The sequence below is a fragment of the Zeus faber genome, assembly GCF_960531495.2.
Source record: "Zeus faber genome assembly, chromosome: 1".
Lineage (NCBI taxonomy): Eukaryota > Metazoa > Chordata > Actinopteri > Zeiformes > Zeidae > Zeus > Zeus faber.
The window spans coordinates 10,061,433-10,183,932 of record NC_137193.1 but is presented as its reverse complement, the minus strand read 5'-3'; the positions used below and the strand labels follow the sequence as shown (position 1 = coordinate 10,183,932).

General features: G+C 45.5%; 2 protein-coding genes across 7 annotated transcripts in view; both read left to right on the top strand.

Moving 5' to 3' along the window:
- Positions 1-30,540, top strand: part of mcf2l2 (MCF.2 cell line derived transforming sequence-like 2) — a 102,503-nt gene extending 71,963 nt beyond the window's left edge. For 3 of the 6 annotated variants that reach the window (XM_080009325.1, XM_080009324.1, XM_080009323.1), the window contains exons 26-33: positions 6,105-6,159; positions 6,254-6,351; positions 17,630-17,701; positions 18,353-18,463; positions 18,960-19,069; positions 19,703-19,818; positions 26,012-26,085; positions 27,143-30,540. In XM_080009325.1, coding sequence (XP_079865451.1) covers positions 6,105-6,159; positions 6,254-6,351; positions 17,630-17,701; positions 18,353-18,463; positions 18,960-19,069; positions 19,703-19,818; positions 26,012-26,085; positions 27,143-27,234 — 728 coding nt within the window. In that variant the 3' untranslated portion in view covers positions 27,235-30,540. The remainder of the gene's footprint in view (positions 1-6,104; positions 6,160-6,253; positions 6,352-17,629; positions 17,702-18,352; positions 18,464-18,959; positions 19,070-19,702; positions 19,819-26,011; positions 26,086-27,142) is intronic. The other 3 variants (XM_080009328.1, XM_080009327.1, XM_080009326.1) reach the window with 2 other exon arrangements.
- An 11,646-nt stretch (positions 30,541-42,186) lies between these two features.
- ect2 (epithelial cell transforming 2) lies at positions 42,187-106,695 on the top strand. Its single transcript, XM_080012704.1, has 25 exons — positions 42,187-42,369; positions 43,366-43,524; positions 45,093-45,172; positions 47,207-47,299; positions 49,999-50,181; positions 53,952-54,041; positions 54,542-54,649; positions 56,332-56,405; positions 59,462-59,592; positions 60,703-60,818; positions 62,481-62,543; positions 62,969-63,194; positions 69,386-69,510; positions 75,330-75,449; positions 77,527-77,595; positions 79,570-79,680; positions 81,365-81,461; positions 82,032-82,113; positions 88,074-88,152; positions 88,789-88,908; positions 95,018-95,156; positions 95,352-95,506; positions 97,125-97,232; positions 97,704-97,838; positions 105,038-106,695. Exons 2-25 carry the CDS (start codon positions 43,392-43,394, stop codon positions 105,125-105,127), a joined length of 2,727 nt encoding a protein of 908 aa, XP_079868830.1. The 5' UTR covers positions 42,187-42,369; positions 43,366-43,391; the 3' UTR covers positions 105,128-106,695.
- Positions 106,696-122,500: the final 15,805 nt, after the last annotated feature.

The window sequence follows — 122,500 nt, the reverse complement described above, 5'->3', positions numbered from 1 at the left end:
AAGTGATGGTAAGAGTCAGAAGAGGGCGTCAGAATGATGAGTGGAAAGAGAGAAAGCGAGAAAGAGAGAGAGAGAGAGAGAGAGAGAGAGAGAGAGAGAGAGAAAGACTTTTGACTTTTGTTGTTCTTTACTGGAACATTTCTCTTAAAAATGTAGCAAAAAGTATAATAAAGAATGAAAAACTTCATAGTTCTTATCTCAATCCTCCCAATCGCTTGGTTCAGTCGAGCAGTTCAAGCAGTTCACAAACACGATCACGTTGAACAAACGACATGTGCCACGGTTTCAGCTAGATCACAGAATGGCCACCCAACTCCAAAATTTGGATCCATCCTCGCCAATAATGTGATTGTTGCCAGAGCGCCCATGGAGGATTCTCCACTCTAAGTCCCCAGTTATTTTTTTTTGTAGTGGAGGCTTGTGTAGCACTCTCCACCCAAAACCGGTCATACTCTGCCCCACTTCCTGCCGACGATGCTCCTCAGCACTCAGAAGGCCTCTTACGTGTTTGGTTTTTACTCCTGTCCTCTAAAAGTCCTTTACCTACAACGTTCTCAGGGCTCCCCGGGGAGCGCCGGGAGTCCGCAGCTTCCCACCTTCCTCAATCCAATCGTCTGTAATAAAAGAGACGGAAAAATGACGGTTCGGCTGGTTGAAAAAGACCACCACCTCTTTGGAGAGAGCACCCATGACCTCTCTTTAAACCTCTGCAAACTCCTCAGGGAAGCCATGCCCTACGTTGGGCCGACTCCTGGGTAGTCTTACGACAAGCAGCTCCGTCCTGCCGCAAGAGGCCAGGTTTTGCAATCCCGCTCCTCATCATCTGATTCCTTGCGGTTGCAGAGTGCAGGGATTGCAATGGAATAAGTGGGTTATAAAAAAATTGGCTCCTCCCATACCCATGGCCCTGGCTCCATGCCTCCTTCTCTTAGTGTGTTTAATAACCTCCATGCTTTAAACATGGAGGAATAAAAAGGTGAACCTTCCATAAGGTTCTGACCCTCTATCTCTGTCAGAAAGAGCTGATAGTCCAGTCCCAGCCCCCCTGCTCTTTTTAGTAGCGCTCTTGCTGAGTCTCTCCAGCAGGAATCTGATCTGCATCACAGTTTCTGAGCGGTCTGAAGTCTAAAAGCAGTTTTCCCGCTTTCAAGATCCATCAGCCCCTGTCCTCCTTCCTTCAAGGGCTGATATAGTACCGCTGCTTTTAGCCAGTGGTGACCAGACCCCCCAAAAAAAGACTCCACCGGCTTCTTCTGTAGAGTCTGCAGAAGCCCTCCAGGTGGGTTCAGAACAGTCAAAACGATGCCAGATTGTTGAAACTGCCAAATTGTTAATGATCTTTACCAACCTCTGCACGACAGTTTGGACATTAACCAGTTCCACTTAAAAATTTTGGATTCCAGTTTTTTTTTTGTTTTTTTTTTCTTACCTGTATTTTAACACAGTATTTGTGCCATTGCATCCAGGACAGAGTGAGTCTGTAAGAGGAGTTCAAGTTCTCCACCTGCAATGCAACTCTTTATTCATTCTTAAATCATCAAGGACTGCTGCAATAACTCTGTCCTGTGGACGCCCTGTGGAATGACAAGAGCACAGTTTTTGGTTATGGAGAGCCACCACCAACCCCCCTCTTTGGAGAACTATTCATCATGTTTGGGTCTATAAACAACTGATCACTGCTCCAAGAGGGGGAGAATCACCGTTCACGGTGAGACAAATAAACATAGAAACAAACAACATTTACACAAAAACATGAACATTGGATGAATGTATGAAGTGTATGGAAAAACTGTGAATAAGGTCACATGGCCTCTTCCTGTCATAATTATGGCAGCAAATGAGGGAGGAAAGGAGAGGAATGCAACCAGGAGGGTGCTGGGGTGCACTTGAAGCAGGTGTGGTGGTATGTGCGTGTGTGATGGGACCACCTGTGTGTGTTTGTGTGTGTGTGTGTGTGTGTGTGTGTGTGTGTGTGTGTGTGTGTGTGTGTGTGTGTGTGTGTGTGTGTGTGTGTGTGTGTGTAGCAGTGAAAGGGCCCCCCGAACTCTGCAGCCCTGTTGACACCCTACAGCTGCAGGAAAGCCCTGAGTACCCTGCCCTGTGGCCACAGAAGACCCCCGGTCCCCCAGAGAAGCCAGAGGGCCGTGGAGCAACCCCCACGCCTGGGCCCCGAGGAGCATGACCCAGTCCCAGGGAGCACAAGGAGATCCCGCACCCCAGGGGTGCACACATACAACCAGCCCCCGGGTGCAGGCACAAGACGCAGTTGCCGGCACAGAAGCCTGGCCGCAGGCGCAAGGCACGGACCGCAGGGCCGGGAGCCGGGCCCGCGGTCAGACCGACACCCCGCCCGCCGGGCGAGCCGGCAGGTCCTCCATGCCCACCCACGCCCTGCACTAGGGGGAGGCCTGCCTCACCGCAGCCGACCAGACGCCCCGCCCGGCGTGAGTAGCAAGTGCCCATACACGCAGCAGCGTGTGCCCAGGCCTACCCCCCCCCATGGGACGCAGATTGACAAACAAGCCCAGCCACCCCACCCACCGGGCGGGCGACCCCAGTGGCACGCCGACCCGCCGACCACGGGGCCGAGACCCGAACCAGCGACCCATAGCCCCAGAACCCACAACCACGCCTCGGAGACAGGCCAGCTCAACTCAGGTAAAGGAGCGGGCGCCACCACCCAGACCACCCAACTCCCCCGTGCGGCCCCAGGATCCCCCAAGAACACAGGCCCACGCACCATGGATGTCCCCAGAGCCGCCCAGGCGTCCACCCAGCTGTGGAGCCCCGGCAGACCAGGAGGACCCCCACATGCCCCAAAGCACAATGATGCTTCACTTTAGCCGAGGCAGCTCTTTCCTGTATATCGTTTTTTATCCCTGACCATTACCGACAGGTCATCTGTATATGCAGAACGTTTAACTGGGGTACCAAGTTCTAACCCTTCTGGACTTACTCCCTTCAGCGTATTCCGCAGCAGTACCAGAAGAGGCTCAATAGCCGGAGTATAGAGCTGTCCCAAAGAGAGCATCCTTGTCTGATGCCGCGGCCCATGCTTACTTGCCTACTCAGTCCCCCGCCCACCTTGACTAGACATGAGACTCCAGGGTAAAGCAACCTGATCCCAGCAATAAAATGTTCCCCACAGCCAAATGCAGGTCACATTTTAAAAAGGTACCTATGGTCCACTCTGTCAAAAGCTTTTTCCTGATCCAATGCAGTTATTCCAAAATTGACTTCAGCAAAACCAGAAAGATCCAAAGATCCATCATATCACGCAGCAGATGCAGGTTATCAAATATTGAGTGACCTGGTATACGATATGTTTGCTCCTTTTCAATGATTGACCCCAGACAGCTCTTAAGCCTGTTTACTCGGCTTTGAGAGAAAATCTTAAAGCACATAACAGGGCAACAGGTCTCCAGTTTTCAAGCAAGCTCAACTCACCCTTTTTTGGTAAAAGAGTTAGTACCGCACGCCGACGGCTGAGTGGCAGGTCTCCTGAATTTATGCATCCACATAAAAACTCGACCCAGTCTTTACCAATGGCTTCCCAAATTTTTTCCAAAAAGTCCACCGGCAGCCCATCCACCCCTGGAGCTTTTCTTGAAGAAATCTGAAAAAAACTGCTTTACCCGGTTCACTGAAGGTAACGGGGGAGTCCAAATCAGCCGTTTCCGCATGAGAGAGTTTTGGCAGATCCTTAAGCAAAGTGTCAGTACGTACGGAGTCACGCAAATCAGCAGAAAACAAATTCTCATTAAGATGTAGCCGCTTCCTCCCTCATCTCGTTCACCACAAACAGTGCATTTGTTTGATTTCACGCCGCTTTTTTTCTCCAGCTCAAAAAAAGAAAGAGCTTGGTGCATCCACCCTCCCTCAGCATAGAAAACCTGGACCTTACCAGTCCCCCCTTTTGCCCCCTGTCGGTGTGTTCCAAAATCTCTTTGGATCACAGAGATTCCAATCCCCTCCTCGTATCAAGATCGCATCTTGACCCAAGCTTCCCAAACAATGAAGCCCTTTCGTTTCCTGTCTTTGGTGCATGGATGTGAACAAAGACGTCCCTCACAACTAACAACACGCCTTCGCACCTTTCATTTTTTGACACAATATTTACATCCAACTCCGGTGAAAACAAAATGGCCACCCCTGCCCCCTATTCCCCGCATCACTCTGTGTTTCCTGTAAAAACAGAACACTTCTGTTTTTATGTATTGTGAATTCTCCGTGCACAGCTCTCTTCCCCCGCTCTCTGCCGCCATTAATATTAAGCGCGCCTATTCTTAAGATATTCATAAATAAATCCAAAAGGAGAGACAGCGATAGAACAGAACCCAGAAGCCAAAACAACAAAAACTTTTTTTTTCGTAAACACACCCATTAAGAATCATTAAGACTTTTGCGCACAACAGCGGCTCCATTTACTCAATCTATATTTACGTCGAGGTAAAAGCCCCGAGGGCTTTTGTGTCCCTGCTGCATTTCTTACCGATCCTTAAAATTTTTGAGAGAGAGAGAGAGAGAGAGAGAGAGAGAGAGAGAGAGAGAGAGAGAATCAGGTGTGTCAGAGGCGAGGTGGGAGGGATGGGAAGGAAGAAAAAATAGAATGAAGGTAAAAGGAGGGAAGATGAAAGGTGGATAAAATACGATGGATAGATAGATGGATGAATAGATAGATAAATACTGTATTCATCCCTGGAGGGAAATAACAGGCAGTCATTTACAGTATAATTCATATAAATTCATAATTAAGTAATAGAAATACAAAAAAATGAAATAATTCACAATTTATTTTTTTAATTTAGTAAAAAATAGAAAACATTAGAAATATAATTCTATATACACGATCAGCCACAACATTAAAACCACCACTAATAATCACTAATATTGCGTAGCTCCCCCTCGTGCCGCCAAAACAGCTGTGACCCGTGGGGGCATGGACTCCACAAGAGCTCTGAAGGTGTCCTGTGGTATCTGGCACCAGGACCTTAGCAGCAGATCCTTTAAGTCCTGGAGGTTGTGAGGTGGGGCCCCCATGGATCGAGCTTGTTGTTCCAGCACATCCCACAGATGCTCCATCGGATCGGACCCTAACCCCGCCCGTCCACATGATGTAGAAGAAAGCGTGATTCATCAGACCAGGCCACCTTCTTCCATTGCTCCGTGCTCCAGTTCTGGCGCTCACATGCCCATCCTGTACGAACACACCGCCGGGGCCAAAATACAACATTTCACCTCGTATCGAATTTGTATATGTTATAGACAATATATTAAAAAGTGTCCTTGTTAGATAGATACAAATTATTATTATTATAATTATTCTTAGATATATTAGTTCATTTTGGCACAGTCCTTGCTGCCTCACACCGAGAAGGTCCTGGGTTCGATTCCCGCCTGGGGCGCCGTTGGCACCGCGCTCAGACGGGTTATCTCGTGTTTCCAGGGGCCTTTCTGTGTGCAGTTTGCATGTTCTCCCCCTGCTCACGTCCTCCAATATGAAAAAGGACCCCAATAAAAAAAGAAACAAAAAAAACAAACATGCAGACCACCTTCCTGTCCCTGTCTCAGCCCCACTGCTCCTGGCTGCCCCCTGGAGGTGGGACAGCAGGGATGGGAATGGAGAGGCTCGAACTCCAGCCACCACTACCTGCGTGTGTGTGTGTGTGTGTGTGTGTGTGTGTAGTTGTCACCACTCCCTGCATGCATCTGTGTGTGTGTGTGTGTGTGTGTGTGTGTGTGTGTGTGTGTGTGTGTGTGTGTGTGTTGAGTGCAGTTGCACCTGTCAGACGAATAATAAACGATTATTTGTTCTCGAGAAGAGGTCTAGAGGTTCGGCTTGTAATGTACTGTCGCCTGGGCTGACGCGCTTTCCTTCCCTAAAAGAACTTGAATTTAAATTCCCGCGGGGAAGGCACTCAAGGCCCCCAAACGGCCCTTCAGTAGCTGACACGCTTCCGGCAAAAATGTTATCCAGTCCAGCACAGCGGGGCATCTCCGAGCCCAATCGACTTTAATCGCGAGTTTAAACCAAAAAGAATAACTATAACAACGTTTTCTTTTTTTTTTTTTTTCTCCGTTTGATGACTCCCCCGTGTCCGCAGAGGCGAGCCAGCTCCACCAGAAGATCTCTGACGGCGTCTACGGCGCCCCCATGAGGTGAGCAAGTGGACCGCGGCCGTTAAAAACCTTTGCTCCCCGGTTCCCATTGGATGACGCTGACCCCTACCCCCCCCTCTGTGCGAACCAATAGGAACATGCGTAAGATGGCGCTGCGGCAGTCGGATTCGTCCAGCCCCGAGACGGGGTTCAGGAGGAGCAACCCCAGCCCCAACATGAGGCAGAAGCGAGGTGGGCCGCCATTTTGCTTTAACAACCTCGTTTTGTGGCGAAACAGTGTTTGTTTGTTGTTTTGGGTGGTGTTTCATTGATTGGGAGAGTGGAGATCTCCCACACCGCTCAGTGCTGGTATCGACTGTACACACACGCACATGCACACATTCAGTATACATGCATACATACACACACACACACACACAGACACACACACATACAGTTATTCACATACCCACACACACGTACGCATGCACACACACACATACTTATATACACGCACACACACACACACATATACAGTACATAGCTACACAGACACACACATGTGCACAGACACACACATACACACATAAACATAAACATATACTGTGTATACACAGTATATATACACACACACATATACACGTATATGCACACAATCACACAGCCGACCAAAACTTTTAAAACCATGCACATACAGGGAAGCCAGAAGCACGTAAAGATAGTTTTAAGGTACAAACACACAGGTACACACACTCTCAGACACACACACACACACACACACACACACACGCCCGCTACGGCGGGGGGATAAGATAGGAGTTAGGATTTCACGCTCGTGAGAGCCCCCATGCTGCTTTTTTACCGCGAGAAGTAACGACACGATCCACAGTCTATCAGAGAGCGCCGCGTTGACCACGAGTCACATTGGGTGTGTGTCTGCGCGCGTGTGTGCGTTTGTGTGCGTGTGTGCGCGCACACGCGTGCGTGTGTGCACTGAAGCCGATGTTGAGCGAAAGAGACAGAAGCTGTGCACCCCTGCCACTCGATCGGCCTCTCCGGGGAGCGAGGCGTCCTCACCCCTCTTCACCTCCCTCCCTCCCTCCTTCGCTTCCGCCCTTCCTCTCTTCACCACGTTTCCCCCTCATCCCTCCCTCCCTTCCTCTACTCCTCACCCCCTCCCCCCAGCATATATTCCTTCTGCCCTCACTCATCCTCCTGCCCCTCACCCTCCTCCTGTTATTTAATTGCTTTTTTTTTCTTCATTCGTTCTGCTCCCTCGTTTTCGTTCTCGGAGGCACGGCTCCGGCAAATACCAACTCCAGATCCAGTAAAGAAAGAAAAAAATATATATGGGACACAGGACCTGACAGTTTTAAGGCCCTGCAGTCAAACCTGCACTCGGCTGATGCCACCGCTAACAGAACTCTACTGCTTCTCCTCGCGCTGACTTCTTTCCTTTGTCCATGTCGGATAAATTGAGATAATTCCTGCCAGCCGGTTGCTGTCTGTCACAGATAATGGCTGCCATCGTTGCTTTAAATCGCCGGTTGCTATGTTTACCGGCACGTCTCGGCTTCCCTTAATAAAACGCAGAAGTTGAAGAGTTTTCCGATCACCCTCGACTGCGCAGGTGGGGAAGTCTTGCAACTGCGTGAGCCGTTTAAAGATGCACACACACATACACACACTAATGCACACGTTGAGACGCACGCACGCACGCACATACGCACACACACACACACACACATACCATGAAAATGAATGGCCAAAATGTCCCCACTTCCAAATTGTCCTCACTCAAAAGGTTAGAAACTCACACACTGGTCCTCACAAGTATGGCAATACTAACACACACACACACACACACACACACACACACACACACACACACACACACACACACACACACACTCACACACAGACTATGAAAAAAGTGAGGACCGGCCAAAATGTCCACACTTCCAAAATGTCCTCACTCAAAAGGTTAAAAACTCACACTGCTCCTCACAAGTATAGGAATTCCAACACACACACACACACACACACACACACACACACACACACACACACACACACACACACACACACACACACACACACACACACACACACACACACACACAATAAGACATAGACACACGTACTGTACAGAAGCATGCGGACACACACTCCTCCGGGGCTGACCTATACTGTATGTTTCCTCACATAATGTCCAGCTCCATATGGACGGGTGCCTTGCATCCTTTTTCTTAGAGGAGCCAGAATAATTTGACAGTTCATCTTTTCTATTTAGGACGTCTCCCCCCAGAGAAGCCCCAGATAATCCTGTTGTTATTTCTCTGGATCCCTTACTAACTGATCTACGGAATGAGATTCCCTTTCCGTGACAACCATTACAGCGGGGATGGCGAACCGGGGCTTTCCCGTCCTCTCATCCACTCATACAGTGCAGTAAGATGCGATACAATAGGACGCAGTCCCCTTGAGAGGTTTGAATTATTTTTGAAACTTGAATCTTGAATCTTATATCCATTATCAGACGGCAGCTTTGATATTTTGTCACACTTATTTTTGACCGCCACCCCCACTCCCTCGTACTCATCCTCATTATAAAATAAAATATGTAAAATAAAAATTAAATAAATAAATAAATAAATAAAAATAATATGTATTATATTTTTTGTTTTATTTAAGTTTTAAGTTATTTACATTTTATTGATGAATAAATGTAAATCTTTACTACTAAGTGTGTTGGATGAAAATATTATTTTTTGAAAAAACAATATGTATTTTTTAATTTTAAAGTGTTGTCCTTTAAGGTGCGCTGTCGTGATTTGGCATCGGGGACAAAACCCAATTTCAGCAGATGCCATGATGAATTAATCCGTGATGCTCCAAAGAGAGAACCAAGCAAACAAACAAACAAACAAACACGTTAGACACGGATACGATGTAAAATGCCTCCCGATACGAGGTCCCAAACATTTGATTTGGAGACGTTGATGGGCTGTCATGGTGGTTGCGCTCACATTTATAAATACTCATCTTGGGGGGTTTTCGGGAGATTAAGCGTTTTAAAATAATATTTCAAGGGAGATTTTGGGGGGAAATGAGCTCTTTCTCTTTGCCATAAATCCACTTTCCGTGCAGCCCATGGACGTTGAGTTTTTGGGTCGTTTCAAGGGCAGAGGGCGAGCTTTGGCTTTGTACTCTCCGTACTCGTTCAGTATCACTATGATCCGAGCGGCTTCTTTTTGGGATTGTGAAGCCATGGGCAGATATTGTGATTCCACATCAATATCACGTCAAATTCCCTGTGATTGCTGCAAATCCCACCCCTCCGCCCCCCTCCCTCTCTCCCTCTCTTCCCATCCTCCCTCGCCCTTTCTTAGCGTCTCTCTCTGCCTCCGTCTTTGGTCTCCCACTCTCCCACCCTCTACCCCCTAACCCCGTCCCTCGCCTTGCTTCTCTGCCGCGCTTTCTCTCTCTCTCTCTCTCTCTCCCTCTCTCTCTCTCTCCATCACTCCTTCCATCCTTCACCCCGTTCCTTCTCAGCTCTGCATGTACCGTTCCTCGCCGGTTGTGTTTGATGTCGACGTGCCGTTCCCGTGATGTGCAGAGCTTTATTATTTTTTGAAATATTTTTCCGGCTGGTCTAATTTGGTTTCCGTGAATTGATGCCGGGTGCTATTTCTGGTGCGGCTTGATGCTGTGACGCCGCGGTACAATGACACGTGCACGCACGCACGCACGCACGCATGCATGCACGCACACACACACACACACACAGCAGCGGCAGAAACGTCTGTATCAGCCTTTGTCAGCTGCTTCTCACTGATCTCGTGAGGATACACAAACACAGATATACACACACACACACACACACACACACACACACACACACACACACACACACATTTCCTGGTATCACAGTACTTGTCAGCCGATCGGAGAGGTGTCATGGCGTCGGTTTGTGCCCGACCGCGCGGCCGCCTCGCACCGCCGACTTTTCGCGCTTGACAGTTTTGAGAACGCCGCGCAGTTGACATGTGTTTTTCACACAAAAAACAAACGGGGAAAAAACAAAACGACAAACGGCTTCAAACGGCCCCGCCGCGACAACAAACACGACGCCAAGACACTGTGTGTATATATATATACAGTATAACACCACCTCATCCCCTCTCTAACCCTCCATCTTGTTCTACCATGGATCGTCCTCGTCCGGATCCACGTCCCGGGTGCAAACGGCGAGAGTCACCCCTTGGAAGATGCTTGGAGAGGGCGGTGTGCCTCCGGCGTCTTCGGGTTCAGCCTTTCCCCCCCAAAAAAGGCGGTCCGCCGGGGGCCGGCTGGTTTTCCCACCGGATTCCGACGGGGCGAGGGAGGCTTTTACGTCGGGTCGTAAGGTCAGGCCAAAGTGCAAAATGCAGCAGTCGTGTCGGCATAGCGTACGATGAACGATCATTTGCTCACTAATGTAATGAGGACGGGTGAGAAACGACCATTGAACAGTGTGGGGGTCTCTGCCCACGGAGTCTTTCTGGCCGTGGTGCGCCAACATGGCGAGAGTTTTTTATTGCCAGCTTCACCACCAAGGTACGCTGACGGAATGGTGATTATGATAATAACGAGGTGGCTAACGATCATCTCGGGCGCGGGAGGAACGGCGTTCCGCTGCTGGGCGGCTGACGAGCCCGTGCGCCGATCCCCCTCTGCAAGGCAGGCAAAACACTGGGAAATCCGGGCCGACTGGAGGCAGCTTGGCGGCGGCCGCCCTGGGAAAGGCAAGCGCAGCCCCTTGTTCCGCCACAGACAGCGTCACTTTATCATGTCATAATGTGAAGGCAATGTTATTTTAGTTGTATCCGGTGTCTTTGGGGAGAAGCCGAGGTGGGGAGTACCGGCGATGGGATCGGGACGGGACGGGAATCGAAGACTTTACCGGAGCCCCGGAACCGGGAGGGGACGCGCGGGACAGGAAGGAATATTACCGGGACAGCTTTACTGCTGTGGGTGTAGATGACGAACTGGGTAAGTGGGGGAGCGGGCAGTTCTTCGTCCGTTTGTCTTCTTACTGCTTCTACCGTCTGCCGATCCGAGGGAGGGCAGCAGCTCTGTCTTCCTTCCTCCTTTCGCCCGCTCCATCCAACCTGCACCTCGCTACGGCTTCACTTTTGCTCCTGTATTAACCGCTATTCTTCCCTTTTGTACCCCACCTGTACCTCTGTCTCTCCCTCTCTCTCTCTCTCTCCCTCCATTGCCCCCGCCCCCCCTACCAGCTGATGCTTCAGCCGGCCAGTCAGGCCACACGGCTGCTAACGCTAGGAAACGCTTCACCTTGCAGGGCTTGTCCAATAGGAGGTCGCTCCCCGCAGGTAAAGCCACAGCGTCGCACCCAGGCGACCCCGTCCGTGTCCCGTCATCCTTGCCGCCGTCCTTCACCTTGAACTCCCCCGTTCATCTTCGTCATCCTTATCGTCACATTTGGTTTTTTTTCCGCCACCCTCACCGTACGTCTCCATGGGTAGGAGATGTCATCACGGTTGCGGCCTCACGGAATGTGACTATCGCCGTCTCCATTGTCGCCAGTGTCATCGTTATCTAAATGGTCTCCTCATCGACGTGTCACTTGTTTTTTTTCCAAAATTGCCATTGCCCCCGCCATTAGGAACGGCAGCCGCCCTCATCGTCATCCATATGTACTTCTTTCTCCTGCCTTGTCTCAGACATCCCTTGCTCGCCCTGTAGCGAGAGAGAGAGAGAGAGAGAGAGAGAGAAAAATTAATGGTTGTTGACTCCGTTGAATATGTCGTTTATTTATCTCTTCGACGTTTATTCCCAGAGAAGACTTGATTTTGTCCCCCGACGCAATATTCAACCAGCGCGAAAAATGCTCGTCGTGGGCAGGGGGGTCGGCTCGGAAGGTTCCGCTTTCACCGTGATCCAGGTAGAATTTAAGGAGAAAGAAAAATATTTGACTTGTTTTTATTTTCTCCGTCACAAATAATATATACCTTGCTAAATAGTCAAAACAAATATAAAACTATAAAAACTAAAAAATATTTGTAATATATCTAAAAAAGAGGGAGCCTCACAAGCCCCCACCAGACCATCTTAAAGAGAGAGAACGGTGAGTGGGTAGGAGAACCGAGAGAGAGAGAGTGGAAATGGAGAGACGGGGAAGGCATACGGGTTGATAGAGAGTGAGACAGAAAGAAGGAGAACGACGGAAAAGAGGGAAAGAAAGCAGCGGGGGGGGGGGGGGGGGGGCAGGAGGGGGCGGAGGGGGGCATGACAGCAGTGACACATCGGTCGAGGCTAAATTATCTGGGCCCGGTGCTGCACTTCAAATGTCAGCCTCTTTTATATTGAACCTTTCTTGACATTTGGAAAGCGGATTCAAATTCCCCCTCATTTCTTTTTTATATGTGTATTATAAAGGCGGCCGGTCGTTTGTTTGTTTGTTTGTATGTTTGTTTGTTTGTTTGAGGAGGGATCAGACCCCTCCATATCACGCGGCTTCCTGTCACTGAAGTTATCAACGGCGATTTCGCTCTTTTGGAACGGGGTGGCGAGCAACGCTATCTGAGGGTGTCATCGAGATCCATTATCTTCTCCTGTAAATAGTCTCCCGCTGACAACAACAGCATTTTCGTGAGAGTTACTTGATTTTGCAAATTTCGTATTTGTTCATTCATTTTGAAAAGGCGGAAATGCAAACGCTTTAACATGGAATTTGCAAATACGGCAAAATGAAGTCAAAACAACCCACAACCCACAACCCGAACTCCCTAAGTTAATGAAATGGCAGCTTTAAATTTGCCCTGGTCTAAACCATTTAATTAATCCGCAGGGCCGCCGCCAAACAGCCAACTGGCTTTAAAGTAGGCTTGGGCAGATTTACGATCAAATCGTCTACGGGTGATTGATTCTGTCTATTGGCAATGACTCCATGGATCGCGATCGACATCGATGGCGGACGGTTTGTTTCTTTTCTTTTATCCGTCAGGAAAAATCCGAGCATTGAAACGGTGTGAGTGCAGTTCACCGTGTTCTGAAACTGGAGAGGAGAGGGAGAGAGGGAGAGAGAGAGAGAGACCGAGAGGGGGAGAGAGAGAGAGAGAGAGAGAGAGGGCAGAGGTTCTCGCCCTCTCCGCTCAGAGCTGTACAGTAACCACCGGTGATCGGGTCTCACTCTCCCTCTACAGTCTCATACCGAAACTTTGAGGTGCAGGTGCTAAAAAAAGAAAGAGAAAAGGCTCATGGGCCCCCAGATCTGCCAAACAGAGCAGCACAGCGGAGCTGCTGCGCGCACATCGCAGGTGTGCCGAAGTGCGGGGTTCATGAGGAGTTCCTCATGAATACATAATGCCCAGACAACCCGCAACCTCGACGCCCATTAACGCCTAAAAAAAAAGCACCTTATAAGAAGGGCACCATGGGGTCCGTGGGGCAGGCGCTCAGGCACCCTCTTCCCCCCCTGCACGTACTTGCTGCTCAAGATGCAAACCTTGTGATTGTAATATAGAAATATATCATATAATCTCACAGAGAAAGATTTAGATTTGTTTTGTTTCCTTAGTTTCTTACTTATATGGAAAATGAAAAATGTGAACCTGACTCGGAGGTTTTTCGTTTTTTTTGTTTGTCCTCCACACAGCGGTGCATGCCGGCTCCCGTGCTAGTCTTTTTATTGTACATCTATTTATTTGTTTCCTGCATGTATGAAACACCATTTTTAAAAGACAACTGAGTCGAGGGACTGTCGCGCTGCGCACTGTTCCAAAAAAAAAACCCGTGCGCCCGTACTGTCGGGACGATGGGGACGCTTTCGGTTGCTTCGGGCCTTAATTTAGTAAAAGCACAATGTTTTTTGTGTAAATACTTTACCTGTAAATGGTAAATCCTGCACTTCTGGAACTGGGAGACCGCATTTGCAACATGGTCCCGAATAAATCTTGCACGATCGATTCCCAAGCCCACTTTAAAGTCGGTTATTCAAATGAATCATGTCATTAGGCTCAACGCACAACAACGTTCTACAAAGAAAGGCTGGAGTTAATTTTACTGTTGGCCAGTGTAGAAAATAAAAATTAAAGACCAAAGACAAAGATCCCAGTGCTTTCTCCTCTCCTCCAATCCCACTTGGTAGCGTCCAAACTGCAGCGACACCTGGCAGAGTACGCACGGGGGGGGGGGGGGTTCATGCGCACTTGTTCATTGCAGCGCTGTCTCGACCAGGAGGTTGACCCCAGAGGAAAACAAGGATTAGGAAACGAAACAAAGTGGATGACGTAACAAAGAAACAAGACGTTACGTTTTAATACTCCAAATAATACAAAAATCCGAAATAAAGAAAATGTATTTATCAACTGCCAGTAAGATCAGATAGATGAATTATGTCTTATCTTACGACCTGTAACTACATATATTTTTATGCTTCTTTTCTCATTCTCTCACTATCCATCACTTCTCCCTCGCTTTCTCAACCCTCTGCTCTTTCCCTCTACCTCTTCACCTCATCCTCATCCCTCATCCCTCATCCCTCCGCCTCGTCCCGTCCCCCGTTTAACTCTACTTCCACTCACTTTCTGCTAATGCCCTTCTCTTGTCCTCCTCCTCTCTCTTTCTCTCTCTCTCTTTCTCTCTCTTTCTCTTTCTCTCTCTCTCTCGCCCCGCCCTGACACCTCCCCCCCCGCTCCGCTCGCAGAGCCCGCTGCTAAGGAAACCGAAGCCCCTCGCCGCTTCTCACTCGCCTCCTCCCTCACTTCCTCCTCCTCCTCCTCTTTTGCCGCGCGGCGCACCAAAGGTACTTCTGCTCATTTTCCCACCCGGCCTCCCTTCAAATGTCTCCTTTCTCGTCCAGGGCCTCCAAACGTTTTGGCTGGCGACCCCTAAAAAAAAAAAAAAAAATGTGTCGCAACCTCGCGACCCCCGTCGTTCCGGCTCGCCGACGTTTCGACCTGACGACAGCTTAGTTGAGTACGCGTACAAACCTCCGGGTGGTTGGCACCCCAGAATTGACCAAGCGTTGGATTGTTCACCCGCTAATAGGCAGCGAGTCATTTCTACCTGAAGGTGAAACTCCCTCTGTAAATAAAAGCAAAAGCCAAACCTGTAGCCTGAGAGAAATGGAGCATATATTCATTGTCACTCCTAAATGTCAAAGATTGCCAAGACCCAAATGCGAAGTTATGAAATATAATGAGCTGGGTTCAGAACGTCGTGAGACAGGTTTGTTTTTAGATTGGAATTGGCATAAAAATGATTTGCCATTCGTGCTGCGTTTGTGCCCTAAAAATGATAACTTGTGGTGCTAAGGTTGTTGATATATTCAAAATGATATTTCATCAGCTGTTATGTAACTTTCCACCACATCATCGTCCATATCGCTCTAAAATAGTCTCGTTGTTTGTTTGTGCTACGTTTGTGCTGAGAGTGACCAAACGTCCCGGTTCGTGCGGGACGGCCGCGCATTCTGACCATTTGGAGCTTGTAAATTGAAATATATACATTTCTATCGTATTTACGTTCATGCCCATCCATGCTGCGCAGAGAGCCAGGCCAGCCGCAGGTTTTGCGACGGCAAAATGTCTCCTCTTCTCCTGCGCCGTCGGGGACAGGAGTGGGAAAGTGAGTTGCTACGGTTACAGGGACGCTCCGTTTGTGTTTGTGCCCTTCGAACCTTCGAGGTCCACAGATCCTGATCCTCCTTTCTCCAGAGAGAAATTCAAAGAGGGGAACAGCGCAAAAAAACCCATAAGATTAGTTAGCTTTATATCAAGTTATAGGAGACTTGGGAATCCACGTTTAACTAATGTGTATGGTTAGTTCGAGTTAGTACCAGAGCAACTAAAATTGTTTATTAAAATGTTAAGTTCATTGTGTCAATAAAAAAAACAGTAGCTGATAGAATATTAAAGTACAAATTATTTTTATTTTTGAAAAAAAATTTTTTTTGGTGCATGTTCGGAAAATCATCTGGGGACCCCCAGAACACATTTTGTGGGGGGGGTCTATCGGGACCCATATCGGGACGGGGACCCATGGTTTGACAAACCCTGTTCTAATCACTACTCAGGTTGAATAAAGAAATAATTCAGTGTTCCCGACCTTTTTTCTTCCACTGCACACTTTTGACAGCGTGAGAATCCCACGGCGCACTAGCAACCGTTCAACCACTGGGCGTCAGAAACACATATAACTGCGCTTATTCTTGTGGCTTACTCGTTGTGATGCAAGACTCGGGAGCGGCACATTCCTCGCGAACAAATCTCTTTTAATTCGAAATATGTCGCAGGACTAAACGACTGAATTTGGCATAATTCACATTGAACGTGACTGATTTCCTCTTTGCATTCCATCAAAATGACATTACTTTGACAGAATTAAACGACACCTGCGACGACGCCGTTCACACCTCGGCTCCGACCGAATCAAACGAACGCGTGAGACGGTCGGACGACTCCTTTTCACCGAGTGACTCATCGAGAACCGAATCTCCAAAAAGAGCCACTGTCAGAGTGAGGCTTGTTCCGCTGGAGCTGCTATTCTGCTGCGGAGCCGACGAACTGGTGCAGCCGCGCAATTTCGACCTTGCAACACAAGAGCTAATGTCCTTCTCGGAATCTGGAAAAATGTTAACGGCGCACCCGGAGCGAGCTCTGATGGAGTCACGGCGGTTGAGAAATGCCGGTGGAGTTAACTGACAAACAACAGAAGGGGTTTTGCGTATCAGGCGGATACAAATGATCGCTTTTGGGATTTCCTACCGCTGCTATCGACTCGTATGTTAACGCGGTTTAGACTCTGAAACCAAACACGAGGCCTCCTTTCACGGATTCTTACCCACAATGGCTCTGTTGTTAACTGGCGACAAAAAAAAGCCGATAATAATTGCGGCGAGGCCGGTCTCCGACAGACAGGGCCGTCCTCTCTCTCATTATGTCCCGGCCATCTATCGCTTTCTTGAAATTTATGAGATGCATGGAAAAGGCGCTTCAGCCGAGGGAAGGGGAAAAAAACAAACAAAAAAAAAATCCTTCATCATGAATAGACGTACCTGGTTTTTTTTTTTGTGTTTTTTCTTTAACTAAACACTCGCGGGGGGGAAAATAGGGATTTTGATAAGGTGACATTTTGGAATGTGGGGTGACATTCAAAAGCGACACAACGGCGAGTAAGTGTGATTTACAGCAGCGACGCAGATGAGAAGTTCATTTTAAGCGAACGAGTGAAGGGGTGGGTGAGATGGGTGGGGGCGGAATAGGTCGAAGGAGCGAAAAACAAAAAAAAGGCTGTGGGTTCGGTTGGTCTTGGATTTTTTTCCGACCACTATGTCGTCCACCTCAACTGAAGATCGTCACAAGTGTTGCTCTCGAGATAACTAACAATGGAGAATGAAACGTCCGTCTGGGATGTGGTTTCAAGGTCGTTGTTCGCTGTTTGTTCTTTTTAGGTGCTTTTTTTTTTTTTTTGATACGTACCCTAACTCTGGACTCCTTTTAACCCCCCTCCCCCCGTCCAGGTCCCCTTTCCTCCAGCATTAAGACTAAGCGGCACGAAATAAAGAGCGATCCGACCCCCTTTGGTTACGAAGGTACGACCGCATGCCCGGGGCCTGGTTGTTCCATAACACCATGCGTAGCCAAAACACAAACGATTCTGTTGATGTCGCCCGGTGCGGCGAGGCTGCACATTTGCCTGGTTTGTTGTGTGTTGTTCATTTATTTCCTGGCTTGAACTTTAGAGTGTGTTTATTGTGTTTGTTCTTCTGCTTGATTGCCTTTTTTTGGCCACTGTCTTTTTTTTCTCCCGCCGGCTCGTTCTGCAGCGATTCTTTCTTTGATTCGCTCGCTCTTTCTTTCTGTGATTAGTTCGGCCCAATTTTTCCTTCCATCCGTCGATTCCCCCCACCATGCGCGCCACTGGTTTCGTGTACGTTTCGTCGTCATGTTATTTGTCTCTGTGGTGTCGATGCATGTTTCTTCGTGAAAATCACTGCATGACCCCAAAATGGACGCACGTGAGATTATTCCCTTTTTTTTTTTAACAGGCTTGTTGATTAGGTGAATGCCTCGAGTCCTTATTTAATGTCGGGTTTTGTTTGTTTGCGCGCTTTGCACGGGTCGGCAGTGTAACGACCCTGGCACCGCATGGAGGGGGGTGTTGTGCTTTGTCGTGCTCGTCCTCTTCCCGACTTCATGGGACGCCAGGCGGGGGCTTGAAAGAGCTCTGGCTTCCCTCCCAGATACGTTGCGCGGTGTGTTCGGCGCATCCAAGAAGCGCCAGAGCGTCACCAGCTCCACCGCCACGGCCGCCAGCGTTGCCGCCACCGTGCCCAGGTCGACGTCCCAGCCAGGTAACTGCAGAGGCGCGGGGACGTCTGCTGCGTCTCTCGGTGTTGGTGGTGCGCTTTGATGTGCCCTGAGGAGGGAGAGGTTACATTTGTTTTTGTTTGGTTGAGAAAGGTGACTTTGTTTCGCTCCTTCGTTAGATGTTGGCATCGGGTTCACTCGGTTATTTGTTCTTTTTTTTTTGTCCACATTGTATCGTAAATCTTTGCGGTGCATTGCATGCTCAAAATGGAACTCCTACATCCATACAACACAACAACACAATATTTTTATTTGCACAACAAGCCCATTCATCTCTAAAAGTCGAAAGCAAAGGATGTTTCCCGTACATACTAGAAATGCGACTTGCTCTCCAGGCTTCTTTCATTGAACCGTAAAGATGTCGAAAGGCACGATGGCATTGGGCTGCGTCCGGGGTTTTTTTCGACGGCCATACCGCCACGATCTGTCTGCGATCCAACGGCTGACAGGTAAACCCGGTCCGCCGGTATGTCCCCGCAGGCTGGAACCAGAGGCGGCTGCCGTCCATGGACACCGAGGACTTTGAGACCATCCCCTCCAGCGCCGAGGAGCTGTCCAACTCCTCCGAAGAGGAAGGCAGCAACAAAAACGTACGTTTGCTCAGTTGTCGTTTTTTTTCACTTTCCAGATTTGTTCCCCGGCCTTTCATGAACCGCAAAGAATAGCGTCCCGAGCGTTTTTGTGCCTGAAACAATGGCTTTCAGTTGAGATGTGGTATGTTGGCGATTACTGTTCCTACTATCACTCTCACTTTCTACCCCGTTTAGAATTCTGCCTCCATCCTTTGGTTTTTCCTGTCCACCCCTGCTAAGCCCCCCCACCTGAAGGAGGAAGCCCCCCCCCAAACTTAATTATTTCCTTTCGCTGCGTGTCTCATTAGCGGCTCACGCTGACGACTTGACATTTAGGAAATGAATGGGCAAGGAAATGAGTGAGAGAGAGAGAGAGAGAGAAAGAGACAGATGAAGGAGAAGAGGGGAGAGTAGAGGAGAGGAGTAGAGGAAGAAAAAAAAAAGGATTATAGCACTGCAGGCAGTATTGGGGATGTCAGGGTCTCGGGCTCCATTATAATCCTTGTGATCTACAGTTGGGGGAGAGCCGGGGATTGTTTCACAGTCGAGAGGCGCTCAGCTTTTACCGACGGCGCACGCGCACCTGCACACAAACACGCACGCACACACACACACACATAGGCACTCACCAACGCCTCCTCTCTCCTGCAGGCGGACAGCGGGCGTTTCCGCGTGCAGCTGACCTACGAGTCCCGGGCGGCCAGGGACCTCTCCCTGGAGTCCGGCGACCTGGTGCAGTTCCTGGAAGAGGCGGAGAACGCCCACTGGTGAGTCCCTCCCCCTAATCAAACCCAGACCCCCACCCCATTGCCTTCTCCACCCACCCGCCCCCCTCCCCTCCCGGGCTCAGTCCCTGCTGAGAGCTCTGCGCTCCAGGTCGGGCCTCCCTTGAGTCCGACCAAGTCCAACAGGAATCTGGTCCGGCAGCAGAAGCAAACACACGGGCTTGTTTGAGGACATTCGTCACACAATGCAAATCACAAATAGCGCGGGCTCTTATATGGCGCTGCAACCATCAGCCGGAGTTTAAGACCTCCTTTTACTCGACTATTAATATATTTGGGGAATCGTTTCCACCTCTTCCCTTTTCAAGTGTCCCGGTGGAAATAGATATTTTCAGCGAAGCCCTCCAAGCAGAGGGCATCTAGCAGCTAAAGCACTATGCACCAGATTTTTTCACGAGTTGATCGTTGCTGCATCCGCAAGTGAGATACTTGAGGGTCACATGATGTGAAAACGAAGGCGCGCTCGGCAAAGAAACTTGAGGTGACTACCTCAAGATTGAAGTTTTAAGATTTTCTTGAAGTACATTTAAGTGATATTCCAACACGGAAAACAGACAAAACCATGCCCAGTGGCCTAGCTCCTACCAAAGTTCTGGGCCTCCCTCCGGTCAAGAATGTTTGTTGTGAGGTAGAGTGATACAGAGGTGCTGTGAATTGTGGGCATTTGGTTTTTTTTTTGAAGGGTAGACGTTGAATTCCTCCTGGAGCAGCTATAGTGGTCGGTGGTGACTTTGGGCCGAAGCTGTTCTCTTAATGCTGGATCAATTTAAAAGATTCTAATGCCATGCCGACAACTTGGGTTGACTTCCAATGATAGAAAAAGGTTTCGTTGAGAAAATACGGGAGTTTTCCACTCAAAATAATGCCATTGCACAATGAATATATATATATGAATATATCACAAATCAAGATCCCAATGAGATTGTTGCCACTGGATATAGCTGCTGCCTAAAATAACAAAACTTCTATTCTATATACCAGAATACTGTATGTATACTATATAGTGGAAAACTATTTTGAAACTTTAAAGCCTTTTAAAGCCCAAAATTTGTTTGGGATTAGCCAGGTCGGGGTCTGCTGCAGTTGCAGACCTCAATTCAGCTCTCCGATGTTTTTGTGACTTGACTTTGGTTTTGGCTCTGTTTGTTTTTTTTTTAATTCTAACCTGTACATTGGGCTCTCACTCACCAACGTGGATTTGTTTGAATTCAGCCCAAAGATGGCAGCGTCTGCTGGTCTACTAATTGGTTTTACTCATTACGCCATGCGTGGATGATGGTATTCATCTCGGCGCCAGCAGATGGATCATCAATCAAATTAAACCCCAAACAAGTGCTTCCCTTTGGAACGTTCTGGAGACGCCTTCTCAAACACGTGAAGGGAGAAAAAAAAAACTTGGAGCTTGATCATCCGCTTTGAATTGGGTGTTTAACGGCTTCTCACTCTTGGTCTAAACCTACTCACCTACTACACGACCTAGAGCGAGGCCACCCCCCCATCTCCTGACGAAATGAAAGCAGACTTCGATATTCCCGCATAGTTTGCTTGGAGGATAATGAAGTCGGGGCCGTCGGCGTCTAAGACGTGAGGTCACGAAAGGCAGAGTGAAGTGCACGTGGATTCTTCCCGTTCTCCCCGACATAACTCGCATGATACATCCACAAATTTAAAATTAGCCGCAGATTGTGGTCAAGCCAAACGATTTCTGAGGATTGATTTGCCACGGTGATGCGTTTTGTCAGTATGTCAGTATCTGATGGAAGGAAATGCCTGTTACTGCTGAGGCAGAGATTAAACAGGTGATTCATTAACACATAAACACATTTAATAACACACCGACACACACATAAAATGCCTGTGTGGGAGTGTGAAAGAGCTTCAATGTAATGCATGATGCAATCTCTTGCCAGTCTGACCTAGTGATGGATTTTTGGTGATTTGTTTCTGCTTCTAATGTGGTCTTCTCCGTTCTTCTTGCTCATTGGTATCTGGCTAAAGGGTTCAATTTTACAAGCGTTCGAGGGATCTTTTGGCCGAAGCTCGATATCTGGAAGCCTAATTTAGGAGTTCAAGCCCCAGACTTTCAAGAGATGTAGAAGTTTTATTGGACATTTGACTCTATATGCTGCTTACGTTGATATATGTCCATAGATTGCCACTCTCACCAGTAGCTTCTATGGTCCTTGTGAAGAATGAAAGATGTATTTTTCCTTCTATATGATATATAGTTTAAAACATCCAATTACACTATCAGAAAATGACCCCCTAGTGCAATTCAGGCTTACAATTAAGATTGTAACCAAGTAGGTTCTGCTGTAGTCTCAACAACAGACCTTGAGAAATAACCGCGTGATCGACAATGTCATATCTTAATTTGGGGAAAGCAGTGTGGAAGCGGAAGGAGAGCAGAAAATCAGAAAATCCAGCGACCGCTGGAGTGGCTTGTGTTCATTGACTCAGAACCTATGTGAACCCAAAAGCATGACACAAAAAACAATCAGGTAGGAAGTGAGAGTCGACAAGGTTTATTCCAAAAAACAGGCAGGGGTCAAAACCAGGAGATCCGTCAGAGAAGACAAACTTATCCGACAGGGAAACAGGCAGAGAATCAGGGTCCAGGGAAACAGGCAGAGAATCAGGGTGCAGGGAAACAGGAAGAGAATCAGGGTCCAGGGAAACGGGCAGAGAATCAGGGTCCAGGGAAACAGGCAGAGAATCAGGGTCCAGGGAAACAGGCAGAGGTTCGGACAGAATGCACAGGAAACAGGTATTAGTGTGGGGGAAGCTCAGCGTAATGCAAGAGACAATCTGGCAGGGAACAAAGGGAAGTGGACTGGTTTTTATACTGAGGGGCTAACAAAGAGACAGAGAGCTGCAGACGGGATAAACCAGGCGAAGGGAAGAGAGTGACAGCAAAGCAAGAGGGAAGTGGGAGGATCTGAAACAACATGGAGGTAAGTGACTTGGCATGAGGAGATGACTACATGACTATAAACCACGAAAACAAATATAAATACTGGGAGATCAGGGAGGATTCCCGACAACTTGTTAAAACGAGTGACACTTTGAAGCATTTACATCAGAACCTTTACTCAAATGTTCTGCAGAACCTATGCATCACTTTGAGAACATAGAAATGTGTCTTTCAGATCAGGCCGTTAATTTTACCTCTCATCATTCCGACACCTAGAAATACAGAATAAAAGAAGAAAAAAAAACATGAGGGTTGCCACTTTCGGTAAGTCCTTTTCCAGACAGCATTTTCCCTTTGAAACCTCAACCGAGCTCCTCCATTACAACAGGAGGAGAAACCATGTGAAGCGATGAGAACAACGTGTAGAGCACCTCCGAGGCCTTACCAAGAAGCATTATAAATCCAACGCTCATTCTTCTGAAAGCGAACATTTAGTGGTGTAGGGAATTTACTCTTCTTTGACGTCAGGATATTAGAAAAAATATATTTTCTCCCCTTCCTAAATCCATATCCGACACCAGCCAGGCCTCCCCGTTTTTAAGGGCCCATGTTAGTCAGTGAAACCCGGAGGTGGCATTACATCAAATAACTGCCGAAATCTCTCTCCCCGTCTCGTTCTTTCGCTTTAAAATGGAGGATTAAAGGCTCGGCCAACCTCGCCCGGAAACAATGCACAACCGAAACGAAAAACATCATCGGAATGATATACGGCCAGCTCATGACAGGCGTCTTGAAAGAAAAAAAAAAAAAAGAGCAATAAATCTTCCCATCTCCATCGCTGCTCGTTTCCCCTCCCTCCCTCCCTCTCCCCTTCCTTCCCGCCATCCTTTTTCCCCTCCGTCGTAAGAAGTCGCGGTTGTCTAACTAACAAGCCCATAGCTGGAATTTGTAGAGAGAGAGAGAGAGAGAGATAGAGAGAGAGAGGGAGGGAGGAGTGGCAGAGGCTGAAAATAAAGCGTTTGTTGGTGATTCATGTGAGATAAAAGCCTGGCACTTAAGAAAGCTGCTTTCTGAAGGCGCTCGTTTTTCATCAGCGTGAGCAAATTTCAGCTCCTTTAAAACAAAAAACAAACAAAAAAACAACCGACCTCGCGCCCGCACTCGCGCTCTCCTCTTCATTTTCTCTCTATTTCCCTCGCTCGCCCCCTTCACTTGAGACTCAATGAAGAATTCATAACTTTCTTTGCCCTTGACCTTTTTTTGGCCAGGTGACATTGTATTAGTACGTTGATGACATATAAGGGATGTTGTAGGGTGTGTGTGTGTGTGTGTGTGTGTGTGTGTGTGTGTGTGTGTGTGTCTAGTTCAATTCAGTTGGGGACACATTTTCCAACACAAGCGTTGATATGCTTGCTTGCACGCGTTGAGATTCACACACTGCCCCAGCTATCCAAATCTAGGAGGTGTTGGCTCCACAACACACACACACGCATACACACCTAACACACACACACACACGCACACACACACACACACACACACACACACACACACACACACACACACACACACACACACCCATCCAATATTCGCACCGATGCATGGACACAATCGCAAATCCACACCTACTGTTCCCCTGCTCTTTTCCAGCAAGCGCATGGTTGGCTTCGTATCTTTGCGCCAGGGCCCAGAAAATCTTAACACATCCAAACATATCTTGGCAGCAGGAGATGTCAGAACATGAATAGAATAAAGCCGCTGTTTGGCAAAACCCGCTGTACCCTGCAGCTTTTGGCAAGTTTTTTTTTCTTTCTCCCAAAAGTTTTTAGTCCGGTAGTAAGACAGCCCGTTTTTATAATTGGAGGTGAAGCGTGCAAATTAAATTGTAATATTTCATCATTCATCATTGATATCCATAATAAGTTTAACATACTCAAGAATTTTCAATGCACTTGATTTTAGATTAGTTCTGCAATAAATCGTGAACAACAATCAAAAGACTGAGTAGCGCACATTTAACGACTGAAATTTGTAGATCTTCGACCTCTTCTGCACGCATGCAGAACAACCGCTGTCTTTCAGAGGCACAAATCTTAAAGACGGAAAACAGACAAACTGGGTTTTGAGGTACTCCAGCACTCCCGAGAATGTATCTACCCGCGAGATTCTCGCCAGGGGGCAAAATATCTCACGATATTTTTTCACGCCACAACAAACTTGGAAACATACTGTGAACACTACTGTGGTTGTTTGTGCAGAGCCTCATGAGTCGATGAGTCGACACTCCACACCTGCCCACTTGCTGCTTTCTTTGGCTTCACCGTCACGCAGGTGCACAATCTCATTGGCTGTTGAAAATTGCCGTCTCGGAAAGACTGGCCCCGATAAAATCAAACACGTTTTATCGGATCGTGACCTGTCCGATTGGTATCGCAGAGAGACAGATTGGAGTCTTTCGCTCGCACACACATATCGATGACGGCTACGACTCTCCAGTGCCACCGCTCCCCCGACAACCCGACTCAGCCCAATCTCAAATCGTTGCTGAACCGGCCTTGAAAAAAGATTGCGCTCTGTAAAACATGTGACGCGCACGCGCGCCGTGAACGTGCGCAAGGACAATGACCATTACCTTGACTTTGAATTTTCGGCATTTACAACCAATTGTTCGTTCGCAGACAACTCTCCGAAACTGCTCCTCCGAATTCATGCGGCATCAAAAAAAAATCTGCCTCTCACTTCCGTCAGACTCAAGTGAGGAGTGTTTCCGTTCAGATTGACTTTGCTTCATAATGTCGGCTGATTTCCTTTTAAGGCCATTTAAGAGAGCAGAACAACTACATCTCTTGTGTCAGTACACTACTGTGATGTTTGGTTTGACAAAACTTCGAAGGGTGTCTGTCACTTAGCGACAGGTAGATAAATCCCAGAAACGCTCGTGGTGGCGGGGCGTGGGCCGTGAATCAAGGAGCCGCCGCCAAAGATATTAACCGAGTGTCATTTGCTGCCAGCACAGTGCCACAAATCACGTCTCATATCCTCACATCTCTTACTGAACAACAAAACGCGGCTTCAAACGATGCAACACTGCATTAGTGAAATCCATTTCGGGGAAGACGATAGGCCATGTGTCTTCGAAATGTGTCAGGGGAGTGTGTGCGTTAGTGTGTGTTAGTCCGTGTGTGTGTGTGTGTTTGTGTGTGCATCATGTCTCCAAAAAGGTTGAAGAGCCTGGACGGCGCTTGTGTTTTGACGTTCTAGGCTAGTCAAGAACCTACTAACAGAGGAGACGGGACTGGTCCCCTCCAACATTCTGCAGGCAGACTCCCAAGGAGGTCTCTCATTACGTAACTCCACTGGTACTCCCACCTAACCCCGCGAGCCGACCCGGTCACTCACCCGGTGACTGGGCCCCCCCGCCCTCTCACCCACCCACCCCCCCACCACTTCCTTGTTGGCTTCCTTACTCCCGCACTCACTGGCTCGCTCGCTCGCTCACTCACTCAATCTCCTCTCTCCATCTCCATTCCCAAACGCCCCCCGCCCGCCAACTCCTTGCCAGCAGTGGTTGGGCCGGGAGCTCGGCGAGAGAGATGGGATGGGGGGCGATGGGGTGCAGCAGGGCCTGCCGGGACCGTTTTTTTGGGCGCGTTTGACCGAAACTGGGATAGGAAAAGGGCTTATTGGGAACAGTTGCTGCATGATGTCAATTGAGTGCAATGTGCCAACCCGGCCGGCCCAGACGACCGCACCCCGCCCATCCCGACCCAAATCCTCTCACTGCCTGTGCATTTTGGACAGAAAACCCGCCTCTTGAAAAGTTTTTGAGTTCCAGGCCTTACTTGCTTATTTTTTTTTTCTCTCTCCCTCTCCCTCTCATGGAGCTCTGTTCCTCTCTTTGTGATGAGATTATGCCTTTCTTTCTTTCCTTCTTTCCCTCCCTCTCTTTCTCTAAAGTGCTTCCACAGTTTAAGGGGGGGGGGGGGGGCTAGAGTTCCATGCGCTGGCACTTGACTGTATTTCGGCTAACTGCACCGAATGAACCCCTCCATCCCTCTGCTGTTTTGACTGCCGTAATCTCCCGCCCTGCCTGTAACTCTTTACACACTCCACTGACTGATATTGATGTAGGTATTGAATGTCTGGCCATTACGTCCCCTTGTTTTACACTCCTATTACAGTTGCGTTCCTTGGTCTGTTATGTTTAATTGGCATTGCTGCGAGGCTGTGCACCCCCCCCCCCCCCCCCCCGAAGCACTGTGTGCATTGCCCAAAATGCATTGATGGCTTGTTTGCTTGGCACCCACATAATCTATACTACGTAAGAGCCTTTCTCTACTACTTCACATTTAGGTTTTGTGCTTGACCCTAGTGTGTCTTTTGTCTCTCCAGATATCTTCAGTGACCTGTGTATGGCGGCGCTGTCCGACTCGGACAACAACGACGCCGGCACGTGGGGCGACGTCTCTCAGGACAGCCGATAAACACGGCCGACCATTGTAAAAAGGACTTGAAGCCCCACTGTAGCTCAACGGGATTCCACGTTGGATGGCAAAAAAACAAACTTGGCATGCTGCTGTAGTTTTTCAACTGTAAGTCTCACTGCTGGATGTGAAATTGTATGTATTTGAAACATGGACTACATGGACTCATGCTGGACTACAAACAGGGCTGAACATTTGTGCTCCTCTCTCCAGTGCCACAATAGGGAAAGCCATATATGTTTCTAGGGCACAAACTGGGACTTCAAATGCCAGCTCTGATCTCCGGGAACCCTGAGCCGTGGTGTCAGATCAGGTTACATGCCTGACCAACACGGCTCTTAAAACTGCAAAGCCCCATAACTACAGGACTGAAAGACATACCAGTAACTACAGGAAAAACACAAGCAATGTTCCAGGTCCTTGGATTGGAATATGCCGTGGCTAGGCTTCCTTCTTCTTTGCTGCTAAGCTGTGCTGAAAAGGACATATCTCGACATTTTGTATTGTGCACGTTTTCTCTGCCTTTTTGCCGCCCTGCTTCAGCTGCTAAAGGTCTTTCAGGTCCATTCAAAGTCACATGAAAGTAGTTATGTGGTGACAGTCACATACTGTATAGAAACAAACCCATGACCTACTGTCCTACTGAACTTAATTCTACATGCCATACCATTTGACCATGTGCTTAGCTGATAGCCATTTGAACAGCTTGGAAATAGCCGGGAAACACTTATCACTTAAAGTTGAAGCTAAAGTAATACTTAAGATGGCGCTAACAGGTTAACATTGAATGATGGAGTCTGGTTTAAAGAAAAAGAGGATCTGAAAAGGGGCCGCTGAGGTCCTGGTCGTATCCATGAACACCAAGAATGAAGTGGATAGGAACAGCGCGTAAGCAATGTCCTCTGCGAGCGCGTCGTGTACGTTTGGCTGACGGCTCGGGCACTCAGGTTTCAGCTCTAGCGGTGTGAGATTTCATTCGTGTGAAGGGAAAAGCGGATAAACAACTCGCTCGCCAGCGCAATAACTCCGGAGGTTAGCAGGTTGACTGCCAATCAAAGACGCGTCTCACGGGTGTGAGACTTGCTCGCGCGACTTATGCTACTTATCCACAACTGCTGCTTACTCCCCTACAAATACAACTCTCATCTCGAGCGGGACACGGTTTACACACCATTTTTATTTTTTAACTTTGGTGGTGGGGGTGTGGGTGGCGGCAAAGAGGCAGCGGATGGCCGGCGAAACGAAGCATGAAGCTTTAATTCGAGTCAGTCATATTCTGACACTTCCCTGCGATTGGTATCTCTACTTGCCAGATTTTCCAAAGTAATTCCCGCGCTAGTAGGCTGCGTGCCAGTCATGGCCTGATGAAGAACTGAAGAGCTCTGAGACAGCGCGCCCCGTCTGCAACAAAAGCCGCGGTCCCACCCAAAGCACCCCTGAACTTTTAGTCCCGGGAAGTTAATTCAGGGAACTCAAAGGTTCCTTCAGCCCCTTGTTGTCTGCGTTTCCACCGCGGTCCTAAGACCCGTGAAGATTATGCAAATGAGCCTGCTGACATACAGGCTGTTCGCGTCATAGTTGCGCGCCCCGCCACAACAAACTGCGCCACTCCGGTCCAGTAGATGGCGGTAATGCAGAAGACTACACACCAACGAGAAGAATAACATGGATATGGAAAGAAAGACAGCTGTCGTGATGGTGGAATATCACTTTGATTGTCTTCCGTTGTCCATTATATTCTTCTGTCCTTACATTTACTGTCGAAAACATATTCACTCCTGCAAGTTTTTGCTATCAAGTTTGAAACAGATTGAAAAACATGAGTTCACACACGGGGAATTGAACCTGGTCTACTGTGTAGGAGGGCAAAATCCTACTCGCTACATTATACGCACCATACGTCGGTTAGTGTGTTCACACATGTATACAGTATATACTCGGTCGTTTTTTCATTTTCACTTTCTCAAACTGTACATACAGTCGGTTTGCGGTTGCAGATTTAAAAAAAAAAGGTGTCTGAAATAAAATGCTGCGAGTACTCGACCTATCATAAAACGCTCAGCGCTGCAAGTCCCACCCCCAAAGTTCCTGGACCTTTGGAAAGTACTACCCCTCCCGAGCAGAGACTTTTTGGTTCCTGGGACTTTTTACCCCCGGAACTCAATTGAGACCCTGGCCCCTGCGGTGGAAACGCTCCGGGTTCCTCCGAAGGTTCCTAGTTCCTTGAGTTGAGTTTTCCATCGTAACGTTAAGAACATTCTTCTCCTGGTACAGTACAGTATGTGTGTGTTCTGTGCCGTTTGTTAGATCTCTTCACTTCCTGTCGGGTCGACCAGCTTGATTGTATTCTCACCCTCAATCACCTTAAGGGCTCCGCGTTGCCCCCGAGTTCTGCGAGGAAGCCAGGCTTTGCCTTAAGCGGAAGAAAAAATCCTTTTTAACTCAACGCTCCCAAAGTGCTCTCTGGGTTTCGGGGGCTTGGGGATGGTGGAGGCGGTCGGTCAGTTCGATTTCTTCAATAAAGTATTCCTTTTGTAGCCAAAAAACGCCAGGCACCACTTTCAATACGTGCTTGCAGGTTACACTTTTTCTAAGATTCCTTCTCGACCCGACGTCGGATCTTTTAATACACAGACCCCAGCCACTTTGTATGTCAGGAAGGAGGAAACCGTCCGGTCAAGTGTAAATATGTAATCACTGTTTGTCGCATATTATGTAACTCTTTCTTTGTGTGCGACAATGATGTAAAGACGGATTCCCTTCTCGCGGTTTCTTACGCCGCGCCCCTACGGTCCTGGTCCAGGACTTTCTGATAAGCACAGCGGTCTCAAAAGACACCTCACCGGAATCAGAAATAACCAAACTGTATTCTATTTGTAAGAGTTCACCCCACGCTCGATTCTGACAATGATATGTGTATATTGATGGAAGAAAAAACAATGAAAGGTGTATGTTTCGATACCAATCAGGCATTCGAGTGTAAGATGCGACAGTTCAGAGTTGGGTGTCTTTAAACGTGAGGTGACAGTTCCGGCTGAACGTGTTGATTATAGCTGTTTACCACGCTATTGTCTGTATCAGAAGGTGGCAGCCTGCTAAACGGTCGTACGCGTGATTGGATCGAATCACGTGATCCGACTCCAGCCAATCGCCAAGAGTCGAACGTTGAACATTCTGTATATTTTGTGTATCCTTTCTGAAAAAAAGTCTTATTGTATGTTTGTAAAGTAAAAAAACTAAGTCTGTATACTGCATCCTGCTGCAATTTTGATCGTCTCATGAAGTATCAATTAAATTGTGTATAAAGAACAATCTATTGTAATGTGTACCCAGCTGTGGGCATTATTATTCTATTGCAGCCAATTCTGTTGTGTGTTTTGCATCGTTCTCAGATGATTCGATTTTGTACTTTAACTCCAAAGGTATTTTTAAGACACATGCTATTTTTAAGTAGAGAGATTTATTGATAGATAAATGATACAGTACTTAGTCACTTTATTCACATTGAAAAACATGGCAACATGCAATAAATCTCAGAATTAAGTACAACGTCTCATGACAATTGGACATGACAATAGACAATTGGACAATGAGCCAAAAATGAAGAAAATTGACAATAAACAATAACCCTAAAAGTGAATAAACAATAAACAAATGAAACTAACAATTAAACAAATCTAAACAACAAGAATAAACCAGAAAAATAAACGCTTAACAAAAAATGGCAATATACAATGAACCTACAATTTTGTTTTTTTTATTTTATTAACAAACAATATAATAAACATAAAAATTAAAAAACAATAAAAAATAAAGAGCTAAACAACATGTTGGCAATTTACTATAAAATAAATATCAAAATAAATACCTCTGTATTAACAGTTCACATTCTGACAGAAATGGCAAGTTTTACATATATACAGGTACTTCTCAGTTAACGACAGAGTTCCAGTCCTAGGACCAGGTCTTTAAGTGAATTGGTCGATAAGCGAGGACCCGTGTCATTTCATGGTGAGGGGGCGTGTATATAGTATATATAGTATGTATAGTGTTACTCCACGGTAAGGGGGCGTGTATATAGTATATATAGTATATATAGTGTATAGTTTTTTATAGTGTATATAGTGTATATAATATATATAGTATATATAGTGTATATAGTATGTATAGTGTATATAGTGTATATAGTGTACAGTATATAGTATATATTGTGTATAGGGTATATAGTCTATATAGTGTATATATAAAATCACTCAACTCACTCTACAGGGACTTTAAGAAGAGGGATGTCGAGCAGATATTCTGTCAATGTGTTCATACAGACGTGGCTAATGCTGCGATTGTCCCAATCGAGCCATTCTGAAAAGAGAATTCAGGTTTAAGGGCGACGGTGGTGCAGGAGGTAGAGCGGGTCATCCAGTAATCAGAGGGTCCCTGGTTCGCTTCCCTGTTCCTCCTGGCAGCACGTCGAAGTGTCCTTGAGCAAGACACTGAACCCTGAAGTGCTCTCGATGAGCTGGTATGCACCTTGCATGGCCGTCGACGTGCAAAGTGGTGAATGTGAGGCGTGTGTTGTAAAGCGCTTTGAGTGGTCGCAAGACTGGGAAAGCGTTGTATAAGATGCAGACCATTTAAAACATCTGTGTGGTTGGTATTCAAGTGGGCTTCACTGGAATGGAGAGCGGTGTTGGAGGTGCTTTTTAGTTTAATCACACCGTGCAGCGCCTTAGGTTGTGTTGACCCAGGCCATAAATGTACACAAGAAATGCTGCAAGAGATGATAAGGTGGAGAAATTCTAAATATTGCAGTTATGTGTCTCGGATGACACACACACACGCACATGCACACGCACGTGCACACGCACGCGCACACACAAATAACAAGATCTCTTATAACATTTCTCTGAGCCGGTGTAGGTTTGCTTCAACATCTTTTGACTACACACCCTTTTTTCCCTTTGTATCTTTACGATCTGAGTTGCATTGTCAAGGTTCTTATGTTTTATGCAAATCTATTACATTTTTCATCTTGACATATTATCATTCCCAAAATGTGTGTATGCGTGTGAGTACAGTATAAGCCCAGTTTGATGGCCACACTAAATTTGCCACATGTGGTAAGTACTGTTTAATCCCCAAATTTGGATTATTTATCTACTTTGGGCAGATATAGCGCATACAGTAATATTACAATGTTAAAAAATATATATTTATAAAAAATATATATTAATATTACTGTGGTGTGGGGGTGGTGTAGCAGCCACACCTGCCGTGGGTCTCACTGGGTCCAGGAGCAGGGGTGGCTCTGCACCTGTTGTTCATCAGAGCAATCGATGAGCAACAGGTTAAGATCACCCATCCCCACACACACAGGGAGAGCCTTTGTCAAGACGACTTTTCATCTGCATCCCATCTTGCCACTTGCTCCATCTTGCCACTCTCTTCAAGATTCAAGATGTTTATTTATTACGCTCTCTATTATCTGGTGTGTTTCTACCATCCTGGCCTCCGTGTCTGTGTCGGCAAGTAATCATTCTGGCTTGTGTCGATTTGAATTCCACATTTTTCACATTACTGCGAACGGTGCGTTCTGTAATATACTCAGCCTTGTGTGTGTGTGTGTGTGTGTGTGTGTGTGTGTGTGTGTGTGTGTGTGTGTGTGTGTGTGTGTGTGTGTGTGTGTGTGTGTGTGTGTGTGTGCGTGCGGTGAGTCAGTCAAATGGGAGCCGGGGTGAACGGCTAAAGGTCCATGTGGAGGGGACAGGGCTGAAAAGAGATAAGATACCGTCTCGACGAGGCTTTGTTCCGCAAGGTCTGTGGAGCCCCCACAGCCACTCCCCCGAGGGTGAAATAGATAAAGTGGGAGAGAAAGAGACAGACCAATATAGAAACAAAATACCCCAAATAAAACCAGCCAGAGAGTCTGTGTGTGTGTGCGTGTGTGTGTGTATACGTATGTGTGTGTGTGTGTGTGTGTGTGTGTGTGTGTGTGTGTGTGTGTGTGATTGAGCCTCTGTGTGAGTTAGCGAGGCAGAGGAGTAGGTTCACAGTCCCTGAATGCATACCAAAAGTATCCCAAAGAGTAAAAAAAAAAAAGTAGAGTAGACTAGACTGGATAGAAGGAAAAATACCAAAGAAAGAGAGAGTGAGTGAGGGATGGAAGTCAATCGGTCGTCACTCCGTCCTCTAGGCGTCAAGGTCACAACCCGGAAGGGTGTATGCGTGTCTTCCTTTGTTCGTTCCTTGTGTTTGCCTTCTTTTTTCCCTTTCTAATTTACTTGGAGGTGTGTGTGTGTGTATGTGCATGTTTGTGTGTGTGTGTGTGTGAGTGTGAGTGTGTGTGTGTGTGTGTGTGTGTGTGTGTGTGTTGGACTGATTTGCGATTAAATCGTCTATCGACGATCAACTCCGTCGCCGGCGATCGTCGATTTTTTTTCATCCGCTAGGAAAAATCAGAGCATTGAAACGCATGAAACGGTGTAAGAGCAGTTTACCGTGTTCTGAAACTGGAGCGGAGAGGGCGAGAGAGGGGGAGAGAGGTTGCTCAGAGCTGTTGAGCAACCACTGAAGATCGGATCTCAATTCCCGCTCTACAGTCCTGTGCGGAGGCTTTTGCGATGTGCAGGTGCTAAAAAAAGAAAAGAAAGAAAAGGCACATGGACCCCCAGCTCCGGTTCTAGGCACTCTGCCGCTCTCGGCCAAACGGAGCAGCACAACGGAGCACGGGTCACTGGGAGGAGACGCCCTGTTGGGGCGGTCGTGATTTGCACTCCGCTGTGCGTCCATCGCCGGTGCACCGAGGTGCCAGGTTCGTGAGGAATTCCTCATGAATATATCTTTCCCAGACAATCCGCTAACTGGAGACCTATTAATAAAAATAAATAAATACAAAATAAAAACAAGACTTGCTCGCTTGATAAGACACCCTTGGGTCCATGTGGCAGGTGCTAAAACATTATAATTCTCACTCACTCACTCACTCATCCCATGGCCTAGGGGGCCGTAGGGGTGTCATGTTGGGAACTTGGGCCGTCAGGGATCTCCAGCGCTCACGGTCTTCAGCCAGTCCATTCTTTGATGTTGTCTATCCAGGACTTTCTCTGCCTGCCTCTTCCTCGTTTCCCCTCTACCGTCCCCTGTAAGGTGGTCTTTGGCAGGGAGGTGTGTCTTGTGACATGGCCCAAACCAGGCCAGTTTGCGACGTTTCACTATTGAGAGTACAGGTTCTTGTTGTCCAGCATAGGTGGTAACTAACTGTCTGACGTAGAACATTATAATTATAATTTATTAAAAACGGGATGTTTTTGGTGCAAATACCTTACTTGTAGATAATAAATCCTGCACTGGATCAGTGTGGTTGTACGCCTGTTGCTCGTTGGAGTAATCAATGAGCAATAGGTAAAACCCCCATCACCACACACAGGAGAGGAGCCCTTGTCAAGACATTTGTACATCTGCTCCGGGCTTGTTCTAACTCGCCCTCTCTCTGAAATATAACTGGTGTGTTTCTACTCCATCGTCTTTGTCTCTGTGCCGGAGGGCCCCGAAAACGCCACTTGGGTGGCGTGTGGCAGGTGGAACTGCTACAAATTTCAACGAATCTCTTTTTACGACGCTGTTTATCTGACAGCCACTAGGGGGAGGATCCGAACATCGAATACGAAAATGGACGAGGTGTGATGTGGCTTTCGTACTTTTTTCCAAAATGCCCTGAGGAAGGAAATGTGTTCATCATGTGTTAAAAGTGTCAGTAGAGGAGTGGCATAATGGCTATTTCAATATGTAATGTGCTTATGTGTCTTTATTACACTTATATGATATTTATTATATATTAAAATAAATAAATAAATAAATAAATAAATAAATATATATATATATATATATATATATATATATATATATATATATATATATATATATATATATATATATATATATATATAAACACATTTTTTATTATTATTTTATTTTACTTTTTGGTGTATTTTATTGCATTATTATGGTTTTGCTATTATTAATTAATCGGGGATTAATAATGTGTTGTCTAATCAAACATTTTAATAATTTCATATGAAATAAGTTAGATTGAATATTAATCATAAAGTAAACAATTTTATATTAACACATGGTGCTTAAGGTAAGACAAGAGGAAAAAATAACTATGTCTTTCTCTGAGTCTCATTGAAGGTGAAATGTTCTTTCTATGACAAAATATTATACATTGTAAAAAATGATTGTGGTTTAATTTTACGAAATCCCGGTTTGTGCTGCATTCCATCGAAGATGAAACATCCAACCTCATGCATGGAAACTTGCAAATGAACGGCCATTTACGTTGTGATTCCATGTCTGAATTTCGGGAGAAGGTTGATCTGAGTTCAACTTTATGTACATTTGCTGTGATGCAGGGCAGCGATTAAGCATTTCAGCTGGTCCATCACGTCGAATAAACCTTGAACAAACCCTTGATTTTGGTTCCTACAAAACATACAACATACAACATTTTGTTCCCAAAATGGGGGAAAATCTTGTTTGTTGCAGGAGCCAGTTTCCTCGTACTTTATAAAGCAACGCTACCCTATTAATTTTTACATAATTAAAAAAATATGGAAGAAGATTTGGGAGGCAGTTGGGATCCCTAATGAGGGTTATTACATGATGCACTAAATCACAAACGTTAAAGTCTAAGTTCTATGTCAGGAGCCTCTGCCCCTTGGGGGCTACATTCCTAATGGTATACTTCCAACTGTATGCAGACTTCTGAACATTTGTTCATACGCTTGCTTCAGCCAATCAGGATGGAGCAGCATAGCCATAATTCCGTAAGTCCGCTACCCGTCTCCTTTTTCAATTCAGCAGCAAATGAATCAGATTGAAGAAAATTCTACACTCAGAAGAGCTTCTCAAGTATCAATTTTAATTTCACCTCCGTCGCGTCAAGCTCGGCGTCTTGAAGATGGCATTCATGGAGCCGAAAACGGCTCTTTTAAGAGCCCCCTGCCTCTCCGCTCGCTGGGATCTGGCAGCCGTGGGCCATCACCATGACAGGTGCTTTGTCTGTCTCAAAATGGAGCACACCCTCGCTGGAGTCACCTGGTCGCGAGACCTGCCTGGTATTATCTGCTGCTGAGCGGGCCCGTTTTTTTTATGGAGCCCGTTCAACTGGACTAGGCCGTCGCAGACGAGGGGGATGAAGACCCCCTAGTCGTCGACAATAAGGACATCTTCTCCAGGTCGTTTCCTCCGTCTGGATCCGGCGTCTTCCCCGTTCTGTCTTCCCCGTTAGGTGGCACGGTGGCGCAGTGCATTGTACTGCTGCCTCACAGCAAGAAGGTCCTGGGTTCGATTCCCACCTGGGGCGCTGTTGGCACTGTGCTCCGGCGGGTTATCTTCCAAATAGGAGCCTTTCTGTGTGGAGTTTGCATGTTCTCCCCGTGCTCACATGGGGTTTCCTCCACCTCACGTCAGTAAGGACCCCCACCAAAAACATGCACCCATCATTGTCTGACCAGCAATGGACATTTATCACCTGGTCCCCGGGCGCATCCACGTATGCTGCCCACTGCTCCTGGCTGTGCCCCCGGAGGAAGGACAACCCAGGATGGGTCAAAAGCAGAGAATCCATTTCACCGGCCACCATCAAAAAGCGTGTGTGTGTGCAAGCATGTGTTATAGTGTGGTGTGTTGCGTGATGAATAAAGACTGTTTCTTCTTCTCTCTCTGGGCAAATTTTCCCGGCCTCCTCACTTCTGTGGCGGGAGGCCAGACTTAGACTTTGGTATTTGTGTGTTTCCCCCTTGTGTGCACTGTGTTTTGTGTTGCAGCATTGTTGCTGAAATATATGTTGTTTGAGATATTGAATTGTGAGGGATATAGAATGACAACACGGATGAGAAAAGGACTGTTAAAAGTCACGGACAGAGATCGGAGGAAGTGTGCGGCTAGAGGGTTGGATCGTATTGAGAGAAGTTTCTGGAAGAGATTCCAAATGCATGCACTCTGCTGATGACATGTAAATGTTTGTGTGTGATACTTACCCTGCCCAGAATCCACAGCTTAGCTGCCACACAGCAAGATTATGGTTAAAACATTGAGTTCCACCCACTCTAAGCTACACACATTTAGCATCGACAGTAGCGCTAAATATTAACCGATACCCAACTTGACGCAATTGAACCTGACTGAACGAACCAACTGAACCAATTGAAACCAACAGAAACAGCTAATCCAACTGAACCAACTGAACCCAACTTAACCACCAGAACCATCTTGCCCGCTCACCGACATCTCTGCCAACCTGCGAAAAAACGACACCAACGCCATCAGCGCTGCATCCATTGAGGAAGCCAACGCCACCGTCAAAAGCTAACTCGCACCCAGTGATTACACCCAGCAGAAATCATGAGCCAGCAAAGCACATGGCACCCATCTAAACGATTCTACGGAGTCAGAGGCACCCTAGCATTTGTACTAGTCCCAACATTATAAGTAGTATTCCCGATACTGTGGCATCATGCTCAACCGATTGAAGATAATGGGGTCCTCAAACCTACAACCCACAACCAATCAAGTGCACATGGCCGAACCACCACCTGGGACTGCATTATACATGCCGGCACCCATGTCAAAAACCCCTCCTAATTTTGAAAATAACACAATCTGTATAAGCCCGCCAGGTCATTGGACAGCACCGCGCATTCACTTATCCAAATTGATCGTCCTAGGCCATGCCCATATTGGAGGGTGCCAATTCCATTCCCAAGGTTCTGCTACAGCAGACCAGGTAGGTCCCCGTTCTATTCTGGCTGTGCAGAGGCTTTAAGCTGCACACTAGCTTGCCCGCCAATTGGTCAGACCTATGTGCCCGCGTAGCGGTGGCACAGAAAATGCCCATTATCACTTCAGCTGACCTCAAACTGCCTACTAGTGCAAAAAGTACTTATCAAGCTGCAACCACAGCCAGTATCCCAGTCCCCACTGGACCATTCAGACACCTCCGAATTTACTTTGTAGACATGATCACATTCTGTGAACAGTCTGGTTAAATCAGTGTTAAAACAATTGCAGCTGACACACCAAAAAGGATGTCTCTTTCCACTACCACTCTCAAGGGATGGTGGAAAGAGCCAAAGGCTCGCTAAAAGCCAAAATTGCCAAAATCTGTGACAACACCAGCCTCAACTGGGTAGATGCGCTACCCCTCGCCCTCATGGCTATGAGGAGCCAGACTAACCGACTAATGTGCCTGAGGCCTCATGAAATGATGACAGGAAGGCCGATGCCAGTACCTTGCCCCTCAAGGGCACCCCCCTCGAGCAATGCCAAAACGAACTGATTAACTATGCAAAAATCTCTCTGCCCTCCACCTGCGAAATGTGATTCCAGACGACAAACCAGTGCCCGCCAGAGCCTCACAGACTGGGTGTACCTGAAGGTACACAAAAGAAAGTGGTACGAGCCCCACAGAGATGACCCATTTCAGATAACTTTGCTTACCCCCACAGCTCTGAAGGGCAGCGGAAAGGACGTCCGGTTCCACATCACCCACTGCACCCCAGCTCCGGAATACAACCGTTCCATCACTACAATTCAGCGCCACCTGAAGGCAACACCATCGGACACCCCTTACAAAGACCTCATGCCCAAAGCTAAGTAGCACACCGACCTTGACACAAAGCACCTTGACACATCTGAATGACAACAACCATCTCAAGTCATGACTCTCATGTTAAAAGTAATGGCCCTTCTCGCTGTTGTTCCCGGCATGATACCGATAGTCTTGCCAAGCCCCCCAAGCCTTAATGGCTTAAGCAGGCATCATAATTCTAGTTGTTCTTGTCATTCTGATGTTAATTGGATGTTGTGTGATGCCACTGGGTAGAGCATTCATCATGAAAACAGTCGCTATGCATCAAATGGCTCTGACCGTGGCTTATCACTGATGATCTCCTCCCCTCTTTCCCAGAACTCACCGTCCCTCCAGCTGACCCAGACTGGGAGACGGAGGACAACTGGGTGTAGGATCCGTTCCTCCGACGCTGAGGGGGAGAGACACCATAAGCATGGAGCCCGACTCTAGGTTGGGTTAGATGTGACGGTGGAGAAGAAACAAACAAACATCTCCCGAGAGGCATTAGAGGCCTGGCGCCTGCACCATCGCCCCTCTCCACTCCTCTCAGCTGCACCCCGTCCCTGCGATGTATTGTTGTGTTCTGATATACAGTATGGTCATCTTTTCCCTACAAATACATGTTTTTTTTCCCTTGTAGCTCTTTTCCATCCCCAGTCCATGCGATGTTTTCTGATAGCCATATACCTGTACATAGCCTCACAATGCTTCGACTTCCCCTTTATGAATTTAATTGTGATTTTGTTTTCATAATAATAATATGGTTAGGTAATACACTTAGGTTAAGAATTTCTTATTTTGGTTTGTTGTGTTTTGAGATTGGTTATTGGTTTATTTTCTGTTGTGATGTTTTATCCTGTTCTCTTTCTTTTGTGGAGATGTCCAATCTCCAAGGGGGGATGATGATGAGTCGTTACGCTCACCCCCACTTTCTTTTTGTATTCTAACTGCTCTGTACTTTCCATGCACCATATCAGGTCATGTTTGCCCATTCTGCATGGAAAAGTACTGCTGATAGAAAATACAATAATTGATACTTGTGATAGGATGCTTTATATGCTTGATATAAAGAATAGATCATAGGTTAAATGTATTTCATCCCATAGCCAGTGCCAGCTTGTGTGACATCACAAAAAGGATATTCTGGGTTTAAGTGCGGGTGCACATGATGTTCCCCAGAATTTCCCGAACATAATGTTCTCACAACTTCCTAGTTTGTTGAATGTCAAACTTGTGTCACAAAGCAACGTTTGGCTTTTACGCTATCATACAGTAACGGCACCCAAAAAATGACTGCACCCTTTGTGACATCTGCCAGTAATTGTCATCCCACAGATACTATATAACCAGCTCGTCAGCTCTCTCTCTCGTCAACCAGCTCTCTTCACGAACAAGACTCCTGTGTGCAATGTTCTTAAAACTTTCTACCAGTACTAAATAAATACTTTTTTTTTATCCTTAACTCTTCATCTTATTTCGCTCCAGCACAAATACTGACCATCAGACTGCAAGAGAAAATGCAAGGGACACATACAGAAGGGAGAGAAAGAGAAAGAGAGGGGCAGGGATGGTGCAGGGGCAGCGGGTAGACACTTGATTTTTGGGGTAATGATGCATATATTAATATATATTAAATGTTATATTTTAGAAATAAATGTAAACATAATCGTGTCACTTAAAAATAAATAAGAACATCTCAATTAATGAATACAGCTATGTGCACATAAATCTGGCAACTACTTAGCAATGAGTTGAGCAGGAACGTCCCTACAAGTGACTGATGTCTTCTGCCTGAAGCGACAGCTTTTCGGTGATTGAGTGCACAGAAGCGGCACAATCGTAGAACTACACCAGGCGCGTTGGCGCAGCGTATGTGCACATTCTGTGTACGCTTCCTATTTAATCCATGTTAATCCACTGTTGGAGCTACACTGGCCACGTCAGCCACATGGATTCCCATAGATTCGATTCTTTGTTGCTATTTCTCTATTTTTGCGCTGGATATATATTAATTGTCAACTGTGTGCGGCTATGCGAGTCTTTTCTATAGCGACACGAGCTGAAACTCCACATAAATGTTTTTCTAAGGAGTGCAATCAATTCAAAAGTGTTTTATATGAGCCTGCATCGCCCCAGATATCTGGAGCTGCCTATTGATCAACAACCATTTTAAATACAAAAGAACATTATTGCATTAACAACATTAACAAACATATGCATTATTTCTACGTATCACATATTATGTGCAACACAGTACAAACACATCCCGCTGACCAATTCCAACAATTACAGCTGTAATTCATTACAGCTTGTAGTTCAGGTCTCTGATGCTGGCCTACAGAGTGATTGTTGGGAATGCTCCCACCTACTTAAACGCTCTTGTAAAAGCAAATGTTACCCCCCGGATGCTGCGCTCGTCAAATGAGCGTGGCCTGGCTCCGCCGGCCGCACAACCACGGCCGTCCAGGTTGTTCTCATTGGTAGCTCCACGTGGCTGGAACGAGCTGCCGAAAGCGACCAGAGCAGGGACCTCCCTCTCTGTCTTTAAGAAGCGCTTGAAGACCCAGCTCTTCAGTGAGCACCTCCTCTCCTAACCTACAACTACTTAGCACTACTTAGCAGTATTTATTGTTACACTAATGTCTCTGTCGCAATGCAGCTTGAATGTTATTCTGCCTTGTAAGTCGCTTTGGATAAAAGCGTCTGCTAAATGACAAAATGTAAATGTAAATTCACATTTGAATTATATTAAAGGTTATTCATGGCAGACAACTATAAAACAAACTTTATTTCAGACCTTTCAACTGGAAAGCTGCGTGACTGTATAACTTAAAAGCCTGACGCAGAGCTCATAGGACGGACAGAGATCCATCCACCTGTTGTAATGTCAAGCGAAAAGCAGGAATCACAAAGAATAATAAGAGCGTCGGTGGTATTTCAGACGTAGCACTTGGTATCAAAAAATAAAAAAAAAACAACATGAAATGTTTTTCAACACGACCGTCCCGTCTTTGCGCAGCGGGGACGGCACCGGACGCGGACGCCGAGCGCGTCGCGATTTGAATGAGCGGACCAATCGGCGGGCTCCGTCGCGCGGAAGCCGCGGGCTCCGGCGCCTCGGCCAATCGGAGCGCGGCTCTCACGGTCGCCTCTCCTTTTTGAATTGGGCTCCGCGGGGGCGCGCCGCGCTGCCCCGCTTGCCCCGCTCCGCACCATGAACCGGCCGTCGCCGCCTGGACCGAGGAGGCACTGGGCAACTTTAATGTCACGCCGCGCACAGCGAACCCTGCGTCGGGTTTAGACGATTCTTCTGAGCCGTTACGTTGACCGACGTTTTTTTTGTTTGTTTTTGTTTTTAATCCGGAGGACTTACCGAACCCCTGTCTCGTTTGTGTTGCTAGCTCGTTAGCTGGTAAGCGGGCCAGCGCCGGCTCGTTGGGCTGGTCCGCCGCCCAGTTTAGCGCGACCGGGACCGGTTTTCATCTTGGCCTCTACATAACCAGCGGGTGAGTTTCGACTCGGGTTTCAGCTCGGTGAAGCTAAAACCTTAAGCAACAACAGGCGTTTAGCAGTAGCAGCCACGGCGGCTAATTACGAGTGCAGCACATTGCACACACGGGGGCAATTCCACGTTCGTAACACGAGACATAATATACATACTTTAAAAGCATGGGCGTAAAAAAAAGCTTTACACTGGGGAAAAGATCGCATGATTTAACCACACGGATAACAGGCTAAAGTGCGAATGAAAACAGGTCGACACACTGAAACATGGCAGGGCTACACTCACCATAGTGACATCTCAACAGTGGCGCAAATGCCGTTTGCAGTGATACTGAACCTAAAGTGATGAATTCATCCAGTTTACCAAGTGTTTTGTGTGCTGCCTTCTAACTTACTGCCTTTACTGCCTTGCGATCGTCTCGAAAAATCAAATCACGTTAATCACTTGTTTCCATCCGAATTTTAAGGGGAGTGTTGCACCGATCTGAGAAATGTTGCAGTAAATCCAATGTGAATTAGGTGAGTTGCCATCACTTGGCTTGAGGAAAATTTACTGTACCCAAATTTTTATGCAAATAAGTTACTCTTCTGCAAGACTCACCGTTTGAATTTTATGCCAGTCTTACAGTGGCATGAAATGAACCAAGGAAATACATTAATTGCAATTGTTTGTGTGACAGTAAATCCTCAAATTGAATTTTGGACTGAATGAGCCCACGAATCCAAGCGAAATTGGGGAAAAAAAGTTTCCCAACCCTTAAACTCCAACCGCATCCAGTTTGCCAAGGTTCCCTCGCTTCACCAAAAAAACAACATACTTTCCGGTTGTTGTGTCAACTTCGTCGGTGTTTCTGCTTCGAGTCCTTCCTCCTGCCCCCCAATTTGGTGGTCGTCATCTCTGTTTCCCGATTACCGTACATTTATTCTCCACCTCATTTGGCCCTCTCCGCCATGTCTTTGTGTGTTCACTCCCTCCTAACTTCTGATCGTTTGGACAGCTTGGGCGCCTCTGTCGGTCGCTGTCATGGCTGACAGCAGCATTCTGACTTTGGGGACGGCGCGGAGCCTGCTGGTGGATTCGTCAGTCTACGACTCGCGGATGGCCGAAACCACCAAGGACAACGTCTTTCTAGCGCTGGCGTCCGAGGACATGGATGGTTAGTGCGCGGCCCCTTTCCCCCGCCTGTTTTCCTGCTACGTGTAGCGGTGCCCACCGGACGTCAATACAACCGAAGCCACTGACCAGTCCAGGGGAGATAAGACACCCTTCCCCCCTCCTTCAACCTTCCTCCTCCTATATAGTTCACCCTTCCTTCCCCCCCGTCCTATATCGATAAGTCAGTAAATAAGTAAGATAAATAAGTCATTCATTACTTGCATGATGCTACCTAGTGTATGTCGGGTAGGAGATTTGGGAAAACTGCTACAAGTTTGGCGAGCATTACCTTTATACTGCGTACATTCTACCATTCAATTTAAAAAGTAACCAAACACGAATCTTAAACCAAAGGCGAAAGCTCTGAATCCACACGTTGGCCGTGCTGCACCGGAGTGAAAATTTGGTTTGATTTCCTGAGCCGCTCGTTCGTGGCCCCCTTATTTTCCTGCTCCTCCATCCTCTATTTTCTTCTATCTCTTCCCGCTCCATCAGAGATATTGGTCTGTCGGCCAGGGCTCACCCCGGGCTGTCTGTCAAAATATAGGAAGAACCCCTGATCTGATTCTGAGCTTTTTATTTTTCTTCTTTCCATGACCTGTTTTTTTTTTTTTGTTTGTTTGTTTTTTCTCCTTTCCTTCTCCTATAAAAATGAATAAAAATAAAGTTGTATAACTTTCCCAGATGATCTCGGTCCCCCAAAGACCTTGCCTGATATCAGATTTCCGTAGGGGAGGGGGATTAGGTTTTCCCTAACCAGTCACTAGAGACCAACGTATCCGCCTGAATCTAACGTCATTTTAAGTCGAGACTGATGTGCAGCCATGCCAACATACTGGTTTTGCCGGTGTTTTAAGAGTTGGAGCGAAGTAAAAAGGCGATCTTGAGAAGACATGCCATCTATGTAAAACAAACTATGACAGCGTCCCGCCCGTAGCGCTGATTGGGTAATCGTTAGTCCCCCGCGGCGCTCATCGGACTGCTCATTTTTCAATCCAGAAACCCCTGTTTCATGTCATGCCAAACCAGAAGAATCCGTCCACTCGGTGGAGTGGGCGGATTGAAAGGTCTGGACCCAGGCAACCAAAGACCACCTGTGGTCTGGATCTGTCGCTTGGGCAATTTCTTCATTGTGTGTGTGTGTGTGTGTGTGTGTGTGTGTGTGTGTGTGTGTGTGTGTGTGTGTGTGTGTGTGTGTGTGTGTGTGTGTGTGTGTGTGTGTGTGTGTGTGTGTGTGTGTGTGTGTGTGTGTTAAATCTGACTCCTTGTCATTCTACCATCATTGTCTTGTTATTCTAGTGAAATACTTCATATTTATAATTTATACCTGTCACAATGTATCCTGTGCATAGTATCACATTTTGTGTATTTAGAATATCTAACTTGTGTGTGTGTGTGTGTGTGTGTGTGTGATCAAGATTATATTTTAATTAATCTAGATCACATTGAAAATGTATCTTATTTGTTTTTTTGTGTGAAGTCCTTGAAAGTGAAAAGAGTATTGCTTAAAAATAAATACTTGAAAGTCCTTGAATTCTCTCTCTTACTCACCCTCTCTCACACACACAGACATGCTACCCAAGGTGGAGACCAGGGTGGTGGTGGTGGGAGAGGCCTGCAGGAACACTGTGATGCTCCAAGCCTTGAAGGTACGCCCCTTTCTCCACTAGTCTCTACTTACCCATCATTGCCCCAAAAAAAAAAAAGAAAAAAGAAAGATAAATGAAGGAGTGATGGAGGCTGGTACACGCCCTCAAAATGTGACTCTCCGCTACTTCTGGTTTTGGGTGCTTTGACTCCTTTCACTCTGAACCCCCTCCTTTTCAGAGTCTGGCGAAGGGCAATAATGCTGCTGAGGGTGGATCCTCTGTGGGACATTTTGTTACCTTTCAATGTTCCCGCTGCTCGTAATATCTCTTCCCCCCTAACAACCTATATTTTAATGTTTTTATCAGTGGGGCCGCATGGAGCATAGTGGAGCTGCTTCTGTAAACAGCCACTCCACTCAAATTCCTCAACTCAGATGTATACGCCTGGTGTCTTGCACTCTCTCTGGTTCTCTCTCTCCCTGTCTCTCGCACACACGGGCACACACACACACACACACACACACACGCGCGCCTGCACTCACACACAGTCCCACCTGTCTGTCTGCGGAGATAAGACAAGCTAATTCAGGTTTTCGGCTGTGATATTTGGCAGCCCCACAGAGCCCTTCCCCAGACTGGAGCATTAAAATGTAGCTCCTGCATGGAAAAGAGTGTCTCCTGATTCTGTTCAGTCGCTAGCGCCCGGTGGTACCCCCCCCACTACTCTCCTCACCGCGACTTCCACATTCCCTCCCCGGCGGCAAAGCGCGACGCTTGTGCGAGTCAATTCCGCGCCCCCCATGAGATTATGTTTTTGTCCCCTTATAAAAAACGAAAAATATTTCTGATTGAAACGAGAGAGAGAGAGAGAGAGAGAGAGAGAGAGAGAGAGAGAGAGAGAGAGAGAGAGAGAGAGAGAGAGAGAGAGAGAGAGAGAGAGAGAGAGAGAGAGAGAGAGAGAGAGAGAGAGAGAGAGAGAGAGAGAGAGAGAGAGAGAGAGAGAGAGAGAGAGAGAGAGAGAGATTTATGTAGTTAATTAGTTCCTCCCGTTCCTTCTGGAACATTGGGCGACGAGTCCCCACCATTTGCGCCTTACCAGAATGGCTTATTCTCGTCGTTTCCGTAAAATGCTTTTTTAACGGGGTGAGGTTGTTAACCTCACGCTTTATGTAAAAGTGTCTTTATTCCAGGGCTGTGTCATAGAAACCAACGTAAGACGCTTTTTCTTCCGTTGATGTTTTAAAGAAAATAAATCTATCCCCTTAAAAGAAAAAAAAGATTACAGGAGTATTAAGATGGATAGTTGACAAGGCAAAAGTGTCATTATGTGGAACCCGAAAAATAAAGTAAGCATGACCCGCAGAAAGCTCAATGTGTGCTACCAGGTATGGTTAAATGTTGTACAAAATCAAGATGAACCAGGGAATTGGTTCAGAGTCTCTGCTCCTTTAGTGCAAGAGTTGCTTACCTATGGAGGCAGGATGCTTCCTCATGCAGGCAGGTGTTTTTACTGCTTTCCCGCTCTGCTGCAGCCTACGAGGAGAATTTGTTTGTTGAAAAAGTGCTGCATCTTTTAATAGAATGAATTTAAGAGTCGGAGTCGCATGAGGTGCGCGTACGGTGCTCCCTGACAGCCGTCCGCCAGATGGCGCCGTCTCTCGGTCAATTCGACGGGGGAGGAAAGGGCGGGCAAACGAAAGAACCCCTCAAAATGCTCTTCTCTGAATGCTTTGACCCTTCCTGTTTTTCATTTCTGTCAGCCCGCCCCCCCACCACCACCTTCCGCCCTACGCCCGCAACACATTTCACACCCCCGGGAAGTTGTTGCCTTTAGGCGTTGCTGCCAAACCACAGACCTCCTTCCTTCCGCGGCTGAATGTCCTCTCCTCCATCACAGTCATCATCCGGTTGGCTTCATCCGTCAGAATATATCTCTCTCTCTCGTTCTCGCTCTTGCTCTCTCACAGCTCTACCGGCCTATTAAAATGTCTCTCTCGCCCGCCTTCTCACACCCGGAGCCCTGTTCCCCCGCCTATCCAGTTCACCGCCCCTGGAGCTCTTCCGTCATCATTTTAATCCATATTTTTTTTACAGACCATCGGCGTAATGGAGGTTCCAGTGGTAAAGATAAGAGGAGGCGAGCCTGGTGCGGAGGAGAAGTTGATGATAAAATCTATAGTCAATATGGTATAGTACTCACCTGCCTGCCTTCCTTCCTTTTTCCCGTCCGCCTTCACCGACCCATCAGACTTAACACCTGAGGGGAGCCTTGAGGGGTGCAGGGGTCTTGATTCACGGTGGGAATGTTTGTACACGCCGCCTGTGCACGGGCCGCTCCGTCCACGGCGAAAGTGATTGGCGGCGAAACAATCTCACAGCTCTTTAAAGCCCCGTTTTTTTTTTTTCTTTTTTCTTTCACTATTTTAACTGCAAAGTGTAAATTTATTTTCCATGCATCTGCTTAACGGACAAAAGCGCAGCAGGCCCATTGGTTAGAAGATTGGCAAATTTCTACCCCAATTCCAAATGTTCCCGACGTGCCGCCGGCGATGTCTGTGCACGGACACGAAATGGAATGCATAAATGGCCGCCATTACGAAGCCATCGGGTCTTGGGGTGTTCCCTGTCAAGTGTGTTTCGCCTCTTGCTTTTTCTTTATTCCTGCCAGACGTACGCTCTGCCACGAGAGAATATGGAGTTGATGAAGAAAACTCCTTCCAGGGGCTTTGAACGCTGTGTGGTTTGGTAAATAACGTTAGCCCACTCGCTCGGTTATGTGTGTGGGGGGGTTTGCATGACAATATCACTGTGGTGTGGTGGGGCCCCCTGTGCCAAGGACAGTTATTGGCCCCGACAATGAAGCGATCCAGCCGCAGGGCTGGTTGATCAGGCTTCCTGCATCCCCCATCCGAAACCTCATTTGCAGAAGATGTCGGCGAGGTGGTCAAACGTGACTTGATATCAGACACGGTGCAGCGTGCCGATGGAGCGCTAACCCTGAAATCAATATGGATGTCTGGGGAGGACTAACAAGCTCTGATTGTTTTTATTTTGTAATTTTTTTTTTTTTTTGTCAAATTTATGTAACGGGTGTCAATGTCTGTGTCAATAATCAATACGTTCCCTAACTCCTATCCTTATGTAACTGGAGAGGGAGGGAGGGAGGGCGCGGCTGCCGCCACTGGTGTCTTTTTGGCTCCTATTGCCTTTTCTCCTTTGTCACAAAGCGGAACTAATTTACCTGAGGTAATTTGTTTTATGAGCGGGTTTACAGGTAGCACGCATAATTTCACCCAGCCATTGAAGGGCAGCTGGAGCTGCACGCCGCCCGGCAGTTAGTTTTGTGATTTAATTTCTGCCCTTGTTTATTGAAGCCATTGGGTCCTTTCGCGCTCGCTCGCTCTCTCTCCATCACTCTCTCTCTCGCTCTGATTTCAATGGCTTTGTGTTTGGCTGTTCAAGTGTACGACAGAGGGGAAACGGAGCGTGGGTACATCTCTGCCGTGTGCAGACTGCGGAGGAGACCAGATTTAGAAAGCTAAGAAATCCTCCCCAGTATTTTGAGTCGTCCATCTGGCTTTGCTAATTGGCACAACACAGCTGGAACTAATGAGCCAAACTGGCTGGCTCAGCACACGGGCGGCTCGAAAAACATAGCTGGACTTTTACTTTTTTCGAACCTGGACTTTGCCACAACTGAAGACAGTGAAGATGGGTTAGGACAAGTCATTGTGACTTGTGTCTAGCAGCAGATGACAAACGTTTTGGGTTCATGCTGGTTGTCAACATGACAGAAAGGAAACCCACCCGGAGGCAAATTATACACCTGTGAGTCAAGTAGTGCTGCAGCAATTAGTCAATTAGTTGCCAACTATTACATTAATCGCCAACTATTTCTATAATAAATTAATGGTTTTGAGTCATTTTTTTAATAAGAACATTTACAAATTCACTTATTCCAGCTTTTTAAATGTGAATATTTTCTGGTTTCTTTAGTCCTGTATTGACAGTAAACTGTATATCTTTGGGTTTTGGACAAAACAAAACATTTGAAGACGTTGCCTTGGGCTTTGGGAAACAGTGATTGGCATTTTTCGGCATTTTCTGACATTTTATGGACAACACGATGAATCGATTAATCAAGAAAATAACCAACAGATTCATCCATAGTGAATATAATCGTTAGTTGCAGCTCTACAGTCAAGGTGGCTACGTTCCCAAATATAACTCTCCTTAAGCCTCAGTATCTTCTTTATGGAACAATCTTTCTCTCTCTAATCAAGACACCCATAACAAGAACTCCGTAGGTCTTATGGGGTGTATTGTATCGGTTTTCTTGACCCACCGTCCAGTGGTCATCGGCAGAACTGCTGGTCCGCTTTAATTCTAGTGTGCTGTGTAAACAAAAGGCGTCTCTCACAAGACAAAAGATCATGTATTGCAAGTTTGATCAAGTGAAGGTGGGTTCTGAGCCTTCGCACCACGAGGTTCGTACCTCAAAGCGTTTTCAGTGAGTGAGATTGGACAAAAGTGCTTTTTATTGTCTTTGCCGGGGAGAGTCTCATACTAATCATGTCACTCACGCTATGTTAATACAATTGACAACAACTCATTTGCTTCTAATATTCATTTTCACAGCAGATGAGAAATGTTCCGCTTCCACAGTGTAACTGACCAGTGTTTTGCTAATAATCAAACAGTGTGTGTGTGTGTGTGTGTGTGTGTGATAAATTCCAAATGTCACCAATGCCAGCCTTTGTGGTGAGTGTTTTGTCATCCGTATGCCTTCTGGTTTATTCAATGCCCTGTGGTTATTTATTAATTTGCCGTGTCTCTCCCTTTCATCCCCGATGCTGTTGATTATGCCGCGTGCTGTCGCTCTGCAGGACATCAACGCGGCATGCATAATGACTGACAGCGTTCAGGAGTTCGGCGACGGGGAGAACACAGAGTTCGAGACGGTGTTTGTCCTTGCCGACTTTGACTCCCCGGACTACGGCTACCTCTACAAGCGGGACAACCGCATCATCGGGCCTCCTGTCGCGCTGCACTGTGCTGCCAGGAAGGAGGTTAGTGGCCGCTGCCGCCAACTGCTTTTGTTCTGCTCCACACCAGATTCACAAAAAAACACCCACCCAAAGCTCTTTTAATCAGGGTTCCTGCAGTATGGTAAAGTATGGAATTCGGTTTTTATTCATTTCCAGGTTTGTACGGAAAAAATAAATGTAGGTGGCGGGGAGATTTGTGTTTCCAGACTATTGCCCCTATTCTGTTTTCTATCATTTGAAATTCAGAATTTATAAAAATTAATTGATCATCAATTAAAAAATTTGGGGCAGGCAGCAAGCGCAGCCGAAATGTTTACCTCCGCGTGAGAGCCAGAGCGAGCTTGATGTCGTCGAAAGCAAGGCAAGAAGGACGCCTTGCGACTGAACACACAGTCCTACGCAGAGCTGCCTGTACGTCATGGCCTGCAAAACAGCTCTGTCCCGATTGCCGTATAACTGGACATCCGCGACCAAATTGGTTTTAAAGAAAATGTGGCAATATCTTTGAATTGCTGTACATAGCATCACAAATAACCAAATATTAAGCTTGTCTGAACATTTATGAGCTATGCAGCGATGTAGTTATCGGGGGGGGGGCACAGAGGAACGGTATCAAACGAGCCCTGGAGCTAAATTATTTGAGACCATAGTATAGATAAGCTCCGAGGTCTCTGAGGCAGTTAAAGTGGGGGGTACTGAGAGAGTATGGGGTACCAGGGCCATTGGTACGAGCCATCCGGGCCTTGTACAACCTAAGTGAGAGTTGTGTTGTATTCTGGGCACAAAGTCAAACAATGTTCTCAGTGGGTGATGGACTGCGCCAAGGTTGCCCCTTGTCCCCGATTCTGTTTGTGATATTCATGGACAGGATCTCAAGGCGCAGCCGAGGTGAGGAGAGTGTCCGGTTTGGGAACCTCAGAATTGCATCTCTGCTTTTTGCAGACGATGTGGTTTTGTTGGCTTCATCAGACAGTCACCTCCAGCACAGACTGGGGCGGTTTGCAGCCTAGTGTGAAGCGGTCAGGATGAGAGTCAGCACCTCCAAGTCTGAGGCCATGGTTCTCTGCCGGAAAACGGTGGATTGCTCCCTCCGGGTTGGGAGCGAGTTGTTGCCCCAAGTGAAGGAGTCTCAGGATCTTGTTCACGAGTGAGGGGAAAATGGAGTGTGAGATGGACAGGTGGATTGGTGCGGCGTCAACAATGATCCAGACCGTTGTGGTGGTGAGGCAGCTGAGCCAGAAGGCAAAGCTCTCAATTTACCAGTCCATCTACGTCCCAACCCACACCTATGATCATGAGCCCTGTGTAGTGACAGAACGAGATCGCAAATACAGGCGGCCAAAATGAGTTTCCTCCGTAGGGTGGCTGGGCTCAGCCTTAGAGATGGGGTGAGGAGCTCGGAGTAGAGCCACTGCTCCTTCGTGTCGAAAGGAGCCAGTTGAAGTGGTTTGGGCATCTGATCAGGATGCCTCCTGGGCGCCTTTGGAGGTTTTCCGGGCACGTCCAACTGGTAAGAGACCACGGGATAGACCCAGAACACTCTGGGGGTATTATATATCCCAGCTGGCCTGGGAACGCCTCAGGTGCCCCAAGACTAACTGGAAAACGTTGCTGGGGAGAAGGGGGCCTGGAGCTCCTTGCTCAGCCTGCTGCCACCGCGACCCGGCCCCGGATAAGCGGAAGAAAATGGATGGATGGATAGATGGAATGTGGCACGGACATCAGAGCGCATGGAGAGCCGCGTTCGCTTCTGGATGCGGACTCCCCATATAAATGTTATCCCGGTGCATTTTTGTAAGCTTCTATCTGTTTAATCCTGTAATTGTTTTCTCGACTTGAAGAATCACAATCGACTGACGGGTTTACCAATTATTATTTGACCGGCCGACTTTCAGGGGGCAGGCCTAGTAGGAACTCTGTAAGATGGAGAAACACACAAACGTTTTCAGTTGTTTCAAGTCCAAACCAGGGGGGTGACTTATCTGAGGCCATTCGTGAGATATATATATATATATTTTTTTTTAAACGGTCACACACACACGCACGCACGCACACGTGTGTAGAAATCGGCTTATTCAGTCCAAATCATGAATTGATCTTAACTTTTTATGCCTATGAAACTTCAACATGGCATTTTGAAACATTCAGCAGCATTTTTTGCTATTTATAAGTTACTAATATTATGTTTTTCTGTAGTTTTTAATCCAAAATGACTCTCAAATTGTCTCCAAAAGTGAGAGGAAGTGGTCTCGCCCCTATTCATGAGAAGACCTTTTGAATTGAGACAAACTTGAAAAGGTTAGTGTAATACAAGCTCAGCCCAGTGAGTGCAGGCGGCATCCTGATCTGATGCGTTTTGATGTAATCGTTGCAATTGGTTATTTAAACAACAAAAAAAAAAAAAGATAGACTAAGATCACATGATTTAGTGATTTTTATTTTTTCCAAGAGGAAAACAAAATGTCCCCCCCCCCCGCCTGCCGGGAGCATGAGAAACAAGGACGCAGAGAATACACGGCGACTGGCGATAGCCCGGGTGATAAACGGGGCCCCGTCTCCACGCCTCTCCGTTTGTCTCTGTCTGACTGACTGAGATCCCAGACGAGGCTTCTAATGGCCGAAATGAGGAATAGGCCGCTCTGTCTGGGGGTGGGGGTGGCGGGGGCTATCAACAAGACATAAAGCACATCAAGCACGCTACACATTCATCAGCCGGACACACATATTTTGAGACTGTGTAGAAGTATACCTCCAGATTGCGACAGTGTTGAGGTAGGGGGGAGTAAAAAAATTTGGCAGTTTTTCATCCGTATCAGCTGTTCTCTCTCTGTGTGTGTGTGTGTGTGTGTGTGTGTGTGTGTGTGTGTGTGTGTGTGTGTGTGTGTGTGTGTGTGTGTGTGTGTGTGTGTGTGTGTGTGTGTGTGTGTGTGTGTGTGTGTGTGTGTGTGTGTGTGTGTGTGTTCGGCCGCTATCGGAACTATGAGTGCGTCATTCCTGCTTCATTCTCTCGTGGCTGACAATACACTGTATTTTGCATAGCGACAGATCATTTGTTTCAATAATGTTTTCTTTCTGTATTAGTCAATATTAGGGCTGCCCCCAAATAGCGGGCCAGACGTTAGTCGAAGTTTTTCGTTGGTCAGTTAGTCGCAAGGAAAAAAAAAAAAAGCGCCTTGTCAAAATTAACCTTGAAACCTTTATGGCTGCACCCATGTATGAAGCCCTAGAGGGCTTTTAATTTGAAACAAATTTGAACAAAAATAAATGTTCATTCTTCTTGCTGGTTGAAGAATAATTACGGCTTTTGATGGTTTTGATGTCAATAATGTAATTTAAATGTGTACATTAATAAAATAACAGGGCATAATAAATTCAACCAGTGTAACGTTCGACCGGTGTAATTAACAGCTGGCTCGCTTCATGCCAGCAACACTTGCTGGTTATTAGGTTTCGTATTCATCTGTAATGTAGCACAGGGTTAACAATGTTAGTTATAACATTCTTCCTCAGCCCTGCAACTCAAACTATTTTGTCATGCCCCAAAAACATATATCTAAGTTATTAAATCAATATCATAAACGTGCGACAATGAGTCGTCTTTTGGCTTGAACTGACTAATGACTTGAACGGATTAGGAACATCTTTAGTCGGGGGGCAGCCCTCGTCAATACGGACCATCTGATGATGTCATGCACTGTCTGTCTTAAACGACGTGCACAAGCTGTAGGTGTGTAACTGAAGGGTGATGAGCACATAAGTGTCTAAAGAAGCTATTCCTCTGTGTATTCTAGCCGCTGCCCTTCTCCTGCCGCCCTCTCTACTGCACCGCCATGCTCACCCTGTCCCTGTGCTTCACCGGCTTCAGGAACAAGGAGGAGGTGGTGAGTTCACCCTTCTCTTCATTTGTTTTCCTTTTTTTTTTTGATGTCTCATGTCACCTACATCAGAGCGTCTGTCACAGTAAGACACGGGCTAAAAGGATGTTCATCACAGTTAAATCAATATGCATCTATTCTTAGACAGTTAATTTCAAACGCATATTAGGCTAATATCACTCTTCTTTCCCTTTTTATTTATTTTTTTACCCGTTGGTTGTAAATTTTGTGGAAATTTGTTGTACGTGATGATTATAGAATTATATGACCCAGATGAACAGCAGTATTCCATGTGTTAATAACGGTTTAGCCAAAGAAAATATGAAATTATCTTTGTATTTTCCATCAAAGTAAGCGATATATTGGCCATTAGAGCAAATGGCTCTGAGTTATGAATGCAGGAGCCCAATACTTTGACTAATACTTGTTACTACACAGGATTTGATCACATCTTGCTGCCTAGTTGTTTCAGGCTTTGTCTGTTTGCTCCCTCCCTGTTCCCACAGAAGAACCTGGTCAACCTGGTGCATCACATGGGCGGCACCATACGAAAGGACTTCAGCACCAAGGTCACGCACCTCATCGCCTACTCCACTCACGGGGAGAAGTACAAGGTCGGTTTTGTTTCTCCGTCACGGATGACGTATATGATGATGGAATTGGCTGTCCGTGTCAAACCATAAAATAAACCAATTTTTTTTAACAGTGAACCCAAAAAATGGCAATGTACAGTAAACTAGAAGTCTAGATGGTAAGAAACTCGCCAATATAGAATTAACCTCAAAAATAACAATAGCAATAGAAATAAAAATGAACCTAGCAGTAAACTGGGAAAAGTTTGCCTAAAAATAAGCTGTGAACAATAAGAATTTGGCAATTTAAAATTATGTATAATGTATATACTGATATATAAGAATATAAATAGGCTTAGAAATTAACTGTAACTAGTAAAAATATACCTAGAAATTAACCAGAAAAAGTGGGCTCCTTTTTGAGGAGCGAGCTTGACTCTTGGTGATTTTAAATGGAGACTATGTCTATATAGTGTATATAAATAATCACTGATAGATAGATAGATGTGTACTTTATTCACCCTGGGAGGAACATTTTAGTGTCAAAGCAGCTCACATACAATCTCACATGCTCAACATGCAATTATAATAAAGCAATAGAATAGAAATAGAGAAAATATGAGGCAATATACAATAAATCTCGAAGAGATGGAAAAATGTGAACATATGCAATAAACCTAACAATCAATACTTAAGTAGAATAAAATAAAATGTGGAATATCCAATAAAGCTGTTCATCGACAATTAATATGGACCTAAAAATAACAAAATCAGAAAAAATTTCCAAAAAAATAAATTAGGAAAAAACTGCAATGTACATAAACCTAAACAATAACTCAAAGATGGATATATTTACAATGTGCAATAAACCTTCAATAAGATGTTAACAATAAAATGAACCATATAGTAAAAAATGAATAAAGGTCTGGTAATTAACATTAAACGAATGATGAATATTACATATGAACCTATAAATTGACACATATGTTAATTAAATGAAACGAAAATAATTATTTATTTAATAATAATTAAAGTGTGTGTGTGTGTGTGTTCAAGATTCAATTAACAATAAAAGTAAACCTTGCGATAAACAGTAAACTGGAAAAATACGTATTCAGCATAAATAATTATACAATAACAAGGAATTTTGCAGGAAGGAAAGACGTATGTAAGAACAACAACCCCCCCTGGCCTTGAAACCCCATCACGTATGATGAAGGTTGTTAAATTTCCCAGTCGCGTCTAATCTTCTCTCCCTTCCCGTCTTTCGCTCCTGCTGGAAAAGCCAAAGTAGCAGTGGGGGGAAAAAGGGAAGAAGTTGTAAGCTTCGTGACAAATGGTAGCAGCCATTTGAAAATGTTTGAGGGCGGTGTGGGGAGATCAGGAATAGCAGTTGCTTTGGTTTTTTTTCACATTGCGCCTCAAGTGGGAACTGTTTATACCCGTCTCGTTGTTATTGTGAGTGGCGGAGCGGCCATGAGAAATGGAAACAGAGTGTTGCACCGCGAGGGCTTGCAGACGAGCCGTTTGACACTCTTTGGTTAGACAATTCTACATTGTTAAACTTGTGCGACAAGTCTGTTTTTCTCTCTCTCTCTCTTCCTCTGTTTACAAAGTCTGTCGCTCTCTTGCCTTGTCTCTTCCCATCGCCCCCTCACCCCTCCACGTTTTCGTCTTTTCTGTTAATCCCCCTTCTCTGTCTCTCTGGCCCGTCCTCCCCTCAGCTGGCGGTGTGCATGGGGACCCCCATCCTCACCCCGTCCTGGATCCATCGCGCCTGGGAGAGGAGAGACGATGTGTAAGTCCCCGTCCCAAGAACACAGGCACTGATTCGCTCATCGGAAGACTTGAAATGTGTACTAAGCAGCGATGAGGCTTTTTTTTAGGAGACTCCAGTCTGCATTTCACAGTCAAGCGCTCATTTGGTATAGGCCTGCTGGCATACACACACAGTGTGTGGATGACCAATGTGCCCTACAATGCTTTGAGCTACTTAACAAAACACATTTTAGTAATTAGTAAAGCAATATCAGAGCTTATGATATACTGCAAACTAGGGGTGGGAATCACAGAGTACTTCCAAGATACGATGCATTGCCCACGATAAAAATGGTATCACTATACAGCGATTTTTGCAATACTTGATTCATCACAAGGCAATTAGTCTATGATACATTACGATATCTGTGGAACTGGGGACGAAAAAGGCAAAAAAACAAAACAGGAATTATCTATTTATTCACTGCATTGTGGTGTCAGTTCCACAGAATTTGACAACTGAGATAAAATAATGTACAACAAAATGATGTCCAATCTTTAAATAATATCTTAAAATGTTCAATAAACACTCAATTGTTAAATTCAATTTCAAGGCAATATCAGGAACGCATGATACCTTCTTCCTTTAAGCATGGCAGCGAATAGATTTGGCCCCAGAATTTAATTCCAATATATTATCAGTACCGTGTTCAATTTCTCACGTTTATAACAAACCAAATTTCATGAAAATCTGTTCATAATGAGTCGAGTAACAGTCAATTTTGTAGAAACGTCTGCATCTCTCAATACACGTTATATTTGTTCACTAGCGGATCTCGATCGCTCCACCATGGCCGAGGAGCAGACACGTAGAGGCGATGCTTTTTTACATTACATTACATTTAGCAGACGCTTTTATCCAAAGCGACTTACAATTGTTCAAACACCGACGGACGCAGCCATCAGGAGCAATTAGGGGTTAAGTGTCTTGCTCAAGGACACTACAGCATGCTAGCAGGAGGAGCCTGGGATCCAACCAGCAACCTTTAGATCACTAGACCACCAGCTCTACCGCCTGAGCTACCAGATGCTGGCTAAATACAGCTCATTCACCACATGTCGTAAAGTAGCAGCAACGTTGCGTGACGTACTCAAACCAACCATTGTGCTTCAGAGTAAAACTGGATGGTAGCTCAGGAGGTAGAGCTGGTCGTCTGGTGATCCAAAGGTCGCTTGTTCGATCCCAGGCTCCTCCTGCTAGCATGCTGTAGTGTCCTTGAGCAAGACACTTAACCCCTAACTGCTCCTGATGGCTGCGTCCGTCGGTGTTTGAATAATTGTAAGTCGCTTTGGATAAAAGCGTCTGCTAAATGACAAAATGTAAAATGTAAAACACAGCATCTGTCTGGTCTATCGTCTTATCACTGCGATTTAGGGAATTATTACTTTAAAAAGTAACAGAAGCATTAAAACTGTATTTAACTATGGTTACATTTTGCAATTAATTTCGCAGTTCACGTGCGTGCCTTAAGGATAAACTACCTCCTGCTACTCCACTAGTTTACAGCTTTTTTAAATTATAATATTGATATTTGGCTCCAGTGTATCGATAACATGTCCCTAGAGGAAGTATCACAATGTATTCCAGTATTGATATTTTGTCCCACCCTTATTGCAGACCAACTTTATGAGTCTCTATCATGATTACTCAATTAATAGTGTGTGTGTGTGTGTGTGTGTGTGTGTGTGTGTGTGTGTGTGTGTGTGTGTGTGTGTGTGTGTGTGTGTGTGTGTGTGTGTGTGTGTGTGTGTGTGTGTGTGTGTGTGTGTGTGTGTGTGTGTGTGTGTGTGTGTGAGATTAAAAACTGTTCCATAAATGTCCTATCAAAATAATCTCTTGAATTTGGATGATTTTGTCAGAAATACTTTACTTAGAATGACTTTGTGTCGTGAGTGCCACTATGATAGAATGTAATGACTTTAGTTGGACACAGGGCGGAGCGATGTTAAAAAAAAACCAAAAAAAAACAAAACCTTGTCTGGGCTTTCTCCAGCATATCTAGGATCAGTGCTGGGCTTGTTTCTCAAAAACACAAAACATTTATTACTCGTTATTCTTTTCGTAAGTATTATTTATTACTGCCTCCCAACGCGTCACACAATTTCTTTACACGCCAAAAAATTGGTAATTGCGTCCTTTCTCCTCAGAATTCAGACTTTGCATGTGCGCCTCTGTGTGAATGTCAGGCTAATCGCCGGGAAGGCTTCAACCACTGACACCACCTGTTTCTGCTACGTGCAGTAAAACACGATCGGCTCGGCCGTCAACGCTCACTTTATGTAGGTGCGGTGGCAGACAGACAAATGTTGTAATAATCCATTGCCCATCCAATGTGTAATTTCCCGAAGCGCCGCGTTCCCTCCATCCATTTTTGTTCGCACTTACACTCGCTCCCACGTGCAGATAAAGCACCGTGACGTAAACTATTGCCGCAAAGCAGTTCTGCCGCTGGTTTGCACCATGGCGTAGGCGCGGGGCCGTACGTGCAGCTGTCTAATCATGGGAGTAAACTCAACATGCTGTGCAGCAATTATAAAATCAGTGAACAAACGTAAAGTTGTAACAAGTGATTATTATTTTTATTATTTTATTTTATTTTTTCTTCTTGGGGGGTCATGTAAAATTATTGCTGAAATTGTAATATGTCATTACACAAGTCGCTACTGGGACAAGTGATATTATTTTGTAAGTAGTTACTAGTACTAACACGTTACTGCCTGACACTGTCTGGGATGAAAGATTTGTGCTTCATATGGTAGGTTTACAACGTGGTACCATGTTTGTATATCTTGACAACAACGCCTTGTTGTCAAGATATACAACAAGTACAAGTGGTAAAACAAATTGATAGCAATTGCCTTTCCCATGCTGACTGCTCCTTCAGTACATTTCCACAGTAGCACACACAGAAATGAAAGGGAACCTATTATGCAAAGCATTTTCAGCGCTTGTGCACCTACGTTTGGGTCTCTGATGGTTAGCGATGTGCGATGAATTCTCTTTTTCCATTCCTGTCCTCTTGATCATCTGCCCAGGTCTTTCCACGCGGCAGACGAGGGCTTCCGCACAGATTTCAAGGTTCCGCCCTTCCAGGACTGTGTCCTCAGCTTCCTGGGTTTCTCCGACGAGGAGAAGGCCAACATGGAGGAGAGGACTATCAAGCACGGTCAGCACCTCATGTGTCCCCCAACCACCCGTTCACACATAATCCGGAATAACATCATTATTTCACAAGCAGCGTCTGTACTACATGCTCTGCCAAGCCAAAATAAAACAGTCTGATGATAGGTCACACTTGCTGCGATGTTTTTAAAGGCTAACAATGACATTTTGGCGACAGGTTTTTGGTCTTTAACCACAAAACACGAAACAAAAAAAAAAACAGTGGTCTTTTGGCCCCTCAACTTCTCCTCTTTTTGCTGTTCTTTTTAGTGCAAGCAAAATTTTACCTGCCATGCCTTTTTAAAATAAGTATATTTTTTTTACAGTTGGTTTTCCTTGTTTGGTAGAAATGAAATGTTTAACTCAGAAGTTTGTTGGGGGGGAAATGCTCATAATTGTATTTAGTGAAATTTGTGGCTTTTGTTTTCACCAGGCAAATACACAAGCTTATTTATTATTCTTATTTAAATTCTTAAATAAGCTTTACTTGCTGTACCCAATTTAAGATTTCACTTAACTCTTTTCCTTTTCTAATCCTGAACTATTTAAACTAGCATGAGTTGGAACTCAATTTAATAAAACAGACTGACACATATACTGTAATGGTTTTTAAATTGAGGCCAAACAACCTGTGGACTGTGTGGTTCACCGTTTCTCGGGTACAGTGCATCACAGCAAGAAGGTCCTGGGTTCGATTCCCGCCTAGGGCGCTGTTGGCACTGCGCTCCGGCAGGTTATCTCCCGATTATGGGCTGTGGTGTGGGGAGGGGGTGGTTTGAGCAGCCACACCTGACCCGGATCTCGGTGATTGGGTTCAGAGTGGCTGCATACCAGTTGCTTGTTGGGTTAAACATATTGTTTTTTTCAATGTGGAAAACCTTTGTTAAAACTCAAGGACGACACACTTGCAAAGAACACAGGCCGAGAAAAATGTTGAGAATAATAATGTACATTTTTCCCCAGAGTGTTTGGGTGTTTTATATTTGATTCACAGAATAAGATTTTTTTCTGTAATTTTTTTCATGAAGCTTTTGTTAACTTAAGGCAGCCTTGCCATGACCTCCCTATGTTTGTTTTCAAATAAATGTCCAACTGTTGCGTGCGCCTGTACCAGGCGGCACTTACCTAGAAGTGGGGGACGAGCACTGCACCCACACTGTGGTGGAGGAGAACAACGTGAAGGAGCTGCCCTTCCTGCCCCCGAAGAAGCTCTTTGTGGTCAAACAGGAGGTATGTGATCACCAATACTGAATAATCAATACTCGTGTATTTACAAAACTAACTACACACTATACCTATATACTATACCTAATGTACTTGATACACGATCAACAGCCAATCAGTCAGTGATCGCTGGGGGGCAGCATATAACGTCATGTAATTTGGCAAATGCGGACTCCCCATTACAGAAGTGCACGAGTTATTATTCACAAGTGAAGTATTAACACGAAACATCCAGTTTTTACTAAGTTGAAGTCCCATAGCAACGAAAAGCAACAGGGAGACGGTTGGTGGTGATGGTCCCGCTTTTACTGATTAGTTTCAGAACACGGTAAACTGCACTTACACCCTTTCAATGCTCGGGTTTTTCCTTGCGTATAAAAAGAGAAACTCATCTGTCATTGATTGAATCGTCGATGGGCCCAAGCCTAATGCTGAGGTTAGAAAAAATTGCTAGTATGCTGGCCTTCAGACTTTACAGATACTACCTGTAGAAGTCTGCAGTCCCCCTTTTTCATCCTCAACTTCAAACACACGTAATAATCCTTTTCCTGCTCCTAAGCTGCTTTCACACATATGCCGACCTTAAAATGATCCGACCATTACCCGGAGAAGCTGTATGTGTCAATGCAAATGTCCGAAGGAGATAAGATAAACCTTTATTAGTCCCACAACGGGGACATTTGCAACAGATGTGTTTGAATCAGCTGGGCCGGACATTAACCAGACTTTACCCAGACGGCACCCCAGTACAAAGGCTGCGTTAATGTCCGATATGTGTGAACAGAGCAGGTAAATTGTCCGGAGAATTCACAGTGAGTGAGTGGGCGTGTCGCGTGTTCATGACGTCTCTCTCCTGCCCCAGTCATTTAACTTTAAGCAACGTAGCCTGGTCCGCTATCTTGGGTGTGCTGAAAAAACTGCAGTGTCATTGCATTCTGCCTGCTCCATGCACGCTCTACCCAGGCTCCGCCCCTCGCCTGAACCAAACACAGTATTTCCAGTAGGTGTTAACACGTCTGACACAAACAAATTCCGGCTGTGTGCCACATGTGTGGAAGGGCAATTCCAGATATTGTCCGGACCTGATTATTAGGACATTGTCCAGCGTTCATGTGTGGAAGCAGCTTTAGTCTGCCTCCTTGTTATGCCCCTTGCCTATTTACCTCTTTAACACAACACTTCGAACACAACACTTCGATGCTTTTCTCAACCCTGAGTACCTTTAACCACTTGATGCACAAACAAGACGCGTCCTTCAGTTGGCATTGAGGTTCGAGCTCTGTCTGATGTGGGCGTCGGTCGTCTGTCCGTCCGGATGTGGATGATTCACACACGTAAAAATATATTCATGATTCCCCTTTATTTATAGTCCCCCACTGAAATGTTATCTCTCTGCATCTTGTATGCTGCTATGTGTTTATCCTGTTATCGTGATGCACACTGACTGACTGGTGAACGGGATGTCCTTTTTGCACGTTACGTGAACGTCCACACGCAACTTGTGATCCGTTCTCCGTGATCCGGCATTTAAGGTTCAGTCTGTCCAAAAAAACAAGTGTATTTTATTGTAGAGGTATTTACTGTAATTGAATGAAACAAAAACAGCTGTGCTCAACCGTGCATAATGGGAATACTTTCTCCGTCACTCCCCCCCCCCCCTTGTTCTAGTGGTTCTGGGGAAGCATTCAGATGGATGCCCGAGCAGGGGAGTCCATGTACTTCTACGAGAAGGTGAGTAGGCCAGTGCGTCCACAACGGCAGGTCACCATCCCATGATCAGCGCTCACCTACTTTTCTGTACTGACATTCTCCGTAAATTTAACTCCCTTTGTTTCATACAAAGGGAGTGCATGTAATTGGTTTTTTATTTTATTTTTAAATTTATTTATTTTTATGTAATTTCTCCACATCTGCGAGGAATCCAGGGACTTGAGTTTCCCAAACCTCTCACAATACAGGATTAAAAGGATCCATACAAACGCCTTCCAAGTTTATTGTCGCCCTCTTTTCTGAAATGAAAAGAAAAGTGGTGAATTCTGACCACGTGAAGGACGCTCCCAGCTCCAAAGAAAAACACGTTTTAATGTCTATTTGCCCATCGTATCATTTTGTTCATCCTGACTTCTGTTTCACCTCCTCCCAAAACCCTCCCACAGAATGATAGCCCGGCGATGAAGAAGGCGGTGTCCCTCCTCTCCCTCACCACGCCCACCAGCAACCGCAAACGCCGCCGCCTGCGCGACACCCTGGCCCAGCTCACCAAGGAGACTGAGATCTCGCCCTTCCCCCCACCCCGCAAGAGGCCCTCAGCGGAGCACACCCTCTCCATGGGCTCCCTGCTGGACATCTCCAACACACCCGAAACCTGCAAGGCCCTCGCAGGTAGGTGTCTAAAGGGAAACTAATTGGGGAAAAATTAAGGGCTGTACCCAACTCGGAATTTAATCGGTCTAATCTGACTTGGATGAATATTACTTACGAATTACGAATATTAATATATATACGAATATTCGACTATTCGGTGGGGGGACACGGAGGAACGGAGCAGGTGCGCCGACCGATCCGGTATCAAACGGGCCCCGGGGCAAAATTATTAAAGTCCGTAGTATCGATAAGCTCTGATTTATTTATTAATTTAGGCTATATAACCGATTTATAACTTGCAAAAAGATATTCGTCTCAGAAGCATTTTCGCTATTATCAGAAGAGACATCTCGTCTCTCTCTCTCTCCGCTCCATCCCCGGAATGAAGATATGCGCAAGGGGGGCGGGCCGACTCCCTCGGCCTGGCCCTCACGCGCGCGCAAGGAGACCCTACTTTGAGTGCATGACGGCAAACTAAGCGCTGATTGCGCCTCAGTCGCCCCCTCACCATGCAGAAAATAAAGCGGTGTTAATTCTGCTCTAATTGTTTTTCTTTTTCTTTTTTTCTCTTAAAACATAAAAATAGAACCGATAAAGAGTGCCCTTAAAGTACCGTTTCGATTACCAGTATGGATAAGTGGTACCGTTGAAATCTTAACGACACCCATCCCTACTTGTGCCCTGTTTCTCAGTGCCCTGTACCCACACTGTTTTTAGTTTTATTTGGAGGAACAGGGCATGGCGATTGTGCCCGTTGTGTGTGGATGATTCCCCTTATTTATAATTCCTCATTGAAATGTTATTCCGGTGCATTTTTGTAAGCTCAGATGTGTTTTATCCTGTTATTGTAATGCCGACTGTCGGACCAAAAAAAAAAAAGTTGATGAGACTCCCTCCAAAAACGAAAGCACGGTACGCACAGTCCGGAACTCCGAGAGCCCTGGCGACTAGCTGAGAGCAAATGAATGGAAATAGCAAGTTGGATTGAATTACAGCAGGAAGATGAGTGTGAGCCAGTCACAGAAAGGCGCTTTCTGAGTTACTGGGTGTACTTCTAACACTGGAGGCGAGAGAAGTCCGGTGCGTCCCTGGTGGAGGCCACAGACTGTAATAAGTTACTTTTAGGCCTCATTCAAATGGAATTCGTCTCACAGCGGGTTCTGCTGTATTTCCTGGTTTACTCATGAGGGATTTACAAATCGGTGTCATTTCCTTTTGAAATCGTGTCACCATGAACACTTCAACTCTCCGTTATTGGCCCAACCAGCCGTTCCAAAGGTGGTGGATTCAAGAGGTTTGTTTGTTACAGACACATACAGACGAGCATACATATATGTAGTGAAATTACATTGCAACGCACCCGGAGATTATGCACAATAAGTACCGACTGGCACAATAGCTAACTAATTAACAAACTAAACTAACTGATTCCTAAAACTTAATTCAGTTCGTAAATATAATAAAATAAGAGTAAAAAAGGTAATTTACTAAGGGGGAATACAAGTATATACATGTACAATACAATATAAGTACATCTATATGGAATATACTATATGCGAAACGCCACACTACAACCCATGCATACACACACGTGCACATGCTTTGGATGGTGGCCGATGAAATGTGGCCTCAGCATTTGTATGCATCCTGCAGGGAGGGGAGGGTAGTTCAGTGGTACGTTTGGTTGAACACACCACCCTCTGCAGGACCCGCCTGTCCTGAGCAGAACAGTTCCCAAACCAGGCAGTGACGTTGCCTGTCAGGATGCTCTCCACCGCTCCACAGTAGAAGGACTTGAGGATCCTCACAGAGACCCTGAATTTCTTCAGCCCCCTGAGGTGGTAAAGACACTCCCTCGCCTTTCTCACCAGAGTGTCTGTTTGTACAGTCCATGTTAAGTCCTCCGTGATGTGGACTCCCAGGTACTTCAAGCTGCTCACCCTGTCGACAGAAGTCCCATTAATCACAAGGGCGCGTACGTCCTCGGTTGTAATCCTCGCCTAAAGTCCACAATCAGCTCCTTAGTTTTGCTGACGTTCAGGAGGAGGCTGTTGCCCTGGCACCAGAGTGAGAGGTCAGCCACCTCCTCGCGGTGGGCCTTCTCGTCATTGTCGGTGATCAGGCCACCGTGACGGTGTCGTCAGCGAACTTGATGATGGTGTTCGGGCTGGACCTGGCCACACAGTCCTGTGTGTTCACTCCTCCCACCCCAACCACCTGTATTAGAAAACTCTGGTTGAAAAAGGGAGGAAGAATCGATTATGCCGGGGGTTGAAGAATATGCGACGGATGGAGAAATGTCACTCTTACATTGGTTTTGACCGTTAAAAGATTGGCTTCTTACAACCAAGGTCTTTACTCTGTCGGCGATGAAGCTGAGCACTTCTCTATAGGATCTTTTGTTATGAGTCGAACAATGTCGCTCGGGCATTCACTGCGTAGCGGCATGTTCTATCTTCTCACAGTAATTTTGTCTAATAAAACGGATCGGAGATCTGATTAAAACACAGATCTTACCAGGATGTTATTTACAACACTGATAAAGACGGCAGCGTTCCGCCTCGGCAGACTCCCTCAGCGAAAACCTATCTTAACAGCATCTCTTTGAAGCCGGAAGAAGATGCGCTTTTCAGTGATCCAGAAAGGGCTGAACCTAATGATCGAAACATCTTTTTTTATTTTTATTTTTTTAAAGCAGGGCCGGCCAAAATAAGACCTGGGGACGTCTTCTGGCTCTATGCCCATTTTTATTTATTTATTCATTTTGTTTCTTCTTCCCCGGTCTGATAAGATCTTCTTTTGGGCTTTCGTTCCGTCTTTTGGAAGTACTGTATCATGTTTTTCTTCCGAGAATTTGTGACCGAGCGCAAGGAGCATTTCTTAATTTTAATCTCAAAAAAGGGAGCATTTCCATTCCATTTCCTAGACTCGCTGAGCTGGTTCACTCCTACCAGAATATTTGGGCACCTCTTTGCGCAAGTTAAATATTGAAACTTTTCCGCCGTCCTCCGCGATGGAATGAGTCAGATTACGTGGCATATCAGTCTGGTGCGGATATGGACAACAAGAGACTAATGAAATTGCTAAACATAACTAAAATCCATGAAATAATTAAGTTTCATACATTTAATTGAAGTCATCACCATAGCAACGTATCGCTTGTTTGGTTTCGCCGTCATACTTCTCCCTCGCTCGAGGTTTTTTTTTTTTTCCTTTTCCTCCCCACGTGCCGTTCTGAAAGTGCCGTTACCTGGAAACAAACAGTTTCCTCCTCAGCATAAATGCGCGCACGGCCATGTTGTTTGTTTGTCGTTCCTCTGGAAGCCTCCATCTACGACTACTACTACTACTACTACTACTACTACTACTACTACTACTACTACTACTACTACTACTGGGCTTGTTTTTGTTTGTTTTTTCTCGACTGCATCCTTTCATTCTACTGAGTACGACTACTTCCTGGCTGTGTGCCGCCCTGCGCCCCAAACACTTCCGTTGATACGATTATAACAGGACCGCAGATTGTTCAGTTCTTATTGATTAGACAAAATCTTTATAGATTAAACTCTTATTAGCAATTAGTCGATAGCCGATTAATTGTTAACATCCCTAGTTGAGAGACTTGCACATTCTTACCTTTCACTGTTGGTTAAAACATCCATCCAATCCAAGCGAGGTCAACAGAATTGAGCAAACGTGTTGGTGCAATAGACCTGACGCCTGACTCACACATTCAATCCAACTTTCTAAATTGAAAACATTTGTTTTCTTGAGAGGGATGAAATCTAATTTCGGGTATTTTTTACGGTTAGGAGTTTTTTTTTTTTTTATTATAATTTGAGACGCAGCCCTCTCTAATACGGCTCATATTTCAGGGCAGCTTAAAGCGGTCACTTTGCCTCCGTGGCCGTACGCGAGGACCAGGGAAGTCAACGCGGGGAACACGTCGGAACATCTACAGCGCAGCACAGCCGTGTCATATTTAGCTCCATTTCCAGCGACGCAGAACAATATTCCATCCATCAGCAGGGCTTGACATTAAGCTTTTTAAACCACTTTCCCAAAGGGCAAGTCACTGAGATGTTTTACTTGCCCCGAAGCCAAATTAATTTGTCTGAAATGGAAAATGTAGGCCTGTTAAAAAAATAAAATACTACCAACAGGGATTTGCACAATTATGATTCATTATCGTACAAAACATACAATTAACAGGTAACAATGACAATAAATTAGGTATGCATACGGTACACAGTAAAGTGTATGTACACGGGTTGGGCGATGGTTTCATTTTTATTTTGTCCAATCATGGCTTCTCAACATCGCCGATAGGGGCTGGTGGGAGATGAAGGGGGTGGGGGGAGTTACGTCACCGCCCCCGCCAGTGAATTGCCAGCATGGACGACGTGGAAAGAAATATTTGTTTATATTACATAATTTATTCTCTTTTGCATTTCTTTAATTAATATTACTGACGTCAGAATTGAATTGTGATTAAAGATTACGAATAATCATCTTGAGCGCAGCTCGGCATCTGACAGAGCTTTGAAATAATCCAACCTTTAAGCTTTCTGCAAGCAACACAGTTAACGTAACTCAAATAAACATTCATAAAAGAGTGTTAACATTTTATTGAAAATATTTAGACATAAAAAAATCTATTTAATAACAATTTCTCGTGTCTCCCACGGCTCCCGTTTAAAAGTCTGTGTGCGCAGGGACCGCGCTGAGTGGTTTGGAGGCCTCAGGCAATACCTATCTGAGTATTCCCATTCCCTTCACGACCTGGCTCAATGCTGGGTTTAGTTTGAACATGGGGGGAGCGGGGAGGGCGGTTTGAGTGTCAAGCACTTAATTTCCTGTTTTCTGGCAAATTGTTGTGCAACAATCTGTGCCTTTTCTGTGTCAATTTATGGTGGAATTGTCTTCACCTAAAGGAAAACACAAAACTGTTTTTATTGGAGCGACCAATGCAGGTGTTATAAATATTGAGGGGGACGCATCCCCTCCGAAATGTACCTCACTCAATGCAATCTTGGCTCGTGAACAATAACTAATTGGAGGTAGGTCGATAGATAGATAGATAGATACTAGACAGGTAGATACTGTAGATAGATCGATAGATGGATACTAGATAGATAGATGGATACTAGATAGATGGATACTAGATAGATAAATACTAGATAGATAGATAGATACCAGATAGATGGGTACTAGATAGATGGATACTAGATAGATGGGTACTAGCTGGATACTAGATAGATGGACACTTAATAGATAGATGGACACTTAATAGATAGATGGACACTTAATAGATAGATGGACACTAGATAGATAGATGGACACTAGATAGATAGATGGACACTAGATAGATAGATAGATAGATCTCTCCAGTGAACAGAGCTAAATGAGAATTCTAACTGAACCATTCAAATGCTCTGTACTCTGTTAGAAGACAATGGAGCGAAGAAAATATTGGGAATATAACATTTAATTTAAAACGATAGGATAGTATTTTTTGATGAAATGCCTTTCTCTCGTTATGATTGTGTAATTCATTTTACACAATGTTAATTGAGTTCAGTCACATTATATGATTATAAATGATATATCTTTTTTCCGTCTGAATAAATAATAAAATTCAAAAATTCATACAATTTAACTGTTCAAAGAAATGCTTGGAAGCCTTAAGAGACTAACTGTTCAAAACTACTGCAGGTGCGTCCGTTCTCTTCCGCCCACCGCGTCTGTGTCCCCTCCGTACGTTCTTCCAATTCTGCTCATCACATCGCAGCGTCGCGTTCCGTTTAACATCAGTATCTTTGATATCACGATCCAAATCATGTCCATAGCGTTGACTATCCTGATGGAGTGTGTACCGCCACCTCCCACAAGCTGCCAGTACGCTGTTCCGCCCTCCCAAGTGGACATACTGTATGTATTGGATCGGAGCGCACCTTTTCTTTAAGTTATCAGAACACACAAGCTGCACGCTATGGCTTGTGCGTTCGCCCCCACCCCTCGCCCGCATATGCAGCTCAGCTGGAAAATAATGTTACATTGGAGATCACATTTATGTTTCACCTGCCCGCTCGGATGATTGCACCAGGCACTCCGCTTGTCCGGACACAGAGTTCACTTGTCCCGGGCGAGCGGTGGGCCCCGATCTGTTTGCGCCGAATCACTCATCTCTCCTCACCCCGTCCTTCCAGAGAGTTCCAAGCCCTCCAAGAGCTCGACCCCGCTGCTCTCCAAGCAGTCGGCCCGGTGGCAGGTTTCCAAGGAGCTCTATCAAACTGAGAGCAACTATGTGGACATTTTATCCACCATACTAAAGGTAGGTGGATAGCTCTGGTGAGCTCTGGCCCACTTCTGGTGTGTGTGTGTGTGTGTGTGTGTGTGTGTGTGTGTGTGTGTGTGTGTGTGTGTGTGTGTGTGTGTGTGTGTGTGTGTGTGTGTGTGTGTGTGTGTGTGTGTGTGTGTGTGTGTGTGTGTGTGTGTGTGTGTGTGTATTCCAGCCGCTCTCACAGGTTGGCCTGCTTGTTGCCCATGACAAGCGGGTCAGACTACAGTGTATCTTTTAGAGTTTGTGTGTGTGAGAGACACACAAGCTCTCATGCTCCCCTGGCCTGTCTTATCTGCTGGCCCCAGTAGTGAGTCAAGGCAGCTGACCAGTGAGGGAGAAAATGACCTGCCTGACTCTCGTTTTCTCTCTCTGCACCTCTGTTTGCCTTCAAAACATCAAACCTGCACCCCCCCCCCACCCCTGCCAGTTTGTATTTCCATTTCTGTTCCATTCTGCACCCTCTCAGATCTTCCTCCCGGCTTCTCCTTCCTCTGAGCTCACACTGTTATTTCTCCTTCAACCGCACGCACGCACGCGATCCGATTGTCCTCCCTCCCTCGGCTCATGAGCTAACCCTTCAGAGGGTCTTTAAGAAAAGTCAGCCCCAGTCGAGGCAGGTCCCACTGCTCTCTCATTAGTGAGAGAGTGTCTTGAACTAAAAGGTTAGGCCACCTCATGCTCTGCCATTAACATTGACCCCAACGCTGGCATCGCCTGGCATTTGCCAAAGGAAGTAAAAAATGACCAAGGGGAACTTCATTGTTAAGTCATTAATGTGGGAATGCTAAGCCCACATAAGAGTACTCGTGTGGACAGCACAGCTATTTAATCTATTTTCACCGTGTAGTCATCTCATCCAAAAGGTCATTGAGAAGCAAGTGCAAATTCTACCTTTAAGCGCTTCAAAGTCATTTTTCCCCACTTATTTTCACATGACCTCATGACGTCTTGGCAAAAAAGGCTCTTGAGCACCAAAATCCATTCACTTCTTTCATAAACTAGGACAGCAAAGCGAAAAGTCTAAAAGCGTCCGTAAATGACGCAGTTAACCCCTAAATGATGCAGCTTGTGTGTTACAGTGTTAAACTGTCATGAAAAAGCAAAGAAAAATCACAATACCCAAGAGAGCGTCTTCTACTGCGAACACAGGTATAACTGCACACCAGGGAAATACTCCACAGATGAGGAAATATTGTGGAAAGATATTCAGGCTTTAATGTTGTCATCGTGTTTTTGTACATATCGCCTCCAAATGTCCTCAAGGCTGAAAATCACAGATTTTGACAAAGGAAGGCAAAGAACGCCGTCTCGATCCCGAGCTGCCGTAAGAGTTGAGATGCAGCCGCTGAAAACTTCACGGCGAGCAGAACTTCCCAGTGAATGGCAGTGCGGCACACTTTATTTAAAACCACTTGTCTCATACAATTTAGCATCACACGAGGGTCACACTGCCTAGACCTTGAGTTTTCCCAGAACGTCAAACCTTTTTTTGATTTAAAAGGTTAGGGTCATTTATTTTTTAGTTTTTTCTTAGCTCTATTTAAACCTTGAGCATGAAATGGTTGTGCAGACCATCGTTTAACTGGATGTTAAGTTGGGGATATTGAGCAGCAATTCGGTCATTAAAGCAAAATAACCCTCGACAGGGTGATCAGGACACACATGCACATTATTCCACTGATGATGACATTTTTGGCTGCATATATGTATGCTCGTATGTATGTGATAAATACACATAGAATCTTGATTACTCGGCTATTTACAAAAAAAAAGATTACATTCGTACTTGCAAGACGTAAGCCACTAGCTGGTATTTGCAAGAGCCTGTGAGCAGCGTGAAACGATGTACGTGAAACCGGGTGCAGAAGTGGTTGCTGATATAAAGGAAAAACGGTGTTGTCCACATAGAAGTGTAATATGTACTGATAAGTTGACTGTAACAGCACAGCAAACCTGTGCATAAACATTTGCCATGTTACCAGCGCCAGGAATGCGTATTTTGACACGAGGGCTGCCACTAACTACTATTTTTCTATCGATTTATCTATCGACTATTTTATCAATTAGTCAATTAATTGGAACGATTAATGGAACGATTCCCTCCAAAAGAAATTGACCAAAATGACCATTTCATTTAAGTTCATTTTATTTAGACAACAACAACAAAGTATATGTGTAATTGTGTAATGTAGCACAAAACAAGATGTAAACAAAGGTTTGCATATTAAAGTGAAAAACAACGTTTAAATGGGCAACTCCAACATGATAAAAATAAATATTATTGTTGAAGTCACTAGTGCAACTCCACAATAAATATAGGGTTCTAATAAACCCCTTATTAAAGTAAAAAAAAAGTTAGGTCTGCATATTAAACAAAGTGGTTGTGTGTGTGTGTGTGTGTGTGTGTGTGTGTGTGTGTGTGTGTGTGTGTGTGTGTGTGTGTGTGTGTGTGTGTGTGTGTGTGTGTGTGTGTGTGTGTGTGTGTGTGTGTGTGTGTGTGTGTGTGTGTGTGTGTGTGCGCAAATTTGTTGGTACCCTTTAACGAAAAAAGAAGAACCCACTATTTTCTCTGAAATAACTTGAAGCTCGCAAAAGTAATTGGCATCCATCATTGTCTATTCCATATTTAATAGAAAACAGACTTTGCTTTTGATTTTTGATTTAACAGAATATTTTACGTAATAAAACAAGTGAAAATGGCCCGGACAAAAATGAAGGCACCCGTAACCTAATATTTTGTTGCACAACGTTTCGAGGCAATCACTGCAATAAGTGATGTCTGTAGCTCTCCATATGTCTTCTGCACCTGTCAACAGGTGGTTTGGCCCACTCTTCCTGAGCAAACTGCTCCAGCTGTCTCAGGTTTGAAGGGGGCCTTCTCCAGACTGCGTGTTTCAGCTCTTTCCATGGATGTTCCATAGGATTCAGATCAGGGCTCATAGAAGGCCACTTCAGGATAGTCCAATGTTTTGTTCTTATCCATTCTTGGCTGCTTTTAGCTGTGTGTTTCGGGTCATTATCCTGTTGGAGGACCCATGACCTGCGACTGAGACAGCTTTCTGACGCTGGGCAGTACGTTTCGCACCAGAATGCCTTGATAGTCTTGAGATTTCATTGTGCCCTGCACAGATTCAAGGCCCCCCCTATGCCAGACGCAGCAAAGCAGCCCCAAAACATTACCGAGCCTCCTCCGTGTTTCACTGTAGGTAAGGTGTTCTTTTCTTTGAAAGCTTCTTTTCGTCTGTGAACAACTCATCTGTCCAAAGGACCTTCTCCCAGAAGCAGGGAGAGTCTGGCTTTTTTATGTCTTTCTTTGAAAAGTGGAGTCCTCCTGGGTCTTCTTCCATGGAGCCCACTGTCACTCACAAAACGACGGATGGTGCAATCAGACACTGATGTACCTTGACCTTGGAGTTCAGCTTGTACCTCTTTGAAAGTTGTCCTTGGCTCTTTTTCTACCATTCGTACTATCCTTCTGTTCAACCTGCGGTTGATTTTCCTCTTGCGGCCACGTCCAGGGAGTTTGGCTACAGTCCCATGGACCTTTAAACTTCTTAATAATATTTGCATCTGTAGTCACAGGAACATCAAGCTGCCTGGAGATGCTCTTATAGCCTTTACCTTTAACATGTTTGCCTGTAATTTTCTTCCTGATCTCATCAGACAACTCTCTCCTTTCCTTTCTCTGGTCCATGTTCAGTGTGGTGCACACGATGATACCAAACAGCAGAGTGACTACTTTTCTCCATTTAAATAGGCTGAATGACTGATTATAAGATTGAGGAGAAGACCTGTATGATACCAATTAAAGAAAACCGTATAAATTATCACTATAATCCAATTATTTATAATCTTTTATAAGGGCTACCGACAAATCCGTCCAGGCCATTTTAGAGTATGATTGATCTCTTTGGCAATAATTTCTCTCTTTTCACGTTTTCTTTGCTTTACTCTGTGGCATATTAAAGGCATGAGAGTATACATGAGAAAATTGCTTTTGATTCCATCACTTTTCAAGAGGAATGAAGCTGTGTGTGTGTGTGTGTGTGTGTGTGTGTGTGTGTGTGTGTGTGTGTGTGTGTGTGTGTGTGTGTGTGTGTGTGTGTGTGTGTGTGTGTGTGTGTGTGTGTGTGTGTGTGTGTGTGTGTGTGTGTGTGTGTGTGTGTGTGATGCAGCCTGGATGGAATGTTTTAACCATAGCATGGGAACCCTCATCGTCTACTGTTGACAGGGGTCTCATATCTTTGATCATGTTGAGGACACTATTTGGAAGAGCTGCTCCAATTAATTACACCATGATAATTATTATTTAATGAAAGAGTAAGACATACTAATGTTCTCTACACCTTTAATCATATTGATCACAATTGCTCAAATGGTATCTATTGTATGTATGGCATCCCCTACCTAAATAAATGTGCTTAAATGGCAGAAATAAAATAAACCGATAAGGTACATGTCCCAGCGCCACAAACACACATACTGACATCCTCAATCAATGTAGAATAAGCTGAGATTCTAGCCGAAACATTTTCTTATTTTTTTTCTTTTAAAAATTAGGGTATCTAGCAGCTACAAGGACAAAATATATTCAAAAGCTCTACCTAATAATGGTCATTTAATATACATAAATAGACAACACTAAAGGTGGTTTTGCCTTTTCTGGCGGTCCATCATGCAAAACATGCCTGTGTTTTCTCTTCAGGCGCTCATGCATAGCGCCAGTGCTGCTGTTATATGTACAAACCACCCTCTTTCCTGCAAATTTGAAGTACTCCCATACTTTTGTAGCCTTGGGTCTTTGGAAACTTTTACACTGAACCAGGGCCCCAGACTAACTGTTTTCACCACCGGCCCAAAAAACAATTTTTAACCATCCCGAACCGAATGTAAACTAAACAATGCCCGAAAATCAACATGTTGTTTCTTTACTTTGTTATTATCATCTAAAGTTGTTAGTGGCATAATAAAAACACCATTAAAATGCTGAGGAAATAATTCTATTTTACTCCCTTTTAAAAAAAAAAAATAAATAAATAAAAAGTCAGACAAAGATAACTTTGCTTTCCGTTTATTCTGTAAAACTCATATATTAAGGAAATTTTGCCCATGGTCCTAAATGAAAGCAACATTCAAGATGTCCAATGTTTACATAATATCTTATAATACATAGAATATCGTCCCCAGTAACTGAATTTAATTCCAATAATTCCAACGAGTACCATGTTTAATTTCTCCCGTTTACAACAAACCAAATTTCATGAAAATTGGTTCAGAATTAAGTGAGTTAGTCTATTTTGTAGAGCGTAGTCTTCAGTCTCAATACACATTGAATTTGTTTACTAGCTTGTTTGTTTTTCCAAGGCGGGCCGGTGTATTTTCAGCGGTTTACATTTTAAAGAATTTATGCGGCACATGTGTAAACAGCAACACGCAACAGAAGCCAATACACCTTGGCGCGTTCGCCGGCGTGTAACGAAAGGCTCAATTTTGTTTCCCAGTGCAGAGGGGCCACATGTTTTGGCAATGAACCGAGCAGGCTTTTGAAAGCAAAGTTTTGTATGCTGTGCGAAACCTTTCTGCCACCTCTTAGATTGCGCTCGGCCCATGCATAAAACAACACCACCGCCATCTGTGTCTCTTCTTGTTTTTCGCCGGGTTGAGATTTGGTGCGTGGGCAGCCCCGCGCTGGTTCCCTGCTCTCGACTTTATGTACAATCATGTACAGTCACATTGCCTGTGATTGTACACGCGTTGAATTTCCTCTGTATGTGTTTTACATCCGTACGTTTATTTTTCCCCTCCCCTAGCTCTTTAAGCTCCCATTGGATAAAGAGGAACAGGTGGGCGGACCCATCCTTGCCCAAGAGGAAATCAAGACCATATTTGGTAGCATCCCAGAGATCTTCGAGGTGCACAGCAGGATCAAGGTGGAGTAGTCCCTTTGTTTGTCTCTTAGTTCTTCTTTTTTTCTGCCTACATCTCGCCTAGAAAACCTTGCAACCGGCATAGATTGACACATATTTGTCTTTTTTATTTATTAAGTGAGAAGCTGTTCAATAAGTGATTACAAACTCAGATCATCTAATAACGTTTCCGTGGATTAATTTTTCGCTCCAAATATACAGTAGGGCAAAAAAGTATTTAGTCAGCCACCAATTGTGCAAGTTCTCCCACTTAAAAAGATGAGAGAGGCCTGTAGTTTTCATCATAGGTACACTTTGACTATGAGAGACAAAGAGTGGGGGGGAAAGAATCCAGGAAATCACATTGTAGGATTTTTAATGAATTAATTGGTAAATTCCTCTGTAAAACAAGTATTTGGTCACCTACAAACAAGCAAGATTTCTGGCTTTCACAGACCTGTAACTTTTTCTTTAAGAGGCTCCTCTGTCCTCCACTCGTTACCTGTATTAATGGCACCTGTTTGAACTCGTTATCAGTATAAAAGACACCTGTCCACAACCTCAAACAGTCACACTCCAAACTCCACTATGGCCAAGACCAAAGAGCTGTCAAAGGACACCAGAAACAAAATTGTAGACCTGCACCAGGCTGGGAAGACTGAGTCTGCAATAGGTAAGCAGCTTGTTGTGAAGAAATCAACTGTGGGAGCAATTATTAGAAAATGGAAGACATACAAGACCACTGATAATTTCCCTCGATCTGGGGCTCCACGCAAGATCTCACTCCTTGGGGTCAAAATGATCACAAGAACGGTGAGCAAACATCCCAGAACCACACGGGGGGACCTAGTGAACGACCTGCAGAGAGCTGGGACCAAAGTAACAAAGGCTACCATCAGTAACACACTACGCCGCCAGGGACTCAAATCCTGCAGTGCCAGACGTGTCCCCCTGCTTAAGCCAGAACATGTCCAGGTCCGTCTGAAGTTTGCTAGAGAGCATTTGGATGATCCAGAAGAGGATTAAGAGAGTGTCATATGGTCAGATGAAACCAAAACAGAACTTTTTGGTAAAAACTCAACTTGTCGTGTTTGGAGGAGAAAGAAACCTGAGTTGCATCCAAAGAATACCATACCTACTGTGAAGCATGGGGTGGAAACATCATGCTTTGCGGCTGTTTTTCTGCAAAGGGACCAGGACGACTGATCCGTGTAAAGGAAAGAATGAATGGGGCCATGTATCGTGAGATTTTGAATGAAAACCTCCTTCCATCAGCAAGGGCATTGAAGATGAAACATGGCTGGGTCTTTCAGCATGACAATGATCCAAACACACCGCCCGGGCAACGAAGGAGTGGCTTCGTAAGAAGCATTTCAAGGTCCTGCAGTGGCCTAGCCCGTCTCCAGATCTCAACCCCATAGAAAATCTTTGGAGGGAGTTGAAAGTCTGTGTTGCCCAGCAACAGCCCCAAAACATCACTGCTCTAGAGGAGATCTGCATGGAGGAATGGGCCAAATACCAGCAACAGTGTGTGAAAACCTTGTGAAGACTTACAGAAAACATTTGACCTCTGTCATTGCAAACAAAGGGTATATAACATATATAAGTATTGAGATGAACTTTTGTTATTGACCAATACATATTTTCCACCATAATTTGCAAATAAATTCTTCAAAAATCAGACAATGTGATTTGTTTTGGATTTTTTTTTCTCATTTTGTCTCTCATAGTTGAGGTAACCCTATGATGAAAATAACAGGCCTCTCTCATCTTTTTAAGTGGGAGAACAATTGGTGACTAAATACTTTTTTGCCCCACTGTGTATCCATCGTCATATTGAAGGGTATTGTTGTGTTCCATTAATAATAATGAAGTTTAGTGTGGCGGCTGCCAAAACAGGTTCAGAATAAACTAAACTCAACGAGAGGAAAATTCTACCAATGTGTGGAGTCTAAAAGCAGGCACCGATCTCACAATAATGGGTAGCTAAAGCCTGCTGCCGCCACCCCAACTGCAGGCCCACGGCTTTGTCATGTTGATGATTTGATCTTCCAAATGGTGATGTTAATTCTGCCTGCTTTTGTTTTTTGGACGGAATCAGGCTGACCTTGAGGATCTTTTGGCTGACTGGTCAGAGGACAAGAGTGTGGGAAACATCATCCTAAAATACGTGAGTACATCCCACACAACGCGACACATTCAAATGTGAAAGAAATCCCACTTAAACTACTGCGCCCTTGAATGTTAACAGCCTTTTTTTCGTAGCAAGTGTGATTTATTGCCTTTCTATCCAGTCGTATCATTAAACTTAAAATAACTTATTGGTTAATAAAGCACATCTTTGGTCTACCTGAGTGATCATTATGTCCTCAATTGAGTCATCGTGCGAGGGAGTTTGAATTGAAAAGTAGGTTTTCTCCTGATTTGGATCGTCTTTAATACTATTGAATTCCATGTGGTGTTTGTTAATTGGTCTGCTCACAGCATTATTGTAGAAATACAAATAGGTGAATTCCTCTCGTCCAAATATGCTTTTTCTTCTTCGTAGTACTCACTCAAGGGTATTCCCCCAAATTGAGTACTTTTCACAATATTCTATTTTATACTTTTCAAAATCTTAATTTATTGTTTTCTGTGAAATAGTATGCTGCTGTTCTTTAACATAGAATTTTAAATGTAAAGGCATATATTCGGATATTGCTTTTATTGATATCTTGTCAATATATTTTTTCTTAATAGTTTATCATACAAATTTTATTATTTATTTATCCATTAAAATAGAAAAAGGTATACTGTCTGTATACGAGAACAATGATGTCAAAAAGAGAACTATTTTAAAGCAAAACAACTTTTTTTTTTATCTTAAAATAAACAGCCTCAAAATCATTTTGATGGTACACTGACTTGTTATATCAAGAATGGCGCCTCTTTCATTCCCACACACCCCCTCGAATGACTCGTCTTGCACTATTTAACTTTGGTGTTCGGGTTCGAAACCGCGGGCAAGTTGCGTTACGCTTTACGGCACTACGTCGCTTCCCTGATGTGTGGCTCTGGTAATAACCATTTTTATGGCTGGTAAAAATAAAAAAAAAAAGATCTGCCACGGCGGGCATGCACTGGCCAGTGATAAGCCCGGTGAGCACAGTCACTTTCACTGCGCCACAGGGTTTGTTTCACCCTCACTTGCGGGTGAGAGCCCATTTGCCAGGCAGAGCGCAACTGGCACCTTCACCAACAGCAGGTGGCCCCATCCCTCTCTCCTTGCGGTGAGGTATGTCCGTGCGAGCGGCGCTGTAACCTGGGTGTCCGTTATATTTCGGTTTGTAACGTAGGCTGTTGTCGAAACATGACCAATAAGGTTCAAATTTGTCCGGTGAAATGAGTTATTTTCGGACACGGGACACCTGTTTTTACGACAGTCGTGTGAAAGTGCAATTGCACTCAAACTGTAGGGGCGCCAAATACTAAAGGTTACATAGTGCTGCATCGTGCCATCCCAGACTCGGTTGGTATGCAAGTGCAGGAAAAGGATTCTTGAAGGAGGTCTTGGCTCTTATATTCGATCACGGCAAGAAATGTTAGTTTGCATGTTATTTAGGTTAGGTATTTCTCCCGGACTTCCTGCCTTGATCGCACTTATCTGGAGAGGTTTAGCAACGTGTCTCAAGAGGAAGCTCAGACTAAAACACATAATCTCAGATTTTTTTTATCCGTCTCTGTTTTTTTCCGTTGTCGTTTTTACGTCTACACCGCAGCCGTTAATACCACAGACAGAATGCTGTGCCCAGTGACATACTGTAGCTGTGCTGATGCACAAATCCCCCCTGCACAAATCATAAAGTAATTACTAGTTAAAACATAAATATCTTAGAAAACATATGCATTTTTCATAAATGTCTGGACTCTGGTGGCTTTGATGTTTCTTTCCTCCTTAAATAATGACTGAGGGCCTGGTCGCCCTTTGTGTTCTTTTATGTGGTTTCTACACAGAACGTACCCTGGTGGCTTAACAAAATATGTTGTATGGGTGATTTCATTTATTTTTCCGTCCACCCCAAGCAAACCTTTTTCGTAGTGCATTTCACTTTCAGCATTCCTTCACGGGAAGTCAAACCTCCCCTCCCGTCTCTCCTGTTTGCAGTCCAAGGAACTAGTCAAGGCCTACCCGCCCTTTGTCAACTTCTTTGAAACGAGCAAGGAAACCATCGTCGGGTGTGAGAAACAGAAGCCGCGCTTCCACGCCTTCCTCAAGGTAGACTGTTTTTTGTTTTGTTTTTTTTCCCTAGATCTGCACGAATGTGTGTATTCATCAGCGTACTGTCTTCACAGATTCTGGATGACATCACATTTTCATAACGTACTTGGCCGCGTCAGTTGATTGTTCAGAGTTTTGGCAGGATGAGAACAGCCATCTGACTAGGCGGGCGACTTTGTTTTATCGACTTGGAATTATCATTTCAGAGTGTTTTCACTTTGAGGTTACACGTTAGTAAATGTGTCGTGGCCTCCCAAGGTGGCTTGTCAAATCAATTAATTAAAGTTAACACGGATACCAAGAAGTTGCCAAGTGACTACTGTCACTTTGGGTCCTTGGCTCATCGTCTATCTTACATTACTATTACAATACATTTAGCAGATGCTTTTATCCAAAGCGACTTACAATTGTTCAATCACTGACGGACGCAGCCATCAGGAGCAATTAGGGGTTAAGTGTCTTGCTCAAGGACACTACAGCATGCTAGCAGGAGGAGCCTGGGATCCAACCAGCAACCTTTAGATCACTAGACCACCAGCTCTACCGCCTGAGCTACCATCCCCTATCTCACTGATTCTCAGTGTCTCCACTGGTGGGTGTGTGATATGGCCAAAATATCATATCACAATTTATTTTGACTGTATTATGGTCTATGACATCCATGTTGCTTTTAAAGGGGACCTGTTATGCTCCTTTTCAACAAATTAATGTATGGTCTCTGAGGTCCCCAAAACATGTTTTTAAAGTTTGTTTTTTTTCCTGAAAATTCCACTCATTATGCATTCGAGCCGTTGTAACATGCCAACTGTAACAACTGTAGTGTTCCAAAATGGGCTGTCATTTGTGGGTGGAGCTACTCTCCCCAGACCCCTAGTTCTGTGTACCAATGGGGTTTGAGCACAAGTTCCGGGTTGTGTGAGCCAATGGGACATTTCCATCGTCTGCAGTTTTGTCACGGAGAGTTTTGATTCCTATTTTTTTTTTTTTTTCTTCTAAGATCTGTGCTGGTCTGTAACCCAACAACAGAACACTTCCCACGCTTAGCTCATAGCTTTGATGCTAGCGGCTCCGGTTGCACTCCAGCCATGGCTGGAGACACTTGGATGGAGGGCGGTTCTAATTCTGAAGAAAGCCCCGCTTGATGTAAGAAGGGGCTTCAAATCTGAACGGCTTGTTGCACCACATGTTTTTCTGAAATAGATGGCTCACACAAAACAGACTGGGTCATTTTATTTCACAGTTTGTGTGTAGAGACCAAAATCTATGTGCATAAGCTCTGGGGAAAAAAAGAGTTTCGCATAATAGGCTCCCTTTAAGACTTACTTAGCAAGTTTCTAAACTGTGCAACACAATTAGCACACTTAATAATTAAGTAAATTAAATGAATGGTGAGACTCAAATAGGGCTCTAATGGTAGAGGTACACCGGGCGCGTAGGCGCAGAGCGTGGTTTTTGACTGGCTCCACCGGCTTCGTGGTGCAGCGCCACAGAGGCGTCAACGTTGTCTTAGAGGAGGAATTGTGCCTTGACTTGTTGAGGTTCATGACTGAGATGCTTTGCTGCAGATGTAGGTGGGTCCAAACAGGTTGTTCTTGTGTTTGGAAACTTGTCCTCACACAGCTCCTCGCGACTGTCCTGGCGCACTCTCACCGCCGCCTCTTGTTTCCTCGATACCGTGCAGATCAACCAGTCCAAGCCGGAGTGCGGCAGGCAGACGCTGGTCGAGCTTCTCATCCGGCCCGTGCAGAGACTGCCCAGTGTGGCCTTGCTCCTCAACGGTAACCCTACGTTACACACCGCCACCTCACGCTCCGCTCTCCTACGCGTTGAGTTTCTGCCTCCAAACAGGAGAAGAGGAGAGCGCACCCTCACACACGTGCTGTAGATTGCAGTGTTTCTCCTACAGTTGTTCTGTTGGTGTGCCCCCTGCGCACCTTGAAGTAAGAGTTTTGCGATGTCTGTGTTTGCAAAATGACTTTCTCTCTATTTAAATGGGTAATCCGAAAGATTATTTGGTTTAATAAATAAATAAATAAAGGTCCCTTATTTGATACTTTTTTGAGCTGGGAATTGGGAATAACACACAAAGACATTTAATGTATTTGCCTTATGTATGTGCTCTCTGTACATTGTTGGTGGCAGGGTCCACCAAACACAGTCTTATGGATTGCCACGTTAATGTGTTTTTTCAGCATAGGGAGGCAAGCCTTTCCCCTTCCTTTACCCTTCTATATCTCTTCCTGGCCGCTGAATGTGTACCCACGACTCCGCCACTTTCCGTTTTTTTCCTGCGTTTTCCGCTACCTGTGTGTTGACAGCACCACTTACTCAATCCACATCCCCCGCAGACATAAAGAAGCACACCGCCGACGACAACCCCGACAAGATGACCCTGGACAGTGCCATCGAGTCCCTGAAGGAAGTTATGACGTGAGTGGCGTCCCCTCCATTCAAGCACAGCTGCTTCCCTTTAAATACACTGTGGGCCATATTTGACACCTTTGTGAAACTGAGTGCCACATTTGGGAGAGCACTTACAATTTGTTTGTAAAAACACAGCGATTCTTTAGCCACAAACTCAGCGAGCCTGGGGATGCCTCAAAGTTTGCGTTGCCGTGGGATCCAGCTCACCAAAGCTTACAGCTGCTATTTAACATCTTATCCATCCCACTCAAAGTCGGCGTCGGAAGGAATAGGAGTCATGAATCCACAAATGAATGCATTCCTGATTACATCATGTTATGGTCAAAAAATTCATCCTACTGAATCACCTCAAAGCTGATTCAATAAGAAGTCCTCTTTATTAATTGAAATTCTCAGCAAACAGAGCTGTATTAATGTCTTATTCATTGTATGCTGTCATATCTCGTTAACGTACTTTTCAACAAGGGCGAGCCCCAAATTGTGGATTAGCCGTTTAACCTCCACACTCAGATACACAGCCCAATTGGCTACTCCCTGCCTTTGTATTTCACCTTTCCAGAGAAAAATGTGTTTGTCCTTGCGCTCAAACCTTGTTTGTTTGATTGTTTATTTATTTATTTATTTATTTATTTATTTATCTATCTCTCTATCTATTTATTTATTTGGTAGTAAAAAAAATACTTTCTTTCTTCATCTGCGTTTCGAGTGGAGAATTCTCAATGCCTCTGTGATTTTGGTGTTGTTCAAGCTCAAGAGATTATTTGTTGCATACATACATGTGCTCAAGTACGCTGTACTGGGCACATGTATGTCCTTGCATAACATGGCCGTCACGGCCAGGGCCGGACATTGAGAAGCACAATGTAATGAGGCACTCCACGAAAACATCCCTGCACGTTCTTCTTGCTTATGCAGTTGCCAGTAAAAAATATATTCCCAGGATTCCATAGACTTGGTTTGTGTGGTTGAAGCTGTTAAATGTATGAACACAACCCGTGATACCATGGAAACCTCTACCTTGCAGTTGTCTATACTCGGCTTCAGTGAGGCCGCCTGCGTTCTCAAGCCATTGTGTTTGTTCCTCATTCCTGAGCGAGAGTCTCGGGGGAATTTGAGCACAGAAAAATATATTTACATTTATTCTGTGCACAATACATGTGTTTGCATGTTTGCTGTTATCGATGTTAACGTGCAGTTATAACCTCTCTCATACCCCTTTCCTGCCGTACCAAAAACCTGGTGAGACCTGCTAACATCCGGCATTTGTCATCATTGGGAAAAGGAAAAACCCGGGTTTCAGTCCCTGGTCAGATGACCTTGCAGTAGCCACAGGCTTTTATTGGCTCCACCTCTGATTGGCTGTGATGTAAACAGGATACTCATGTCGACCTGCTAATTGGGGAGTTTATAGACTATCCAGAATATCCATGTATCATTTCATATCTGATTTTTAAATCCAAAATCAAAATTTGTGAAAGTTAATAACTTTTTTCCCGCATGGGGGACCAGGAAATGTTGTGAGTGGGGATCGCTCCGAGGGGACCACAGTGGAGAACCCCCACGCTCCCCGCCGGGCTCCGAGCCACTCAGGCATTTCCCCAAGTCGGTCTCTGAACTGGACGAGCGTCTCTGCTCCCCGCAGTGGGAATGGGAGAGGAGTTAATTGCCTAAAATGAGAGTGTTTAGCGTGTTTTTTAAACTTTGGTAGATCCGCTTATTTTTGTTTTAAAAAAAAAAAAAAAAAAAAAAAACCGATCACAATCAGTTTTACTCATACGCCCTCTCACAAACTCTTGCTCAGTGCGCTCACATTGTCACTCTCTCTAGCTCAACTTTTCCTCCTACACACTCGCTCACGTGCCACAAAATCAACCAGTTGGAGAATTTGAAAAGGTAAATTCTGATTGGCTGTTTCGTCTCCAATCACAACGCTTCAGCGTTAAGCTTAATAGCTCTCATCAGCCAATAGGAGGGAAGATGTGCTCTTAATGGGTTTGATCCCTGGAAAATGCTCGGGTCACTGTGTAATTGTTCATGATTATTGCTATTTTTACTTTAATTCTTTGAAAAGTATTGAGTAAACTGTAAACAGCTACACCATTAAAAATAAATAAATAAAAATAATAAAAAGTACACGGGCCACTATCTATATAGTATACATTAAATATGGAAAGGGGGAGAGGTTTGAAATGTTTGGCACACCCACAACAGCCGGTCAGTTTTGAGCCGACACGTACGCAGGGGCACAAATCTGTCGACAAGACACTTCACACCGCAGCCCCGTCGCCGGCGCTCTGACAAAAGCAACGGTGTGATTCAAGATTGAACACACATTCAACACTGGCCCAGCGGTGGAACCCCGGGTCCGTCGCAGCTGATGCATTTTTCTGGCGGCTGAGAACACTGGTTCACATCGTCTCATTTCATTTTCGCTGTTTATCACGGTTGGGCCGGTGTTAAAATTGTGAATGAAGCCAAACACTGTGCGGGTATACCGAATTTTACCACGAGGTAATGCGGAGCCAAATTCCTTAACAACATGACAAGCTGAGCTCAAGCTGATTGGGCGTCTGACTGAGTCAGTCACACTACGGCCAGTTCAAGTGAGTCTTGACACAGGAGCGAGAAGACCCGCCTGCTTTCTTAAAATTAGCCGTGTGGTCAAATTGCGGGTCCCCGGTGAACTACGGCAGCAATGGAGAGCGAGTGGTGGATCGAGCGAGGCGTGTCGGTGTCGTTCCACAGTTGTAGGGTACTGTATGTGTCCGAAAACACATTGAAACACTTTTTTATTATTCTACCCTATATTGACATTTAAAAGTCTAGACCTGAATATAAGGCGACAACACTTTTTGAGATGTATTTACGAGGAAAAAAAGAACATTCTCATATTAGGGTCAACACGGTAATTTCCCGTAACGTCTCATGATGATAAAATGTCAGTTTGCATAAAATCAAACTTCAGGCTCGACTTCAGGTTCAGGCTTGACTGGAAAAACCGAAAATTGACCCAACTGTACTGTTCATGGTATTACAGTCAGCGGTAGGAGAAATGTGTGTGGCACTTTTCTGTCATACGTACTGAACTACATAACTACTCATCGCTGCAAATGTTAAATAAGGAAAATATGCAGCTTCATTTTTGTCATTTAGAGCTGCCAATTTGCTTGTTGGCTCTACTGTTTGGCAGCAGCAACTTTCACCACGGGGGGGTGGCAGGAAATTGTTATTTTTTTTATTTTTTTTATTTTTTTTTAAAGTAATATAGAAACAATGAAACTGCTCCTACAACGGAAACAAAACATGGGTTACAATATTTTTATTAAAATAAGTGTTTGGGAAAACAGATTGGCGTCGTGCCGCACTCGACGAAAGGACTGAGATGTTCCTGACACCGTGTGCTGAATAAGAAATGTGAAACAAACAGCTGAGTCATCATTTCATGAACGTGTAATTTGAACGGTGCGATATGTCGTCGTCTTTATCAGTAGTCGACTTCTGTGCGGCCTTATTATTTTAATCGCGGCCCGTTCGATTCGTCACACTAATCTTTTCTTCCTGCGTTAACTGTGGCCTTTACAGCTCTATCTCTTAACACTAAAAGTTATTCCAAAAGAACGGCCAGTCGACAATGCAGTCGTTACTTGTGAAGAACGCCTTTCATTTTAAGAACAACTGCCCGCCATTCTTTATAGAGCAGCAACGATTAGTCGATTAATCGATTAGTCGCCAACTATTTTGATGAAGGATTAATCGCTTGGGTCATTTTTTTTTTTTTCTAAGTATTTTCAGAGAATTTCCAAATTCTCTGATTCCAGCTTAAATGTGAATATTTTCTGGTTTCTTTAGACGTGTATGACAGTAAACCTAATATCTTGGGGTTGTGGACAGAACAAGACATTTGAGGACTTCGCCTCGAGCTTCGGTAAACAGAAATCAACATTTTTCATCATTTTGGAACATTTTACAGACAAGTCGATTAATCGAGAAAATAGTTGAAGGATTTAATCAATGAAGATAATAATGGTGCGTTGCAGCTGTAGTCGTCAACGCAAGAACCAAATATAGTTCTTTAAACCGTTGGCAAAACATCAGAGAGGCCTCAGTCTTGTAGCAAGAGATAAAGAGAGAGAGATTGGGTCTTGACGAAGAGCGATGGGAGCTGCAGAGGTGAAGGATGTCGCACTGACGTCACCACCTCAACTTGCTTGCTGCCTGAGTCTCCATGCCAGAGACCTGCCGACTCGATACATATTGCGATACTTTGGTGCAGATTCGATACGCATTGCGATACTGCGAATATTGTGATACGGTATTACAATACTCTTATACTTATATTATCTCTTACATGAGGCCTTTTGCTTTGAAATGTTAACTGATGAAAGTTGTGATTTAAATTTTTTTTTTTTTTTTTCATTGGACGTTGCATTTGATATTTTCTCGATAACATAACATTTGAAGTTACTTTAATTTCAAGTTAAATACTTTTGAGTCGTGTTTATTTTGTTTTTTGTATTGACTTTTGCCTTGTAATTATTTGTTTTTATTGTTAATTGTTAATTTAATTTGTTAATTTATGTGTCATTTTGCTATGTAGAGCACTTTGTGCTGCATGTTGGTATGAAAGCAGAGGTGCTATAAAGTTGCGTTTATTTAGATTAATTTGTAAAGGATACAAAAATAAATTGGCTCTCGCACGAGGACACAACCCATTTATGCGAAGCTGTTTCGATTGTTGGCTGGCTGTTTTCTGTCGTGTCTTCTCCGTCGTCTGCACTTGGCTTCGGGTGGCAGCAATTGAGATGCGCCCGTATATTTGTGGTGTTGCCACAATATTTTGTCTTGCCGTTGCAACTAAGCTTGGCCAGATTTACGTTAAATAGTCTATCTGTGATCGACTCCATCGATTGCAGATAGACATTGATAAACTGAGGGGGGTTTTTTTTTTTTTGTTTTTTTTCTTTCTACAACATCAGCATTGAAACGGTGTAAACACAGTTAACTGTGATCTGAAGCTGCAGTGGAGGGGGAGAGAGTGAGAGGGGGCGGAGGCTCTCGCCCTCACCGCTCGGAGCTTTAGCTTAGCCCCTGGTGATCGGATCTCAATTACCCGCTCTGCAGTCCCGCGCAGAGACTTTGAGGGGCAGGTGCTCAAAAAAAGAAGGAAAAGGCACATGGACCCCCGGCTGCTTTTCCAGGCCTTTTGTCGCTCTGGGAAACGGAGCTGCAGGGCGGAGCGCAGATCACTGGGGTGCTTGTGATCTGCCTTGCGCTGTGCGCACATTGCAGGCCCCCACCTCGCGCTCTATAAGCAAATCTTATTGATTATAATATAGCAATGTATAATATGATTTTAGAGCAAAAGGTTTCGTTTTTGTTGCCTAAGTTTCTTACTTGTATGGAAAATGAAAAACGTAAACCAAACTAATAGAATTGGAGCAGTTTTTCCTTTTTCTTTTTTATTTTTCCTCCTCCAGACAACTGTGCGACTGTGCCCGTCTTCATGTTGGATAGATTTACGTTTGTTTGTTTCTCACATGTATGAAACGACATTTCTAAACACAACTGAGATTATAATTAATAATCGATTTGTGAATTGTTTGAGACCACATGTGACAATATTACTGATTTGCTTGGAAATGCAATCAACAGTCGGATTTTAAAACCGTTTATTTTCTTAACAAACATCTATCTATTTGTGCTCTGAGATGTCTGGGGAAGAAAGTGAGGAATTTCAAAATGGAAAATCTGTAGGACGGTATTCTCATTGACGTAAAATACTGGCTTTACGAAGCACTTAAAAAAAAAATAAAAAATAAAAAAAAAACCTACCCGAGACATGTGCAACCACGCTCTTCATGGCTGCTGCTTCCTGCACGTCTCCCTTAACCGTTTTCCCCCTCTTCTCTCCCTTCCTTCTTCCATCCTCACCGCCCTGCTGCATCTCCTCCTCTCCTCACCCCCAGTCACATCAATGAGGACAAGCGAAAGACGGAGGGCCAGAAGCAGATCTTCAACGTGGTGTACGAAGTCGACGGCTGCCCCGTGAGTCACAGCCGGGCTTCCTCCGCTTTTCTCCTCTTTTTCGCCGCGTTTGCCCTCCCAAGTCTGATCCGGATCCGTGTTTTAAAACCCGTCTGTCGCGGGCAGCAGCCGTCACATCGGTGTGGCCCGGGTCGTAAAAACAGACGCGTCGACGTCCCGGTCCCGGTATCGCCATCGTGGCGGAACGTAGGGATGTCCGAGTGAGCTCGACGAAAGCCGCCTCGTTGTCTCCGTTCGTATTCAGCAATTCGCAGCACCTTAAATTTCCCTTTTTGATTTTCACCCTGACATTTATACGAGAGGTCACCTGGAGTCTGGACCTCTCTCTCAGTTCCCCTCATCGCTCCTGTCCCTAAACGGGCGCTGAAGTAAGAAGATTTTATCACGGCGAACCTGTCGATTCACCATGTGGAACATCGCGCTTTGGGGAGACACAATGTCCACACCGTCCAGGACTTGTTTCGTCCCCGTTTCCTCTTTTTCCTACCACCTTTTACACCACCACACACACACACATAAAAATCATGAACTGCCTTGTGTGCTACTATCGCTCTTGTTATTGATTAGCCGCCGCTCACTCAAGTAACCCGCTCCGCCGTAAGATCTTCCGTTGCTGCCTCTTCTTTTGACGCTCAGGCCAACCTGCTCTCCTCCCACCGCTCTCTGGTTCACCGCGTGGAGACCATCGCCCTGGGAGACCAGCCATGTGACCGCGGCGAGCAAGTCACCTTATTCCTCTTCAACGACTGCCTTGAGGTAATGCACACAGACACACACACTCGCTCGCCCCGAGGCACCTTTCGTATCTACCTGGGCTTTTAACAAGGCTTCTATTAACTGGTCGCTCGTTTTAGTTATTAGTAGGGTTGCCGCGTTTTTTTCGGTGTTACCTGTGTTACACGGTGTTTAGGCATAGATGATTACATTACTTTCCCTTCGCCCCCACTGTCGTTTTGCTTTACTTTTTTAAATAGAAATAAAAACCCATTCAGTGAATTTTCGTGTATCAGCACAAATGTAAATCTTATTAAAACAATTTTTTGTAGTTTTCCCAAGAATTGTCAGCTCAATTTGGTCAAAATACACAACAAAAGAAAGAATGTAGAATTTTTTCTCAAAAAATTTTCCTATGTTGGTTGGCCCTTTAGTCCTCGGTGAAATGATGTCCAAAGTAGGAATGATAAGATAATTAAAAATACGTTAAAATAATCTCTGGGAATCTCTGTCTCCTCACACTGGAATCTGAAAAGCGGCTGTTATCATTTCATACCAGTAGCTGAGTTCTAATACAGTGATTCTCAACGCTTTTCCTCTCAAGGCCCCTTTCGTTACGCTCTACCTCCAATTCACACCGAGAGCATCACGTCAGCGCCATGTCGCGAGGCAACTGGAGCCCTCGGGTTTTTATTTACGCCTCGGCTCTATTTTTCTGGGCTGCAGGTGTGAACTGGACTGTAAATTCCCATAGAGGTCCTTTCAAAAGATTTGTATTTCATATTTAGGGAAATTATTTAATTACAGAAGCCTGGTGTGCATCAACCACATATTTAAAATTGCTGATGCGCGGTCCAAATGTGGATGACTGAGTTAAATTAGCAAACTAATACATTTTCCCCACATCAAATTGAACCGCCATGTAAATAAAACATTATCATTCCAGCAGGAAAACAAATCAGCCATGAATAGACTTCCTATTTGACTTTATACTTGGGAAGTAGTTTTCTAGACTTTATTGCTGTGGTATAACGTACCTGCGGCAACACGGAGGACAGTGGAGGTGGACGCTCTCCTTGCTGCTTGGAGTCACTACGTGTGGGCTCCACCCAAACTGACTTGTCAAGCAAAAGATTTTTATCGTAGAGAATATGTCGATTTATTAATAAGGTATCATAAAGCTATTTATGTTTTTTTGTTTTGTTATTTTATCAAATGTGCAAGAATATATCAATGTTGCATGTTTTTCTTTGTTTAATAATCAAACCATAAATAACTGAGGACAACAATGATCATTAAACACTTTATGACAGAAACAGCTAAATGAATACACATATATAGATTGTGTAAATCTCCTGCATCCTCCTCCTCTGGTTAATGGGATGTACCCACCGCTGCCGTCCCTGCCTTCTCCTTCTGATCCAGGGGAAGGAGAAGAACCTGCACCGCCTTCCTCCTGTCAATAGCCGCAATGTATTTATACGGTAGATTAGTATTCATTTCAGTGATAAAACACGTTGTATTCAAGCCAGAAGCTGCTGTCTGAAATATAAACAATGGAGGCTAAACTCACAAAGGAATCCAACTAGGTTAAGAAACGGACTCGAATGAAAGGAAAAAGGGTTGAAAACAAAAGCAAAGAGTCACTTGAACCCAATAAAGGTTGATACATTCCACAATTTGAGTGCTGCGTTCCCTAGCGCATCGTAGGCACTCGGTGTGAATTTATGAATCGACTGGTGTTGACGTGACGCTCTTGGTGTGAATTGCGGGTTAGGCCACAGAAGATTGTTTCGAGGACCAAATTCTGAGTACCTGTGTATATACTATAATTAGAGGTAATAGTGAAACTATAATTTAAAAAAAAAATAATAATCAGTAATTATTTCTAATGGTTCTTGTAGATTAAATAATGGTGAAGTTAAAATAATAATCATTTGGAACGGGTGCACCCTGGGACCTGGCAAAGGACGATTAGAGGTCCCCGGACCACACATTGAGAAACACCAGTCCAATATGTCAAAAGGTTTTCAGTTTTCAGTGCCGTTATTCTCTGGGGGATCATCCATCCCATGATCCTTTGCGTGGAGATGGATGGCGGACTCGACAGCACCGCAACAGTCCCATGAATCTTTAGTGTGTCCACTCAACTCGAAGCACCGGCAGGATGCCACGAAAGGTTTCCTTGAAATCAATTTAATGGATGAATCATAACTACAACTAGCTGGTACAATCTAGGCTTATGAATAAAAAACACAACATTTATCGTATTTAGCATTTATACACCACCCAAACGATGGCATGAAGAAGTCGATGAGCGATTATCTCTTCTCACAGAAAACCACAGGCTGCAGTAGCTTCAACAGCCCAGTGGCTTCGTCCGGTGCCGTTACACACTGCTTGCCAGTCCATGCTACTTCACAAATCATTCATTTTGGCAATCCTACACGACCGCCGGAGCGGTACAGGACGTGTGGAAGTCGTTCAGAAGGCCATCGCATGTTTCCTCTGTGGACTCGTGACGGGGGAACAACTCATCGGCCAGGAGTTCCCTGAAGAGGGAGGGGGGAGGCTGTTTTAACGGCCCAGACATCTTGCCTCCCTGGGCGAGAAGCTTCCGCGCTGCGTTTATGACTCTGTGCCATCGTATCCCGGGGGTTCACCGCTTTCGCCAGCTTGCCAATATTGCCGTGTTTCGCTCGGGGCAACTTTATTTTTGGCAGGAAACCGTTCTCTCAGGCTCCGCTCTTTCGCTGCGCTGGTGAGACACGGCCGTCTTTCTTCTGCAATTATTTGCGAACGCGCGTCACATTTTTCGAAAGTTTGGAACGGGGCTTTTGAAAGTTTTATTTATTAATTTATTTTTATTTTTTTGCTCCGTGTTACAGACACGGCGCCCGCGTTCCGCCCTCCCCCAGCCGGCGAGTTAACAATGTCGGGTGGGAGACGGCTCCCCGTTAAAGCCCTTCTTCCTCCCTCTCTCGCTCATTACAAAAGTCCTCTTCGCTTGAGATCCTCGTCGCTGTTCAAGTGCAAATTTATTGGCAAAGGAGGGAAAAGGTGAATAATTAATGTCTGTGCACTCTATCCCTGCTGACACAGGTGTGTGTGTGTGTGTGTGTGTGTGTGTGTGTGTGTGTGTGTGTGTGTGTGTGTGTGTGTGTGTGTGTGTGTGTGTGTGTGTGTGTGTGTGTGTGTGTGTGTGTGTGTGTGTGTGTGTGTGTGTGTGTGCGCGCATTTGGCGGGAGGGGGGGCGGCATTAGAACAAGGCAGGCAATCAGGGGTGTGAGGAGGCTGGCTTGGCTGATTTAGGGTGTCAGCGATGCCTCCTAATGAGTCGTGTATGCGCGGGCGGACGGGCGCGCGTACACGCATGCGCTTGGTGGACGGTGCACGGGGGCATTTTTTTGCACACGATGCATGTTCTTCCTTGAGTATTTACTTGACTGAGAAGACGTGAGTTCACGTTGCTCTTTAAATGTTTGGCGCAGGGGCCCCTTCCTGCCTCACTGTATAATTATTCATTAATTAACTCTTGCGTTCAACAAGGAGGTCGTGTGACGGGGGTCTGAACCGTTCGCCCACACAGATATATATATATATACATACACACACACACACAGCTGTTAATTAACCTGACATTAATGAGGCCCCTGTGAAGGCTTCATTGATTTGTCAGCAAGTAACCGATAGCAACTCCTGTGTCCAGCGCAGGGGGGGGGGGACACACCTCCGCACTTGATTCAAATTTGTAAGGCTGCATGCACACACTGGCCTAGGTATGTCTGTCAGCTATCGGGGCATTGTGCGGCCATTTTGTGTCCTTTTGGGTTGGATATAACTACGTTGTTATCGTCTGTCTTACTGTTAATGTGTGTGAGTGCGCTAGAAAGCTCTGTCCAAGTGTAACTCATTTTAAGTCTGTCAGCCTTTGGCCGTTTCTGTGCGTAAGATAAGAAGCACCCAAGGCAGTTTATCCACCGACCTGGCACACGTTGGGTGTTTGGCTTGGGCGATCTTGCAAAATTTAAATCGTCCAATCGCGCCCCCACAGGCGATCGCCGTTAGACGATTCTATCGGGAAGGGGGCGGCAAAGTCTTTGTCACGTTCCATTTCTGTGGTCCTAGTTGATTCAGACAATACACTTCACAATGAGGGTTAGAAGGACACAAAGTCACATACACTATGAGAGGGAAAACATCACTGATTTTATTTTCAATTTTTTTTACATGCAATTCAAAAACACTTTTTACAGAGTGAACATTAGGGCTGTGCGATATGGGCAAAATCTTCTATCCCGATATAGATCATGTCATATCTCAATAACGGTTTGATTGCGATATAGCACGTTTTCTGACAAATTAAACTTCTTGAATATTCGATTTATAAAAACCTTATATTAAAAAAGAAAAAACCCATGGTAAAGACTCTTTGTGACGCGGCGCAGCACAGGAAGGCGTTCGTCGGGGCTCTCACATTCACACACTCACCTCACTCGACGTTGGTAGTGTTATTTACTACATTTCCCACGCACCCTAGTGGGTAACTTCCTTGAATGGCCTTGAAGAACGAAAGCCTTTCCTGTTTCACGTTCTTGTTATGCTACAAATAAACAAGGCGACTTTTAGCACCCGACCGCTGCCAGGTTTTGGGGTCCGATGCCGATCCCGATTTTGAAGAGTCCTACCTAGCCCTAGCGATGTTTAAAGTTGTCCTAGCCCTCCCGATGTCGGCAAAAATTGCAAGGTTTTCGAATCAATTTAAAAAGCTCATTTTATTAAAGTTTCTATATTTGACAACATTTATCTTATCAGCGAACGGATAAATGAAAATACACACGCAAATAGCTTTTTGGAGTGAACGCATGATCACTTCCCAAAGTAATTATTTTTCAGAGTTTGCCATGAACGCAGCATCGCTTCCTGTTTGCAAACCTGTCTCCCTGTTTTAAACGTGAGGATAATCATTAAAACATGGATGGATTTATAATGCCGAGTTGGACTTCTGTGCTTATTTTGGCGAGTAACTTAAAAGTAGTGTAAAACAGACAAGTACAGGATAAATAATCAATGTTTTTTTTTATTATACTTAAAAATACTGCTCCAAAAAGTCAAATTACGGATGATATATCAGCCAAACCGATATATCGGTCAGCTCTAATAATTAGTTCTTTAATTGGCAACTGAATCGCCGTCTCTCTATAGCTCAACTCCCACAGTATCAATTTGAATGCTACAACTCGAGGCAGCTCCAGTACATTACAACAATGTTCCAATAGCGTAATTAGCCACGAGCCATTGCACAGGATAATATACGCCCTGTGGCTGTGGGGAGAACCAAATTCCGCCCTTTAACAGGTAGGCTAAAAGGCATCAATTCCGCCCTTTAACAGGTAGGCTAAAAGGCATCCATTTTTGCAATATTTAATATGAAAGTAATGCTTTATTATTTCTCGCTTTGCTGGACATGGCTTTGCTGGACATCAGCTACTTGGATTTTTAACGGTTTACACGAACATTCAGAACGTTAGCCATAGTCATCTTGCAGTGTGTGTCTTATCGGCGAGGCGTAGCCCAGCTGTGAGTCCCGATAAAAGGGCCCGTTGCCTTTGCGTTCTCGCAGCGCGCTCGGCTCCCTGTTCATATCCCTGTTTGAAAATTGTATTTTCGGGACGATTGACGAACACCAACGGAAATTGAATAATTTGATGTTTGCAAATGTTGAAACAGAGTTAAACACCAAACACACCTCTTTGTTAAACATGGACTATGAGTGAACATGTTAAACTGCAATTACAAACTTTTTTTCAAGACGTTGACGTAGGATTTTACAAATTTTGGAAACAATTGTGGGAGTTCTATTGGAGAATCGTGTCGGGTTATGGCTTCTGTATCAAACCTTTGATTACGTTATTGGATTAGGGCTAGGATTACAGAATCGCCCACCACGTTAAACGTTGGATTCTTAAACTTGGGCTTTGGACGTGTAAGTACACTCAAGCTGTACCAGTATTGCGTAACATTTAGACAATTCTGTTTTTGGCCACATTTCCTGGCCATACCTTCTTTTTTGCCTGTGTGTAGGAAGCGACACTTGCACTAAATCCAGTCGCCGATGTTTGGGTTGTAATGCATTGCTGTTTCTTCCCAGATTGCCAGGAAGCGTCACAAGGTGATCAGTACGTTTAAGAGTCCTATGGGGCAGACCAGGCCCCCCGCCCAGCTTAAGCACATCGCACTGATGCCCCTCTCCCAGATACGAAGAGTCCTGGACCTGCAGGACACTGAAGGTGAGACGGCACACGCAAACACACACACACACTGCAGACACAACTGCGTCACACCATGTGGAAAAACGCCAGATCAAAAGGCCATCCCGTCCGCATTATTTTATTTTTATTTTTTTACCGTACTCCGTCCTCATTTGTCCCCTCGTCGTCCTGACTCAATCTTCACCTTGCTCCTTACCCCACCCCCCCAACCAGACTGTACGAACGCCTTCGCCCTGGTGGTGCGTCCCCCCACCGAGCAGGAGAACCTGTTGTTCAGTTTCCAGCTGTCCGGCGAGGACATGGTTAAGACAGCCTGGCTGCGCACGCTCTGCCGCCAGGTCGCCAACACCATCTGCAAGGCCGACGCAGTGAGACTCCACACACACACACACACACACACACACACACACACACACACACACACACACACACACACACACACACACACACACACACACACACACCAATATAACTATGCAACAAAGTGTTGTCTTACAATTAAGTCATTGTTGGTACATCACATGAATTATTGCTGGGTATTGGGCTAAAAATGAATTGTCCAATGTTAATTCTGGACTGTGTCTACTGATAGTTGATGTACATTTTATAGTGGAATCAATGCTAATCAGACTCCCTGAACCTTGGGCGTTTTCTGGGCTGTGTCACATTTAAATGGTTGGTATTAGGAGAGAGATGGTAAAGTTTTGGTATAAGGTTTGAAATTGGGTTTGGGTTAGTGTAGGTGAGGGTTTGGTGTGGTTTAAGTTAGTAAGAGGTACTATTGACTGAGGTATAGTTTGTACCAAAGACTCTTAAATGTTAGACTTTGTTGCAGCCACGCCTGGGTCGTTGCCTAGTTCTTTTGTAGCACGTGTCTAACGTCCTTGTTTTTGTTGTTAAACAACATTTGCCTTTTACATGCGTTGGCTAACTTTCCAATACCTCTGGAGTATGTTTAATCTGTTGAAGTGCACTTTAGAGGGGAGTTTATGATGCAACATAACATTAAAATCATTTGAAGAACTGCAACAGCGCTGTTATCTTGCTAACTAGCTAGCGTGGCAGTTCTCGTAGTCTGTCGTAGTGGTAGAAGCTGCAACGTGCGGTCTTTTATGGCTATATCAGCATGTGGAGAGCTGGATGAGTGCAACTTTTCCACTTACAGAGGAGACCCCCTTCATCACGGGCTTAAATAAAATAAAAAATACTGGTACAAAAATCCTGATCCTGGGGCACAAAGCCCTAATGTTTTTAAATCCCCAGGTTGTGAATGAAACCCTGAGCTGCAATTAGCTCCCCCCTGTCTCTCTCTCTCTCTCTCACTCTCACACACACACACACACACACACACACACACACACACACACATTTAGAGGTCTGGAAATACCTCTAATTCCAGCCGCCTCTCTCAGTAAATGAGTCGAGGCTGGAGGGAGGGAGAGGGGTGCAGGGGGTGGGGGCTTGGGGTGAATTATGGGTAGCCTAGTCATAATTTGGCGGCTAAGCTCAGCGCTTAATTGAGAGCCATGGACAGACGTATGTATTTCTCCTCATAATTAAACGGGGGTGAGGGGTTGATCACAGACAGTCAATGGGAGAAAAGTCCCACGGGCTGTGGCGCTGCACTTCCTAAAATGGCCAGCAGGGGACGATGTTGGCCTCCGCTCTGCCTCTGCAGCTCACAGCTGCATTCCTAATGCCGATTTCACTGGGTCAGCGCTGCGCTATGAATACCAATGGGTTGGAGCGCTGCTTGTTAAATGTGGACTGCAGAGCAAGGGAAGGGAAGGATGGGGGGGATAAAGACTTGAGTGTGCACCGCCGTACAGACCCCCCTCATCCAGAGCTTCGCTTTCCTCCCGTATTTGGCAGCCAAATCACAATGTTGTGGAGTTTGCACTCGACTCTGTGAGATTGATTTTGGTGCGGCGGCGGCAGTGGCGTGGTCTCATTCCTCTCTCTTCCCTCCTCGCGCCGTTACTTCAGGAGGACCTGATCCAGTGCTCGGACCCCGACACCCTGCAGGTCAGCACCAAGGATATGGACAGCGCCCTGAGCAAAGCCTCCAGGGCCATTAAGAAGACTTCCAAGAAGGTAACGGCGGAGGTGCTTCCCCAAACCCCCTTTGGGTCCGCGCAGGAAGGGGATTCACAGGAGGTGAAATGTGATTAAGCCTGGTATGGCCACATAGCGGCCATGCGCTGCTGCTCAAGCAAACAGTGTAAAACAAATTGATGCAAATTGCTGGTTTCGGCTGATTGCATTCTGACATTTGGTAACACTCTTCCAGACCGAGTGACAAACTGAGTCACTTTTCATTGGTATTGTGCTGTCATGAAATTAAGACGGTTATGCCGGGATATGTACAAATTAATTCGTCTAAATGAATGAGGATTAGAAGACGCAAGCTGATATTTTGAGTACTGGTACAATTTAGAAGTAGCTCCCAGTTTTTAACTGGGGTCGTACTGTGCTACACTGGTCCCTTACGACGGGAAGTTGTATCGGTGGAATTGGTGTCAAGTCTCCACGTTTGCGTCGTGTTTGGTCTTTGTTTCTCTCCAGGTGACGAGAGTGTTCTCCTTCACCAAGACCCCCAAGCGGGTGATCCAGAGGGCGTTCATGGCCAGCAGCACACCGGACGACAAGAGTCCCAGGCTGAGCTCTGCGAGCAGAGTGGGCAGCAGTGCCACACTGGCAGTAAGTCCACCTGGTTCTTCTCAGCCCTGTCAATTATCCGTCTGGCGTCTTCGTTTCCAGAGTAATTAAAATCCACAAACCACAAAAACATCCCGATATGGATTTTAATTATTATCTCTCTGTCTCTATGTAGGTTTATCAAGAGGCTTTAATGCTCCAGTACTGCAGAGCTGCCAGCCTACACGCATTTTGTGTACCAACTATGCTCATGTACTGTACTCGTCGAAATGCCCCAATACTCAAACCCGATACAACGATTAGATCGATTATTTATTTATCGCCTGACAATATTCGAACATTGTGCAGACTGCCTATCTACCGCTGTCACAGCGGAGCTCCGCTCGTCATGAAAGCTTTGTCTCTTTTTTGGGACTTGGTTCTTGACAAGTCACTCGTCATCGTCACAAGTCATTCAATTTGATTCACTTGGTTTAACGCACGGTGAGGGAAGGAGGGCTTCCAGTGAACGACAGCAAGAAGTGTCTGCCATTTATTTTATTTTTACAAAGTACCATATAAATATAATATGAATGTATATTCACACTTTACGTGAAAGAGACTTTTATTTGAAGTTTGAACTGGACATTTCCAGTTAGTTATACAGTATGTTGGGTCCTACTCAAACTGAGTGAGAGGTGCAGGTTGCATTATACTGAAACTTCATGACAGTCCCATATTCTACTTAACTGTAATTCAGGGACAGTTACATGTTCTATCATTGTTTCATTGTGAATAATGAACAATAATAAATAGTTTCAAAATCAGCAATCGCACTATTGCGGTTGAAAATTGCAGCAGTAGTATGCACAGTACGTGCAGCTGACTATTCACGTGAGCGTCATCAGATCATGGGATGTATTTGTCATCAGCGTACAGCACATCAGAAATCTGAATCAGCAGGTCAGACCAAAAAAAAAAAAAAATCTGAAACAGGATCATCACCCAAGAAAATTGCACTCGGTGCACATCTAGCTGGTAAACATGTTCGCTAACTTCACAAGATGATAGACTACTGTGGTATTTTCCCAAGATTGGCAGGTCTGGCTCTGGTATCCAGAGGATGAAATCGTAGAAATGTTATATAATTTCATATATAATCCGACGGTTTTGCAGACAGGGCTTAATCTAAAGCAGGACTAAACGTTGCTTAAATTAATCCAGAATTTTCAAGCCTTCCCTTAGACCTACATTAGCTCTAATCTAGCTCCTGGAATTCTGATTTTGAAAACCAAGACTAGGGCTGAATAAACAAACCCGTATTAGACATCCAACTTTAATTGAGGCTCAAGACGATGTCGGGTATGATTTAGTCTGTCCGAAGGGGAACTGGCGAGGGCTTCTTCTTACGCGCGGCGTCCAAAACAAAATCATATGGAGGGTGCCTCTGCCTCCTCATCTCTCTGAGCCTCCCTTCCGTGTGTGTGGAAACACCAAGGAGGTATTACACTGGCCTGTGATGTGGGGGTGGCGTCCTTTAAACAGCCACTAGGTAATTGGGCCCAGGATAAGGGTGGCTGCATGCCTGTTGCGCATCAGAGCAATCAACGAACAACAGGTAAATCACCCATCTCCGCACACACACACACGGGGAGAGCCTGTCATCACATGTGGCTTGCTTCATCTTGCCACTCTACAATAAACTGATCTCTGCCAGTGTCTCTGTGGGAGGGCCCTGAAAACGCCACTCGGGTGGCTTGTGGCAGGCGGAAATGCCACACCGGCGCTCTCTGTTTAAGCTGTCTCTCTGCTCACTGACTCACCTATCTACCCATCGCGCCCACCCTCCCCGTCTCTCCCGTGTTGCTTTGGAAACAATGTTTCTGGCGTAAAGAGCAGATTAAAACAGTGACCATGTCATTTCCGTACACTCCATTTCATCCATCTGTCTCATTTACTTTCCATTTAGTCCGTCCCTTTTTCTTTAAATCTGCCCAGCCTTTTGGTCCTTTCATCAACTCACATAGGAAAAAAATATAATATTTTATATTTATTTTTTTGTGTGTGCATCCAATGCCTCTGATCTTATTTGTTTAAAAGCACGCACAGGGGTGCTCGTTTCCTAGTTGCTCCGGGCGGTCAATGGATTCAATTTAAAGACGGGTCCATATATCATTCTGAAAAAGGAAAAACAATGACCAACCCATTGAGTTTAGAAGTCCAAGTACACTCTGCACACACAGTTTGACCCTATTCGTATTCCAAAACCATCTGCTTTTTGCAGCGACAGGATTGTCTCTAGGACCTTCACCCATTTGCCAAGTCCGTTTTGGTACGTTTGGTTCTTCTTTAAGGGTTTTGTTTCCTAACCGGTAGCAGGGAAGCTCGCAGGCGGCCATTCAAAGACCTTTCTATGGCGTGGGATTCATATATAGATAGACTCTTGAGGGCTGTCATTTGACTTGATTTTCTACAGCCTCTTACGCGGCCCAGGACCAATTAAAGTAATATGCGCCATTAAAGTGACAAATGTGCTTAAGGTTACGTTCTCTGATGCCTCTGTGTCTCTTTTTCAACGAGAGCAGAATCATGTCCTGTCTGGTCCTGATGTCATTTCTACGGCCTCCTTTAGCTGTTGCTTATTGTTCAACATTACTGATTACGTCTTTAATGTTTGTCTTTGAAGTCTTTGACGTCGCTGTACCAAAGATCCCAAGGTCCAAAGATCTGATTCGCTGAAACCTAAACAGAGGTCGATGCTCCAGATCCCGTACATTTGATTTGGGAGAACAAATTAACAGTGGCACATCCTCAAAACGGACCTTAAAGTGAAAATCCGGTGGGGGGAAAAATCCTTCTAGTTTTCGTTCTAAACGACAGTTCCCTTTAAGTGATTGTCTAACGAAGTGGCTACATGAGAGAGAACTTCCTGTCAAAATTCCACGGTTAATTTTCCGCACCAGGAATTTGCCGCGCGACGCGTCTGTCATTTAGTGGTGCGTATTTCTTGAGACGTGAACCTGGCATCACACTTGTGTCAACGATGAGCCCACATTAAGCGTCTACCTGAAACTCTGCTCTTTCCGGTCTTTCTTACCCTACTCTCAGATGAAACGAGTCCCATTTCTAAATATAAACTCATCACGCTTGCGTCCAATTGCGAGAAACATTAACGATGGTGCGTCGCTATCTAATTTTGCATATGGGCACAGAGGTCTAAGTATAGAGCACATTTCTTTAGAAAATGTTGACTGAAGCAGAAAGAAAGGAAGTAATTACTTTGTCAGAACGTGTTCTGATTGTACTGTGTTTTGCATCTGTGTGAGCGACTAAAGGGGGTATTAAGAATTGGACAGTGAATGTGTCATTGGCATTGTATTTAAAAGTTATTTTCCTTGTACACCTGAAAGTGCTTTGAATTGCCTTCTGCTTAACCTGTTTAAGATCATTATCTCGTCAGTGTGTTTTCCAGTTGTCCACAATGATTCCCTCTTGTTTGTTTGTGTGTGTGTGTGTGTGTGTGTGTGTGTGTGTGTGTGTGTGTGTGTGTGTGTGTGTGTGTGTGTGTGTGTGTGTGTGTGTGTCGTGCTCCAGATGTCCCGCTCTGCCTCCACCTTCAGTTTGACTGATTCTGACAAGTCGAGTGTCACGGTGCAGCGGTCAAACTCTCTGGACAACCCTCCTGTCAGAGCCAGGGTGCCCTTATGCATACGCACCCCCTGCAGCCCTGCCCAAAACCCGCTCGCTGGTTCTTGTTCTAATCCTCGTCCGGGCCCTGACGCCGCTGCCGCTAGTGCACTACCCATCTATGGCCACAGCACGCTGCACCCCAAGTCCGTCCTCCGGGCCCCCGCTAGGCAGCCTGGCCCCGGTTTCCCCGCCAACCACGTGTCCTCCGCCGCCTCGGTCGATCGGGCCCCGGACCGCTTCCCACGGAGCCGGACCTCCGCTCACCTCGACGGCGCCAGCCTCCACCCCCGCCTCCGTCCAATCTCGGGCCAGCAGAGCTCCAGGCCGGCGCCTGCCCATGTGGGGCCCCATCCCCGGGCCCCGGCTCCCTACCAGACAGTGAAACCCCAGGGACGACTCCCATCGGGGGCGTGCAGTGACCCCGCGGTCCCCGTGGACCCCCGAAAGGCGGGCCCCACCAGCCCCCGCAGGGAGACCCTGCTCTAAAGCAGATGCCCTGCTCAGCCCAGGCCAGCAGTCTGACGTGAGCAACACATTAGCAAGGCCCACCTGGGGATGCACCAGTACTGCTAAGTGGCATTGGCTACTAGGGCTGGGTAATAAAAACCAATACCCTGATTAGGGACGATTATCCATAGAGACAAATATCTGATTAAGTGCGATCGTGACCATTTCTATCAAAATGAAATGGAATCGTGTGATTCTGCCCATATACCCAGCCCTATTAGCAGCCCTAAAATTACGTCAAGCATCTCTACGTTTCTACACGGTTCGTTTCATGTGCCGACTTCTGGTAAAGGTGCATTCTTAGTCCTAATTGAACCGCTTCCAACCCTGTTACCAGAGCCACTGATCAATCGGATTTCCATAGGGGCTGTTTGACTAATGAACTAACCAGACCTAGTAAAATAAAACAAATCTAATGCTTAACATAAGCCCAACCGCCTCCAAGTTTAAGAAGGTTCCAGAAAGCAGATCTGAAACGTCAGATCTTTAGCTCTGATATCCACTGTACTTTTCAGCCGCTTGATGCCAGTGACTGGAGGAAAGGGCATTACTCCTCACCAAAGCCTTGTTTGAAGCCTCTGGGTTCTTTATTTTTTTTATTTTTTATTTTATTTTATTTTTGTTATTTTTGGCTCGGACGTAGAATTAAAATGTAAGAGCACACATACGGAGACTTCAAGCACCGATTTGGATTTGAACATCTGGGCTTCTTCTATGCCACCTGGGACGCTTGGTGTTTTTGGGTTGGTGGGTGCTTTAACCTTTTCCCATGCAGTGACATATTGAAGCATGCGAGCAAGCTTCGTCCACACGGCCATGTTGGTTTTCCTCTCCCTGGTCTTTTCGGGGAAATGGTTAGAAGTTGGGCGGGGAAATTATTCATAAACTCGATGTCCTTAAACGTCTGTAATTAAAGCAGATCAGAACATGCCTTTAAAACCGGCCATATAAGCCTACGTTTCGCCCAGTCCTAAAGGCTTTCTGTCTAGTTTAAAGGAACATGTGTACAGCAGGTCTCTGACAAATATCCAAGTCCATTTAAAATGTTTATTTGTCTTTCATTGTGTGACAAGTGCCCGGTAAAAATAAATGCATTCCGCAAGTCAAAATGTCGTGCTTTGCCTTTAGCAACGGGTAAGCTAGTGTGTTTGTAAGCTCATCTTGACTGCAAAAAAAGAAAAACCTGCACGTGCTCAAATGTCACTGCATTCTGCTGCCCTGGCCCACTTCTGGTGTGTGTGTGTGTGTGTGTGTGTGTGTGTGTGTGTGTGTGTGTGTGTGTGTGTGTGTGTGTGTGTGTGTGTGTGTGTGTGTGTGTGTGTGTGTGTGTGTGTGTGTGTGTGTGTGTGTGTGTGTGTGTGTTGGCTTCCGTATTCAACCCCCCTCGCTAAGTCTGCCTTGGGGGTGGGCTTTGAGTAATAATTTTCTAACTGACTTAGCTGAGCGAAGGTTTGCTTGGGGCTAGGTTGCGATTCGATAATTTATGTCCTTTATTTTTGGTTGTCTTTCGGTGCTATTAGATCATGACATTCTGACTCTGCGACGTCATGATACACAGTTTTGTGGTCTAAATAAGACTATCCTGGCATCTCATCTGAAATACCAGTCCATCCACTTTGTGAAAATGTCGTGGGAACGGTTGATTTAGCTTTAATTATTGCAATCTCAAATTCACGGAAGGACCGACATGTTGAGCGCTGCGTCGCGCGGCGCACATTTTTCTAAGTGCCGTTTAAACACAATCCACACACACCTGTACGCATTGTGAAGGCTGAACGTGCTGCAGGCTGTTAAAAACCCTGTCTACCTTTTTTCGAGGAGGAACACCTGCGCTGCGCTAGCGGCCCGTCAGGACAGCGGCGGGTGCCTCCAGTTTGATGTACGGCCCACAGCGGCGGTAAAAGGCTGCTGTGATGCGCTGTGATCAGACCCTCTTAATTTGCTCCAATAAAACCCACATCTGGGTTGCGGCGCTCACTTTTACTGGAGAGGCAGGAGGGCCCCGCAGGATGCTGGCACTAGATCACTGCAACGAGGCAGCGTGTGTGTAGTGATGTGGGTCTCTTCGGTCTCTTCATGGAGCTAAAGCGGAGCGGGACGGATCTTCGGTTGCCGCCGTTGAACCGGTTCTCCGCTCGCACTGACAGCCGCGCGGTCAACAGAGGCGGGGAACAACAGGCCCTCCGTTTGTACGGTTCCTACCGTAAGCCGAATCGGGAAAAAAAAAAAAGAATCCACCCTGTGATTCTGGAGTTATTCAGATTAGAGCGCTTTGATTCAATATTGAAATGTATTTTTTTTTTTTTTTTTTTCCCCTCCCCTCCCACTCTTTGTGCACTAAGCCATGGCAAAACACAGGAGTCAAGTTGGTGTAAAATGCTAATTTCAGGCCCACACATTGTCTCTTTATATAAAAGGCAAGAGATCAAACAACTTGAATCCAATCAAATACAATGTAAGCGTTTTATTCAGTGCGGCAATTTAAAAGGAAAATAAAAAGTAATAACATTGCACCGCTTAAGCGGGCGGCTTGTTTTCCGAGCCCTGACTCCCCCCCCCCCCCCCCCCCCTACCGATCCCATTTTCTGCTCAAGTCAAAACAACCGGCTGGAAAGTGTGAGAGCGAGCGGGGCAACAGACGCCGCTCCTGATGAAGACCTCATCAGTGAGGATGTCCCGAGCGGCCACGCAGACAGCTCCTGAGTTTTGATTATTTCATCTCCGTGCTGGACTATTGCCAATGGTTGAACACTAAGACGGTGGTGCCACCGACGGCTGGGCGACGTATTACACGTTATCACCAAAAGTTTAGGGGGTAGAATGACTCCCAATTGAACTAGGTCTATGGTTATGTAGAGGCCAGTACTCTGGTCTTCAGGCTAAAAACTCCCATCAGGTATTTTGGATCTGGAGCTCGACGATGGCGCCAACTCGTCGCCTAGCCCCCAGTGGCACCCGCTTCCTCTTTCTATCTACGCGGGTGTTGGGGCCGGAGCGCCATGAACCACTGCGTTTCGTCACGTCTGATTTGTTTTGTTTTTGTCTCACTCCTCTTTTTCCTCCAGGCCCACCATTCGCCCTCCATGGTCAACCTGCAGTCCGTGTTCGAGAGGAAGTACCACACGTTCAGCCGGTCCACCACCCACCTCTTCTGACCGCCGCCGCCCCCGCATGGAGCTCTGGCCGCGGGGGGTTTCTAAGGTCATGGCCAGAGTGTCCCCACTACCCCTTAGCCCATGTTGGGCTAAGCTAGAACGCTTGAGCGGCAGTTTGTTTGTAGCACTGAAGCTGGCCGTATGGCTCAGATATGGCAAACTGCTATTTGTCCATGATAAAGCTCGGACTAGCCACATCGACGTTTAATGGCAAATTGGCTACTTTGGCCATTTTCTGGAGTGGTAAGACCTAAGGCTGACTGCTACTACTCTCAATCTGATGTTGGGTCGTGTTAAGATTTGTCCAGCCCGTGTCACGTTGAACCCCACTTATCCAAGCTATAGCAAACCTTGCTGCTGAAACCCTGTTTAGAAAACGGCACCGACTACCAGGCCAAGCTGGAGCGTGTCCTTAATGTACATTGCTTGATTCTAGAATTCCACTGAATGGCTTCCTGGACGCTATCTGCTAAGTGCTCCCATGGTACTGCACACTTTTAGGAGCTTGTTTGATTAACACTGGCTCAAACTGGGAATTATCTTCCTTTTTTACTGTTTTTTTAACCAGATGAAGGATGCTCCGCTCTTTGTAAGCATTTGTTAAAGAGGTATTTTGACACATTGCAGCTTCTCATCACCGCTTTTCAGATGCTCTTTCCAATTATCTTGTGACTTTAATTATTTTAAACAATTTTATTTTGCATTCTATCTCTACCCATTGGCATTGCAAACTCAACCCTCGAGGTTGCTCTGGGAAATTGATTTCAAAATGTCAGTGTATCTCTTCAACAAATGATGTCTGCTCTGGCCCACGCGCCTTTTTTTTTTTTTTTTTTTGTTTGTTCTAACAAACTGCCGCTGTTGTAATTAGTTAGATATTAATTAGTCACTTTTTATGTTCGCCGTCATTTTATTGAATATTTTACGCTAGGCAGAGAGACTTAAATTCACCTCATTAGAACTCTAATAATAATTAACTAATGAAAGTGTTTTCCCTCGTAAAGGTCAACTTCTATTTTGCCGGCAGCTTTTATAAAGCTGCTGTAATGTGTGGAACCTGGTGTCGGACCACGATGAATCACGGCCCAACAGTTGCGACCTGTTGTTTTCCTCCCCTAACGTCCGTCTCTTCACGTTTATTTAACCTTTAAAAAACCTTTTTATGTCACTTTCTTATGGTCTTTGAAGGGATGCTGCATCAACCTATATATTTATTGTTGCAGAATACATTTTGTAATATTTAGTTTTTCATGTTTTTCTTCATCTCTGTCTTATTTATGTGTAAGCCTTTAACCTTTTTCCCTCCCTCCTGTCTGTCAAATTTATATTCTCATCTTAATTGCGGTCAAATAGTGTCTCCCGTTCTGTTGATTTCCTCTATTCAAATGCACTTGAACATGGACATGGTGATTGAACCTCCGTTTGGAATTCCGATTTCATTCCTTTGACACTACATCGGCGAGAAAAAAAGGAACAAATGCGTTTTCAGTCTGTAAACTACTGGAAGGTGTCTTTGTTGTGCCGTCAGTTTTATTACGGTTGAAAGTGTCTCTTTTATTTTAATAAAAGCCCCTTTAATACACTTTTTTTTTCTTGCGTTTGGTTCTTGCTCTTTGCACGGTGTATCTTTTTTTTTTTGGTCTTGAAGGGCAACGCTTGTCAAACTTAATGGGTTTTTTTGTTTTTCTTTTGTATTTTCTTCCGCCTCGGTGATGACTTTGCACGCGCCCCCTACAAGTGCAGCACCGCTCTTCGCCTCAGCAGAAACTTTACAATGAAACTGCGTCATTTCATAACTTCCACCTCGCCAGAATAGATCAAAGCACTTCCCGGTGAAATAATTTATCTACATCCGTTATCTGTCATTTTGACAAATTCGCCGCTTTTGTGTCGAAGCCTTTTTTTTTTTTTTTTTTTTTTTTTTTTTTTTTGTCCTGAAATTGTTTAAGGGAAAAGGTTTTAGATTTTAAAAAAAATAATAAAATAAATAATGATAAAATAAGAAAGGAATCTCTTGGCGTGGTCCTTTTACAGAGTTGTGCCAATCTCCTTGTCGGTCCTTGCTCTTGAGGCACCTGAGAACTAATGCAACGTTTGATCATGGATCTCCTTGAGCCCGAAAGTCAATGTTTCTGCTCACGACACGACAGAAAAGCGCTGTTGGAATTGGCCCAGTAGCATCAAGAAAAAGGACACATGACGCACGGCTGGCACTCACGTCGTCCAAACATCCACATCAAATATGCTCCACAGGGCCAGGGCATTCTGAGTAACTTCAACCTTCGAAGTCTCTTGTGAAGCTGCTTCTAGGTCAGATCCATGTCCGTTCTTTCTTCCGCAGGATTAAACTGTTCATCTGTAGCTGTAAGACTTCACTTTTTACGGCTTTGGAATGCGCCCGATTCCACAACAATCGCAACTTTCCGATTACATTCTTCAAATTTAATAATTTTTTTTAGTGCCCAATGATGTCTCTGTTTTCATTAATTTTGTTGGAGGCGCACTATCTAAAGACACAGTCCTGTTTGAGATTCGCCCTAAATCTCTCAAAAAGATCAGCTGGCCGGATGGGCCCCCGCGCACAGAGGTTAATCAACTCATGAGTACCCGTCCACACAGAGCGCACCAAGTTGTTGAAGCCAGCAGCTGTATCCATCACTGATCAGATGGATCCAGGTCAGAGCCAGCGATGTCTCGCCGGCTTGGTAACCTCTTGAATGACCCCGAGATCATCGCTCCGTTGCAGATGTGTGGAGTTGGGATTCCAAACGGGTGTGGCCGTTTTATCCAAACAGCCCACGCGGTTGCACTTCTCGCCAGCGTCCATTTCGCCCTTGGCTTAACTATAATGACGTTTAGCCGCTCCAGTGCTGGGGATGACTTCATCAGATTGAGTCAAGGTGTGTTCTGAATAGTGTGCCTTTAATTCTAGCCGCATTAGTATTTGCGCCGCGACAGCTGGCAGGGAATAGAAGAACGCTGTCGTTTTGTCCTCTTCACATGCAATCTCTTCAAAGGACTAGCAGATAATCTCTCTTTTGACCTCTCCCTATCTGTCTCCCTCCGCCTGTGTCTCCCGGATAAAACTGTAGACGTGCTTGCTACAGGCGGGAGGGGAGGGGGGCGCACCGACCCGAGGTGTGATGCTGACTGGAGAATACCCACAATGGGAGGGAAAGAAGCTCATCACAGAGGGCCACGGCGACCGATTCATATTTGCCTTTGCCTTCACTTCAAAGTGGCTGTAGAGGGGTTGGAAGCAAGTGAGTCGGGGAGCGGCTAAGAGGGTCTAGCCGGGCGCCGTGGGAACAGGACCCCGGGGGGTCGACAGGCTCAGTAACATGGTACCAAAGCTCCACATACTGTGAAGTGGGAGTAAATGGAAAAGCTTTGTTGAGCACCGTGGGTTGCAGAGGCGCGGGGCTCGTCGGGGGCATTAAGGCAGCATTGAATCAGCGCTGTAATCCATACTCTGACTCCATAAGTGATGGACGCAGATGCAAATGAAAAACGGCATGTTTGATAAACACGATTAGTTTTTTTGGGTTTTTTTTTTTAACTGAGTAAATACATCCAATGAAAAGTGTGCAGCAATGCACATAGGTTGACGTTACCACCAGGAACTGGATGTGTGAAATTCCTTCCTTTGCTAGTGCTATAGCTATATAGTTGTACAAAACAATATACGGCAACATAATTAGTCCATGCTTCTTTTGTGTACAATTTGAAAATATTAATTGGGGGATTAGCTGACTAAGTCGCCATTACTACAGTGTGCAGTCACTTGATTTCCTACTCTCTGATATCTTTGAAGGAAAAAAAAAAAGGTTTTGAGGAGACCAAGGCATTCAGCAACAGTGCACCAAAAATGAAATGCACTGTAGTAAAAAGAAAAGAAAACATTGAGCATATTTTAAGATTCACCCCCTTTTTGCTGTTGGGTTGGGTTTAGCCAAAGTATCGCAAGTGCCCAAAATAACCCATCTTGACCAGCAATGACTGTATGCATGGTTTCTGTGTTGTCTGTGTCTATGCAACTTATGATCGGGCCTTTAAATGCTTTCAAGTGGTCACTGTGTGTAAACGTGTGTGGGGCTGAACACACTTCCCAGCGGACTGCAGTATATTGAAGGATTGACCTTCGCAGGATCAATAATCCTCCACAGAGGGCGGAGGTCTGGTGACTATTGACAAGCGCTGATCTGTTTTTCTACTTTGTCTTTTCACAACCAGTTGCGTCCATAATTAGATCGATGGGCCACTCCTTTTACAGTACCACATCTGTCACTGCTCGTTACCGGGTTGTGAAAGGTTAATGTTGAGATATTAATTGTAGGCCACTTCATCACAAAAGAAGATGGCTTTGGCCCAATATTCGGAGGGACATTTCGACAGGGCCCCCTGATCCAAAGCCCTCAGACGAGCGAGGGGAAAAAAAACTCCCTGGAATCCCGCAGCGGAATGAGTCCTTGAGCTGCAGCCGAAAAGAATGGCGCCTTCCGGGGGCCGAGCGGGCAGGCACAGCGGGGCGATAACAATGAACGATAACTGAAAATAGCGTTATCTGTAAGAGCGTATTTGAGGTGAAGTCGGCGTTCGTAACCAGAGGGGCCCCGTAACGGGCGGGGGGGGGCGGCTGCGTTGTTGAACGTGCCGTTGGGGGCAAAAAAAACGGTTTGCCCCGGCGGCGGGAGCGCCTCTCCTGGGGGCCCACGGGGGCGCGCCTGTGGCGGGGGGAAAAAAAGTGAGGTTTCCAGACGAGGTTGTAGCAACGCAAACCTTTAGGGCTGAAGCCTCAAGACCGTGAGACAACGGATCAAATCGAGGGCCCCTGACGCCGGCGTGCGGGAGCGCTCCGTCCCCGTCGGGCAAACATCACGTACCTCCCGACAACGGGAAGACCCTCTTTAGTTCCCGGCCTGTTTACCGTCTCTGTAACTGTCTGTCTTTCTCTCTCTCCCTCTCCCTCATCTCATTCAGTCGAGATGAGCCCCGTTAGAGACCTCACCCTCGTCTCGGTCGCCGGGGCCCGGACCCCCCCCCGGCTTTGGTCTCACTCTCGCAGCGATCCCAACAATAACCGCTTCAACACACCTGTCGACCGGGGTCGCGAGGCATTTCGGCGGCGGGCGAATCCTCAGCTGGCGAGCGGGGCTCGTCGGAACAAAGGAGTGCTGCCGCCGTGGGGGGGGGGGGGGATAAATCAATGAATGGATTTCCTTTGGTAGCAGCTGCCAGGCTTCTCCCCAGGACTGAAGGGGGGGGGGCGTGGGTTGTATTGTCTGTCTGTATGTTTCCCTAACGAGGCCCCGATGAATTCACATGGACGAGAACTTAATTAGGAGAACACACACTCCCGGGCTCTCTGTCATCTCTTCTCGCTGTCACCGCTCTTTAGTTCCCGGCTTGTTTACCGTCTCTGTAACTGTCTGTCTCTCTCTCTCTCTCTCTCCCCCCGCTCTTCCCTCCGCCTCGCTCATTAGCGTCGCCATCATCGTTCTAAAAAGAATCCTTGGCGGCGCTGAGCTCACAAATGATCGGCCAATCGCAGGTTCGCGGCGCGGAGGACGAGTGGAGGGGACGGGGGGGCGGTGTCAAGCTCGCGGACAAACGGTCGTAGAGCAGAACGGAGGGGACGGGGGGGACAGAGGCGGAGAGGGAGACATGCATTAGCGCATGCCTTTGGATCAATGGTTCAAATGAAGAAAAATGCCTCTCACGCCTCCGGGACTTCCCCGGCGCTTATGGGCCCTAAACAGGTGAGAAGTGCTATCGACTCCTCGCTAAGACGAGTGTTTACTCGCGACAGAGGACATGAAAGGCGGAGGGAGGCTGAGGTTATTTCCATCTTTTACCATAGTAATGACAGGACGAGAGGACGCTGCTGCCTCGCCCTGCTCAGAGCTCCTTTTTTTTTAATGCCAAGGCTGTGCATGTACCACACACCTACATTGTGTGTGTGTGTTTTTATACATGTGTGTATATATATGTGTACTCCTCAGTTAACGACCGAGTTCCGTTCCTTGCTCCATATTGACATGATAGCATCACGCAGTTCCTGCAGATTTGTCCCTGCACATCCATGACGCCAATCTCCCGTTCCACCACATCCCGTGCTCTATTGGATTGAGATCTGGTGACAGTGGAGGCCACTGGAGTACAGTGAACTCATTGTCATGTTCAAGAAACCAGTTTGAGATGAGTTGAGCTTTGTGACACGGTGCATTATCCTGCTGGAAGTAGTCATCAGAAGATGGGTGCACTGTGCTCATAAAGGGATGGACATGGTCAGCAACAACACTCAGGTATGCTTCGGCGTTTAAACCATGCTCAATTGGTACTAAGGGGCCCAAAGTGTGCAGATAAAATATCCCCCACACCATTACACCACCACCACCACCACCACCAGCCTGAACCCTTGATACGAGGCAGGATGGATCCATGCTTTCATGTTGTGTACACCAAATTCTGACCCTATCACCTGAATGTCACAGCTGAAATGGAGGCTCATCAGACCAGGAAACATTTCTCCAATCTTCTATTGTCCATTTTTGGTGCCAATTGTGGCTCAGTTTCCTGTTCTTAGCTGACAGCAGTGGCACCCGGTGTGGTCTTCTGCTGCTGTAGCCCCTCTGCTTCAAGGTTCCACATCTTGTGCATTCAGAGATGGTTGTAAAGAGTGGATGTTTGAGTTACTCTTGCCTTTCTATCGTCTCAAACCAGTCTGCCCATTCTCCTCTGACCTCTGACATGAACAAGGTATTTCCGTCCACACAACTGCCGCTCACTGGATATTTTCGGTTTTTTGGACCATTCTCTGTAAACCCCAGAGATGGTTGGGCGTGAAAATCCCAGTACGTCAGTAGTTTCTGAAATACTCAGACCAGCCCGTCTGGAACCAACAACCAGGCCATGTTCAAAGTAAATTCAATTCCCTTTCTTCCCCGTTCTGATGATCGGTTTGAACTTCAGCAAGTCATCCTCACCATGTCTACATGCCTAAATGCAATGAGATGCTGCCCTGTGATTGGCTTATAAGCTATTTGTGTTAACATGCAATTGAACAGGTGTACCTAATAAAGTGGCTGGTGAGAGTGTGTGAGAGTGTGTGTGAGAGAGAGAATCATACCCCCAGACATTCCCAAGGGGGGGGGGGTGAGAATCCCAATCGGACAGACCTACAGAAGAAAGAAGAAGTAAATTGGCTGACCGGTTCCGCTTTACCGTGGGAGATTCCATCAGTGACAGAGAGACCAGTCAAGAGCCTCGGGGAGGTCTTTGATAGCTCCCTGAGGGATACTGCCGCACTCTAACAAACCAGGAGCGACCTGGCAAACTGGCTCACTGCAATCGACAAGGCGGGGCTCCCAGGGAAATACAAAGCCTGGATGTACAAACATGGAGTCCTGTCGAGGTTACTCTGGCCCCTTCTTGTTTATGAGGTGCCCATGACAACTGTTGAGGCTCTGGAGAAGACCATCAGCCAGTTTCTGCGGAGGTGGTTGGGGCTCCCTCGATCCCTATGCAGCCTCGCCCTGTATGGGAATTCCACCAAGCTGCAGCTTCCCTTCAGTGGTTTGACAGGAATTCAGGGTCACACGCGCCAGGCAGGTGATGATGTACAGAGATTCCTCTGATGTTAAAGTTGCCACAGCAGGAGTCTGTGTGAAGACCAATAGAAGTGGCAGGCACAGGAAGCAGTCAACAGAGCGGAGTCCCGGCTGTGGCATAGCATTTTGGTCGGCAATGTGGCAGTGGGGCGGGCAGGGCTGGGCAGATTTCCTAACCCACGCTATGACAGAGCCAGAGGGAGGGAGAAGCGTCAACTGGTTCAGGATGAGAAACGAGCAGAGGTGGAGGTAGACCGCCAAACCAAGATGGTCGGTATGTACCAACGAGGCACCTGGACTAGGTGGGGAAATGCAGAACAGCTTAAGATCACCTGGTCAGAGCTCTGGAGAGCCGAACCAATGCGCATATAGTTCCTCATATAATCAGTGTATGATGTTCTCCCAAGCCCATCCCAAGGACGAAGTACGCAGAGCTGATGTCTGAGTGCAGGAGCAATGACTGGAAAGCCCGTGGTGAACCAGTCGAAGTTGGGTGCCGGGGATTCACTGGCCAGTCAATGCACTGAATCCTAAAACCTTTTGGAGGTAAAGGACAGCTGTGCAAAAAACATATTGGAGGCTGCTGAAAAAGCCTCACGATGGCTGTGGATCGGGAGGGGAGATCCGTTGAGTAGCAGGCCACTTGGACACAAGCCAGGGGCTGATCACCCCTGGCTTGGTCGCCCGGGTGAGGGTGTCTGATGATTAAAAACCCAAAACATCCTATGACCCCGGGTACATCACTGAAGACGTGTCCAAGTAGCACCACGTGGTGTATTCACAAACTATGTGTATATATATATGTATATCAAGATTTCAAGATTCAAGAGGTTTATTCGTCACATACATATACATACTTTCATACATATATGCAATGAAATGTAATGCAACGCACCCGGTGATAACACACAATATGTCAGAGGGAAAAATTTCTTTCTAATAGACCAACTAACTGATTCCTAAAACATAATACAGTAAGTCGAATAATACTTATAGAATAAAATAAAAATATATAGAATAAACTTGCCCGACTGCAGCAGCTGGAACAGTCCGTTGTTGGAGTGGTGAGGATCCTTCATGATCCTGCGGGCTCTGCTACTACACCTCCTGGTGTATGAGTCCTGCAGGGAGGGGAGTGTAGTTCCAGTGGTACGTTCAGCTGAACGCACCACCCTCTGCAGGACCCGCCTGTCCTGCTCTCCACTGCTCCACAGTAGAAGGACTTGAGGATCCTCACCGAGACCCGGAATTTCTTCAGCTGCCTGAGGTGGTAAAGACGCTGTCTTGCCTTTCTCACCAGAGTGTCTGTGTGAACAGTCCATGTTAAGTCCTCCGTGATGTGGACTCCCAGGTACTTCAAGCTGCTCACCCTGTCGACAGAAGTCCCATTAATCACCAAGGGCGTGAGCGTCCTCGATTGTGATCCACGCCTAAAGTCCACAATCAGCTCCTTAGTTTTGCTGACGTTCAGGTGTAGGCTGTTGTGTGTGTATATATATATATATATATGTTGTGTGTGTGTGTGTGTGTGTGTGTGTGTGTGTGTGTGTGTGTGTGTGTGTGTGTGTGTGTGTGTGTGTGTGTGTGTGTGTGTGTGTATATATATATGGGGATGGTAGCTCAGGCGGTAGAGCTGGTGGTCTAGTGATCTAAAGGTTGCTGGTTCGATCCCGGGCTCCTCCTGCTAGCATGCTGTAGTGTCCTTGAGCAAGACACTTAACCCCTAATTGCTCCTGATGGCTGCGTCCGTCGGTGTTTGAACAATTGTAAGTCGCTTTGGATAAAAGCGTCTGCTAAATGTAATGTTATATATATGTATATATATGTATGTATATGTATATGTATATATATATATATATATATATATATGTGTATGTATATATATATATATATATATATATATGTGTATGTATATGTATATATATATATATATATATATGTATGTATATGTATATGTGCATATATATGTGTCTACAGTATATATATGTGTGTGTTTTTGTTTTTTTACCCGCCTACCCACCCGGCCTTTAATGGTAGTTGGTCACTCTTTTCAAGTTGCCATCAAACGGAGCGCTACCAATCACATACCAAAATACTAATTTCCCTTTTACACCCCGCCATGCACACGTCAGTTTTTTCAAGCTCGAAACAAGGTAATGTTTTATTAGTATTTTAATTTAAGGCCATTTTTGGGGTTTTATCACATTTATCGTACTTTATTTTTTTATACATTTTAATACAATACATTTCAATAAAATGTACAAAAATATATCAATTAACTAATCTATTTTTTTAATGTATTCATTTATTTATGTACAATATATGTATTACTTGTTAGCTGCACAAACTGTATATCCATTATCGTCGGAATTTGGGATGGTGGGCGCACGGCTTCGGCCCGATGTGACACTGTATTGAATGCACAGCTATGTAACCAGATGTCTATTTCCATAAGCTCAGTGCGCGGCGTGAATAAGCCCCACACACACAAGGCCGTGATGCTGTCTGCCTATTTACTGCAGGGTGTACGGCACAGAGGGGTGCTAAGCTACTCTCTGTCGTAAATTCAATCCACTTTCTCCTCCTATGTCAATGGTGCCAATTCGCAGAGGATTTGCCATCCCAGAAAAAAAACAATATCGCAGAGAGCAACGGCTTATCGGGGGGGTAATAATCATGATAAAGGTGCCAAAATGCCCTTTGGAGCTGCCTAATTTAAACTATCAACCGTCGTAAATTGCTGTCATTGTGTCAAAACTGATCAGAATGCAATGACATATTTTTTTTGGGGGGGGTTGTCAGTCAGTGTGCATTACAATGACAGGAGAAAACAGAAGCGTACAAAAAGCACAGGGACAACATTTCAATGGGTAACAAGGGGAATAATAAATATATATTTATATGTGCGAACCGCCCCCGTTCCTCCAAATAAAACAACTTAAAACAGTGTGTTTGGAGATGTTTTATTTGGAGGAGTGCGGCGGGGCACGAGTAGGTATGGGTATCGTTAAGATTTTGACGGTGCCACTACTCTTCCCAACACTGCTTATCAATCCAGTACTTTATCGGTACTTTTAGCAGTTCTGCAGAATGATTTGTATTAGCTTTTATACCTACTTTAATATTTAATGATTAATAATAAATAATTGTCTCGCCAGGGCACCACCCCTCTCTCAGGGACCTAATGAATGTCATTTAAACAAATCAATCATTAAGAATAATTTATCAATCTCATAACCTCAAGTGTGCAGTTCCTCTCATTCAGGGATTTCTCAGTAACAACTTGAAGCTGCAAGTCACAAGACAGGACTAGGGCTGCAGGAACGGATTTCAAAATTCTAATACAATTTGAGTATTAAAAAAAAAAAAAAATTTACTATTTGAATGCGGAAAATGCTGAAATTATTTTACACAAAACATTTCACACAACTGCTTCCATCACCGTCAATCTAGTGATCGGAAACATTGTACATAGGCCTGTCCCCCAAGCAAATCATATCCCTGGGATTGAAGGACATCCAGACATTTTCATAGGTTTTATCATAGCATTCATGGTAAATGCAATGGAAAATGTAACACACCTCAGCAGAAGCCGCCATCTTGCGCATTTCTAAAATGGCCAGGAGCAGCCAAATAAGTTTTCCTTTCTTGAAGGTGTAGTTTCTTGATAAATTTGATGTCTTGATGAAGAAGGAGTGACCGCTGACGCTGACTTGAGTAAAATAAGAGGTTTATTACAAAAGAACAGCATCAGACAAGACTTGCCAGGGACGTCCAGGAGAGAACCGAGCGGGATGTATTCTCTGTCGAATGAAACTCGGGCGGGTGCTTTTATGCTTGTCCAGAGACAACGTTGACCATTTGGGTCCCCTACATAGGTCACAGGTCACATTCCACCTCCCTTATCACTAGGACCCCTGGCAATGTACTCTCTCTCCCGGGACCCCTGGCACCGTCTGTTAGTAATTATCTTATACAACGGGGTTGTCTTGGGACGCCACACATTCCAAGACACCTCAAAGGAAAATGAGATTTTTCCAGATTTGTGTTTCTTTGTGTTTTTTTTATCCCCCAATGTATTTTCAAAACCGAGTTTGATTTATAAATAGTAGAAAACTGTTAAACCGTGGAGTTAAATATTCCCATTATATTACACAGGGAAACACAGTTCACTTATCGAGACGCGGAACAGCACTGAACAACGCCGATCTATTGTTTCCTTTAAAGCGAGCGTCCAGGTGAAGATCATTCCTCAATATTCCATGTGATGTGAAGTCACAATTTCAAACCGTTTTGATAGAATTCAACCTTTAAATCGTACTACTTTTACACACACGGAGCCACTGTTGTGAAACGGCGAGGAAGAAAAACCCTTCGCGTCACGCACCTACGTCACTTCCGTAAACAGACAGTTAAAGCACAGCACGGGTGTGTTTCAGTCTCACTTGTCTGTGAAAACTTTCTTCTCTGTATCGTTATGGACTCTGAATCATATTTCGGACCTTAATCTGACCAGTGCGATAGATCCAAGTCAGCGTTAGCAGCGCGTACTGGACTTCATTTTCTGCGATGATAGTCATTTCTCTGACAGCAACGCTGAATCTGATATTACTCCGGACTTGGAGAACATTTCAAACAGCGGACTTCAAACTTAATGTGACGATGAAACAATATTTTCAAGAACCACCGGAGGAGACCGACGATTCGCCCGCTGTTGTTACAACGGAAGAAGTTGATGACGTGATGAAGTCCGTTGAGGTTGGTGACTCATAATATTGATGGACTCTACATTTTGTTGTGTTGTCCGTACTTTTAAACTCCAAAATAATTCCACTTCTATAAAACATGTATATTCTTACTGTTAAATAAAAGCTTTTTTAAAAACAAATTTAGTTGTTTGTTGTTGAGCTGTTCATGATTGGCCCATTCAGGAGTATGTTAAGTAGCCATGAGGCCTTGTTTGTCTGCCAACCCTATTTGCATTTTGGGAGCTGGCTGAATTAACCTGGTGTGGGTAAAACTTTGGAGGTGATAAGCTCAGAAACACAGTTTGCCACACCCTTGTCATTAACAAGTTATAGCTTTAAAAATATTTGCTTGATTTGCACAAGTGACAACTTGTTTGGAAGCTCTGATTCTCGAAAACCGCCAAATGACCCTAAAGTTACAAATAAGCATTGTTTTTAAACTACTCAACTTAACAAATTCATATTTGTACCATATCATACTTGTATTTTAATAAATAAAAAAAAGTATTAAAACACAACACTGAATTTGAGTAAAAAAAAAAAAAGAACACGATGTGAAAAAGCATTAGGTATGAAGATACATTTCATATCTCCGGGAAGAACTTCTTATCGTTGGCCACCTCATAGCAGCAAAGGTCCATTACAAAAATACATTTTAATCCTGTCATTGGTATCTCCGTCATTCGTTGTCATAGAACAATGGGGTTTTGATCCATTTGAATAGAAACCTGTGCAACTTAAAATTAGTTTGGTTACAGGGTGACTTAATGAATAACTCATGTTGATGCAATCTTGTTTAAAACAGGGCAGCATTGGGGAGAAGTCCAGGGGAAGGTGTTTGTGGTCTATGGCCGGGAACTCAGGGGAGATCACACCTCGGTGTAACTGTGGTGTTAGACAACAGGGAGGGTGTGTGTGTGTGTGTGTGTGTGTGTGTGTATGTGTGTGTGTGTGTGTGTGTGTGTGTTAAAAACAAAGGTTGTGAGTCTTGTCCTGTTGTCTCCCAGATTGCACAGACACCAGGGTCTGTGTTTTTCTATTAAGTCCTTCTCAGGTGCCCATCAGAGGGAGACAGGGAAGATGGAGGGAACGGGGTTTATCCTGCAGTTCATGGACCTCCTGTTGTTCAGCCGAGGTTTAACGCCAAGTTGTTAATTGTTTTCCTCAACCTGGTTGCCTGTTGTCCAGGATGGAGCCGATAACAAAACACAGGACAAGATCTGGTGATGAAATCACGGTGATAACTCAAGTTTTCATCTCCTTCTCTTTAAAGTAGGAGATGATTAATCCGTAGCTCTGGAATGAGGTCCAAAATTATGAGGGTCTGTCCACTGCAAAGTATTATACTCCCATGTTTAATGACGAGCAGTTGCGTACTTGCGTTTGCCAGCTGTCAGTCCATGTGCCGTCCAGAAGGTCCACAAGGGCTAGACACACAGGGTGGCGTCCACTAGAAAAATTATGACAATTGGCATTTTTGAAGCACTACATGGTCACTGTAATGTCCACGAGTCGAGAGATGGTGTAAGTTAATCGGGAATATTTGCATATATTCCCCCGATCTGCTCAGAAGTCCGTCCTGGCGGCACCGATCACAAATCACAAATATTAAATCTGTTCAATATTTATGATCCGATATCCTGTAGTGCAGGGGGAAGGACGCCAGAGAATGCAGGATGTGGTCTGACATAGTGCAAAAACAAGTTCTTCCCGCGCATCGTCTGCCATGTTTATTTACTCAAATTTTTGATCACGAGAAATTTCCAGTTTTGAGAGTCGGGACTCTTGTTGTTGGTGAATGGAATCAGTTCGTAGTGTGCTGTTTGGGCAAATTGATGCTCTCCAAACACTATAGGAACCAAACTGTTAAATGTATCATTATACGTTGTTATTTGTGGGGTCTCTCACATTTTCATGTTAAGATTTGAAAAAGATTTGTAAGACGTGCTGCAGAACCCATTTGCTGTCACTAGAGGCAGACTTTCACGCAACGTGGTCTGAAAAACGTGTCTCTTCAACCGCAATAACAAAACAAAAAAGAAAACAACACGGCAGAACAAAAGCGGAGCAAATCAAATTAGCTCAATTCCAAAGCTGGAGAGAGAGTGAGCTATGGCTCCAAGGTTGTACTGTATCCTTGTCTTCCAGCCCCCTCCCTCCATCCTTCCCCGCCGCTCACACTGAGCTGACGCAAGAGGCAGACGCCAGCCTCAGAATCCAGAAGACGGACAGTCTGATCGTGTGTGTGTGTGTGTGGTGGTCGGAAACATCCAGGGGTGCAACACGAGAGGTTTGCTCAACAGAAAGAAAGTGTGTGTTTGTGTGTGTGTGTGTATAATTTGGGCCCATTGTCAACACAGTGATATTCACTTTGGATCGCGAGCGTGTTTGCTTTCATGATAATTCATTGCCCTCCTATTATGGGCTGTCGTTCTCTGTCGCCCAGTACAGGTTTAACACCAAACATACACACACAGGGCAGAGTCTTAAACATGCACATGCACACACACACACACACACACACACACACACACACACACACACACACATGCACTGTCACTAGGAATGTGAAAAGGTCAGAGCGGCGAGGAAGCGGCTCTGGCGATGATGAAAGCCGAGAGGCGGCAGATGAATTGACCTGTCATTTGCTCGCAGCTTTAGCTCCAGATAAGCTCCAAACTGGTCGGCCGCCTGCGACCCACTCTGTTTGTTTACGTCTCCCTCATTGCGATTGTGGTGCTGCCCCTCGTTGTTGCTTGCGCAAGCGCGCCATGTTGATTATGCTCATTTTAGTATTTTCTTTCGTTTTTCTTTTCGCCATGTCCGTCAAAAACTCATCGGCAGTGATCTCTTACGACAGCGATGCACTCATGGATATAAAAAATTCACTGGAGGAACAACATTGGGACTTTTGGTCCGCTGATCCAGAGTGGCTGGTGGAGATTTTATGTGGCAACACTCTCAACAACGAAAACAACAACGCAGTCGTGGGCTCAGGGGTGGGCCGAGTGAGGGAGCATCGCGGTAAGCTAGGCGGCATTCGGATCAAAATGAGGATGCAGCCTTACCGTCCACCTCCGCCAGCATCCTCCTTGCTAATGTCCAGTTCCTGGAAAACAAGATGGATGACCTTTGAGCGAGGATTACATTCCAACAGGGTATGAGGAACTTTTGCATCCTCTGCCTGACGGAGAGATGGCCGAACCGGCTGATGCCGGACCTCGCCATTCGTCCAGCCGAGGCCCTCTCCGTGTTCCGCACCGACAGATCAGAGGAGTCCGGTGCATCTAGGGTTGGAGGCATCTGCATCATGACTAACAGCAGCTGGTGTAACCCCAACAACATCAAGACTCTCCCGCTCCTACTCGCCGAACCTGGAACAGCTGACAAACTCAGGCTGTCCATTCTACCTCCTCCGGGAATTCAGCACAGTCATCCTCACAGCTGTTTATATTCCACCGACACAGCGCTATCAGACCAATATGATGTGTTGTTGCAGACTTCAGAACAAACATCTTGACGCGGCTGTGTTGATGGCTGGGGACTTTAACAAGGCGAACCTTAAAAAAGTTCTGCCTAATTTCCATCAAAACATCACGTGCCACCAGCGGAGATATAACTTTGGACCACTGCTACACACCGTACAAGAACAGATGCAAGACCATCTCACAGTCTGCTTTCGGGAAATCTGATCACGGTGCCATTTCGTTATTTCCTGTCTACAGGCCGTGCGTCATACATAGAACGGTAGTGATGAGGGACCTAAAGCGGTGGTCGGACCAATCAGAGGCCGGGCTTCAGGACACTCTGAGTTGTATTGGTCGACCATCAGAAAAGGATCCGCGATCGACACAGTCTCCCAGGTACTGCACACCACGCTCATGCACCTTGATAGCTGGAAGGGGGGCTATGTGAGAATGCTGTTCATCGACTACAGTTCAGCTTTCCATACCATAGTCCCCACCAGACTGGCTGTCAAGCCGCGGGTGCTAGGTCTGAATACTCCGCTGAGTGCCTGGATCCTGGACATTTTCACAACCAGGTGCCAGGTGGTTAGGGTGGGGAGGCACACATCCAGCACCCTCACCCTGAACACAGGATCCCCCAGGGCTGCGTCCTCAGTCCCCTACTTTACCCCCTGTACACACAGGACTGTGTGGCCAGGTCCAGCTCCAACACCATCATCAAGTTTGCTGACGACACCGTTGTGGTGGGCCTGACCACCGACGACGACGAGAAGGCCTACTGCGAGGAGGTGGCTGATCTGCCACTCTTGTACCAGGACAACAACCTACATCAGCAAAACTATGGAGCTGATTGTGGACTTTAGGAGACGATTACAACTGAGGATGCACCCGCCGTTGGTGATTAATGGGACTTCTGTCGACAGGGTGAGCAGCTTCAAGTACCTGGGACATCACGGAGGACTTAACATAGACTATACACACGGACACCCTGGTGAGAAAGGCGAGGCAGCGTCTTTACCACCTCAAGCAGCTGAAGAAATTCAGGGTCTCGTGAGGATCCTGATCCGCAGGATCATGAAGGATCCTTACCACCCCAGCAATGGACTGTTCAAGCTGCTGTGGTCGTGTTAGCGCCTCCACAGTCACACAATAAGAACAGAGAGACTGAGACAGAGTTTCTTCCCACAAGCCATAAGGACTGTCAACGCTGAACAGAATTTACATAGTGCAAGAACGGGCGTTTGGGGGGCTGGGTGGGAATGAAAGAGGTGTCATTCTCCATAAGACAAGTCAGTGTACCATCAAAATTTTCTGAAGCTGTTATTTTAAAGTAAAAACATTACATGCAGTAGTGTTGCTTCAAAGTCTGAGGCAAAAAGGGTCAAGGTATTTGGCATTGCACTGCTGCCTCACAGCAAGAAGGTCCTGGGTTCAATTCCCGCCTGGGGCGCTGTTGGCACCGTGCTCTGGCGGGTTATCTTCCAAAAAAACAGGAGCCTTTCTGTGTGGAGTTTGCATGTTCTCCCCGTGCTCACATGGGGTTTCCTC

Bases quoted from the DNA above. Each gene is read 5' to 3' on its own strand.
- ect2 (XM_080012704.1), top strand. From the start codon at position 43,392: ATGGCTGACAGCAGCATTCTGACTTTGGGGACGGCGCGGAGCCTGCTG. The intron at 69,511-75,329 runs GTAGGTGGATAG...CCCCTCCCCTAG, and splicing joins TTTTATCCACCATACTAAAG to CTCTTTAAGCTCCCATTGGA. The intron at 95,157-95,351 runs GTGAGACGGCAC...CCCCCCAACCAG, and splicing joins GGACCTGCAGGACACTGAAG to ACTGTACGAACGCCTTCGCC.